This window comes from Nycticebus coucang, chromosome 3 (genome assembly GCF_027406575.1).
Source record: "Nycticebus coucang isolate mNycCou1 chromosome 3, mNycCou1.pri, whole genome shotgun sequence".
NCBI lineage: Eukaryota > Metazoa > Chordata > Mammalia > Primates > Lorisidae > Nycticebus > Nycticebus coucang.
In genome coordinates, this window is record NC_069782.1 from 125313091 (window position 1) to 125426160 (window position 113070).

At 42.2% G+C, this 113070-nt stretch overlaps 1 protein-coding gene, 1 non-coding gene and 1 pseudogene across 3 annotated transcripts; 2 read left to right on the top strand and 1 right to left on the bottom strand.

Moving 5' to 3' along the window:
- Nucleotides 1–274: 274 nt before the first annotated feature.
- Nucleotides 275–83810, bottom strand: BLNK (B cell linker). The gene is made up of 17 exons (XM_053585245.1): nucleotides 83537–83810; nucleotides 55818–55883; nucleotides 52512–52561; nucleotides 46215–46255; nucleotides 43993–44149; nucleotides 41810–41973; nucleotides 25308–25389; nucleotides 23657–23728; nucleotides 18351–18423; nucleotides 15736–15763; nucleotides 15033–15075; nucleotides 12702–12786; nucleotides 11944–11975; nucleotides 8334–8410; nucleotides 7368–7451; nucleotides 5301–5456; nucleotides 275–619 (listed from the first exon to the last, which is right to left on the bottom strand). Exons 1-17 carry the CDS (start codon nucleotides 83773–83775, stop codon nucleotides 500–502), a joined length of 1569 nt encoding a protein of 522 aa, XP_053441220.1. The 5' UTR covers nucleotides 83776–83810; the 3' UTR covers nucleotides 275–499.
- LOC128582880 (small nucleolar RNA SNORA2/SNORA34 family) lies at nucleotides 73013–73146 on the top strand. The gene has a single exon (XR_008379302.1). It is a non-coding gene; the product is annotated as a small nucleolar RNA SNORA2/SNORA34 family (small nucleolar RNA).
- Nucleotides 83811–105886: 22076 nt separating the features above from the next.
- Nucleotides 105887–107777, top strand: LOC128581971 (adenosylhomocysteinase-like; annotated as a pseudogene). Its single transcript, XR_008378955.1, has 2 exons — nucleotides 105887–107725; nucleotides 107756–107777. The product of XR_008378955.1 is annotated as an adenosylhomocysteinase-like (transcript).
- Nucleotides 107778–113070: the final 5293 nt, after the last annotated feature.

Here is a 113070-nt window from a genome sequence, read left to right on the forward strand (position 1 = left end):
AACCATTACATCTTTTTTGTTGGAACTCATGAATACCACATATCATGCATTACCTCTAATATTTTATTTTCTACACATTAAAATTCTAACCAAGATTTAATCATCAAGCATTAGCAGTGGAGAACCCAGCTACATTAGTGGACTAGTGATCACTGGGGGTAGGGGTTAAATTTTCCGCAGCTTTTTTTAAATGCAAGAGTATTTTTTTGTTGTTATTTTGAAAATGAGTGTTTTTTTCTTAAATAACTAAAAATACTTCACACCTGTTTCTTTTAAATAAAGATGTTTATTTGTAGAATATTAGTAGGATGATAACTCAACCTCACCAGATACTAACAGTTCATCAGGTCAGGCAGTCGGTAGCAAAAGTCCAAAGAAATGGATGAACACCTCGGGAGCTGCCTCCACCTTCTATGTTACGACTGGAGAATTCAAAATCCAAAATATGAAGTTTTGGGGCTTTTTCTCAAGAGGAGAAACTTGACCTCTTTTTTTTTCTTTATGAAACTTTAACTGCATATTTCAGTCTTGTGGAATCTTTTGTGTTATTTTGACTGTCAATGAGAACCAGGGGACTGTGTTGGTGGTTCCTGATGATTTCAGCAACACTTCCAAAGTACTAGAGAAAGAAAAGAGATAAATTATACATTGGCATTTATGTTAATCTTCTGCCACTTTCTCAAGTTAGTAAAAGTTGTTAGGTTCCAGCTGACATTCTGCCCAAAACAGCCTAACAAAGACTGTAAACTTCAAGGTGGCAGACTCTGGACTTTCCTATATTCAGTAAAAAAAAAAAAAAAAAAAAACACTAAGAGCTCCAATGAGCAAAACTATTTAAAGAAATTATTTCACTGAGTTATAACATTTTAATATTTTGTTTTATATTTAGTGTCAAATGTAATACTATCATACAATGAATGTTTTTACATTCTTTACAAAACATAGATTATCTATTACTTTCGATAAGTCTCAGATATGAGAATTTTTGAATTTAGTCTTAGAATTTACTACCAGTAACAAGTTATTTCTTACATAAATTATGGGGTTTCTTTTGAACAAATAAAGGAAGCTTTACAAATCCTTGTATTTCCATTGTTACTTGGCTCCTGGTTAGCTTTAGAGTTAACTTAGTGCCTAATTAACAGTGAAATTTCATGGTAGACTCTCACTATATGTATTTATTTTTCCAAGTTTTAACCCCTATTTTCTATGGGGTTTAATTTTATCACAATTTTTTTCTAAAAAATCACTGAAGTTTTAAATGAAAGACAAAATAAATGTAACAAAGACCATGAAATGAAATGCAGTGCCTATATGGAAGTGCTACAAGTTCATAATCACCAAATAAATGATTTTTTAGAGTCATTTTTAAAAGGTGGTAATTATTTTGCAACAATGGCATGAGTTTACCAATTATTGTCAATTGATTTTATTGTCTCAATTTTTCACATAAAGACAAACATCTGGAATAAAAAATATTAAAAACCTTTATTAATTGTTTAAATGGTTTCCAAGTATCTACTTCTTGAATAAAGTAAAATAGTCATAATATTGGCCAATTTTTTCAAATGAAATTGCAGTTGTCTGTTAGCTAATTGGCTATCTGAATAAGGTCAAGGAGGAGAAGTGAGAGACAGGGACCTTCAAATACCTTTAGTCTTTATTCCTTACTTTCTATTCAATCATTCAGCCTTCTTGAAGTTGCCAGTGGAATTCTTCTATGATAAATCCCACAAGACACTCATTTTGTGTGTTTGGTATAATATGTTGAACAAAATACAGTTGAAAGTTAAATTTATAGACTAAAGGGCTGGGAAGTGAAATAGTACAACCCGTTTAAAGTAGATTCCAAGAGAAAAAGCATTCTGAGCCCAGAAAGAATAGGAGACAGTTGCTATACTTATACAAACAAATATCTCATTCTGTCCATCTAATCCCTGAATACTTTTGAGTATTGCCTTGTTGTAGCATTTGAGGAATGAAATGTTTACAGTAGAAAGTTGAGTGGAATTGAAAAGTAGGGAGTAGAGTTGAAGAATATTTGCGATTTAATTGAAAGAAGAATTGAGCATAATTTAGTTGTACTTTTCCCATAGTTTTCTTTTTTATGTTTATATTAATTCAATGTATTTGAGACAGAAAATAAAAACTTGTTTGATAAAACTCAAAATAAAAACTCAAAATCTAATGACCAATAAAATAGACATTTGTCAAAGCTGGAAAATTATTCAATTCTGTATAACACAATGCCAAAAAACCTACACTAAAAGTTAAATAATCAATTGCCTAATTTTTCTACCCATAAACACACAAATACAGACATATAGGCTTTTAATAAATGTCCACATGATTGATACCATGTAACCAAAATTTTCATTTTCTATTCAGATGTTCCATACATAAGAGACATGAATCTTTTATTGTTGATAATTTAAGAAAGAGTTTTAATTGACTGTCAGAACCTCCAGCTGCCATTATAGTAATATACTACTTATTTTGGAATCCATAGACTGGATATGTTGGGAGTGAGGTGAAACTCTGATTTACTGATTCAAAAGTAGGGATAAAAATTCATTAGGTCCAGAAGAATCTCTGTTTACCAGAGTTTCCTAGCAGAAAAAGGAGATCCAGAGCCCAGTCGACAGCTCAAAATTTTATGAGAGAATTTCAGCACCTCTAAATAGGACAGCTCCCTCACCCACCCTTAAGCCTGTCATGGAAGAGTCAGACCCCTGGGGAAGCTTAGAATGTTAAATGAAAATGCAATCTGTATTTTAAAACCCAAATTTCATCTTGACCTGTGCTCTATAATTCAAGAGGTTTACATTTTCTAATTGCCTGAGACACTATTAAAAGCAAAATAAAACCCCAAACTATAAAAATCCTAGAGAAAAACACACAGGAAAAACTTCATGACATTAGATTTGGCAATGATTTTTTGGATATAACTCTAAAAGCATAGACAACAAAAGAAAAAATAGAAAAAACTAAATCTAATGTGAAAACTTTTATTTTTGCAATGAGTAAAATCAACAGAGTAAAAGGTAACCTACAGAATGGGGCAAAATAATTGCAAGTCATATAGCTGACAAGGGACTAATATCCAGAATATATAAAGAACTCCTAAAACTCAACTACACAAATGGGCAAAAGATTTGAACAGACATCTGTCCAAACCTGACATCTACATACCTAAGTGGCCAACAAGCATATGAAGATATGCTCAACATCACCAATCACCAGAGAAATGCAAATCAAAACTATAAAGAAATATAATCTTAAACCTGTTAGGATGGCTACTATAAAAAAAACAGAAAATGGAAAATGTTTGTGGGGATATGAAGTAGCTGCACTCTGTGTACTGTTAGTGGAATTTTAAAATGGTGCAACTTCTATTTAAAAATATGGGTAGTTCTTCAAAAAATTAAAAATAGACTGACCATATGATCCAGCAATTCGGGTATATACTCAAAAGAACTGAAAGCAGTGTCTTGCAGAGATTTCCATACCCATATTCATAACAGCACTATTCACGATAACCATGAGGTGGGGCAACACAAATGTCCACCTTTGCATGAATAGATAAACACAATACAGACATACAGTGGGACGCTATGCAGCCTTAAAATGCAGGGAAATCTTGTAACATGTTACAACATGATGCCTTTGAGAATATCATGCTACATGAAATAAGCTAGTCACAAAGGACAAATAGTAGGTAATTCCGCTAGTATGAGGTATCTAAAATAGCCAGATTCTTTAAACTAGAAAGTGGTTGCTAGGAGCTGAAGGGAGAATGAGAAAAGTTGTTTAACATGACTGAGTTTCAGTTCTGTGAGATTGAAAAGTTCTGGAGATTTGTTTTACAACAATATAAATATAATATACTTAACACTACTGAACTATACACTTAAAAATGGTTAGGATGGTCAATTTCATGATGTCTAATTTATTTAACCATATTTATTTTTTTTTTTTTTTAGAGACAGAGTCTCACTTTGTCGCCCTCGGTAGAGTGCCATGGCATCACAGCTCACAGCAGCCTCCAGCTCCTGGGCTTAGGCAATTCTCTTGCCTCAGCCACCCTGGTAGCTGGGAATACAGGCACCCGCCACAACACCCAGCTATTTTTTGTTGCAGTTTGGCTGGGGCTGGGTTTGAACCTGCCACCTTCAGTATATGAGGCCGGCGCCCTACCCACTGAGCCACCGGCGCTGCCCCCTTAACCATAATTTTTTTAAAAAGCAAAATAAAGAACACACCAGACTTTTTCAGTTTGTTTTACAAATTCTGTCTGTAATCATTCAATCAGATCAGTTTATTCATTTAATAAGTACTTATCAAGTGTGCACTGAAGTCGGCCATTGTGCTGTGATTCTGGAAATACAGATATAAACAAGACATACTCTCTGGTTTTATCTAGTGGGGAAGACAGACACTTCAGGAATTATAACACCTAACAATTCTAACACTTACTAACAAGTTTGGAATGGTGTAGCTTTTCCTGACGGAATCTTGAAAAGAAATATTTCTTACCTTAAACTTTTTAATACTATTTTCTCTGCCTAGGTTGTTCTATTTTTCTCCTCCTTCTCTCCAAACTTCATTCTATTTATTAAAATTCAACCCATAATTCAGAAACAGAACAAATATTATTCCGTTTCTGAATCATTGGTAGGTCACTCCAGCTCCTATTTCAGGCTCATTTATAGGAATAGGCTAGCTAAACTGAGATTTGATATGCATTGAGTTTGGTCTACATTAAAAAGGCATTAAAATGCATGTCTGGTTAATATTTAAGATTCATTCAATGTTTTCTTTCTTGATGCCCATAAACTCATTCTAGTATAAGAGTTATAGTCTAATGTTCTGACTCAAGTTTCTGCATCTCTTTTGGATCCTTCCCAGTACCTACCTGGTACCTGAGTTGAGATTCTAGATCTTGAACTTTAGAACTCTAGACTCTGACTTTGATTCTGACAACCTTATTCTACTTGACATTCCAACTTTGATTTATAGGTGCCCCTGGACTAAACTGTTGGGTCAAACTGACCTCAGTAAGTAAGAGGATGAAAGGACTGGGGTGTACATCACAACATTTTTTCCTTTCCTTCTTTTCTGCAAGGGTATGTTGCCCAAATATACAGTAGTATTTTAACATTCTCTATTTATGACATTTATCCAAGCCTAGGACCAAGTACTGTGGATTTTTTCCCCCTCATCTCTAGTTCCTAATACATCATGATGCCATTGTGCTCAATGCAGACTTGTAGAGTTGAATTAAAAGAGAAATTACTGACCTCTTCACCATTTTTCTTTCTGCCCAATGCATACTGCTTTGTTGCCTCAATAAATCGCACAGGTATATTATATACACGCTTATTAAAGAATACAACTAGTGTGTACGGCTGTTTGGAATCATGGCCAGAGCTTTTTCGAATAAGAAATGATCCGTCCTGTTTAATAAAAGAGACACATAATTATGGTTGGTATTACTTATATTTCTACAAGTTAAAAATCAGTTATGAAGAATACCTATAATATAGTCCAAAGATGATTATTTTTAGCTACTTGATTTATATTACTGATCAGAATTTGTTTTACTATTTTCCAAGAAAATAGACCAGCAAGGGCGGCACCTGTGGCTCAAGGAGTAGGACGCTGGTCCCATATGCCGGAGGTGGCGGGTTCAAACCCATCCCCGGCCAAAAAAAAAAAAGAAAATAGTCCAGCAAAATATGTACTCATAGAAAACCCTGAGTGAAGTCAGTACTAGCTTTTTGATATGCTAATAAGGTATTATGTTTATAGAATTTAGATATGTATGCATGGACATTAAGATCAAACCTATAGGACTCTCCTATAGTAGGAACCATGTATACCAGTTACTTATGGGGAAAAAAAGTATCAAATTCCATTCAAAAGTACTATAAGAAGAAAATAGAGATTGGAAATGAAAACTTTCAGCTGATGAAAATTCTCTCCCCAAAGAATTTGTATGTAAAAGAACAACGGTTCAGCACTTGTGGCTCAAGCGGCTAAGGCGCCAGTTGCATACACCTGAGCTGGCGGGTTCGAATCCAGCCCAGGCCTGCCAAACAACAATGATGGCTGCAACCAAAAAATAGCTGAGCTTTGTGGCGGGCACCTGTTCTCCCAGCTATTTGGGAGGCAGAGGCAGGAGAATCTCTTGAGCCTAGAAGTTGGAGGTTGCTGTGAGCTGTGATGCCACAGCATTCTACCCAGGGCGACAGCTTGAGGCTCTGTCTCAAAAAAATAAAATAAAATAAAAACAATAAACATTTTCCCAAAACTGTAAATTAATACTCCAAATTTTGTTAAATATTTTATAAAAACATTCTAGAATTATAATTCAAAAATTATGAACAATAAATGGAGAAAAGCACAATGAAATGCAACAGGAATTGATCCAACTCAGGAAAGAAAAAACACAAACTCATCTCAGAAATAAAGAAAAAACTTATAATATGTCCGAGGGACTATAGCTTTAAATGAAGATTTAATAAATGGCATTGAAAGTCTGGACCAAGACAATAAAAAGAGAGATTTAATAAAAGAGTTACAATAAGGTTATTGGAATGAACAAGTGACAAGAACAGATCCAAAATGCATGTAAATTGACTCCTTGAAGAAGCATAACAAAACAATGAAACAGAGCTACCTTTTAAGACTATAATCCAAGAAAACTAACTGGATATGAGAGGCTTCTGTCTACCTGAGAAAATTGACCTGGAACAATCAACTCACAGACATATTCTGGTAAAACTATAAGAATTTTTTTACTATTAAATTTTTTTTTAATTTTTTAAATGTTTTCATAGACTCACTCTCTCACCCTGGGATTGAATGCTGTGGCAGCATCATAGCTCATACAGTGATCTCAAATTCTTGGGCTTAAGTGATCCTCTTGCTTCAGCTTCTTGAGTAGCTGGGACTACAGGCGCCAGCTACAATGCCCAGCTAATTTTTCTATTTTTAATAGAGACAGGATCTCACTCACTCTTGTTCAGACTTGTCTCAAACTCCTGAGCTCAAGCAATCCTCCTGCCTCAGCCTCTCAAACTGCTAGGATTACAGGCATGAGCCCCAGCCAAAACTCTGAGACTTTAAAAATAAAAAGTCTGCAGAATCTATAAAACTTTTTAAAAATAGATAATAAAAGAAATGAGATGGAGGAAGAAAGAGGGAGATGATTGAAAGAGAGAAGATGGCAGTTTCTCTTGGGTAGTAAAGGAAAAAGATCCCTATGTCTGTAATTGTTGCAATTATTTAATGAAGATATTATCAGAAAGACAACTGTGCCTATTATAGGCTGAGGGCAAAATATAGGTTAAAAATGATTATACCTTGTTTGATCTGTGTAAGGCCTCTTCAGCAGACTTTCGGTCGCAGGCACCAGCATACCATGGCTTACAGTGAACATCAGCTTCCTGTGAAATGGACAGCATTGGTGAGTGTGAGCGGGTCCTCAAACCACTCTGAACTTCTATGCACCAGAAACAAAGCCCCATTCGGATTACCAACCTAAGCCTCACTACAGTTGAACCAATCATTTGAAAGTGAGTTTTATGCTTCCTTTGATAAACCACAAGATTTTTTTTTTTTTTTTTTTACTGTTTCTCCCCTTGACTTCTCCACCCACCACCCGCAATTTGGCCTTAGCTATGACACTTAGTACTGGGAATCCCTTAAGATTCCTGAACCATCTATTTCCTTCTCCTAAATAAGTAATAATCCCTCTTTCCATTGTACTTTTGTTGTTGTTTTATGGCGTGCTTTAAAATTTCCAAAGTGTTGTTACAAATATTATCTTACTTGATTCTTGCAAGAAAGAATACATGCCTTCTTTGAAGACAAAAAAGATATATACTATCTTCCTTATTTTACATGTTTACATACTTTATATCTTTACATGTCTTTTTAGATTTACAAGTATGTAAAAAGTGCAATTAAACTGTGCTGTCTTATATGTGTTTTAATATCAAAATCCTCCACAGATTTATTCTAAGGCAATTGTAATACAAACTTTAAATGAAATCTATGTGAGAGGAACAACAATGAGGTCAACATGGTTTCCTTGCTAATTTCAAAGAAACTCTAATTGTTATTTAGGCCATCTGGAATACAACTGGAGCAGAGCAAGGTCTTAGTTATTGAAAAAACTGGGCCCATCAGCAAATGACAACTCAAAAACTGATTTAAATTTAGACTGTGTTTTCAAGCTTCACTCCAAACTCTCTCTTCTCAGAAGACATGCGCTTTCCTGCGGGTTCCTGGTAACCATTTAGTGACATTAAGAGACCATTTCATACCTGTTCTGAAATAGTGGAATTAGGTGAAAAGCTGGGTAACGGCCCATCCATGGTTGGGCTTCCTCCTTCTGGAAATCCTGAAAGGGATTCGAAAGTCCTTTACTCATCTTCACTATTTTTTAAGCAATTAATATGCTCAGACTCCAGCACTGTACTGCGTGCTGCCAGGGACATGCACACCAAAAGAAATCTTTTAAGGCACCAGTTCAAAAATGTGGTTTAAGGACCCCTGGGAATGCCCAAGATTCATTCAGGTGTTCAAAAAGTCCTTTCTTATCTGATTACCTGTCTCTATGAAGCCTGATTTTCTTCAGATATTTCAACCAGAAAAAATTGTTGCATCAGATTGGGTACAGAAAAAGATATAAGAATCCAGCAGTCTGGAGTCTTTACTCCAGACTTTAAAGAGATTTATAAAATATGAAACAATGCTATTCTCCTACTAAATTATTTTCATTTGGAAAATATAGATATTTTTCATAAAAATATGTTATATATAACGATTATATACTGTTTAAATGGATTAACAAATGTTTTAAATGTCTCCATTTTAACTCTTAACACAATAAATCTTTTTTTTTTTTTTTTTTTGAGACAGAGTCTCACTATATTGCCCTACGTAGCAATAGCCGTGGCATCACAGCTCACAGCAACCTCCAACTCATGGGCTTAAGCGATTCTTTTGCCTCAGCCTCCCAAGTAGCTGGGACTACAAGTGTCCGCCACAATGCCCGGCTTTTTTTGTTGCAGTTGTCATTGTTGTTTAGCAGGCCCAGGCCAGGTTTGAACCCGCCACCTTTGGTGTATGTGGCTGGTGCTGTAACCACTGTGGTACAGGTGCCGAGCCAACACACTAAATGTTAATAGAAAGAAGCATGTAAACCAAAGTTCTTTGAGTTTGTAATGATTTTAAGTAGTCCTGAGACCAAAATGTTTGAGAATTACTACCTCGAGGCATAAACTTCCTAAAGGAATTTATAATGTAAATGTGGAGCATATGAAATAAAGATACACAGCTGTATTCATTCATTCTTATGTCCTTAAAACAGCAAAATGCCCTGCCCTGGAAGCTTAAATTCCAAGATAAGCAATAAAGACATAAGTAAATATATGTACAACATTATAGAGTCACTAATCCTATGGAGAAAAATGAAAACAGGGAAGGAAGGCCTCTCTGAGGTGACACTTGGGTAAGATCAGCAGGTGGAGAGGGAGGAGGCATGTGGACATCTCAGCAAAAAATGTTCCCGGCAGAGGGAACAGTGAATGTGAGGGCCTGGCACATTTAAGGAGTAGCAAGGGAGCCATTGTGCCTGGATGACAGTGAGAAAGGGGGAGAAGAATTAAGGGAGGAAGTCAGACAGAAGGCAACAGGGCGTGGGGGAACCAGATTTACGTGACTCGAGCTTTAACAAACATGATATGGGAAGCTTTTGCAGGATTATAAACAGAGGAGTAGCATGATCTGCCTGTGTTAACAGGGTCACGCTGGCTCCTGGGTTGGAAAGAGAGCCGGGCAAGAGCAGAGAGGGAGGCCAGTTCAGTGTTCTTTGCAGGAGATGAAGGTAGCTTGGAACAGATCCCGGCAGTGGAAGTAGTGAGAGTGGTTGGGCTCTGGGTCTACTTTAAAGGAGCAGCCGGAAGGTGTGTGAGGAAAGCAAGAAAGTAGTTAAGGGTGGCTCTAAGGTTGTTCACCAAAGCAACCAGAGTTGTCCTTTATCAAGACAGAGAAGTCTGCAGAAGTAGTTTTGGATGAACTAAATGCATCATATAATAGCTCCCTGGGTGTACAAAGAAGGCAGCCACTATTGCAATACGAGGGGGCAGTGGAGGGTGGCTGGCCCAACAAAGACAAGGCCTAAAGCAGTGGTTCTCAGCTTTCCTAATGCTGTGATGTATTTTCATTGTTAAAAAGGGATCGTGACCCACAGGTTGAGAACCACCGACCTAAAGGAAGAATGTATTCTTTTCTTCTCTTTTCTTTTTGTTTGAAGCAGGGTCTTGCTTTGTTGCCCAGGCATTATCATAGCTTATTGCAACCTCCCATTCCTGGGCGCAATTGATACTCCTGCCTCAGCCTCCCTAGGAGCTGGGTCTACAGATACCTGCTACTACATTTGGCTAATTTCTCTATTTTTTTTGCAGAGATGGGCCTTACTCTTGCTCAGGCTGGTCTTGAACTCCTGACCGTAAGCAGTCCTCTGCCTCCCAGAATGCTAGGATCACAGCCAATGCATCTGGCCAGGAAGGATGAACCATAATTAAGGAGATGGTACTCCCAGACAAAAGCAGTAAAGGTAAATGGGAGGGCAGACTTTCCCCCAAGATATACCACACAGGGCAGGTGGTTTCTGCAGTCTGGCCAGTTGGAAGAGTCACCCTGGCTGACATTCTCTGAGCCTGAATTGTGCCAGGCCTGTTCCATTTTCAACATGTTAGCACATTTTATTCTCACACCAGCTCTTTGTGGTAGGAGCTCTTATCCCCATATTATAAAAGAGGCCTCCGAGACTCTCCATCTACCCCCATCTAAGCAGGAAAAAAGAGAAGAAAAAACTCTGCCTTACATATATAAGTTATTTTTCTTCATAGCACTTTAGCATTTATCTGATAGGATATTATTTATGTGCTTATTATTACTGTCTGTTTCCTTCAATAGAATAGAAGCTTCATGAGGATAGGGTCTTTATTTTATTCATTCTTGTATTCCTGGTGCCTAGAATAGTAACAATTACAAGAATGACTTGGGTTGAAAATATAAAAGCTTTTTAATCAATGAAAAATAAGTTTCCATAGCCAGATCATTTTCACTTTGTATTGTCAGAATTAAAAAAAAATTCTTGAAAGTTTTATTTATTTAAGATGAATACAAAATGTTATTCAAACCTAAAAAACAATTGATGTTTAGTAAAAATATATGTTACTCTTTGTACATAACAATTACCCTATTTATTTAAATGGATTTAATATTGATTATTGTGAAATATATCCCAAATTATCTATTAAGGCAGAGTTTTTTTCTTCTTTTTTTTCTACACTGGGTAGAAAGCAAATTAAGGTTTGGGCAGCTAGTCACATTCTGTGAGCCTGACTTATCTAAGTCATGTATTTTTAGGGTAACATTGGCCTTGGGAAAATTATCCTAGTATTTGCCATATCCTCTCTTTAGGGTACCTTTTGTAGATATGTTTTATGATCATTCAAATATGTTTTAGATTTAATTTAAATAGCTATCATTTGTTGAGGACCTTATAAAACCTAGCGAGCACTATACCAGGTACTTTCCATATGTTATTTTACTTAATCTTCTTATTTTGAAAATAGCTGTACTGCTTTTGTAAAAAATAAAAAAAAGATGCATGACCCATATTAAATTGACTTAATATAAATCATTACTAAAAAAAAAAATTATCTCAAATCTGTTTATTTTTCAAAATAACTCTATGAAGTAAATATTCTTGGTTCCATCTTGTAGATGAGGATACTAGCAAAAGAAGACACCCAGATCCTTGGCTGGAAGTGACGGTGTGGAGTTAGGAGGTCTGTCAGACACCACGGTCCAGCCTTGACCACCACCTGACATTGCTCTTCACGACTGCATCGTACTTACTTGGCAGAGGGATGGGTTTTTGGTGGATGTGTCTGAAAGGAAGAACTTCAGGTTAATAAAAGGGCAAAGCGCAACATGAATAAGTTTGACTTTCTGTTTACCCTGACAATACTGTGAACAAAGGCCAAGTAAAACATGTCTAAAGATAGGACAGGCACCCAAACCTTGAAGGAAGATAGGTGGGATTATTTTTTCTCTTTAGTTTTGAAAAAGGAGGAGGAGCCTAGACTAAAATACAACTAAATAAGTAGCTCAATTACAGGTCTCTGCAGCTCCACATAGTTTACGGTGCTTCAAATCTTTCAAAATTTAATGGCAAAACAATAAAATATCGTCTCTTTACCAAGCCCTGCCAGCCAGTGTTGCTGTGTCACGCCCCTGTACATGTTAATTCCTGCAGCACCGAGGGGACGCTTATTTTTATTTTCTATTTCAGGTTAATATAAGGGTTCACATGGGTAACTTATTTTTTTTTTTTTTGTAGAGACAGAGTCTCACTGTACCGCCCTCGGGTAGAGTGCCGTGGCCTCACACAGCTCACAGCAACCTCCAACTCCTGGGCTTAAGCGATTCTCTTGCCTCAGCCTCCCGAGCAGCTGGGACCACAGGCGCCCGCCACAACGCCCGGCTATTCTTTGGTTGCAGTTTGGCCGGGGCTGGGTCCAAACCCGCCACCCTCGGCATATGGGGCCGGCGCCCTACTCACTGAGCCACAGGCGCCGCCCGGGTAACTTATTTTTAAAGGAAAGGATTCTTACTTCTGGGCAGGAGGAAACACTGGTGAATGTGCGGCTTCTAGTCTGTGACTAGACCCTCGATGGCGTTCAGCAGGGATAGGTTTCTCTGAATGAAGAAAATTCTCATATTAGGATTAGAGTGAAAGGACTGTCCTCATCCCCAAACTCAGCAATATCTGCCAAGAAGAAGCAAATTTGGTCAGATGTCTTCCCAGGCACGTCCTAGGATATCCGTGGTCTGTGCACTTGCCAGTCCACTAGTGTGTTGGGCTACGAGGACCATGCCCTGCCTCTGTGTTCATCGTCTGCCAATGTATAGAGAGACTGAACCTGTGGGGTCTGGACCTTTCAGTGTATGAGTACAGATGGGAGCCAGAAGACAAGTTTTAGCCATTCTCCAAGCAACTCACGCTCTAGTTCCATGCAGCCTCCACAAGGGTATTACAATAGCCTGGTGTCTTGATTAGTCACAGATGTAGTATATGTGTTTGTTCCTGATGAGAGGTAAACTACTGAGTTTGAAACATCTACTCTTTTTGAAACATTTACTGGCTATAATAATGCTAATCTCCCTTGCATTTCACTGTGTTTTCCTGAGCAGAAGAGGAAGGGGTGGAAAGTAAGAATAAATCTGAAATGTAAGAAATTTTGGTTGAAGTCCATAGTGAACTTTCTGAACCATTAATAAATGTGATCGGAAATTATTTTCATGCTTTGCTTTCCCTCCAATTTGGTCTGGGGGTATGCTAAAATCTTGGTACGTCTATGAAGGAGTCTCCTGTATAGAGGCAAAGTAGAGAACTATAGAAACCCAAAAGGAATAAAAGTAGTAAAAACTCAGATTCAAGTATATGGTAAGATAGATTTGAGGGATTTTCATGTTGCACTGAAGTTTGGAAGCCTTGAGCCTCTGAAGGTTATATGTTGAATTTGCAGCAAGTTACTTAGAACATCTATTAGATGTTTTGCTTGTGACTTTAAACCTTGGTAATTTCAGGAGGAGAAACAATGAATAAGTACGTAGGTCCCAAAAGCCTGTGAGCTTTGACCACACCTGCATTGCCTCTGCTGTCTTCGTGGCTTCCTTCCTAGGCCAGAAGAGGCCACTCCTTCACTCTGAGTTTGGATGGCCATTGCCTCTGCTCCTGCAATAAGTAACCAAAGAGGCAGTGTGCCGAGCTCCTGTACTGGAGCCCTTGGAGAACAAGGATACCTGGGCAGCAGGGCGCATGCTGTGAGTCTCTTCTCTCCTGGTTTTAGGAGGTTCCAGCAGCTGAGGAGTTTGCACAAGGTTGTACTTAACTTCCCACAGAGGCTCAGAGGCTTACTTCACGCTCTCCGCTCCATAGGCGTGAGAGACTGCAAGGAATGGAAGGATGGAAATACGAAAACATCAAAGGCCAAGCAGAAGAAAGCAAGACAGCAGAAAAAGAGTGATGCCTCGGAAAAAGCCTCCTGGAGCAACAAAAACAGAGAGGTTGTATGTATACTCAGGAAAATCCACGTGTCCATCGTCAAAGAAACAAGAGCACTTTGTGAGGATCTGCCCATGTGAACTTGGCCTGGTGAAGATACTCAGAACATTTTTAACCTTGGGCACCTTCAAGTGTAGAATTAGATGGGTGCAGAATGTCAGTTTCTATATGTTTGGTATTACAAGATTAGATGATTTTTCTGCGTTTTTTCCAGTACAATACAAAGTTTTTTAAACTGAGGAAATTCCAAAATATTCATATGTGTGTATATATATATGTATATGTATACGTGTGTACGTATAGAGACAAAGTTGAGAACTATAGAAACTCAAAAGCAATAGAAGTAGTAAAAACTCAGATTCAAGTATACACAGGCAGGGTGTCCATAAAGTTTGTGTGTGCGTGTGTGTGTTTGTGGGTTTTGAGGCATGATAAACAAAAGAAGAAAAGCATTTGTAGATGTCATAAGAAGACAGACATTTCAACTTTGAAAATTCAGCAGAAGAACTGGTTCAAATAAACAGATTTCAAAAATTCTCATTACCTTAACTAAGCTATTAGTTCTAAGATAGCTGAACGACTGTAAATGAGTTTTCAATGAGGGCCATGGTGTTTCCTGGCAAGTCTGAAAACGGGAAGCTTTTTGGTGTATAGATTGTAACCTGCTCTAAAGATCCTACCCAGTGACTTCAGGTCCCGAGATAGTTTTGCCACTCACTACGCGCTGCAAAGTAAGAGATCATTTTGTTTAGAAAATTGGTTTTATGTCTACAATCCCGAGAAATAACGAAAGAAGTTTAGAAATACATTGTATACAAATCCTTAATTAAAATAACTTCTTAGAGGACATGCTTATCTTTCAAATCAATAGATTTACCTTCGCAAACACTCGATGCTTTCTGTTGAGAGTCAACTGGAGTCTATGTAAAAAAAAGGGGGGGGGGCAAAGATATTCAGTACAGCAGAATGTGGAAATAGAAAAGGAACAATATTATTAAAAGAAATGCTTTAGGAGAACTTCTTTTTAATGCATTGCTCTTTGTTCAATCACAACAGTAAGGACAAACACATGGCCCCCAGCCCAGTATTTGCATTAAGGGACAACCAAGTAGCAGTACCATGTGATGGAGCAGCGGCAAGCCAACATCCCTGCTCCGCCAGCAGCGTCGGGGCAGCTTGTGCAGTGGGCATCTGGCCTCTGGCTTTGATTTCATGGCCCCCTGTCTGCCTGTTTGCTAACTCACATAGTGGGTGGCCCAGCTTTACCACGCTCTGACCAGAATCTGAGTTTAGTCAGGCCTACATGTGCCTATGGGGAAGGTAGGGCCCAGCTGCCCCCTCTGATCTGCCACGGGCATTTCGTAAGACCCCCAGGGTCAAGTGAGGTGAGACCCTCCCAGGCAGCATTTTTCCCAGGCTACCTGAGGATTTATAGTTTCTCTTGGACTATCTGGGCAGCAACCTCAGTTGCTAAGATTGCTGTGTTCGCCAGCACTAGAAGCGTTTTCACCTTTAAATAAGTGGATATGAATAAACACTGCAGGAAGTAAGGAACACTTTTAAATCCAAAATTAACTTACTGTCTTCAGTGGTATAGCTGGCTTTTTCCTGGGGGAATAAAGAGAGATTAGCTTTGTTAAAACCACAATGAAGACAAATGGAGCTGACTATCATTTTCCTCTCAGATTTAAACTAGAATGATGGAAGTGATAAGAGTGTGCAGAAGACATCTTTGGAGGGCAGTGAGGGGTGGAAGTGGGATTTAATTATGATCTTCCCAGCCTTGGACAGAGCCCTCTGACAGATGGGGAAGGGGTTAGCTGGGGATAAGCAAGAGCCTAGTTGCCAGGGAGTCAGCAGAACTGAGCTTTTGTTTCAGTTCTGCTACTAATTACTTGGGTCTCTTTCTCTCGGCTGTGAGGCAAGTCTGAGCTGTAGTTTCCTCACCTGTGAAATAAGGACCAGAATCAGGGTCTTCATAGTGTGTCTGCCCGGCCTTTCCCCTTCCCCAGCAGTGCCCTGGGGCTACTGCCCAGGAACAGAGGGTGGAGACAAGAGGTGGCTTCCCAGGTGAGGCTATAGCCCCAGTCCTCCGTGTTAGCTTCTGCCCTGAGTCCAGGGGACTACTCTCCCCTCCACTTCTATATAGGATTTTATTCAAACAGAAAGATCCAAGACCACAAAAGGTTTGAAAACCACTGATTTGTAGTCCTGAAGGTGCTTGCCTGCACTAACACCCCTGTTTGTCTTGGTTCCAAAAGAAACTGGAATCTAATATTGCTAAGGTTTTATGCTTCTCTTCTATGCTTATCTTAAATTCATTCTCCTCTCCTCCCCTCCCTTCCCCCATCCTCTCCTCTCCCCTCCCCTCCCCTGCCCTCCCCTCCCCTGTCCTCTCCCCTCCCTTCCCCTCCCCTCCCCCATCCTCTCCTCTCATCCCCCCTCCTCTCCTCTCTTCTCCTCTCACTCTCCTCCTCCCCTTTCTGTTTTTGGCTGAAAGCTGAGGTATGGGAGAAGAATCCTAACAATTATAAGATGCCTGGAACTGGATTAGGCTCTTCACATGTTATTTAAACCTTACAGTGACCTTGTAAAATGGATATCATTATCACATTTTAGGGATAAGGAAACTGAGGCCCAGAGAGACTAAGTAACTTTGTCAAAGTGATAAAGCTGAGCTGATAAATGTGTAGTTTTGGTTAATAAAACCCTGAATTGATGGCACCTGTGGCTCAGTGAGTAGGGCGCCGGCCTGGTATGCCGAGGGTGGTGGGTTCGGACCCAGCCCCGGCCAAACTGCAACAGAAAAATAGCCGGGTGTTGTGGCAGGCGCCTGTAGTCCCAGCTGCTCGGGAGGTTGAGGCAAGAAAATCGCGTAAGCCCAAGAGTTAGAGGTTGCTGTGAGCCGTGTGACGCCACAGCACTCTACCCTAGGGCGGTACAGTGAGACTCTGTCTCTACAAAAAAAAAAAAATAAATTAAAAAATAAATAAAAAATAAAACCCTGAATTTAAGGCTTTCTTTGGTTTACATAGAGCCCAAATTAAGATTATGGTCATGCAGGCCAGCTTTAGATGTGTTTAAATGTATTTTTAAAATAACCTATTGAGCCAATCTAATTTTATGGGGTCATAGTTTGTAATATTAACGCACTACAATAATCACATTCCTCTTTACAAAGCGCTTACATGCAATAACAAAGAATGACTCTAATTTTTATTTTTTGAGTCAGGGTCTTGTTCTTTTGCCCAGGCTGGAGTACAGTTTCATCATTATAGCTCACTGCAGGTGGTGCCCATAGCTCAGTGGGTAGGGCGCTGGCCACATACACTGAGGCTGGTGGGTTTGAACTCAGCCTGGGCCTGCTAAACAATGATGACAACTATAATAAAAAATTAGCCAGGTGTCATGACAGGCACCTGTAGTCCCAGCTACTTGGGAGGCTGAGGCAAGAGAATCGCTTAAGCCCAAGAGTTTTGAGGTTGCTGTGAGCTGTGATGCCACAGTACTCTACCCAGGGTGACAGTTTGAGACTCTGTCTCAAAAAAAAAAAAGCTCACTGCAGCCTTGAACTCCTGGATACAAATAATCCTTCTATCTCAGCCTTCTGAGCAGCTGGGACTATAGGAATACACTACCATGCCTGGCTAATTTTTCTTAGATTTTGTAGAGATGGAGTTTCTCTATTTTGCCCAGGCTGGTCTTAAACTTCTGGTTTCACGGGATCCTCCTGCCTGGGGCTCCCACAGTGCTGGGATTACAGGTGTGAACCCCTGTGCCTGGCCTGACTCTCCCTTTGGAAAGAAGCCTGAGCAGGGTGGCTTTGATAGAGCACCCTGCTGTGTGCTGCAAAGGGACATGCATGTGCCTATTTGCAGACTCTTAGCTACTTAGAGAAGCTGAAGAGTAGGAAGCAAAGATGGATCCTGCTAGAAGGTCTCAGAATGACTTCGGTGCTGGAGCGTCTGACAATCAGGTGCCTTATGGGACACGGAAAATCAGTGAACTCAAGATGTAACTGAAACTTCATGGGAGGAAAGTCTCCTAATTTTCAACATCAGCAGGGACCCTGTGGTCCAACCTGCAGCCTGCCATGGGATGGAGGAGAACTTCGGTGAAAGTCAAGAGGGCGGCGGGGGGGTCTCACCCTACCCCCTCAGATCTCACAGAGCCGCTTCCTGCAACAGGCACTCACCCGGCCCTCGGCAGAGGGGATGGCGCAGCCGGTGAAGACGACGACTTGGTTTCCCAGGCCCCACTGTTTCGACCTGCACAAACATGCACACGAGTGAGTCCCCAGGTGGTGAGGTTGGCCATGGTGAGGCCGGCCTTTCTGAGAGGCTCAGGATTACATGCACATCTGTGTTGCTTTCAGCGAAACATATACAGGCACTTACACTGAAGCTACAAGGGAGAACGTGTGGGCAAAGGTGATGGCATGTTTTCAAAATGCCAATGTACAAGGCCAGAAGTCTGATGTGACGTAGGGACCCTACCTTAACCTTCCTGAAGGACCTTCTCCTCACCCCCACAGAGGCCCCTGATTCTAAGGTCCCCATGAGAGCCCACCAAGGGTTCCTGGGGCAGGGCACGGAAGCTCACGTCTGTGTACCCTGCACAATGAGCCCAGCAGCAGGGCCTGGGGACAGAGGAGCTCCAGCCCGCCACCCCTGACACACAGCTGCACACACTGCTCCTTCGTAACCACACATCCATATAGCACTGTACACACACCTAACTTCACATTCGGAGGGTGTTCACTTATTCATCCCCCAGTTCTCAGGGCCTTTGCCCAGTGCTCAGATGGACAAATTGGGACAAGTGGCAGGCTACTGCCCAGAGCTCGTCTTTGAAGTCACAGGGGGACTGAGAAGGCGTTGCCCCCTGCACTCGACCTCCCCTCCCATACCTGAAGGCAGGAGCCAGTCACTATGAGCGGGGAGGTGAGGGAGGCAGGATAGGTCTTCCCTGCCAAGGGAGAGAGCGAGTGGGGCAGGAGTGGGGGGAGGGGCAGAGCCACTCCCAGTGTAGCTCTGAAGCTCTGACTTACATGGTACCTGACCTGGAAAAGAGACTACATTTGGAATTTTTGCATTTCATATGACAATAAACTGAGATGTCATTTGGATGTGTTGCATGAGTCCAACTGTGTTCAATACCCCATGTATCAAATTGAATCCTTAAGATTGACACTCTTAAAATACCTTTGGCTACTCATAGATTTTGAAGGAAGATTTTGGGGAAGAGGAAAAAAAATCTTGTCTGAAAAATAAGGAAGTGGAAAGAATTTCCAAGGGCTCGTCTGGCAGGGGTATATTATCTTGCTAGACTTACAGCCTGGCCTTCCTACTAAGCTTCCCTTTTCTTCATATCTCCAAACGGTCTGCAAATGTCTTTCTTTCTTTCATTTCCCTCCCAAATAAATAATTTCCGGAGATCAGAGCAGCGTACAAGCGCTGGTGGAAAGCCTATAGGCTTGTGCCAGGAAGACAGAGATCTATGTATTTCTCTGCCACCAAACTGGCCACTGTGCCTCAGTTTCCTCTTCTATAAAATGGGGATACCACCATCTATTTTTATCTATTTTACCTGTTTTAACTAACAAGGTAACTTCATAAAATTTAAAGAATTGGCCACATATGTGTATAGAGTAAGTAATCTTGCTGGAAAGGGATTAAAAATATTTGAGGGTTAAAAACATAAGGCTAGATGCCCCATAATCATATCATTGTATACAGTTATGATTTAATAAAAAAAAAAAAAACATAAGGCTAAGTGAAAGGAACCATAAACAAAAGAATAGATCATGTGATTCCACCTCTATGAAACGTCCAGATAAGGCAAATCTGTAGCAACAGAAAACAGATCAGTTGCCTGAGGCTGAAGGTGGGAACAGAATTGGCTATAAATGGGCAAAAGGGATCTTTTGGGGCTGGGTGGGCATGGAAATTTTCTAAAACTGGATTATGAGAATGATTAAATAATGCATTACTATAAACGTGATGTTTGCAAAAATCATTGGATTGTACACATGAGATGGGTGAGTTTTATGAAAATTATGACTCATATAGGATCTCAGTAGATATGTTTATTATTGTCTTTGTTTTATCGTCTTGTTATCAACCACTACAGTATTTCTAGGTGCCGCGCACTGTGACAGGTACGCACCTTAAATGTGCCATCTCTGAGTCTCAAATAACATCAAATCGAGCAAACCGAGGCTCTGGAGAGATCGCATGGCAGAGCTGGGGTTTAAGGTGATTTGAGTGTAAAGCCCAGGAAGGCACTTGCCTCTGCTCATAATGTTACTCTGGGGCATGACTTGGCATGGCACATTCATTTGCTATTACTTCCCCCTGATGTGGAGGAAGGGAAGCAAAACAGGGGACCACTTTTATGGATGCCCATGGGAAGAGCTAGAACAACTCCTCTATTTCCTGGGCCAGTGACCCTCCTGCTGCTCTGGGACCGAAGCCAGACCCGGAGCACGGCTAGGGTAGTAGATGACAACCCCAGCAGGGGCACGCCTGACAGCCTCTTCACTGCCAGGACCCTTGCTCTCTAGAAAAGCTGAACATTTGGTTGGAATATTCCTGTGGAGAAACAGGGAATGTCACAGAGAAGAAGTCTGAAAGTATGACAGTAAACAGGAAAAATCAGCTTCGTTTTAATTGCACCTAGCAAAAAATTTGGTAGCGTTTGATTCAACAGTGCAAACCTTGCGCTAGCTGATGTTTACCAAAATCCCTCAACTTGGAAAACAATTTACCCTTAGTTATTCCTCCTACCATATATATTTTATGCATCACCCTCTTTTCAGTTTCATCTACAATATCGGTAAGTTTCATTATTCATATTCTCTGTGTCAGCAGGATAAGCCCCTGGGATTCAACTCTGTTTAAGCAGCTGTAGAAACTCTATTATCATAGTTTCTGCAGAATCCCTTGCTCTCAGGCACTGAAGTCTCTCAGAGACTTCATTCAGCAACTCCAGAACCAATTTTGCCAAAATTAATTTTGCACATTCATAGAGAATTTCAAGGCTCTCTTTTTTTAAAAATGGAAATAAGCAGATAGAATACTTGAAAAAAGTGTATCTACTTAAGGAAGCTCAGATATACATGCCCAATCTACCGTCTTCTTTTTTTTTTTTTTCTCTACCATCTTCTTACGAAAGCTACAAATCAGCCAGAGATTGCACCATCCTCTTCAAATTCTCATTTACAAAGAAATCACAGTGGGGTTGAATCTGTGTTTAGACCAGAGGGTCTCAGCTGGGGATGACTTGCTCTGCCATCCCAGGGACATCTGGCGATGTCTGGAGATACTTTTGCACATCACAGCCAAGGAGGCGCTGCTGGCACCTAGCAGGGAGAGAGCAGCCAGGAAAGCAGCCGACACCTCATCGTGTACAGGACAGCTCCCACGGGAAAGGATCATCTGGCCCCAAATGTTAATAGTGCCAAGGTTGAGAACCCCCGCTGTAGAATAAAACTTCATATCAAAAGGAAGAAACAAAATCGTGTCCTAAGAATGTTTGCCAGAGTGGTCACAGATCAGTGCCGGCTAAAGTAAAGGATGCTGAGTAGTAACTATAATAATAACACACAGCTATCATTTTATGAACGATTCACCTACATTCACTCATTTAATTCTCACATTACCCCTAAGGATAGGGGACAGTTTCCCCATTTTTTTTTCAAAGTAAGAAAGAGAGAGACAATTTTGCCTGCTCAAAACAGGCACCTAACTGGTGTCCGAGCCAAGACCTGAACACTCTGGCTTTGGAGTTTGGGCTAAGTCTAAGTCACGGGCTTCTCAGTATGAAACACACAGGCGTGGGTAGAGGCTTCCATTGCTCTGAATTTACTAGGTCATCTTTGGCAAGCACCTTATTGGCTACCAAAGAGCTAAGAGCAAAGCTGGCCAGAGGTAACTGATGTAGTGTGACACTTTGACAGAAATGCCAACCAGGCTCAGTGCCTGTGGCTCAACGGCTAGGGCACCAGCCGCATACACTGAGGCTGGGGGGTTCAAACCTGGCCTGGGCCTGCCAGGTAACAATTGAGAACTACAACCAAAAACTAGCTGGGCATTGCAGCGTGTGCCTGTAGTCCCAGCTACTCAGGAGGCTGAGGCAAGAAAATCGCTTAAGCCCAAGAGTTTGAGGTTGCTGTGAGCTGTGACACCACAGCCCTCTACTGAAGGCAACATAGTGAGACTGTGTCACAGGTGCTGCTTGACTAATGTCCTCTTAATGATTCTTTAAATACAACCAATGTTTCCTTCACCCTCTTTACCAATTACCCACCCACAATCTCAGCACCTCCTCTGCCCAGTTTCATCATGCTTAACTCTGAGAGCGAGGAGAGAGAAAGAGAGAGAGAGAAAGAGAAGGGGAGGAGCGAGAAGAGGGGCAGAGAAAGAAAGACGGAAGAGGGGCGGAGAGCGAGTGTATGTGTGTTTAGAGTGAGATGAAACTGGAACATCTGGAGGAGTTCAGCTGCTGGGTCTTTGGTGCCAAGGAGAGAGCTGAGAGGCAGAGGTGTGGTTGGTGGACTGCTGCAGAGGAGAAAAGTGGGAGGTGACTGAGTGAAGAAAGCAGGGACTAGGATGGTAGCAGCTGAAATGGAAGAGCAAATTTGGAAAAAACAACAACAACAAAAACCTGGCAGGCCTTAGAGAGCACAGAGGCTTCTGAGGCACGTGGCCCGGAGGCGGGCATGCGCAGAGGAGTGAGGGCAGTGCGGGGCTGGAGGTGGGATGCGGGTGAGGGTAGGGGGCTGGGGGGCTGGGCTTAGAGTCCAGTGGCAGCTGGCGTGAGTCGGAGGCAGTAGGAATTCTGGGGTGTTCAGAAGGGAAGTCAGCTCAAGGTGGACACCAGGGAGTCGCCAGTATAGACACGAGTAGTGAAGTCAGAAAGATGGATGAGATGAAAAATAATTCTCTCTCCTGAACATTTAGCGTGTGCCTGCATTGCATTAAGAGTTTCCCGTTTGCAATGTCCGAATTCTCCTGCCACAGGGCAGGGCCTATTGTCTCTATTTACAGATAAGAAAATCTGGGAAAGCTTCCCACTTGGAAAGGTGAAGTACCAAGCTGGAAACTGCGAATGCTGGGATTCCAGTTCACACCTGTCTGCTCAAAACCCAAGCTCGCAACCCCCGTGATACCCTTGCACACTAAGAAACCTTTCAGGTGTGTCCGTACCAAATTATTTCAGAAGAGCTGAAGGATGAAGGCTGAACCCTGAGGACATCCTCAGTCAGAGGAGAGGACACAGAGAAGCCTCAAGATTCCCAGCAGGATGAAAACCGAGGCCAAAGGGCCTGGGGGGACAATCCCCTCAACACACACGCCAACAGACAAGGGTGAGGACACCGGCCTTCAGTTCTCGTTAGGAAATTTGGAAATACAATGATTATTTCTTCATATTTTATCTGAGTTATTTATCTTATTTGGAATAGATTTAAAACCAATCCATATCTTACATATGCTTTACCTGAAACTGCTCCCGGAGGAGAGGTCGGCTTTGAGGAGTTGTGTGGCTTGATGGATCTATTCACAGCGGGAGCTGAAATACACAAATATATATAACAAATATACTCCATGAGGGAAATTCACACTCAGGGAAAAATGATGATCTGACTGGAGAATCTACAAAGAATGGGAGACACCCTTATTCATTGGGTGAATGAAAAGGCTTCTCAGGAGAAACATCTTTAGAATGAATTTTTTTTTTAAGAGACAGCGTCTCACTTTGTCGCCCTCAGTAGAGTGCTGTGGCGTCACGGCTCACAGCAACGTCCAGATCTTGGGCTTAGGGAATTCTTTTGCCTCAGACTAACAAGTAGCTGGAACCACAGGCACCCGTCAGGATGTCTGGCTATTTTTTGTTGCAGTTTGGCCACGGCCAGGTTCGAACCCGCCATCCTCAGTATATGGGGCGGGCGCCCTACTCACTGAGCCACAGGCACCGTCCTAGAATGAAAATGTTAATGATTTAAAAAAAAAAACAAACTCAAAAAAATTTTTGATAGGGATTTGTTAAAGTGAATACTGTCTTGTAATTTCGTTCACTAAACTGCAGGTCTAGGAGATAAAAGAGTGTTTTTATTTGTTTGTTTTGGTTTTGTATCAGGAGTAAATTGAAACTGATAGTGGAAGGTTCAAATTTATAGCACCACCTCTCCCAGCACCTGAAACACACACAATTTCTCTTAGATGTCATGGGCTTGGGGCAAGGGGCAAGGAGGGAATGTACATTTGTTGTTTCATGGTAGTGGTGGCCTGGGAATTTAGGTGAGTCTTGAAGCATGGTGACATTTAGGGAGCAGAGGAGAGGGTTGCTACAACATGGCAGAGCAAAAACTGAGTCCTGCTACTTTGGAGTTTGGTATTATGAGTAATGTCACCTGAATGGATTTTATTCTTGAGTCTAGAGGAACTGGGCACTGTTTCTGTGCCTGATCAGAGGGCATATGGCACTGATTTTTTTTTTTAAGATAAATTTTTTGTGATATCATTTGTTATCCCATGAAAAGTTTACCAAAAAAAAATGTTTTTCATAGGCCTGAGATACCACTAAACATAATGAATCAGGATTCAGAGTGTATTTTACTCTTCCATTTTTTCACTCCTCTGCAGAAATTGTTCCTGGTACGATATTTATAAGACCAACACTGCAGCTTATGGCTTTGTATTAGGTTTTATGAGAGATCCATTCCAAATGAGGGTAGCTGAAGATAAAATCCCAGATGCTTTCATAATTTGAGACTGGGGAGAGATATGAAACACAGGTCACTCGCTGATGCTCTGCCCTGCCAGCCAAGGAAGCACATGTCGTAGCCGTGGAGGAGAGAGGCCTGTGCACTGTCACTTTTGAACCCATCGTGCTTAATACTGAATAGTCCTATATGTCCCAATCAACTGCTAGAAGTTTTCAAGTGCTTAATACTACAAATTTTTGGCTAGGCCTGGTGGCTCATGCCTGTAATCCTAGCACTTTGAGAAAGCTGGGGCAGGAGGACCATTTGAGCCCAGGAGCTTATGGTTGCAGTGAGCTATGATGATGCCACTGTTCTCTAGCCTGGGTGACAGAGCAAGACCCTATCTCAAAACAAAACGAAAGAAGAAAGCCTAAAACTTCTTACCTTTTTCAGGTGGGAGTGAACTGCTATCTGTGGGATGAATATAGTTTTCATCATCATCTTCCACAGGAACTACATAATCAGCCTAAGAGAGATGTAGAAATGAATGAGAAGGCTGTACCTTCACAGTTGAATGGGAGGAGTGATGTTTTTTAAAAGGCTTTTCTGGGGGCGGCACCTGTGGCTCAGTCGGTAAGGCGCCGGCCCCATATGCCGAGGGTGACCGGTTCAAACCCGGCCCCGGCCAAACTGCAACCAAAAATAGCCAGGCGTTGTGGCGGGCGCCTGTAGTCCCTGCTACTCGGGAGGCTGAGGCAAGAGAATCGCGTAAGCCCAGGAGTTGGAGGTTGCTGTGAGCTGTGTGAAGCCACGGCACTCTACCGAGGGCCATAAAGTGAGACTCTGTCTCCACAAAAAAAAAAAAAGGCTTTTCTGAGTTACAATTCACATACTATTAAATTCTGTGTAAAGTGTACAATTTGGTGTTTTTAAATATATTCATGGAGTTGTGCAACCATTGCCCAATCTAATCTTAGAATATCTTTATCACTCTAAAAAGCAACCTTGTATTCATTAGTCATTCCCACCTATCCTCTCCCCTTAGTAAACCGTGACTCTGTCTCTACATATTTTCCCATTCCAATATTGCATATAAATAGAATCATACAATCTGCAGTCTTTTGTGATTTCCTTCACTCAGAGTTATGTTTTTCAAAGTTCTTCCATGTTGTAGTATGTATCATACTCCATTCTTTTTTATGGCCAAATAACATCCCATTGTATGAATATACCACATTTTGATTATCCATTCATAAACTAATGGACATTGGCTTTTTTCCACTTTGGGGGCTATTACAAATAAGGCTGCTGTGACCATTCATGTACAAGTTTTTATGTAGACATACATTTCTCTTAGGAATATACCAAGGAGTGAAATTTGGGGGTCATACGGCAGCTCTATATTGAACAGGTTGAAGAACTGCCAAACTATTTTCTAGAGTGGCTGTATCTTTCTTCATTCCCATGAGCAATGAATGAGGGTTCTAATTTCTACACATATTTGCCAATATTTGCTGCTGTCTGCCATTTTATTATAGCCGTCTTCCTGGTGTGATGTAGTACCTCATCATAGATTTGGTTTGCTTTTTCCTTGATGACTAATGGTGTTGAGCATCTTTGCAAGTGCTTATTGGACAATTATATATATTATTTGGAGAAACATCTATTCAAATGACTGCCCATTTTTAATTGTTTATCTTTTATTGTTATAAGAGTTATTCATATGTTCTAGATATAAGTCCCTTATCAGATGTAATACTTGCAAAAAATTTCTCCCATTCTATAGTTTATCTTATTTTCTTTGTAGTATCATTGACAGCATTAATGCTGTAAATATTTTTAAGAATATAAAAGTACAAGTTTATTTTACACTTTAAAAAAGTGTAAAAAAGATGAGGGAAAGAGAGAAAGAGAGACAGAAGAGCAAGAGAACAGCATAACATCCCAAAGAAAGAAAGGAAGAATACTCATGCGATGTTTTAAATTTTTAAGTCTTCTCTATCTATTTTTTCTTTTATAACCTGTGCTTTTGGTGGCATATCTAAGAAACTAAGGCCTAAGCCAAGGCAATAAAGATTTATACTATCTTTTCTTCTAATAGTCTTATAGTTTTAGCTCTTATTCCTTCTGTAAACATATGTGTTTATCTTTTGGTAGTTTTATGATCCATTTTTACTGAACTTTTGTGTATGGTGTGAGATAGGAGTCCAATTTTTTTTTTTGTATGTGGCTATGCAGTTCTCCTACCACCATTTGTTATTTTAAAAACGATTCTTTCTCTATTAAATTGTCTGTGTGTCTTTATCAATAATCAATTGATTATAAATGTAGGGAGAGAGTGATTTTATATTAATAAGACACAAATGAGGTAATCAGATCTCAAACGTGGTTTTTACAACCTTTCCTGGAAGGTATCCAAGCAGGGTATTGGGAGAAACAAAAAACATTTATTTCCCCATGCTCTTTTAAGTACTTCACATATGTTATCTCACTAATCTTTCTAACAACCCAATAAGGTAGGTACTACCATCAGATCCATTTCAATATGTAGAAACTGAGACACAGAGAAATTTAACTATCTAGCTCAAGGCCTAATAGTTAAAACCTGATAGATCCAGGATTTGAACACAGCCTGTTCAAGAATTCAGCACTGATACTCTTATCTACTACATTCTAGTAACTTCCATCTTTTCCCCCCTCTTCCTGTTTTATCTGCCCTTTCTTCATTTAACTGCTTCTTCTCTTTCTTCAACTCCAAACCTGGCAAGGGGCAGCAGGTGATTCTGCTCACACAACATCTCAATTCTGCAGTCATACTTAGAGGTGACCTGGCTGAAAAAGGTGAGGCTTTGGGATCAAACAGACCCAGGAAGAAAGTCTTGCCTCGTTCTTTACTAGTTGTATTACCAGGTTGGGGGAGTAAATTGCTGAATCATCAGAAGCCTTCCTGGTCTCTGTGCATGTGAGAGAACACCTATTACCCGGTGACACAAGGAGCCTGGTCCTCATCTCTGTCGTGCTCCATGGTGTCAGACTGTGAACACCTGAAGTCAGGGCCTCCTCCTTATCTGTATTTGTAATCTCAGTGATTGGCCAGTCAAGCCTCATGAAATTGAAGTGGAACTGACTAACCCAATAGCCAAGGCTGAGATGAGTCTGACTACAAGACCCTTTTGTTCCCACAGGCCACCTCTCTGGATTAACTACTAGTCCTGAGTGACACATCAGAGGCAGCTTCTCTTCTAGGGACCACTTACTGTAAACATAAGTGGAGCACTCAGTAGAAGTGCCCACCCTCTTAAAGCCTGATAGTGCACAAACTCCTCAAGCAGCTTATATCTGAACACAGACCATTGGTGTTGGCACTTAGCAAATACCCGAATTGATAAAGGAAATCTGGAAGCACCTTGCCCCAGTCAAGGCTTCCCTAGCTCCACTTCACCATTTCAGAATCTGTTCTTTCTTCTAAATTCTCAATTTTGCACTTGTTTTGTTCTGTAGTACTTGACAATAGAAGATATTTTATCTGCAGTGCCTAGAATCTGGCCTGTTTAAAGTAATGATATTTCTGGAATGAAAATATTTTTATTCCAAAAGAGCAATGACGGAAAAGAAGACTTGAAGGACAGGAAAAGCAAGATGGTAGACTAGAAGCAGCTACCCAATGTGGCTTTCACGAAGAGGGCTGGAAACATACCCCCCTTCGGATTGATCCTCTGAGCAGGAGCACTGGAAATCCAGTGAGTGGGGGCAGGAGTGAAGTAAAGAAGACAGATGGGGATGGGCCGCTCAGTAGGGCCGGTAGTACTTAGGGAAGGTGCCCACATGAGGGAAAGGGACAGAGGAGAAAATCCAGCTCCATGCTTCCCCTGAGGATACTGCACCCAGAGCAGCCGAAAGGGTCCTCCATAGCAGCAAGTCTCCGGACTGATACCAAGACCTGACCAGAGGCTGTGCTGCTATGATGCCCTGGAGAGAAGAGACAGCTGGCTTGTGGGATCTGGACACTGTGAATGGCACCATTGTAACATTGTGTAATTTCGGCTGCAACTAACCCGGAATGTTACTTTTGCCTAGGGGTCAGATCTGTGACTGCAGCCTTCCACTGGATCCTGCCAAGTGAGGAGGAAGTGGGGAATCCTGGTGTTGACACGTGTCCGTATGCAGGTGATATGCACTCCTCTGCCACCGTCACCGCTGAGGACTCTGAGCAGAGCAGGAGACCAAGGGTCTGGCACCTGCTTCTGTGGCCTGGGTGATTCTTCTCAATTGCACTTCCCACAGGACCTTAACAGATCATGTGCCCATAGCTCTCTGTGTCTACTACCCACTGCTGAGGCAGCTGAACTGCTGCTGCCCGCAAGGCCCCAAGTGAGTGAAAGCCAGTGAAGCTACAGCCTTTGCGTCTGGGCAGTCTGCACAGCACAGATCCTCACTGCTCTGATCAGATGTCCTGAGTGCTGCGCCTTGTACCACACTGCCCCACCTGTGCACCCCACCCCCTGGCCACTCTGGCCAGCACATATGAGTGTGGTGCTTCATCCCGAGTAGGCACTCTGTCCCATGGGTCCACTTTGTCTGGTGGGCCCACTCCACCCCCCATGCATGAGCTGTGACCCACCAGTCTGCTCCATGCTGGGGGCCACTCAGCCACATGACCCATGGGCCTGCAGGGATACTATGCCTTAAGCACCTGCTATGCCTGTGCTGCATCCTGAGAGACCAGCCTATGTGCCTGCATCTTATTTTTTATTTGTAGAAAATCCTAAAGACTCCTAGAATTGCTAAATAAATTTGGCAAAATCTGAGACACACAACATCAGTGTACACAAATCAGTAGCATTTCTATACACTAATAATAATCGAGTTGAGAGCCAAATCGAGAACTCAATTACCATTTGCAATAGCTACAAAGGAAATAAAATATCTAGGAATATGCTTAATCAAGAAAGTAAAATATTTTGACAAGGAGAATTACAAAACCCCAATGAAAGAATAGCAGATGTTGAGACAAGATGGCGGACTGAAGCCAGCTTTCAACAAAGGCTCCCGTCCAGAAGGAGAGTTAAGGGACAGGAATTTAGTAAGTATCCTGGTGGACTTGAGCCTCACCAAGAGAGAAGGCTGAAGAACGCACATCAACACCGCTGAGGCAAGTTGTGATCACAAGGACGCAAACAAAAGGTACAAAATCCACCACCAAGCGGACGGGAGTCCCCCTCCCCCATGAGACCGGCTCTGTAGCCCCACAATTGAACAAGTGGGCAGAAATTAAAGCCCCTCCCACTACACTCCACGGGAGAGACCTTCTAAAAACTGGACCTACCTCCCCTACTGGGGTGCCATGGCGTTCTCCTGCCGGACATAGGGCTGAATAAAACTTTGGGAATCCTTTGCCGGCAACCCTGAATCCCCGGCGCTCCCCTCCCGCCCACTGAGGTCTGGAGGCCTGTCCCCCAGGACTTCGGATCCTTGGGTGATTTCTCAAGGGGAGTGGACAGTCCCCGAGTTGCGTCTGGTCAGCATTGACTCTGAGGCGCGCCGAGTGAGGAGAGGGCACCGGGCTGAGGGGGAGTCACGCCTCGCGGCACTTCCCTGCGGTGCAGTGCACCAACCCTCCCCGGGCATACGGGGCCCAAGACTGAATCAGACTCTGGCCTCCCCGCTGAGAGCTGAGAACCCCTACTCTCACTCGGGGTCTGAGGGCCTATCCCCCAGGAGTTCGGCTCCTTGGGTGATTTCTCGAGGGGAGTGCACAGTGCCTGAGCTGCGTCAGGTCAGCGCTGACTCTGGGATACGTGAGCGAGGAGAGGGCACTCCGCTGAGGGGAAATCAAGCCTTGGCGGCACTTCCCTGCAGTGCAGTGCAGGAGCCCTCCCCGGGCACAAGACTGAACAAGACTCTGGCCTCCCCGCTGAGAGCTGAGAGCCCCTACTCTCACTCGGGGTCTGAGGGCCTATCCCTCCGGAGTTCGGCTCCTTGGGTGATTTCTCGAGGGGAGTGCACAGTGCCGGAGCTGCGTCAGGTCAGCGCTGACTCTGGGATACGTGAGCGAGGAGAGGGCACTCCGCTGAGGGGAAATCAAGCCTTGGCGGCACTTCCCTGCGGTGCAGTGCAGGAGCCCTCCCCGGACCGTAGTATTGCGTGAAACTGAATGAAACTCTAGCTTCCCCCCGCCCCACTCCCAATCCGGGTCTGGGCGCCCATCCCCCAAGAGTTCTGATTCTTGGGGGATCTCTTAAGGGGTGTGGACCCAGCACAAACTGCGGCCGCTCAGTGCTGACTCTGGGGCGCGGGACAGAGGAGAAAAGGGTCGCCTGAGTGTCCACACCAGAGCAGCAGTTCCCTGGAGGTAGATCAACAGCCGTTTTTTCTTTAACGGCAGAACGCTCACTTCTGGATATTCTGAGGCCACACCCCCTGTCTCCCTGGGCAACCAGAGGAGGCCACCTGTGTCACGACTCACAAACCCAGAAGCCTCCAGGGCGGGGCCGACCCAGAGAGGTGTTCAGACGCAATTCTCCAGCAGCAAGGACGTTTGAACTCAAAACAGCCCGTCTCCTGTAGGCGACGACAGGAACAGAGACAGAACCTCACAAAGTTGTCTGTTCTGTTCTGTTCTGTTAGCAGCATCCATCAGGGACGGGGCTAAGCCTGAGTGAACACCTCCTTCCCATCACCTGCATCAAACACTCAAAGATGTCAGGCCCCATCTCCTCCTGCTAGATAGCGGCAGTCTGCGGGGGCCTGGCAGACTTCCTCGCGATTCAGGCAGGTGCAAACCCCTGGAGTGTCTGTTCACTGCAGGCAACTGGGTTAGCCATCTGCAGAGATACCAGTGACTGGGTCCGACGGAGGGGCAAAGTGGGGAAGGAGACGTCAACCTTCCCAGACTGCTCTGTTTGCGGGGTGGCTCCTCCTGACTCCACGCTGCACTGGAGTGAGCTGTCTCAGAGGAGTCACCAGGCCCCTGTGATCCAGTTCCCAGAGACCTCTTGAACCCTTCCACCTGAGACAAGTGCCGATTGAGACAGTTGATTCGGACCTTTTGAACTGGGCTAATAGACTGAGGACTTTTCAGGTGGTGCCCTGGGTGTGCGATTGTAGGAAGGTTCGATTCTCCTTTTCCAACTGGGGCCAGAGGTGGGCAGGCGGGGTGACTTAATTGCTGATTTTTCCACACAGCTGAGACTTCAAGCCAGAGTAGAAGTTGCAATAGGATAGAACAGAAACCAGCTGAAAACAAGACAGAACCACTTTGCTCCACCACACCAGACAGGGCCCCAGTTTCTCAGGCCACAACACTGTACGGGCCCTCGATAAAACCCCAGGGGAAAAACCAAAGGGAGTAAACCATGGGGCGGAATCAGCGGAAAAACTCTGGTAACATGAATAACCAGAATAGATCAACCCCCCCAAGAAAAGATACGGCAGATGTGATTGAAGATCCCATTCATAAACAACTGGCTGAGATGTCAGAAGTCGAATTCAGAATTTGGTTTGCAGACAAGATTAATAAAATGGAATTAGGAATTCGTGGAGAAATTCAAAAACTGTCTCAAGAATTTAACGAATTTAAAGACAAAACCACCAAAGACTTAGACACACTGAAACAAGAACTTACAGCCCTCAAAGATATGAAAAATACAGTAGAATCCCTCAGTAACAGAATGGAGCAAGCAGAAGAAAGGATTTCTGACATTGAAGATAAAGTCTTCGAACGCTCCCAATCTCTCAAAGAGGAAGAGAAATGGAGAGCAAAAACGGATCACTCACTCAGAGAGCTCTCAGATAATTCGAAAAAACATAACATAAGGGTTATAGGAATTTCGGAGGCTGATGACGTGGCAGCCAAGGGCACAGAGGCCCTTCTACATGAAATTATGAAAGAAAATTTTCCAGACATGCCTAGAGAATCTGAAATTCAGATAGCAGACAGCTTCAGAACCCCAGCACGATTCAACCCCAAAAAGCCATCTCCCAGACATATCATAATTAGCTTCACTAAAGTTAACATGAAAGAGAAGATTCTCAAAGCAGCCCGGCGAAAGAAAACTATAACGTACAAAGGTAAGAATATTAGAATAACTGCAGATCTCTCTGCTGAAACTTTTCAAGCAAGAAGAGGCTGGTCATCAACTTTTAATCTCCTAAAGCAAAAAAACTTTCAACCCAGGATCTTGTATCCAGCTAAACTGAGTTTCATCTATGATGGAGAAATTAAATACTTCAATGACATTCATATGTTGAAAAAATTTGCCATAAGTAAACCAGCTCTTCAGGATGTTCTCAGACCTATCCTCCACAATGACCAACCCAATCCTATACCACAAAAGTAAACTCACTCAGAAACTTCGGATCAAACTCCAACTTCCACACTGGCGAAAGGATTAAAAATGTCCACTGGACCTTTGAAAAACTCGATACCCAAAATTCCACCAGACTTATCCTTACTCTCCATCAATGTGAATGGCTTAAACTGTCCTCTAAAGAGGCATAGGTTAGCTGACTGGATACAAAAACTTAAGCCAGATATTTGTTGCATACAAGAGTCACATCTCAACTTAAAAGACAAATACAGACTCAGGGTGAAAGGATGGTCATCCATATTTCAGGCAAATGGTAATCAGAAAAAAGCAGGTGTTGCAATTTTATTTGCAGATACAGTAGGCTTTAAACCATCAAAAGTAAGGAAGGACAAGAATGGTCACTTCATATTTGTTAAGGGTAATACTCAATATGACGAGATCTCAATTATTAATATCTATGCACCCAACCAGAATGCACCTCAATTTATAAGAGAAACTCTAACAGACATGAGTAACTTGATTTCCTCCAGCTCCATAATCGTTGGAGATTTCAACACTCCCTTGGCAGTGTTGGATCGATCCTCCAGAAAGAAGCTGAGCAAAGAAATCTTAGATTTAAACCTAACCATCCAATATTTAGATTTAGCAGACATCTACAGAACATTTCATCCCAACAAAACTGAATACACATACTTCTCATCAGCCCACGGAACTTACTCCAAAATTGATCACATTTTAGGTCACAAGTCTAACCTCAGTAAATTTAAAGGAATAGAAATTATTCCGTGCATCTTCTCGGACCATCATGGAATAAAACTTGAATTGAGTAACAACAGGAATCTGCATACCCATACAAAAACATGGAAGTTAAATAACCTTATGCTGAATGATAGCGGGGTCAGAGATGAGATTAAGAAAGAAATCACCAATTTTTTGGAACAAAATGACAATGAAGACACAAGCTATCAGAACCTCTGGGACACTGCAAAGGCAGTTCTAAGAGGGAAATTTATAGCACTGCAAGCCTTCCTCAAGAGAACGGAAAGAGAGGAAGTTAACAACTTAATGGGACATCTCACGCAACTGGAAAAGGAAGAACATTCCAACCCCAAACCCAGTAGAAGAAAAGAAATAACCAAAATTAGAGCAGAATTAAATGAAATTGAAAACAAAAGAATAATACAACAGATCAATAAATCAAAAAGCTGGTTTTTTGAAAAGGTCAATAAAATAGATAAACCTCTGGCCAACCTAATCAGGAAAAAAAGAGTAAAATCTCTAATATCATCAATCAGAAACAACAAAGACAAAATAACCACAGACTCATCAGAAATCCAAAAAATCCTTAATGAATATTACAAGAAACTTTATTCTCAGAAATATGAAAATCTGAAGGAAATAGACCGATACTTGGAAGCACGCCACCTTCCAAGACTTAACCAGAATCAAGTGGAAATGTTGAACAGACCCATATCAAGTTCAGAAATAGCATCAACTATACAAAACCTCCCTAAAAAGAAAAGCCCGGGACCAGATGGTTTCACGTCAGAATTCTACCAAACCTTTAAAGAGGAATTAGTACCTATATTACTCAACCTGTTCCAAAATGTAGAAAAAGAAGGAAGACTACCCAACACGTTCTATGAAGCAAATATCACCCTGATCCCCAAACCAGGAAAAGACCCAACAAGAAAAGAAAATTATAGACCAATATCACTAATGAATATAGATGCAAAAATATTCAACAAGATCCTAACAAACAGAATCCAGCAACACATCAAACAAATTATACATCATGACCAAGTTGGTTTTATCCCAGGGTCTCAAGGCTGGTTCAATATACGTAAATCTATAAATGTAATTCAGCACATAAACAAATTAAAAAACAAAGACCATATGATTCTCTCAATTGATGCAGAAAAAGCTTTTGATAATATCCAGCATCCCTTCATGATCAGAACACTCAAGAAAATTGGTCTAGAAGGGACTTTTCTTAAACTGATAGAGGCTATCTACAGCAAACCCACAGCCAATATCATATTGAATGGAGTTAAATTGGAACCATTTCCACTCAGATCAGGAACCAGACAAGGCTGCCCATTGTCTCCATTGCTTTTCAACATTGTAATGGAAGTTTTAGCCACCGCAATTAGGGAAGAAAAGGCGATCAAGGGTATCCATATAGGGTCAGAAGAGATCAAACTCTCGCTCTTCGCAGATGATATGATTGTGTATCTGGAAAACACTAGGGACTCTACTACAAAACTCCTAGAAGTGATCAAGGAATACAGCAGCGTCTCAGGTTACAAAATCAACATTCATAAATCAGTAGCCTTTATATACACCAACAACAGTCAAACTGAAAAAGCAGTTAAGGACTCTATCCCATTCACAGTAGTGCCAAAGAAGATGAAATATTTGGGAATTTACCTAACAAAAGACGTGAAAGATCTCTATAAAGAGAACTATGAAACTCTAAGAAAAGAAATAGCTGAAAATGTTAACAAATGGAAAAACATACCATGCTCATGGCTAGGAAGAATCAACATTATCAAAATGTCCATACTACCCAAAGCAATATATACTTTCAACGCACTCCCTATTAAAGCTCCACTGTCATATTTTAAAGATCTTGAAAAAACAATACTTCGTTTTATATGGAATCAGAAAAAACCTCGAATAGCCAAGACATTACTCAGAAATAAAAACAAAACAGGAGGAATCACACTACCAGACCTCAGACTTTACTACAAATCGATAGTGATCAAAACAGCATGGTATTGGCACAAAAACAGAGAAGTAGATATCTGGAATAGAATAGAGAACCAAGAGATGAATCCAGCTACTTACCGCTATTTGATTTTTGACAAGCCAATTAAAAACATTCAGTGGGGAAAAGATTCCCTATTTAACAAATGGTGCTGGGTGAACTGGCTGGCAACCTGCAGAAGACTGAAATTAGACCCACACCTTTCACCATTAACTAAGATAGACTCTCATTGGATTAAAGATTTAAACTTAAGACATGAAACTATAAAAATACTAGAGGAGAATGCAGGGAAAACCCTTGAAGAAATTGGTCTGGGTGAGTATTTCATGAGGAGAACCCCCCGGGCAATTGAAGCAGCTTCAAAAATACACTACTGGGACTTGATCAAACTAAAAAGCTTCTGCACAGCTAAGAACACAGTAAGCAGAGCAAGCAGACAGCCCTCAGAATGGGAGAAGATATTTGCAGGGTATAACTCTGACAAAGGTTTAATAACCAGAATCCACAGAGAACTCAAACGCATCAGCAAGAAAAAAACAAGGGATCCCATCGCAGGCTGGGCAAGGGATTTGAAGAGAAACTTCTCTGAAGAAGACAGGCGCACGGCCTTCAGACATATGAAAAAATGCTCATCATCTTTAATCATCAGAGAAATGCAAATCAAAACTACTTTGAGATATCATCTAACTCCAATGAGACTAGCCTATATCACAAAATCTCAAGACCAGAGATGTTGGCGTGGATGCGGAGAAAAGGGAACACTTCTGCACTGCTGGTGGGAATGCAAATTAATACATTCCTTTTGGAGGGATATATGGAGAACACTCAGAGATCTAAAAATAGATCTGCCATTCAATCCTGTAATTCCTCTGCTGGGCATATACCCAGAAGACCAAAAATCACAACATAACAAAGATATTTGTACCAGAATGTTTATTGCAGCCCAATTCATAATTGCTAAGTCATGGAAAAAGCCGAAGTGCCCATCGATCCACGAATGGATTAATAAATTGTGGTATATGTATACCATGGAATACTATGCAGCCTTAAAGAAAGATGGAGACTTTACCTCTTTCATGTTTACATGGATGGAGCTGGAACATATTCTTCTTAGTAAAGTATCCCAAGAATGGAAGAAAAAATACCCAATGTACACAGCCCTACTATGAAACTAATTTGGGACTCTCACATGAAAGCTATAACCCAGCTACAACTTAACAATAGGGGGAAGTGGGAAAGGGGGGGGTGGGTAGAGGGAGGGGAATCGGTGGGATCACACCTGTGGTGCATATTACAGGGGTATTTGCGAAACTTGGTAAATGTAGAATATAAATGTTTTGGCACAGTAACTGAGATAACGCCGGAAAGGCTATGTTAACCACTGGGATAAAAATGTGTCAAATGGTTTATGAAGTGAGTGTATGATGCCCCATAATCATATCACTGTATACACTTATGATTTAATAAAAAAATTAAAAAAAAAAAAAAAAAAGAATAGCAGATGTTGCAAACAAATGGAAAAACGCCCCATGCTCATGGATTGGAAGAACCACCATTGTTAAAATGTCCATACTTCCCAATGTGATTTACAGATTCAACATAATTCATCAAAATACCTATATCATATTTCACAGATCTAGAAAAAAATATTTCTATGCTTTGGAACCACAAAAGAGCCCAAATAGCCAAAGCAATCACAAGCAAAAAGAACAAATCTGGAGGCATCACATTAACCTAACTTCATATTATACTGTAAGACTATAGTAACTAAAACAGCATGGTACTGGTACAAAAGTAGACACATGGACCAATGAAACAAAACAGAGAACCCAGAAATAAAACCATATATTTGCAACCAATTGATCTTTGATAAAGGAGACAAGCAACATACATTGGGAAAAGGAAGCCCTATTCAATATATGGTACTTGGAAAATGGGATAGCCACATGCAGAAGAATGAAACAGGATCCAATTTCTCACCATATACAAAAATTAATTCAAGATGGATAAAAAATTTAAATGTAAGGCATGAAACCATAAAAATTCTAGAATAAAAAGTAGAAAAATCTCTTCTAGACATCAATTGAGGCAAAGAATTTATGACTGTGACCTCAAAGGAAAATACAGCAATAACAAAAATATAAATAAATTGCACTTAATTAAATTAAAAAGCTTCTGCACAGCCAAGGAAATGATCAGCAGAATAAATAGACAGTCTACAGAACTGGAGAAAATATTCACAAACTACACACTGACTAAGGACTAATATCCACAATCCACAAAGAACTCAAATAAGGAGACAAGAAACAAACGACCCATCAAAAAGTGGCCAAAAGACATGAACAGAAGTTTTTCAAAAGAAGAAAGGTAAATGGCCAAGAAATACGAAGAAATGCTCAATATTACTAATCATCAGGGAAATGCAAATTAAAACCACAATGAGATACCACCTTACCCTGCCAGAACGACCATTAATAATAGATGCTGGTGTGGAAGCAGAGAGAAAGGAACTGTACACAGTGCTGGTGGGACTGTAAATCAGTACAACCTCTATAAAAAATAGTACCATGTATGGCTATTCCTCAAGGAAATAAATGTAGACCTACCATTTGATCCAGCAATCCTACTGCTGGGTATCTACTCAAAGGAAAAGAAGTCATCAAATGTTTATCACAGCACAGTTCACAATGCAAAGATGTTCGAATCAACCTAAGTGTCCATCAGTTCATGAGTGGACACACACACACACACACCATGGGGTACTACTCACTCACAAAAAGGAATGAAGTAATGTCTTTTGCACCACCTTGAATGGAACTGAAGACCATTATCCTAAGTGAAGTATCTTAGCAAGGGAGAAACAAACACAACTCTCTAAAAATTGGGAGCTATATGATGAGTACACAGGGGCAGGAAGATGTAAAGGACATTGGAAACCAAGAAGAGGGGAGCGTGGGATGGGCTGAGGGTAAAAATTTACCTATTGGGTACAAAAAACACTAGTCTATGGATGGGCACACTAAAAGCTCAGACTTCAGCGTTATACATTGTTTTCAAATAACAAAGACATGTGTACCCCCTTAATATTTTGAAATTTAGAAAAACAGGAAATATATTTTTTTAAAAAAGAAAAGAAGACTTGATCCAATCCTAACAAATTCTGCTTGTGGTGTGTGCTCTCCTCTCCCATTATAGGGTTTGAGGAGAAGGAATGTATAATGTATATTCCCAGCTTTGCAATTCAATGTTGTTATCACCAAAAATAAGTAAATAATCAAGAACCATGGCAATTTATATCCTAATAAGAACACTCTGGCATTGTTGCAATGTTTTACTATCAACCCCAGTATTCAACGAAACAATCACAAAAATTTGACTGTAGTGACATCAATGATTGGTCTTTCAAATGCAGGTAGATTATTCCACTACCATGACCTATATGTATTAGAAATCCTTCTTCAATTATTACAATGGGGTGATTAAAAAATAAAGATACCTGATTATTTTAAAAATCATTTTAGTTCAACTCTAAGGTCTAGATGTTTCAGTTACTAAGACACCTGTCACAGATCATAGGTAGTTACATGTTTGCTTTCCCCAGACCAGAGATCTGAAAATCAGGAGTACCATGAGTTTATCTTCTTTTCACTTTCCCATTGCTCCATGCCCTATTATTTATCAACAATCATTTTGACTAGCCATAAAATGCCCACAAGTTTTTTCCTCATTATAACTCACATGAGTTCTTAAAAGCTTTAAACACATTACTGAATTCTTACAATCATACCTACCCTCCAAGGTATATTTGTTCTGCTTTTATAAATGAGGGATTTGATAAAAGTGAAGTAATCTATCCAAGGGCCACATGTGGCCACAAGACTGCAGCTTAAAAGGACAGGTACAGGGTCTTCTTTGGGCACCATCGAAGCCCTGGAACCCATTTATGCAGAATGAAGAGCTGGCCTTCTCACTGGACACTAAAGAGGAGGGTTAGAACAGCTGTTTAGCACCTGGGTTCTAACATCTCGTTGTCGGGGTTCAAACGACAGGTCTAACATTTATCTCTCTGACCTTGACCAAGTTTTTCAACCCCTTTGTCCCATGGGTTCCTCATCTGTAAATGGTATGATAATAGCCTTCTCAGGCTTGTTGTGAGGATTTAATGAGAGAATGCATTCGTACACATTATGCTCAAACACCAGCTGATACACAGCACCCACCAAGTGTTAGCTACACTCATTATAGCACAGACGCCCCTTCCCCTACATGTCTTTGTCCCACCTCCAACTCTGCTTGGCCTGTACCTTGATATTTGGGCTATAGCTGGTAGAGCAGAGCTAAACATTTTAATTCATGCTTGTACTTGGCTTCTTTCCCCTCTGATGGTTCAGCTGTTGGCCTCTGTTTTTGTTTTTATTGTTGTTTCTAAACCTCCTTCTTTTCCTGGCTCTCTATCTGCCCATTCCAGAATTCAGCCTCCCGGTGGTGTAGACTGCCTGAGCCACTTCCACAGGGTTGCTATCAGCAAACTCTGCGATACTAAGGCCAGTCCCAGGATGGGGAACACGCCACGTTATTGCCATGCAGGGTGAGAGTGTGCACCTGCGTGGTGTGAGCGGAGGGCACTATGGCAAATGGGACCAGGGAGTCACAGAGGAGCTAGAGGGGCCATGGGGCTCAGTTGCTTTGAGGCCACAGCTGGCCCACTGTTGCCGGGTCTTCAATTTTCAGAAGAAAGTAGAAAACTGTATTTTATAAAGAATTTAGAATATGGTAGAAAAGAATCCAACATATATTAAGCCCCTCTGTGCATCAGGTACTTTTCCCTAGTGCTATATATTTGTTCTCTTACTGACTTCTCAAACTAACTGGAAGAGATAAAAAAAAAAAAAAAAAAAATCCAGAGAGATTGTCTGGCTTACCCAAAGACATACGGCTAGAAGGGCCAAAGTAGGAAATGGGGCCTGGATGCTGCCTTTGCTGCCTCTCTTTTGATTTGAAAGTCCTTCTTTTCTATCTCATGCTTGGCTACAAATCTCAATAAGGTGGAATGAAGGTCACTGCACAACACCTAGAAAGCCATAGGTGTCATCAGCTACAGGCATTTACAAAGAAGTTATTTCTAGGACACAAGCTGTGATAAGATTGTGTCTCGGGGTGGTTGAGAGTTGTCTCTAATGCTATTTTGTTTCCCAGACTGCTGCGCTTGGACTGTCCTAATGGCTATGCTTGTGGGCTGGTCTTTCTCCTTAAAATGCAAGTATCTCTGGTGTTAGCAGTCGTTACTGCAACAGCGTGAGTTCACCTTTTTATTTTCCAGCCGGGAAACTGATTAGATGAACCTGGAGGTGGGTCTCAGCACTCTGGGTAGGTTGGTCTCTGAGTTCTTGGGGTCAGAGGAGGGAAATGAGAAGCAAGAGCTGCCCCCGGATTGGGCAGGTCTCCCTACAGACGGGCCATCTTCCCCTCACATCCACGTCACCCTCTGCACCTGAGAAGTGGAGAGTGGAGGAGCCCAGAGAAAATAAGGTGTAGGAACACACGGGAGAACAAACTTAAGGAGAAAAGGATCTTACGGAGGAAAAGAGCAGATTCACTGCAAGGCCAGGGGAAGAGAAGAGGGGCTAACATGAGGGCTCAGATTCGGTATTGACAGTAAACCATACACCTCTCATGAATTCTGATGCTTAATATGAGGTCACGAGTGCCATTTTTAGGGAAAACAAAGTCCTTTCAGGATAGCAGTGGAGAGTTAGAGGGGAGCGGCTGAGGGACAGAAGGAAGCCCAGCCCTCAGCCAGACTATCCTGGCCACTTCCCCTGTGCCCCTCTGTGTTCCGGGAAGCCTCCGGGACAGATTTACTTTACCTCATCCTCAGGGAGGCCTTTGGGTTTGGGTGGGACTTGAGGTTTCTGCAGAGAAGTTGGCGCTGGCAGGGTGGAGATGAGCCTGGCTTTGGCTGAGGGCCAGGTGGGCTTGCTGGGAAGGGTCTTGCTGAAGGGTGGAGACTGTCTCTGGCTTGATCGATTGTCTTGAAACAAACAAACAAACAAAAAACAGGTTCTGCATTATTCCCTGCGTAGAAGCTATCAAGAACTAAATAGTATAAAACCACGGGCATCTTTGTAGACATAAATGATGAATCAGAGCATTTCTTAAGCGAGTAAAGTCTCATGTTAGGGTAAAAAATTTCAATTCATTGTCAACTGCCCAGAAGAATGTTCTCATCAAAAGCATTCTCCCAACAGAGTAGTGAAACCCACAGGCCCAGGAGAGCTGACAGCCCAGCCCTCTGCCAGAGAGTGGATTAAGTAGCCCGCGGGCCCAAGACGGTGCACCTGGATGGTTTGCTTTGCTCTATGATCCCTAAAGGCAAGTTCTCAGTTCTGGTTATGCATTAGAACCACCTTGGGAATTTTAAAAATCCCCAAGGTCTAGGTCCCACTTTAGACTTACTATGTGTGAATTTCCAGGAAAGGGACTGGTGTTATAAGTTGAAAAAGTCTCCAGGTTATTCTAAGAATAGAACTCATACCACCTGCACCAGGGGATGGAGGACTGAGGCAATGTCAGGGCTGCCCAGCCGAGTCTGTGAGCCAAGCAGAGATTCAGATCGACACATTTCAGGAAACTCTCAGCACATGCATAACCTCATGCAGCCCCTCCCTGCTCTGGCCTCTGCATCGCGGCATTGGCTTCCTTGCCTTCCTCCCGGGACAGCCCTGCCTGGTGCAGCCACCGCTCCTGCCGCGCCCAGCTCCACTCTCTCGAGGGCCTGCTGCTGCCTGTGGCCCTCACATCTTCCTTGTGGAAGGTGTGTGGTTAACTCCACATTTGCTGCCTCTGTGTCACAGCCCCTTTCTGGTGGTGTAGCACTAGGGCATCCACTTTGCTGTGCCTGTAACTCTGTGTCAGTTTTATTTTCAGCTCTTGGCATTCACTTAGATTTTCTAAGGTACCTTTTAAGTCCATCAGAAGTAGCACAACATAGAAGAGAGGCTTTACAGAGTGTGCCCTGAGTGAGCTGCTTAACTTCCCTGAGTTCTAGCGTCCTGCTTCGTAGAATGGACCAACCACAGCCTCGTCCTCCCCAGAGTGTTGCAATGATTGAACAAGGTCAGCAAACACACCGGGCAGCAGAGGGTGCAGCGTGGGTACAGCCAGGCTTCAGAGGCTGAGAGGCGCCGCCCAGCTCCGCCCTGGAGCGCCTGGGCTGGGTTACTGCACTCCTTTGAGCCTCTCTTCCTTCCTCTGTTGAGTGGGGATGAGTCCTGCCTTCACAGGATTATGGAGAGGGTTAACTAGGCCACTAGGGGAAATGGGAAGTTGTAAGAAGTCTTGGAGTCTGTCCACCTTGCTTGTAGCTGAGTGCTCAGTGCTTGGCATAGTTCTGGCACGTAGTAGGTGCTCAACAGGTGAACTGTGGACTGAAGAAGGAGCAGCACCCAGTGCCCTGGGGGAGGCAGTTAATGGCGGTGAGGCCTTTCTCTCTACATAGGAGCACTCTGTACAAATGCTAGCATTGCTCTGACACCCTGGGCATACTTGCCCTCTGAGCCTTTAGGGAACTCAGACACCTGCTGAGACCGGAACATGGACTTCTTGTCTGACATTAAAATGCACACTCAGCCCTCAAACTCAGACCCAAGCTGTGCCCATTTAACCTATGAGGCTAATTCCAGACTTAGACCATCTTACCTGCCCCCACCCTCACGAGTAAAAACCCACAGTCTAGACTTAAGTTGTTTGCTGGAGTAGACGGTGGGGGAGGGAGGGGGAGGAGGAGTGGTCACTGTAATCCTCAAAGGTCAGGGTGTGCTTGTTTGATTAACTGATTGATTGATTTTTGCCTGTGTTCAGTGTTCCCAGTCAAGGAAAGAGTCCTTCCCCCTGGAATGGGAAAGGTTTACAGCTTGAGCTCTATTAACTGTAAGTGCCCAGATTACCTGCTTGGAGGTGGTGAGAGCGGGAGGTGGGCAGCAGCCAGATTTGCCACCCTGCCTCTCCCTGGCCTGGGAGGTGGAGCACCCAGAGGTAGGGGCGGGCTTACCTGCATACTCGCCCCTGGTGAAGGGCAAGGCGGGGTGAACTGTCCTGGTTTCCTGCTCAGCGGGAGGTGGCTCGTAGCTGTCATCAGCGTTCTCCTCAGCGGGCATCACATACATCTCTGAGTCTGAGTGCTCATCTGGGTTTTCATAGTCGCTGTCCTGCAAATGCAGACACCATGCTCAGCACCTGTCTGGGCTGCCTGGCTACCAGGACAATTCCTGCCTTACGATATCAGAGCGTTCCCCCAGTGCAGTGATGGGAAAGCTAAGGGTTAGAGGGGTTGATGTCACAAGGTGAGGCAGCCAGTGAGAGGCAAAGCCAGGGTTTGAAGTCTGCCTGCAAAGTTTATGCCCTCGACCACTGTGCTGTCGAGGGGGGGGGATATGAGGACTGCCTAACCCTAAGTAGGACTGACATCATATTGACAAAGAATAATAAGAGGTAATAAAACACATTTTTAAGATAGAAAAAGGACCCAATAAAATAACCAGTAGGTTTTATTTACCATGAATGCCAAGAGTTGAAGAGAAAGTAGGTTTACTTTGGAGAGGGTTAAGGGGATGCAGAGATAGTTTCTATACACATGCTGTGCACATAATGTGAAGGTAATATTTGACTCAGGACATTTGCATGTCCACTTCCCTACAAGCTGCCTGCACCCTGCATGATCCATGGAAGACTTTCCAATGAATGGACAGGCACCTGCTTTTTTGGCTTGTCTCATTTCATGTGCAATTTTATAGCAAGATTTTATCAAGCAGGCCTGGAGGCTTTAGCAACAAGGCTGGATTTCTTTCTATGTGCAGCGGGATCCACTGAAGTGATTGAATGTTTACTCACTCTTTATTATGGCGGGTGTGTTAATTTGGGTTGTCTGATTTTGGGGCAAGTCATTCCCTCCTTTCCAGACTGATTTTATTGTGTGTTTTCTAAGTTCCCACTGTGTACTCTTTTAATCCAGGCAGCGAGCTCAGTTTTCCTCTCTTTGCTCCGGATGTGGACCGACCAGCTTCCTTCCTTAGCTTCAGACCAGGCTCTGTGTGTGCGCGTGCGTGCGTGCGTGTGCGTGTGTGTGTGTGTGTGTGTGTGTGTGTGTGTTTATCTGTACAGCCAGCAGGGGGCACAGCTGCAGTGCTTCTGGGGCATCAGCCTGGGAGGAGCTCCATGCTGAGTAATTGGCAGAGAAGTCTCCTCCTCCCCCCATTTTTCTTTTCTTTTTCTGCAGTTGAAGAAGGAGGATTTTCTGTCTCTTACTGGATATAAACTCCAGGAAATGTATGGAGCCTGGACTGGAACACTAGACTGGAGGTCTGAGTTGTAGGTTCTCATTTCCACAGGCCCCTGAGACATTGAGTGAGGGTGGGCAAGTCATTTTCATTCTCTTGGCCTCAGTTTCCTTGTCTGTGAAATGGGTGTATGGTTGTGTGGAAGCTTTCTTGGATTCCTTTTAGATATGAAACTCACAGACTGGAACAGGCTTTAATATTCTGGATAATTCTTGTTAAGAAAAGTTTTTAGGATTTTTTGTCTGTGCAAGACAGCCCAAAAGGGAATACAGGGGCCCTTCAGATTGCGGAGGCACTCCAAAAATGTTAATTCTGGTATTCCACCCCAATATCATCATGCCAGGGGGGTCCCAGGGCTCCAGAGCTTTGCTGATGTTCTCTTGCTCACAGCGAGCACCTTGGCATTGAAGAGTCTGGTTCTGAGATCTGTGGGCCGGGGTTTGAATTGTGGAATTACCGACTTTCTATGCTTTGGTCCTGGAGGCCCCTGATATGCCAGGCAAGCACTCTTTAGTCATCGATTTGTTTAGGGCCCCAGGAGAGGGGTAAGGAAGTTCTGGGGACTTGAGGGCAGAGGCATTTGCCAACTGATACAGAAATACTGAAACATTTTAACATCCGTTTTGGCTGTGCTGGTGAGTATGCTGAATACCAACACTGAAAATGGGGATGAGAAGGCCTACCTCACAGGGCTGGGGTCAAGATTAACAGGGGTCAGGCATGTGAGGCTCTCAGCCTGGCACATGATGAGCACTGGGCAAGTCGGCCAGTACGAGGTTACAGCTGCCCTGTCTGTGGGTGGCCTTCCCAGACCTGCCCTCTCCTTCTCCCCTCTGTGATAAGCAGCTGACCACCAGCATGCAATTCAGAAATAAGTCCTTAAAAAGGCCTCCCATCTGGCCCCGGATGCCCTCTTGGTTTCAGGAACAATACTTACAAAATCATCTGACCACTGCTCCTCTTCATTCGCAGGGCTCTCTGAAAAAGCAATGGGGAACAGAAGGTCCAAGCATGAGTCTCAGCTGGCCAGCTGCAGTCCACAAACAGCCTACACCTGCCTTCCTTTCAAGTATGTTCATTTACTTTCACCTTTTTTAAAAAAATCAACTCTCAGAGCATAAAGCAAAGTCTCACTGGGCAGAGCAATGGTGCATCTGACCCATGTTTGTCCTTGTTAAGAAACATTTGTGTGCCCAGAGGAACCTGCAATTCAAACTGTGTGGCTTCTAAGGAATTCCTTGGTTTGTTTATTTATTTTTATCAATGACATATAGTTGTACATATATTTTCGTGGTACATGTGATAATGTGATACATTCATATAATCAAATCAGGGTCACTGGGATATCCACCACCTTAAATACTTACCTTTTCCTTCTAAGGATTTCTTTGAATTGATACGTGTATCATGCAGTAGGGAGATCACTGAATGGGGAGTTGAGCAGACTTAAATTCTCACCCAGGCTGTTTCTAACCAGCTGGAGAGTGTGGGCAAGACCACTAACCTCTCTGGAACTCGGTTCCAAATCTATAAAATGCGGGGTTAACTTCCGTTACTCTCCAGCTCTGACATACTTTTGTTGTTGTCAAAAAATATTCATGGAGGGCTTTACTTTGTGCCAGGCAATATTATCAGCGCTTTGCCTTCATTTAGCCCTCCCAAAAACCTTGTGAGGAAACGGAGGCCAAGAGCAGATAAGCCAAGGCCAGAGAGTGAAAGGCAGAGCCAGGACTTGAACCCTGCAGGTTGATGTGCAAGCTCATGCTCTGAACCCCAAGTCTGTGCTGCCTCCTTGTGGCTGAGTTCTACGGGGACAGCTCAAGCTGTCCCAGGCTCTGCAGGGAACATACTAGTAAAAATGGATATGATGGGTCATGGCCCTTAAGTAGCCTATGAGCTTGAAGAATAAAATAGGGCTGAATTATGACAGCCAAGGGGAATATTTGGCCCCTTTTCCTCTGAAACACATTTAGAGTATGAGAAACTTAGCGTTTAGCTCATCAGATAAACTGACCTTAGAGATTAAACGGGAATCACTCTGCTATGTGGGAAATCAATCAGACGCAGGCCCATGTGGCAGAGTGGCTCCAGCGACTGCACCACAGAGGGCCCGGGTCCTGCTGAGAAGCCACTGCTACACAGGGCCCAGTGGATGGCTCCTAGTGTCCCAGAACTGCAACAGAACCTGATTTATTAATTTCTTGTCATTTCTACCCCCAGCCAGAGTCGAGATGGGTTCCTGGGGAGCCTGGGGTCAGGGAGGCCTGGGGATCAGAGTAGCCACATTTTTAAGCAATGGCAGCAGTAGTGTCTCTTGGGAAAAAACATAACAGGTGCTAACAAGGGGTCTCACTCTATAAGCCCAGTACAAGTAACAGGCCAAACTTTGACATAAAGAGAAAATAATTCTGAGTAAATTATTCTTTGGGTTGACTAATGCCAGATTAGACTATAATGCAGTCATTGGGGTTTGTCAGGAAACTCCAGAAGAATGAGCAAATAAATCTAGGGTTACCTAGCACAGTGGGGAACTACATTTCTAATATTTAAGTTAGGGGGTAATTGAAAATCCACACTTAAGACGGCTCTATGTTTTTGTTTCCACCATTTTCGTAGAAACCTTTATAAAATGCCTTTGTGACATTCATTTCCCTGTCAGGGTTAACTGTGTTGGCTAAAACTTTCCTGAGCAAGTCAGCACCAGCTTTCTTTCTTTTTTTTTTTCTTTGGCCAGGGGTGGGTTTGAACCCACAACCTCCAGCATATGGGGCTGGCGCACTACCCTTTGAGCCACAGGTGCCGCCCCAGCACCAGCTTTCTGATCAGTCCGTTGGAAAGTCATTTCTCTAGCTATCTAACTACTTTCTCTGTTTCCATTATCTTTGCTCTCCAAATCATCCATCCTTCTGCTTCCAGTTATTTTAGTAAATAAACAGGGGATTCTGCTGTTCCTCCCTTCAAGAATCATCAGTGACGCCCTATGAAATAAAGTGCTCCTGTCTCAGCTTCTGCTCCAGACTGAGACACACTGGGGTTCAGGCTTGGGCTCTGGGCTCAGAACCTTGATTCTGCCACTTGCTAGCAGCATGATCTTAGCAAGTTGCTTCACTTCTGGGCCCCAGTTTCCTCATCACTAAAACAACCATTATTAATCATGCTTAGAAGAGTATGTGATGTAGAGTAAGGGCTCACTGAATATTAGCCATTATAATTAATTTACGTTCTTTGCAACTCTCAGAATGACCTAAAGGATGGGTATTCTTGTCTCCAGATCAAGAATCAGAAGTTCAGGGACAAACTGTTCTAAGTTCACACAGTGCTTAGCAGCAAAGCCAGGACTCTAACCTGGGCCTAAAGGACCCCAGAAGTCCAAGGTCTTCTCACCAAGCCCCCCTGTATAATGGGAATAAAAACCTGGAAATGAGGAGAACAATCTTGGATGAGACTGAGGACAATTGAGGGCAGTGTAAAATTTCCTGGTAAATGTCCTTACACCTGGGATTGTTACCAGGTCCTGGGCAAGTTCAGAGAACTTTCTTGGTGTTAAGTGAGACTAGTATGAGGCTATGTGCTGGAAATGGACTTCACTTCTGAGAGGGGAAAGCTTTGAAAGATGAGCAGGATTTGGCAAGAAGATAAAGGTGAAGAAGGGCATCGTCCTCCATCAGCTCAGACAGAGCAGCCCCCTGAGGAGGGCCGAGGCTGATACACACAGAATGAACGCTCTGCTCTGGAGAGGGGCAGGAGGCTACACGGAGTGCAAAGCCAGTTGGGCTGCCAGCAAGGGGGACTCTAGCCACAGTGGACAATGACAAGCTGAAATGGGGAGTTGCTGAGGATGGTGTGAGCAAAGGGGTGAATCGAGCTTCATGCTTCTGGGTCAGCAAGTGCACCTGACACAGCCTCAGCTATGGCCCAGATCCTGCTCTGGACCCCGCCTATAGCTCCTCTTCTAGAGCTGGTGGTGGCACGCAGGGAGCTGGTGAGCAGACCTCAGTGGAACACAGAAGGAAGGAAAGAGGAAGGTGGGCCAGGTGCAGTGGCGGAGACAGATGCAGGAAAGAAAGAGAAAGCAGACTCTGGAGGCTGCAGCGGTGGCAGTGAGTGGTCAATCTCACCCAGAGCCCCGACAAGAGAAAGGGATGTCATTTATTGTGGGGAACAGAGGACAAGGCCCAGAAGCAGGCTGACTGGGAGGGCAGTTTTGAGTCTAGAAACTCCCTTTGTGTGTTCACCTATCACAGGATTAACAGAGACGTGGGTACACAGTAATAGGAAACAAAGTTCTGACTCAGTCATCGCCTGGCTGTGTGGCCAGTTGATGGCAGACACTCTGCCTAACTCAGAGTCAGACCCATCATATCCATTTTTACTAGTATGTTCCTGGCAGTGCCTGGCTATTTCTAAAATGAGAAGCTTCACTTGGGCAATCTTTCAGGACTTTTCCAAGTTTTGTTCCACTAATCTTAGTTCTATGTGGCAGGAACCTGTGTTGAATACAGCTCTGTGTCAGCCCTGCCAGCACGGCCAGGAGAGTGTGAGCTGGGAGACAGAAAACCAGGCAAGTGCTGACTCCACTAAGGTCACACAGCAGGGCGAGGCAGTGTCATGTCCCACTTCCTAGTGGATGAAGGACCGTTATGCGTACCCTGTGCTTCTGGTGACATTTACCCCAATTTCTGTTCAAGTGCCTTCTTTGCCTTGAATCTTTTTCACATGAGAGAGTTTGCTTCCCTCCCCACCCAGAATTGCTCTTATCCCCTCCCTCTGTGACATCAGTGGCCAGAGGAGAAGTATAATGTAAGGTGGATCCACCAGTGACGTCACAACAGCCCCTGGCTATCAGGACTCAAGAGTCCAAAGAGCAAGGTCTTGTTCAGTTCTGGCTCCTTGGGGCTTTGTGGGGTGACCAGTGGGACTTCTGCAGTGACCCCAGCAGACTCTGGGGCACCATGACTGGTCTTCTCTTGCCCTCTGTCTTAAACCAGACCTCAGAATTCAAAAATACAGGAGGCTGTTTACCTGCAGAAGCTCAGGAACTGGGAAGCAGGTTCTGGTGTTAATGTCAGGGGCTCTGGTGCTTTCAGAATGGTAAGAAATGTCCGAGAAAAGTGTAAACAACTCGGCTTGGATCAAAGGGAGGCCTGGGAGAATGGAAGCCTGAGCTGGGTTTCCTCTTAGTGGCTGCAGTCATCCTGGTTACTTAATGTCCCTGAGATGGGTTTTCTTCCTCTGCAAAACTGAAATAGTAATTTCTATATAATGGTGCTAACAGAAGATTAAATGAGCTGTGTCTGTAAAGAGTTTAGCATACTACCCAGAAGAGAACAAAAACCCAACAGGTGTTGGATATCTTCCTTTCCCATAGCAATGCCAGCTGCTTGGAGTAACAAACTCTGCTCAGTAACCACAAGGTCCCTGTGGGCAATGTTCCCTCTGCCGAGCTCAGGCAGAGAGGCTGGGTCTGAACTGAAGGCAGTGGGCTACGCACTGGTCTGATCTGGAGGGACCAGGTGCTATTCTTTGTGCAATTCAAGCTTTGTCCTTCTGTACACGAGGGGAAGGACTATGGGTGACTCTTCACTGACCTCTGGGGCGTGGTCTAGGGCGCTGGTCCTTTCCATCCTCTGCACTTTGAAGGCCAGCATCACCAAGGTCAATATACTCTTGGCTTAAGGGTTTGGAGGAGCCATTTGCTCCCAGAACTGGAAAGAGGACACAAATCCAGCATCTGGAGGAAATGTCTGGGGCTATTTCAGGAGCCCTGGGTGGATCAAGTCTCCACAGGCCTCCAGAGAGAATTTGACTGCCCTCCCAGGCCCAGGTCGCTAGGCACTAGATCTCCAAGGTCCGCAGAGACTCCCCTGTTTCAGAAGGAGCTCCTGGGGCTGATTTCTGAGGCCCTGGGCATGCAGCTGTGCAGGGACCCCAAGGCTCAGGGGAAGCAGCCTGAAATGCTCCTGGGACAGGTGTTGGGGCGGGGAAGAGCACAGTAAGGGAGTATACTAACTGTAGGAGTTGACGGTGGTTTGGACCGTTTCCAGGGATTGAGTATAAGACCAGGGGAGACTAGGCCAGGCCCTACTGTCCTGGCAAAGCAACAGGAAGCATTTCTGAGATACTGGAACATCAGTGACTTGGGTGGTGATGGGGGATTTATTTGTCTTTCAGTTCAGGAGAAGCAATAAGGTCACAGGGTGGTTTATAGCAGATTTTCTCAAATGTAATATAAATTCAAAGGCCCTGGAGATCTTGCTAAAATGCAAATTCTGATCCAGTAGTTCTGGGGTGAGGCCAAGATTCTATGTTTCTAACAAGCTCCTGGGTGATGCCAATATTCCCAGGCTAGGAATCACACTTTGTGTGGCAAAGGCTTAGAAGATCCAACTGGGCTGTATCAAGCACAATGTACTGATATCAAGATTATTTGGAAAGTTTCAGGAAAGAAAGCACAATTCCTAGCCAGGAAATTTTAGGAGAGGCTGGCTCCATCTCTGGATCCTGAGCTTCAAAGATCTGGGCTCCTGCAGATGTGGAGGGCATGTGACAGATCTTCTCATCCAATCTGCACGTAATATAGATAAGGAGAATGAGACAGCCAAGGTTACATAGCCAGTTAGTGGTTTGACATTGAAGGACCTGGTTTGCAGCTTTCAGTGGTTTGCAACTCCTCTTGTTGGTGATGGAGAGTTACAAAAAGGCTTAAAGAGAATTTGATTTCGGAATAGTTCTCTGGTAGAGGCTGAGGGACCACATGCAATTAGGAATTAAGGAGAATTAGAAACTTCTGTATTCAGAAAAGCATGAGCAAGAGTTGATGAAGGCCTCTTCCTGTCATTCTGAATTATAATCACTTTTAACTATACTTATCTTCCCTTCTAGACCATAAATTCTGTTGCGTGTGGCATCCATGTCTGAAGTGTTTAGCACTGTATTTCTTCTACCTAAGACCTTGTGTGTGCTTGGCATACAGAAGATGTTTACTATGTACTTGGTAACACATGCGTGGTAGTGCATTGGATACATCCAGTACACGGTATACAGATGGGTGGACGGAGGAAATACTAGGTCTCCTTTGTAGTCAAATGTCTACTAGCTGTGGTCATTCTTAGAATTAAGATAGCACCTTTTGTTTACAAATGAATGAACATTCTTCCCTTTCCATGAACATGAATATAAATAAGGATATTAAATTAGCCAAGAATCGGTTGAAGTATCTTAGAAATTCTCTTACCTGAAGCATAGTCCCTTCGAGGAACACTTGGAGGAGCTTTGACTTTTAACCTGTAGGTAACAACCATCAGACAAAAGGTTAGTGGGCGGACAGCTGCTGTCAAGGCTCATGACATAAGCTGATATGGAGATAACAGACAGACAACTAATGAATAATGGCTTGTTTTGGACCCAGGATGTCAAAGGATTTAATGTATTCTAAGTGTAGTGGAGCTATTAGTCTGCGGATTTCTGCCTCTCCCTATCTCCCCAGTGTACAATGTGGCTATGACTTGGCAAAAGTGAAGCTGGGTGGTGAAGGGCTCGCAGAGGCCTGAGTGCAGAGGTTCAAAGAAGGAAAGAGATGATTGGTTGGTAGGAAGGTAAGAGAAGATGACCTATATTTTGACAGCTTACAAATACTATAAATAATAGGACCACTTTACAAAATGTCAAATAAGTGAAGGTTGTCTCAAGGCTGGGGATTGTGATGTTTAGCTTACTGAGAATTCAGATTGTTTCAAGAACTCTCAAAATTACTTTAGTATTTTTTTGCATATATGAAATGTAATGAATATTCACAATCCTTCACTGATTAAAAGAAGAAAATAAAAATTACATTAAAAAAAATCCCAAGTTTCAGGCATTGTATAAATTCTAACACCATGTCCCTGTCCATTATCTGAAATGAGTAAAGTTTACACTAAATTATTATTTTAATAATAATTGTTTATTTTAATCAAGAATGATTTGCTTAGTGAAATTTAAAATATATACAAATAAAACACATCCAGTAGCCGTTATTTACCAAAATAGCTTGTCCTTTTATAGAAGGAGTATAGAGGGTAACCATTATATACAAAATATTCATTTCTTCTTTAAAAAAAAGCACAGAAATTCATGTTTGATTAAAAAACACACAAAAATAACTTAAAACCAGTATTGTAATTTTGTAAAAATAATATTTATATTGGCACAGAAACTCTGTTTTTCCTCTATAGGCTTTCAATATTTATTATCTCATTCAATTCTCATCTAAAGCCAGCAGGTGTGCTGGGAAGATAGCAATTCCTATGATGAGGTACAGAGATAGAGATTGTCCAAGGTTTTGGTGTCCAAGGTGTAGGGGAGAAAAAACAAAAGCAAAACTGGGTCTAGTGCTCAGGTAAGTTCATGGAACAGTAAAAAAAAAAAAAAAAAAAAAAAGGGTATTTAACACCCCCGGATCATGTCAGAATGGAGGAGACACTCAGGAAAGGACTGTTGGCCACTGAACATAGGCCAGGAATGAAAGGTGTGGTTTGAACTCGACTTAGTAGCTCACAGCTGCACACCAACCCCCAACACTTCGAGGTCCTTCTGTTCTCATGTAGCCATGAGAACCAGTGAAAACTCTGTCATGGTCTTGTGTTAGGAACCAGTGTGTTGTGTGTCCTCCTTTCAAGGTAGCACCTGTTGTCTGGCTTGAAGTGGGAGTGTAACTGCGGGTCACTTTGAGCTGAAGGACTTTTGATTTCACCCAGGTAATGACTAATGGTGGCCACATTTTCCAGGCTGAGAAGACACATGTTTGTGGAATAAAAGTGCTTTTGTTCTCCAATGGGCAGAATGAAATAGAAACTGTTAGAAAAAATTTGAGCTCCATGGCTGCTTTAAATAGGACTGATCATGTGACCATGTGACCGTGGAATAGAGAGACATTTTATGCAGAGCCTCCACGCAATTGAGAGAAAGTATGTTAGACAGCTGGCAACTGTAGGAGAGTTCATCTAGAACTGCTAGAGGTAGAAACAAAGACTAGCAGGTCTCTCTCACAGAGAATGAGATTCTATGTGATCAGCAATAATCAATGAAAATAGTCACACACCTCTCCCAGTCCCAACACAGAACATGAGACAAATTCTGCTCCTCCATAAGATGACTGCTGCCTCACCGTTTTAACTGTTTTGTGATGATCACTTATATATATTGAGATTCATTTACGTTTTATAGTCTGAACACACCACCAAAAGCATTTTCTTACTTGTAATTTTAGCAAAGATCAAAAAGAATAAGAGAATAAAGACACTCTGTTCTGAAGACACAGAGGAATGAATTTTTACATACTATTTCTGGTATAAAATTTGAGGGAAAAAAACTCAATAATAGCAACCAAAATTTTAAGAGCACAACTCCTTCCATCCAGAAATTCAGTTCAGGGATTACTGGTACACTTGAGGTCTGCAAAGGATATTTATTGAAGAATTATTTATTCTGACAGACTGAAAGAAATGGCCAGCAAATTTTTATTGATATTATCAAATTGCCCTCCCAAAATGTTGTGCCAGTTTAAATTCACACATCCCCCATCTTAAAAACTGTCTACTCCTATGTAGCTGGTTAATTGATTTATAATACATTGATAGACTATTAGTCAGCTATTCAAAAGAGAACATGGCTTATTTTTACTTACTAAAGAAAAGAAGAATATCTATGATATAACATTAAATAAAACCAACAAAACAAGTTGGTAGAAGGGGGCAGGTAGTATGATGCCTGCCAACTGTGTGTGTGTTCAGGTACGTGCTATGTCAGCGAATGCATGTGTGTGTGAACATAAACATAGAGATATATCCTCTCAACTCACTGTGACAATGTCTGTTTCTAGGAGGAATGTGTTGAAGTGGGGATATGAGGAAGTGGGAAACTTTGACCTCCTATGATTCTGAATTCTTTTTTCTTGGCGAATCTGTATTACTTCCATTTTAAAAAAAACTTAAAAACTTAACAGAATACCATTTTTCCTTTTCTCATGATTTAGATTTTGAGTGGCAAATGCAATTATGTCCCATTTCTAGTTTCTTTAAAAAAAGGCTTAAGAGTTTTTAGTATACAAGAAGTTTGGGGATTCTAGCCTTCTCTTTCAAGTGCCAGTTGTATAAACACCATTTTAAGGCAATAATTTAAAAAGCAAAAGTCAAAATATAGAAAACCAATGTGGCTGTATTTTGTAACTTCTCATTCAGATTTCTCCAAGCGTGTCCTGGGTGCTCTGAGCTGAAGGGTTATAGAACTGATTTTCCTGCTTTGACCTTTGCTAGGCACATTGAGTGGGCACAGCTCACCTTTCCTGCAATGAGAAGGATATCAGAGTTCCCTGAGAACCACCCTGCTACTCACCATGTTTTTAGAATGTGGACTGAGCCACCATGGGTTCTACCAATAGCAAGAAAGGCTTATATGAGAATAAGGTTGTAACTCCTCACTTGGGTAACAGAAATTTGTGTTCTTCAACATGGCGCAGGCTGACTTATCTTATATAACTATGTTTAAATAGAGTCCAGCTTACTTTTTGATTTTGTTCATTATTCCACCTTCATTGTTCTTAATATCATGGACCATCTTTTGAAGCTGCCTGTAAGAAACAAAAGTTAATATAAAATATTAACAAATAGGCTACTTAAGAAAGCTTTTTACCCTTTGTGAACACAAAAGAGGAAAAACTACCCCTATAACAAAACCTCCAATAGCATGAGTTATATTGTATTTAACAGTTGACCATCTGCTATTTCAGCAGAAGAAAAGCATGACTGATTCTGGAAGGGAATGTAGTCATTGGGCTATGCCCCCATCCATGGGATGTCTAGGCCAGTCTCAGGCTGTGAAGAAAAGAATTCTGATTCCCAGATCTATCTGTTCTGAGGAGGCATGTGAGGCCCAAGGCTTTTGATCCTATCATCAGCCTCGCTGTTTAGGGCTTATTATTTACTTATTGGTATTACTGGAGCATCAACATTGCAAGGATGGACTGTACCCTGTGGACACAGCAAGGTGTTTTCTAAACATTACTAGGTACAATCTGTAAAAACCATCATTTAAAAGGTATACATACTCAGAAGTCATAAAGAAAATGATATTTAAGTCAGACTGGATAAATATTTGAAACTTTCATAGAACAAAAAGTAACAAGTACAAAATTAAAAGATAAAAGACATAATGGAAAACATACTTACAGCAAATAATAATAATAGTAATAAAGACTCTGTATTTTGACTTATGAAGAAATCCTACAACTCATTAAGGAAAAGAGAAAAAATTCAATATGAATGTGAGCAAAAGATTTGGACATATGACTAACTGAAAACAAATACAAATGGCCAATGAACCAATGAAAATATTTAACAAATCTAAATGAAGGCAATGAAATGTCATATTCCACCTATCAGACTGGCAAAACATAGCAAGTGTGATAATATACAGTGCTGGGAAAGTAAATTGTTACAAAAAATATCTTTCAAAATTTAAAATGTCCGTGACTTTTGGCCCAGCAATTCTACTACTAGGAATTCCTTACAAACATGGTCATAGTCCTGTACCATTATATAATCATCAGCACAAAGCATGTTTATTGCAGCATTATGTGTAAGAATGCTAAACCTCTGTGAACTGCTCACTCCTACCAGACCCTCTGAAAACCTAAATGTCTATAAATCATTGCAAAGGAACTAGTCAAATAAATTTTGATAGAGTTGTATAATAGAATAGAATGCCACAGAAACTTAAAAAGAAAACAAGAAATATACATCTGTATTGCTGCCTGGGTTTTCTACTTTCTAAAAATGGGACTTATATTTACAATGGAGTTTTTAAAATGTTATTTGAATTTTCATGGCATGTGCATATATCGCTTTATGACTGTATTATATACATATAGAGAGAAAAATGTTAACATGATGGGAGGATAGAGCCCAGTGATGTTTTCTTCACTTAAAAATATGTATATATAATAAAATGCATGTGTTGATTCCCTGAAAGAGTAGGATGTTGAATTTACTTTCAGGCAAGCCTTTCCCTTGTTCTGAGAACTCTATTTGATTGGACTTATTATTTATTAATGAAATGTACAGATTGTACACAGCCATTGTTGGTGGAGGCGATTGTGATTTCCTTGCAAACCTAGATGCAGATTTCTCTGACTCTGGGAGGTAGGCCTTTGGTTATGTGAAGCATGGTACACAGTTAAGCTTGACCTTGGTCTATGAAGCCCTGCTGGCTGGGGGGGATCTGGGAGAAATAGTCCCTTAGTCCTGTGTGGATTTAGAATACCCTTGTTGCCAATTGTTGCTTTTCAGTTTGGCAATGGAGCAGTTTAGAGGGCAAGAGGACAGCCCCTCAGGGTATGCTACCTGGACCGGGCCATGGATGTCTTCCATTAAGTGTTACTTTAAGGCTAATAACCCAACGAGAGGCCAGTGCTCTGCTGGAGCTGCTGTTCTGTGGAGGGCACCCACGGAGTATCCAGCGGGTAGGGTGAGATTTACTGGGTAGGGAATTGGGAAAAGACAGATTCTCAAACATGAAGTGGGAACTCAGATGGGGATTTGGGGGAGCTTTCTCTTTGTAGGTCTAATGGCAGTTAGGAGCTAGAGTGATGAAAAGCATGGACAGACCTGGGGATTTTCAGTGGTGGAGTGAAAATGGAGGAGAAATTCAATAATTTCAAGTGGAAAGCACAGGGCAAGTCTGGCTGTAAGCTGACTGTAACTGATTAGAGTATCTTTGGCCTAAGTTAATGCTTAACCAGGTTAAAGGGCCAAATGAGAGCAGTGAAGGATCCTATCAGAGTTGGTCAACACTGGGGCACAAGCAGAGTAATAGATAACCAGGGTCTGATTTGTAAGTGACTCTGCTGTGGATGTAAATAAGCAGATGTAAATTGTTGCAGAAGAGTTGGATGCAATTTTGTCATTTGTTCAACTCAGCATTTGATGCTTCTTGGAATTTCCTAATTACTTTTCATTGTAGATTATTGTAATTATAATAATTATACTATGTAATTATATGATTATAGTACATTTCTGAAATGTTTCATAAACTATATTTATTTTTATTGAAACATAATGCTTATACATATTTATGGGGTATATGATGTTTTGATGCAAACATATAATGTGTAATAATCAAATCGGGGTAATTGGGATATCCATCACCTCAAACATTTATCACTCCTTTGTGTTGAGAACATTTTAAATACAATAAATTATTGTTAACTATAGTCATCCTAGATAAACTATACTTTTTGTATTTCAAGATTTTCTTTTCCCTCTGCAGCTCATTTACATAAATCCTGACTACTCAGTTACAGCCTCCAAACTTCTGTGACCAGGAAAGACACAAGAACCCCCAAACCAAGGAGATTTGGTGATGTTCTTATCTCGTTTTGTCAACTCATCACATGCGGTGTGACGCACAGCTTTGCTGCTCTCTGGTATTGCACGTTTTATTTTAGAGCACTTTCTCCCCACATTGCAACTTACAGCATATGCAATAGCAAAGGAATATACACGTACAACTGATTTGTTCCAGGAAGGGTTGTTCTCTATTTAAACAGCAATTGTTTTATTGATCTTAATAGGTGTCATAAAACAGTTTCAGTTTATCTCTTTCACAGATCTTCCCACAGCGAGGAGAAGGATAGTAAAATCACAATGTTCTGATTCTTTAAAGTTGTAAAGACAGTCATGCCTCTATAACAAAGTTAAACACAGACTCAAGCTTATCTAATAACATATTTTAAAAATATATTAAGAAGTAATTTTAAGCAGTATGACATTTAGGCATTTGAAAATAGTGAGCAGGTCAAATAAATATTATAATAATTAGTACTCATACAAGCCAAAGCAAATTTATATTATCTATCTTATTTTTAATTTTCAAGCTTTTGAATTAAGTCAAAGAACATCATTTAACAAAGCACTAGTAGTAGCATGACCTTGGTTGAGCTTGCACCTCAAGACATTTAAATCCCATGATGTGCTAAAGTTACCAGCAGAAATTTTGTCTTCAAAGAAGTGGGTTGCTTTAGAATCTGGTAGACCTAAAGAGCTAGACCCTAGACCCCACTCTTAAGTTTCTGATTAGGTAGGTCTGTGGTGGAGTCAGAAAATTTGCATTTTTTAAATTAAATTTATTTCTATATATTTAGGGGGTACAAGTGTTTTTTGTTACATGGATGCATCACACAATGCTGAAATCAGGACTTTTAGTGTACCCATCACTACGTAGTGTACATTGTACCCAATAGGTAGTTTTATCTTTCATCTCCCTCCCACCCGCCCCACTTCCTAGTTCTTAAAGTCCACTATACCACTTTATGACCATATATGTACCCCTAATTTAGTTCTCACTTATAAGTGAAAATATGTGGGTTTTGTTTTTCCATTCCTGATATGCTTCACTTAGGATAGTGGTCTCTAGTTCCACCTAAGATGCTGCAAAAAACATTATTTAATTCTTTTTTATGACTGAGTAGTACTCCATGGTATGTGTATGTGTATATACAACCCCCATATGCATATATATATGTATTCTCACAAGAATATATATATATATATATTCTCACAAGTTAGTGTTCAAAAAACACTTGTACCCCCTAAATATATAGAAATAAATTTAATAAACTCATCCTACAGTGCTACATACCTCATTGCTGAATATCACTATGGTCGCTTTGGAAGTACTCCCCTGGGGAAGCTATGCACTGATACCAGCACCTAGTGTACCCTTTAAGAAGGAATTTGGAACTCTATTTATTTCTGGAATAACCATCAGGGAACATTTCATTGTATCGTTCCCAGAACATTTTTGATCTTCCCAGAACAAATATTGGCAAATTTGACAGGATTTGGGATAGAGGAGCATTAGTGGCCATTAATCCAGGAGATGGTGAATGGCCCACCATTTTATGTTCCAGAAGCTGAAATTAAAAGGTTGTTTGGTACAAAGTGCAGTACCCATTGTCTTGAGACAGTTGATGTTTTTGAAGAACAACATGTAAGTTGGGGATTTGACTGTATTTTTGAAAAGTTATACCTATTTACAGAAAAGTAGATGAAATATAAATAAAATCAAGCGACATGAACGTGTTTTTTGAGCAATTGAAAATTAAGCTAAAGCCTAAAACTCTAATGGATGAAAAATTTTTTTAAATGATTCATAAATCATATAATTTTTAGCAGAATAAAATACTAAAATGCCAAAGTAGCTCTCTCTCTGTTGGAGAGGAAATGATAATAAGATTAGACCTGTGTGTTTTACAGATTGCAAGAATTTTTTATAATTAGCATATATTATTTATATAATTAAAAATAAAAGGAAAACACAATGCATATAACTTGAGTATAATAAACAGAGAAAAATGACAATGTTTATGAATTCAGAATGATTGAAGAAATACCAGACTTTAGTAGGGTTTAAGGTAGTCCCAGAAATCATGTAAAAGATTAACTTTCACTATAAACCTGTATCTTGGGTGGTGTACTCAAATCCTGGCATCCCTTTTCACATGTTTTTTCCATATGTAATTGTATATGTAACAGAATCACGAAACAAGAATTTTAAGTAAACAAACTAACCTATATGGCACAACATATTATTCCTAACTATAAAAATAAATTGAGAATCGGGCAGCGCCTGTGGCTTAAAGGGATAGGGCACCAGTCCCATATGCTGGAGGTGGTGGGTTCAAACCCAGCCTCAGCCAAAAACCACCAAAAAAATAAAAATAAAAATAAATAAATAAATAAATTGAGAATTAAAAGTTTAAAAAAAACACCAAAAACAATAATGAATGCTACTAAGCCAGACACTACCACATTATCAGTACAAACACAGCTGCGAGACACTGATCTACCAAGGCTGTAAAACTTCAGTGAGTTATTTGTACAGTATTGCCAACATAAGCACATTGTAGCAAGTTTGTCAGACCTCACAGGACAACAGCTCTGAAAGTCATTCCAGAAAGAGTTCTAAAATAGCTTTGAAGGGTAGACTAGGTGCTGGCGTCAGTTCATAGCTTCCCAAGGGGAGTACTTTGAAAGTGACCATAGTGATATTCAGAAGTGAGAGGTATGTAGCACTTTTTCTGGGACAAGTTCATGAGTTTAATTGTCAGACTATATGCAGATACACACACGTTTTCTTTATTCACTCATCAGTTGATGGGTACTTAGGTTGATTCCTTATCTTTGCGATTGTGAATTGTGCTGTGACAAACATTTTGGTGAAGGTATCTTTTTTATAAAATGACTTCTTTTCCTTTGGGTAGATACCCAGCAATGGGATTGCTGGATCAAATGGTAGGTCCACTTTAGTTCTTTGAGAAATCTAGATACTGTTTTCCATAGAGATTGTTCCAGTTTACATTCCCACCAACAATGTATAAACGTTCTCTTTTCACCTCATCTGCACCAACGTCTATTATTTCTTGGCTTTGTAATGGTCATACTGACAGTGGTAAGGAATTACAAGTATCTCATTGTGGTTTTAATTTGTATTTCCCTGATGATTAGTAATGTTGAGCATTTGGCCAATGTTTATTGACCATTTATCTACCTTCTTTGAAAAACTTGTTTGTCTTTTGCCCACTTTTTCATGGGGTTGTTTAATTTTTTCTTGTTGATTTGTTTGACTTCTTTGTAGATTCTAGATATTAGTCTCTTGTTTGGATATATAATTTGTGAATACTTTTCCAATTTTGCATGTTCTTGTATTAGTTTGTTTTATGCTTCTATAGAGAGATGCCTGTGCCTGGGCAATTTGTAAAGAAAAGAGATACCAATTCTTTGTTGTAGGTCTGGCAGAATTTGGCTGTTGAAGTTATCTGGTCTGGGCTTTTGTTGTTGGGAGATTTTTTATTACTGTTTCAATTTTGCTACTCATTTTTGGTCTGTTTATGATTTCTATTCCTGATTCAAGCTTGAGAGGTTGTGTGTTTCCAAATTTTTTACAGTTTAAGGGTAGATTTTTCTGTAAATGTCTTTTACGTTCATTTGTTCTAGAGTCCAATTTAAGACTAGTGTCTCGGACCCAGGCATGGCGGCTCACACCTGTAATCCTAGTACTATGGGAGGTTGAGAAAGGTTGATTGCTTGACCTCATGAGTTCAAGACCAGCCTGAGCAAGAGAGAGAGACCCCGCCTCTAAAAAATAGCCAGGCACTGTGGTGGGCACCTGTAGTCCCAGCTACTCAGGAGGCTGAGGCAAGTGAATTGCTTGAGCCCAAGAGTTCAAGGTTGCTGTGAGCTATGACACCATGGCACTCTACCCAGGGCAACAAAGTAAAACTCTGTCTCTTTTCTGCCTGATGGTCTGTCTAGTTCTATTAGTGGAGTATTGAAGTCTCTGGCTATTTTTATGTAGTTGTTTATTTCTTTCCCTAGATCTAGAATTTGTTTCAAAAATTTGGGAGTTCCTTTTTTAGATGCATATATATTTAGAATTGTAATATCTTTTTGTTGAATTTTCTTTACCATTAAAAGTGATCATCTTTTTTCTTTTACCATTATTGATGTAAAGTCTATTTTATCTCAAATAAGAATAGCTACTCCTGTTAGCTTTTTGTTTTTGTGTGGAATGTTTTTTCCAACCCTTTACCTTGACTCTATGAGAATCTTTGCAAGTTAAATAGATTTCTTGGAGACAGCATATATATATATATATTTTTTTTTTTAATTTATTCTGCCAATCTTTATCTTTTAAGTGCGACATTTAGACCTTTTAAATTCAATGTTAGTATTGATACTGTTCTGGTCATCATGTTGATTGTTACCTAATTGCTTTGCTTTCTCCTTTGTGTTATTATTTTATAAGAGCTGTGAGTTTTAACTTTTGGGTGTTTCTACACTGGTGGGTATTGATTGTTCTATTCCATGTATTGAGCACTTTTAAGCATTTCTCATAGACCAGGTCTAAGTAAATACTAAATCTCCTTAGAGTTTGCATTTTTAACAAGTTTACAGGAAGTGCTAATGCTGCTGGTCAAAAGACTACCCTTTGAGTGTAACTGTGATAGATCATACCTTTTTCCACTGTGGACCTCTTAATTGTGCCCAACTGGAGTAAATACATGGTTGGGTAAAACTAAGTCCTCATTAACTCAATTGCAAAGTTTTAGACAAATAAGCTAAGTGGTCAGTTTAATAACATAATTTGGGCATGTGCTTTGCCAGATTCCTGCTTCTCTATGGCACTCTTGTTTTTATATGGATTTAGAATACCTTATGCCTACATATTTTAATTTACTTTATAATCATATACTTTCCTCTTGAGCCATAGTTTTCGAAAGCTACAGAGTGGAGATGAAGATACCACAGTCAGAATACATACCTCATCTTGCCCAACAGTGCAAAAGGGACTGGCTGGCTCTCAGAGAACAGTGCCACAACTGGGACTATTTTGTCCCTTGTTAATATGGTGCTATAAAACTGACTTAGACAGAATTCAGTAGTATTGGCACCAAAATGTGACTGCGTCCATGTTGGAGGAGGAGTTATCATTGGTGTCACTCATCTTGCAAAAACTCCAACCTAGAAACAGTACTGGAGGAAAATGAGGATGTGGCAGACTGGCCTTGGACTTGGTATTGTGATGTTTTCTATCCTCCTGAGGTCTTCTAGTTGTTGGTCCCTACAGTATAGGTTGAGTAGATCTCTAAAAGATTCCCATAGTACAGAGGTGAAGTATTACTTCAAATGGTCTATAGTTGTGAACAAAGCAGGGAGGACCTAATGAAAAGTCTAGAATCCTGGACTTAGTCTTGTCTAGTAGCAAATATAATTCATTCTCTTTGTTGTAATAAATCTCTCATTAAGACTGTGGGGAAATAAGGGAAGGTTTTATGGCCAGAGGTGGAAGGAGCCCAAGAAATTCAAATGGGGTCTAGATGATGCATCCCTTCTGCACCACATGAAGGAAAAAATGGCCCCAGGAAGAGTGGAGCACGGATCCATAGGCAAGCAACAGCCAGTGTGGAGCTTAGGATTAAAAGCAGTCTCCTGGGCTTCCAGAATCCACAGGTGGGAAATCTTATAAAAGGGGGATGTGGTACTATAACTGAATGGGAAAAAATAACACGACCCTTTTTCCTTTTTCTTTCCTTTTTGAATCACAGAAAAGTAGTGGCTAGTAGTATAGGTTATACAGCTTTTCATTTTTTTCCTGTTGGCCTATTTATTGCACACCCATTGGGTGCATAGCACAGTCACCGGTCCTGGCCATACACCCCCACATGGCTCCTGAGGTCCAGCCCCACTTTGTGGAGTTCTAGGCCCCAGGCCTGGTTACATGCCTTTTCATTTTATAACTTTATTTCTGATTAAAAATGTAATATATGCTAAGTGAAAGACGTCAGTCTGAAAAGTCAATCTGCCTGATTCCAACTATACGATATTCTGAAAAGAGCACAGGAGATTTTTAGAGCAGGTAACTATATTTTATAGTACAGTAATGATGGATACCTGTAGTAAACGTTCATTATATCAAAATTTGTAAATAACACTAAAAATGTTACTCTTAATTCTAATTCCTACTATTAACATATAATTGAGCGGCTTTCCAGTTTTTTTTACTACCAATGCATAAGATGTGTAGACTTCACACCATCAAGATCACCTTTCACATTTTGTAACCTGCCTTTTCCACTTAATATATCTTGAACACTTTCATAAGTAAGTAGCATCCTTAGGCTTTATCTACGTCCTTCCTCTCTCTGCATGCTGAGGGAATTTTCAACAGCTAAAACTCAGATACAGGCAGCAGTGAAATATCAGTATCTCCCGGCTGGAGGGAGGGGAAAGGAGATGAGAGCAGACCCGAGGAGAGCAGGCGAAGCAAGTGCAGTGTGGAATCAGCACTGGACGCCCGGCTTCTGCAGGACTTGGCTCAGAGGCTTGAGCCTAAGCATTGGCGAGGAGGGAGGGGACATCTCAAGTTCCCTCCTGTGCCTCCAAACCTAGTCCCTCTCCAGATCACTCTCAGAAACACTGTTTTCTAGAATATATTCTAAAGATTATCTCCATCTATCTGTCTGTTAAAAATTCAAATTAGGCAGCGCCTGTAGCTCGGTGGGCCAGGGCACCAGCCACATACACCTAGGGTGGGGAGTTCCAACCTGGCCCAAGTCTGCTAAGCAACAATGACAACTGCTACCAAAAAATAGCCAGGCATTGTGGCAGGCACCTGTAGTCCCAGCTACTTGGGAGGCTGAGGCAAGAGAATCGCTTAAGCCCAAGAGTTTGAGGTTACTGTGAGCTGTGATGCCACAGCACTGTACCCAGGGTGACAGCTTGAGACTCTGTCTCACAAAAAAAAAAAAAAAAAATCAGATTACCAAGCCCCAAACCATTCCAATGGAATAAAAATTCTAAGTGGGGCCCAGCAATCACCATTTTAACCATTTTAAATTTCTTAGAATTGGTGACTTCTATGTACACGAAAGGTTAAGAAACATTTTAAAAGGATTAGGACAGGTTTATCTCCTTCTAGGCCATGCTTAATTGCAAAGAGCGAAAGAGAATCCATTCCAACTCCAGAGTATCTTCCCACCTGTCCACTGTTGTCCGAAATCTTTCCCTCTCTCTCTCTCTCTTTTTTTTTTTTTTTTTTTTGCAGTTTATGGCCAGGGCTGGGTTTGAATCCACCACCTCTGGCATATGGGACCAGTGCCCTACTCCTTTGAGCCACAGGTGCTGCCCCTGCCCGAAATCTCTTTCACAACAAATCCTGCTATTTATTCCATAATGGAAGGCCACGGACTTACCCAGATGCTCTCCCAAGAAGGGAAACACATTGGCCAACTGAAGTTTCAATCAATGGTGCTATATCTGTTTTCAGCGGAAGGAATCAGCCGTGGTTGCTGATGGCCAGGGTTTACCTTCACCTGGGCTCTGAACAGCACAAGTCAGGCCCAGAGGTGCTTCTTCTCTGCCTCCCTCTAGTTCCCATGCAGCCTGGCACCAGAGCAGGTACTCATCCCCAGGAGCTAAACAAATGTAGCCTAGCCTTCTTCAGTGAGTATTTTCTGAGTTGAGGTTAAGACACTACTTGCATTGTTGGGCAGCCCTTATATATCTTCTCCTTCCTGGAAGAAAAGATAGGCTAGAGAAGTGGTCTTGACTTAGTCTACACATTAGAATCTGTCTTAGAATCAGGGAAACTAATAATCCTAATATGCAGGCCTCACCCTGCAGCAGTGATTTTCAACCAGTGTGCCGCAGCACACTGACAGATGCCATGAGAGGATCTTAGCTGTGCCTTGAAAAATTCTAAAGATCATTAATTAAGGCTTGGCGCCAGCCACATACACTAGAGCTGGCAGGTTCAAGCCCAGCCCCGACCTGCCAAACAACAATGACAACTACAACCAAAAAATAGCTGGGCATTGTGGCGGGTGCCTGTAGTCCCAGCTACTTGGGAGGCTGAGGCAAGAGAATTGCTTAAGCCTGAGAGTTTGAGGTTGCTGTGAGCTGTGATGCCATGGCACTCTATGAAGGGTGACACAGTGAGACTCTGTCTCAAAAAAAAAAAAAAAAAAGATCACTAATTAAATTATTTTCGAAAGAATTCAAAGCACAGTAAGTATATTCTTTGTTTTACTCTTTTTGTTTTTTTTTTCTTTTTGATCAACATGATTTAAGTGTGCCACAGAAGTTTATCTATAGGTTCAAGTGTGCTGTGAGATTAAAAAAAAAGGTTTAAAAACATTGTCCTAGAGACCATTTAAACCAGAATCATTGGCTCTCAGGTGATTCCAGTGTGCAGCAAAGGCTGAGAACCAATAGAAATGGGGATAAGAGGTCTTGGTAGACCCCTGAGCGAAAATCCTCTGGCCAAGAGAGCATAAGGATCCATAGAGGCTGATGGACCTCCAGAAAGGTATCTTCAGGCTGAGAACAGCTCCTGGAGGGTAGAAGGATGGATCAAATCCAAGGAGGAGAGGGTTGCCGGACACTGAGCTCTGCTGGGACAAGGTGACCTGGGGAAGACAGCTGGACGTGTGTGTTTTGGCCAGGTCACCAGAGTTGACCACGAAAATTCATATTGTACAAAATACCTTTCCCAATGCTTTTTATTAAATACAGGGAATTATTTAACAGATGGTATCATCTGTAAGAACTATATTTTTAAAAGTTTGGTAGGAAAAAATAAGAGGATCAGAAAATAACTTGCTTTCCTTTAGCTCCCTAGTGCACTCACAGGGGACCATGAAAAGGCAGGTTTTAGCCAAGCATAGTTTCTTCACTTCTGTTGTTCCACAAAAGGTGGAATGTAAAGCAATGCTAATCAGAGAAAATCCCTATTTAATCTGGATTTAGGAATGGATTTAAGAAGGTCCCAAATGTAAGTGACTCTTTGTAAAGAGACTGAGCAGGTAAACCTTCCTTTTTTCATCCTACATATTTTTTTTTATTATTAAATCATAGCTGTGTACATTAATGTGATCATGGGGCACCATACCCTGGTTTCATAGATCGTTTGACACATTTTCATCACACTGGTTAACATAGCCTTCCTGGCATTTTCTTAGTTATTGTGCTAAGACATTTACATTCCACATTTACTAAGTTTCACATATACCCTTGTAAGATGCACTGCAGGTGTAATCCCACCAATCTGCCTCCCTCTGCCCACCTCCCCCCTCCCTCCCCTTCATTCCCCCTTCCCCCTATTCTTAGGTTATAACTGGGTTATAGCTTTCATGTGAAAGCCATAAATTAGTTTCATAGTAGGGCTGAGTACATTGGATATTTTTTCTTCCATTCTTGAGATACTTTACTAAGAAGAATATGTTCCAGCTCATCCATGTAAACGTGAAAGAGGTAAAGTCTCCCTCTTTCTTTAAGGCTGCATAATATTCCATGCTGTACATATACCACAATTTATTAATCCATTCGTGGATCTATGGGCACTTGGGCTTTTTCCATGACTTAGCAATTAGGAATAGGGCTGCAATAAACATCCTACATCTTAACCTCAGCCCAGCTCTTAAATTTCCTCCTTTCAGTATCCACAGGGCTGTTTCTCCTCCCTGAGCAGCAGACAACCCTAAGCTTTCCCCTTTATCCCAGGAAACTGCAGCAGCTGGCAGCATGGCCCTCCAACCCTGCTCTGAGGGTTAGTTAGGGCCTTTCTCTGCTGTTTTTGCACCCCAGATTTCAGGGGACTGTTCCCTACTCAAGAATCTATAGCAGTTTCCTGGTTTCTACTGAATCAAGCCTGGGCTTTTAAGTCTTGGCTGAGTTATGCAATCTCACCCCGAGCTCCCATAAAAACCCCCGGGGCTGCTGGCTCAGTCCTTTGATTTATCCACATATACTTGGGCACCCTCAGAACATCGGTGCTGGTAACAGTTGGCTGGGATCTTGAACCCATGTTTCTAAGATCAATTTGAAGTAGAAATCTCCTTAATGTTTTCCTTGGTATGCATATAAGCAAAAAATATATCTATTAACTACTTTATGCTATGAACAGATAGTAAAATTTTTTTAATTTATACTTTTAAAAAGTTTAAATACATTTACCTTTTACAATTTTTTAAAAAATTAGTGAATATTCACTAGGTCTGCTGATTCTTTACCTGACTTTCAGTTTTTTCAGGTGTTTAAATTATTTAATATGCATTATAAACTCTGGATCTCTTTTTTGAAAGCTGCTTATCATTTTTATAATATTTTCAAACTTTTTGTTATTACATTTTAATATCTAGTATATTACAGAAAATCTAAAACTGCCAATAGGAGCCAGGCACAGTGGCTTACGCCTGTAATCCCAGCACTCTGGGAGGCAGAGGAGGGTAGATTGCTTGAGCTCATGAGTTAGAGACCAGCCTTAGTGAAAGCAAGACCCTGTCTCCACCAAAAATAGAAAAACTGAGGCAAGAGGATGAGCCCAAGTGTGGGAGGTTGTTATGAGCTATGACTCCACGGCACTCTACCCAGGGCGACAGCTTGAGGCTCTGTCTCAACAAAACAAAACAAAACAAAACAAAAAAACTGCCAGTGGGATGAAGTATAAACAGGAAAACAGAGTTTATAATCTGGTGTCTTTGGATCTTTAGGCTTGAAATTTCTGAGCTTCCGTTGACCCTTTCTCTGAGTCATTATCTGCCTGGCCAGTTACATCAAAACTGCAAGAACAGTGGGGTATCAGGAACAGCAAGTGCAAAGGTTCAGAGGTGAAATCCTCTAGGACAGGCGTCCTCAAACTTTTTAAACAGGGAGCCAATTCACTGTCCCTTAGACGGTTGAAGGGCTGGACTATAGTTTAAAAAAAAAAAAAACTATGAACAAATTCCTACGCACACTGCACATATCTTATTTTGAAGTAAAAAACAAAACGGGAACAAATAGAATTCACACCACTTCATGTGGCCCGCGGGCCGCAGTTTGAGGACGTCTGGTCTAGGATGTTTGGCATCTAGTGAGAATGCGAGAGTGGCAGACAAGTCATGGCAGTAAATTCTAGAGGGGGGCCCTTAAAATCCATAAATTGAGATAAACAATATATAATGTCTGCTGTTCAGAAAGGAGAACCTCAAATATACAGCAAGTGCACATTGACCAAGATGTGCGGGAGAGAGAGCTGAATTGAACACAGGTCCTGCCTCCCACCATCTAGACAGGGTATGACAACCTGAGGAAGATCCCCCGGCTGAGTTCGTGCTTCCCTCTGGCCTCTGGGACATAGACTGAAGGATTCTCTGATTGATACAATATATCTTCCTTTGGGGTAATTTCTGTCTTACAGCTTAAATCTTTTCCCATCAACCCATTATTTTGAAACAGCCACTTTTTGGGTGACTATTCCGTTCTTTGCATGCAGCAGAGCTCCTGTGACAGCTTCCCTCCGTCACTCCAAAGCCTGGTGCACAGCTCTGGCCCCAGCCACCTCGTGCCCACTTCCTCCAGCCCTGTCTTCCTGTGACATTTATATTTGGATTTGCAAATTCAGTGCCTGAGGCTACTTTCTTCTGGAAAGCAAGCTCACAGTGGAGCTGGCACAGAAGTCTAGACAGTGTATGACAACCTGAGGAAGATGCCCAGGCTGAGTTAGTGCTTCCCTCATTTCACAGACACAGAGCCTGAGGCCCAAAGAGATCATGATGCTTATTTCACACTCTCCTCCATTAGGATCCAAACTCCTAATTTTCCTTGTAGTTAAGGTAGTCACAGAAATTTGGAAGTGAGAGAGACTTACTATCCTGGGTCAACCTCCTTGAGAGGAAGTGAAATTCCAGGGAAATTTAGCGATTTTCCTGACGTCAATTTAGCTGAAGTCCCCTGAGCTCTTTTGATCATCCCTGTTTAGCCGGCAATAGGCTCCTGCTGGAGGAGAAACTTTTCCATGCAGGGAGGGGCCTTCCACCGTCTTCACATCCCAGAGCCTGGCCTATAGTACAAGCCCCTTACGGCCTTGTCGAACGACTGCGGCGTGCATGCCTGTGGTCAGACTCGGAAAATCTGCAACAGTAGTAAAAGCCAGGCTTCGCGAAGCATGTACTATGTGCAAAGCACTTGGTGTGCATTATTTCACAACCACCCTGTGAAGTAGGTCCTATTATTATCCTGTTTTTAAAATTGTGATTAAAAAATGTAACATTTACCATCTTAGCCAGGTTAAGTGTACAGTCCAGTAGTGCTGAGTATTGTGAACAAGTATATTCACATTGTTGTGCCTATCCTCTTTCTATAGATGAGAAAATTTGTCTCAGAGAGGTTAAGTGATTCTTACCAGGTCCCACAGCTAACACATGACAGAGCTGGGATCAGAAATCAGGTGTGACTCCAGAGCCCATGCTCTCGATGCCCTCTGGAGATTACACACTGACTTGTTTCAACTTGGCCCCTCACCAGGGCAGGTGACTAGTTTACCCATGTTCCCCTCTGAGCACTTTTCCTGCCTGTCCCTGGAGGTGGCATCCAGTCCCTCTACCAGCCCAGCAATCTTTGCTGAGGACACTTGTGCCCCCACCCTGCTCTTGCTGTTGGTCCCCACAGTCAGACTTTTCACAAGAGGGGAGCATGGACTCTTCGGGCCTATGTCTGTCTATGGGGAAGGACAGATGGCGGGGGAAAGAGAGAGGGTAGCACACAGTGGGCGGGAAGGCATGTCATGGGAGCCTCTTGGGGTCTGGAACATGCTCAGAAGTAGAGCAGCTGAACAGAGCAGCTGGAGGGAGACCAGCAGCTTACCCCTATGTCAGAAAGGCTGCCTAGGGTCTGGAGTCAGGGGACTGTGTCCTCTTACACATGAGCATCTTGTTGCCAGGGTTATTTCTTACTAACCACTTATTAACCTAGGAAGTAATTTGCAAGTTTCTCCAGACAGTTCACACCCTACCATTTCTTCCTTTTTTTTTTTTTCTTACCAAGATCTGCAAATGTTTTGTGGTAGTCTTTGGCACATCTGCAGTGCTGAGCAGGATTATCCACAGACAGAAATTGGGCTGAATTAGCACAACGAGAAGTAGAGATGAGTCCCTGAATGCCCCGTATCCTTCAGAAAACCCTGATGGGATTTACCCTACGAAGGCAGTTAGGCAGGGGACACACTACCCTGTGGCTGATGAGATGACAAGGAAACGATGCTATGTTCACTTTTCAAAGCTCTTAGAAGATATGACACTTGATGTGACAGCAGAAATTGTCATGGCCCTCCCTCTCCCTGACTTTGGGGCCAGGAGCCCTTGAGGCCTCATCTAGAGATAGTACTGCCCTCTTCTTTAGCACACAGAAACACCTGCTGGTCATTGTTGCTACCACCCACCTGGCAGGGAGGGGTTAGGTACAGGGAAACTTCTCCATAAAACTATATAAAATCAGTTTAACTCAAAAGAGTTAAAGGAGACGCCTGTAGCCAGAGATGACATAGACTTGTAGGGTTGGAAGAGCCCCCAGAGGTGATGTCACTTACTCCTATACAGTATTTGACTCTGATGTGTTCATTGTTCTTATGGGCACTGACAGCTGATATGTTGGTAAGTTCACTGTCCGTCCTCTACTGACATGTCCTTGATCATGTGAAACCAAGGTCTGTCAGGTTGAACCAGCTGCCTGTAAGTGACCTTATTGGTAACCTAATATTATTGGTCACTGTAAAATCAAGCGACCAATAAGTAATTCTAATCATGTTCCATAAAATTCTAAAAACATGGCTGGGTGCGGTGGCTCACATCTGTAATCCCAGCACTCTGGGAGGCCGAGGTGGGTGGATTGCTTGAGCTCACAAGTACAAAACCAGCCTGAGCAAGAGTGAGACCCCATTGCTACTAAAAATAGAAAAACTAAGGCAAGAGGATCGCTTAGGCCCGAATTTGAGGTTGCTGTGAGCTCTGACACTACGGCACTCTGCCTAGGGCAACAGCTTGAGACGCTGTCTGAAAACAAAAAAATTCTAAAAACATAATTCTATGTAATTCTAGGAAATGAATGTGTTTTAAGAATTTAAGTGTCCTTTTAAAAATCAGTGGGACAAAAATCTTGGCTGTGTCAACATGGCATGATATATACAGTATTGTTACCTATTGTCCAGGCATCCATTTGTACAGCTAAAAGCAAAGGTATTTTTAGAGTAAAGGGTCATTTTGAGGGATAGTATTCCCTACATACTGAAAAAGTTTGACCCAGTTAAACTCGTCTTCCTTGAGTAAAAGGGTATTGGGAATACATGTATCTAAAGTGAGGGGAAAGGAAGCGCTGTCATTCTTCAAAAGCATCTAGAAATGTTAATGATAATACACTTATTGGTTTCAAGCAGGAGCCTAAAGAATTAGCTTTCTATGGTCTGTTGGCCATTTCAGAACTTTGGAAATGTAATGGTCAATTCATTAGAAAGAAACAGCATGAGTCGTTGGTGATAGATGTAGGCTAGTGTGATTTGTAGTCTTAATACTGTCAGGTTCCAAAATACCCATAAAATATTATTATATTTACCTCAAAAAACATAATAATACACTTAAAAACTCAAAACAATATGTAATTGGTCAAAGAAAAATATGATCAAAAGTCCCCCAAATACACTATTTTATATCAAATATGGCAGGTGAGAATTCTACCACTGAACCACCAATGCAATCAGTTTTATATCAAATATGGGAAATAGTTTATCAGTTTTTATTATAGTAAAATACACATAAGGTAAAATTCACCATTTCACCAATTCAAAGTGTACAACTCAGTGGCACTTAGTAAATTTACAATACTGTGCAACCACTGTCACTATCTGGGTCTACAACATTTTTATTTTGGGGTTTTTTTTTTTCTTTTTTTGAGACAGAGTCTCACTATCTCCCTTGGTAGAGTGCAATGACTTCACAGCTCACAGCAACTTCAAACTGTTGGGCTTAAGTGATTCTCTTGCCTCAGTCTCCCGAGTAGCTGGGACTACAGGTGCTCACCACAATGCCTGGCTTTTTTGTTGCAGTTATCATTGTTGTTTAGCAGGCCCGGGCTGGGTTCAAACCTGCCAGCCTTGGTGTATGTGGTTGGCGCCCTACCCACTGAGCTACAGTTGTCCCAAAAGGGAACCCCAGACCCATAAAGCAACCATTAGCAATTTTAAAGTAGCTTTTTCTTTCCAATTTATTTTTGAGGTATTTACACAAATGGCTTTTATTTTAATCATGTTAAGAGGTTGTTAATGGCACTTGTCCTAAAAACTAGCATCAGGTATACTAGGCCCAATCATCTGGGATGATTTGGCAACTGTAATGATCTTTGAATGTGCAAATGATGTGAAACCAGAGGTCTGTCCTTTGTGAAAAGAGAATTTTGACCCATAACAGGCTGTAAAGACCACTGAAATGCCAAAATAATCATGTACTTGTAGAGAGTTTACTTTCCCAATGATTTTATATTACATTTGACATTTTCTTTTTCAAAAATCTATTTTTCATGTTTGCATTTGATTCTATGGTAGTTATTTACCCTAAAATAAAATTACTCTTTCCTTCCTGGTTTGTCCAATATTAAGTATGGACATTAATATTCTTTTTATGCTTAAAAAATGATTCTTCATCCTACAACTTTTTATTCATTGAACCAAGTAAAGCTGTAAAGGGGGGAAGAAAATAGAACAAGAAAGGGCATTTCCTTCTGTTTCTGAGCTCAAACCTTCTCATCCTCTTTTCTAAGCACCCAGCTCACAGCCTGCCCTGGAGAACTCCCATTTGCTTAGGGTGGTCTTCCGTGTCTGACCTTACCCCTGTCCTTATCCTGAACAATATTCCGTTTGTTCAGGTCACAACTGGCGCTTGGACCACTCTATGTGGGGGTAGAAGAGGAGCACTCTCTGCCCTGGACCTGAGCTGGCTGTCTGATAAAACGAGTCCCACCTGGGTGCTGGTGACAAATGGTGACTCAGTGTCTGACCTTTTAGCATAATGTTTACTTTTGAACCAGAACATTGAGACACTGCCTTATCCCACATGAGTTCCTCTCTAACAACACAGTTTGGGGCATCAGGGAAGCCCAGAGCAGAAGAGACTTTGGGGAGACGTTCACCGGGCTCTTACTTGCCATTACAAGTATTTCCCGTTATAACACCCCTGTTATATGTATATGCTCTGTATTATTATTTCCATCTTCCAGATGGAAAAAACTGACGCTAAAAGTGATTACATGAGCATCTCAAAGACCATGAACTAGTAAGTGCAGTGTGTGTGTTCAGACCCAAGTCTGCCTGATTCTGAAGTTCATATTTCTTTTCCAGTACAATAAAAACACCTTTCAGGGAACCTTTTAAAACACCACATTGGTGGCCAGGCACAGTGTGTAATCCTAGCACTCTGGCAGGCCAAGGCAGGAGGATTGCTTAAGATCAGGAGTCCGAGACCAGCCTGAGCAAGAGCAAGACCCCATCTGTACTACAAATAGAAAAATTAGCCAGGCATTATGGTGGGCGCCTGTAGTCCCAGCTACTCAGGAGGCTGAGACAGGAGGATGTCTTGAGCCCAGGAATTTGAGGTTGCTGTGAGCTAGGCTGATGCTGCGGCACTCTACCCAGGGCATGAGAGGGAGATCTGTCCCAACCTGCCCCCGCAAAACAGAACCAACACATTGGTGCTGCTGAGGGATGATGTGTGAGACCAGCTCTGCTCTTTATACTTACAACTCTCAGATCAGACTATCCACATGGACTATCATGGAGCAGTCTTTGAAAATATGCAGCAGTATCATGCCAAACACACCTGAGTCAGTGTAGAATTCAAGTTTGGACCTGGAAACATGAAATTTTCTTAAATACTGGCAGCATGAATTCTAAAGGGCTTGACTACTGTCTGACTAGTAAGTTGGCTGCATTTCAGTTTAAAAAGATGTCTAGGAAAATCATAGATCACAGCTTAAGCTAGAGTGCTGCACCAGCCAGTAAGTTACATAAGAAGATGGTAGAAAAGGAGGGTGTGATCCATATTCTTCCTCCTTCCTCACAGGCACACACAGAGGTGTCATTCTGAGTCTGATGGTGTGGACTCAAACAGGTGACTTCACCTCTCTGAGCCTCAGCTTTCTTGCAAAGTGACCCTCTAGGCTTCTCCCCCTATGCCCCTGTCTCCACACATTACAGGGGAAGCAGACAGGACTGGTGTCCTCATGGAACTTATGACCAGCACTGGCTACATAATTTCTGAGGCCCAAGTAAAATAAAAATGCAGGCTCCCTGGCCAAAATTATTAAGAATTTTAGGACTGCAGCAGAAAAGCATTACACTTCTGAGCACAGGACCCTGCATGGCTGCATGGCTACATGCCCAGAAAGCTCAGGGCCTGGGCTGTGTGCTCCCCATGTTGTGTGAAGAGATGAAGTCTGGACAGTAGGCTTGGGGTCCCCAGCCAATTGGGTAGCAGGGACGCTCCTGGGGTAATGAGATCCTTCTTCAGGAAAGGGGCCAAAAGAGACGTGACACCACAGGCCCCTTCAGCCAGCTTCTTTGCCTTGCTTTTGAAATAAGTATTGAAACAGCCGTGCTGAGCTGAGGGTTGCTCTGGGGCGTAGATCATAATGCTGCAAAAAGGTTGTGAAAACATAGGAGTGAAACAGAAGCCCCCGGTGGATGGAGAAGGGAAGCTAAGCCAGGACAGGTAGGAGAAGGTGGTTAAAAGAAGAGAGGGGCTGGTGGGGAGCTCTTTGGGGACCACACAGCAATCAGCTGTGGGACAATGCATGGGGAGGAAGGAGGTGGAGGAGGAAGACAAGCTTGCTCACCAAGAGATGGCACTGGGGATAGGAAGACAGGTGAGCCAGGAAGGTGCAGGCTTCACACATGGTCAAGAGGTGCAACCCCCCGGGGAGAGGGTCTCTACTGCAGCAGGCATGCCTAGTGTCCAACCAATAAAAGCTGCTTCCCTACAGCTCTGCCATGGAACCCTGAGATCTGTGGGGCCTAGAGGACAGTGTCCCACTTCAGGGTTCCCCTCTCCCTGGATCTAGAGGCAGGGACTTGGGTGGGGGCTGAAATTCCACCCAATCATCAGGTAGAGCCCATTTCTGGAGCAACACGTGAATTGTCTTCTTACTCCCTAAAAATGGGCTTGGTCTCTAGGGGCCTAGGAAGCTCAGCAAAAACTAAGGCCGTCACTGAGAGATTGAACTTCAACACCCTACAGACCAAAAAGAGGAGCACAGTCATCTTCAAGTAGGGAATGGCCCCAGGGGACCCTGATGGGAGGTAATCACAGTCCCAGAGGCATAGCGCCTCTGAAAGGAGGCAGTGCAGTGCCTCTGACCACTATCCTTCAGAGACGGGGTCTTGGTTAAGCGGGCTTAAAAGGATTCCTTGGCCAGAACATATCTGCAGTAGGTGAGAGTATCACAGCCCCAATAACTTGAAGACAGAATTTAGGATTAGCTAAGAGTCCTGGGCTTCTGACATTATGACCACCAGTGGCCCCACACAGACGGATCCCTCCCAAATGCCTCCTCTCACAGTTCCCAATATGTACAGGAGGATCAGACAGACTGTTGCTGAGATCCACATCTGCTCAAAACCAACTCGATGAGTCTTTTTGGAGAAGAGGGGAAATACAGGATTAATGCATAATAGAACTGGAATAAAGTCTTCAGAGAAAAACTGAAACCTCAAAACCTACCCATCAGCTTCAAAAATATATATATATACACACTGGCCACATGGAGATGAGGCAAGACGGTAAATCCTGCTCCACAAACTATCCGGGCTGATGGAGGAATTATGCCCAATACGTGCCCCACAGACACTGGCACAGAATTCTCGCATATGACTGAGGAAACATTAAAGAGTGGACAAGCACATTTCTTCTCGCCTCCACCCCTTCCTCTGTCTTTTTATCAACATCCTCAGGTAATGGTCTCCCCGTGGACCCCAGGGTGGCACATTCTGCTCCAGGACAAACACAGTGTATCTACCTCTGTCCAGAGTTTGGCCATTAGACAAGACTCATGAGCCCTTGGACTTCTTAATACCTGTGATGACATAACGTGCTTTTTATCCCCACCTTAAGGGTTTTACCCAAGTTTCTTCCGGTCTACTTGCAGAAGTTAAACAGACTATTCCAAGATGACCTGACATCTGGAAATCTTTTCCTGCTCCCATTTCTCTACCGAGGACAGGGCAACTGATACCTTAATGGTGCAGGTTGTTCATGAAATCTCGTTTTGACATTAAAGGTTTTTGAATAATCAGCTTATTGAAATACAGGCCCAAGGACCTCTTGCCTCACCAAAGGGCAACCTCTCACCTAAACCATCCCAGAAAAAGGACCATTGGCGTGATGTGAGCAAAGTCCTCATCAACCTCAAACATGTATTTTGTGCATCCTAAACTTTAAATACATATTGTCACTATCGGCCCATTCAAATGAACACATGCTTCTTATTCTAGAGAGAATTCATTCCATTTGATCCAAATCAGGGCTTCTCAATAGTAATACGATTGACATTTTATGCCAGAAGATCCTTGGTGGTGGGGAATGCCTAGTCCCATTCCTGGTATCTCTCTACTATTGTCAGTAACAATTGTGACAACTAAAAGGTCCCAGGAGAGCAAGATTGTCCTTCATGGAGAACCACTGATCTAAAAGATTGTCTTCCCCAGCTATGTCTTGGGGGTGGGGTGGGCAAGGAAAGATATTTCTATGAGGTTTCTTAAAAAGCCAAAAAAAGCCAGGAAGTGTTTCAGTTGCCCTATAAGAAAGCTATCATTTAATCTCTCGCTCTTGTCTTGCACATCCTGGATTTCTTTTTTTTTTTTTGAGACAGTCTCAAGCTGTCACCCTGGGTAGAGTGCTGTGGTGTCACAGCTCACAGCGACCTCCAACTCCTGGGCCCAAGCAATTCTCTTGCCTCAGCCTCTCAAGTAGCTGGGACTGCAGGCGCCCGCCACAGTGTCTGGCTATTTTTTTGGCCCAGGCTAGATTCGAACCTGCCAGCTCTGGTGTATGTGGCTGGTGCCCGAGCCGCCTGAGCTACAGGCTCTGAGCTCCAGATTTCTTGATGTCACTATGTGATGGCAAAAGTAAGGCCCTTTTTGAAAATTAACTAATGTAGTGAATTATTCACAGAACAGTTGAGGTTATTTCTGGGGGGAAAGCCAAAAGACTGTAAATGTGTGCCTGAAGTGTTTGCTATCTGCCCAGTTGCCTCCAGTCCAGGGACCTGGGAAGCAGGGCTGGAATGTAATTGCAGCTCAGTACTTGGAACTTCATTGTTTCCTTCCATTTGGAGACAGATTGCATGAAGCAGAAGGACTTGTTTGGCCACGGTGCACACACAGTCCAGGGATCCAGGGGAGAGGGTGCCTCGGACGTGTGGACTCTCTGGTTTAGGGTTTTCCTGGCATAGCCATGCCCAGAGTCGGGTTTGTGGGGGTACCCTGGGTTTTCTTGACTGATGACCCTGACGTTCACTCTCACTAAGGAAGTTTCTGGCAGGGTGGTTCCCATGTAATTTGCCCATAGGGAGAAAGAGTTCTTGTGCAGCTGCTCTCGAGATGGCCCAACCGAGGGGATTCTCAGGTGACATGATGCAGGTAGGCAGTGTGAAGTGAATGGGACCCCAGACCGCCTGGGAAGTCTGTCTCATCCCCACCACTAGACTCTGTGCCTTCCCTGGAGGTCCCTGCTTGGCTTGTCACTGAGGTTAGGGGCAGTAGGATCCACTAATATGCAGAGGAGGAGAGACGGCAAATGATGACTCATAATGGTGAGCTGAGGTACTAGTGGTTGTGTTTACTTTTTATTTACTTGTTGTCCTGACACAGTGACAAATACTCTTCTCGGTACTTCATTCCATATTGTCTCACTTGGTTTTCAGCTAAGTCTGGGTGAGGAAGGCAATCTTGTTTCATTTGATAGTGGAGAAAAACAAAGCATAGAGAAGTTGAGTGACTTCAGTATCCACAGCTACTAGTTGGCAATTGGAATCAGCCCTTTGGGATTCAAATTGGATTGTCCTTCTAAATATATCAGTAATATTTCCTTGGGGTTATGGGATACAATGGTAGCCTTAGAGAATGTAACATATGTCAAATGTGGTCTCTGTGCTTAAAGGATCACACAGCATCAGAGCTGAGAGGGACGTCAGGAATTGTCCTCATTTTGTAGAGGAGTTTGGGCCAGACAAACATAGGGGAGATGAGGATGGGGTGGAAGAGGAGGAAAGAAAAGTGTGCTTGAGCACGTGTCCTAAAGACAAGGCCACAGGTGTGGTCAGTGAGTGGGCAGGAGCAGAGGCACAGAGAAGGATGAGTCAGAGCCAGCACTGGTGGTGACACCATCAGCTAAAACCAGCAGGGCCAGAGAGGGAGCGAGGGGTGGATAGAAGGCAAATTTGCTTCTGAAGATTTGAACTTGAAGAACTGGAAACTGCAACTGAAAATTCCAAGACCCGAGAAGAGAAGACCTACCCCAGAATCTGTCCAACAAGATCTCAGAGAAGGAGCACCACAGGGGGACCTTGACAGTCACGGGGGCTCCGTCACTCTGATCAGTCACTTAGATGAAGGCAGAGAAGGGATGTTTGTCACATCTGCTGCCCATTCAAAGCTAAATGTCACAGCTGTCAGAACCAACAGACAAAATAATCAAAAAGAAGAAAGGAAAGGAATACAACACAAGGGATCACTGTCATCCCCTGTTTATGTTTAGAAAATCAATTGCACAGCTACAGAATGAATAACAACTGTCATGATAATAATAACTACTATTTTTAAGATCCAAGAATTACTATATGCGAGAATCGCCATGTGTCAGTTGCTTCACAGAACAATTTATTTAATCCTTACGATAGCCCTACCACATTAGTACTATTATTGTCTTTATGGTGCAGGTGAAGATACAGGACCAGGCAGATTAAGTACTCTTGCCTGAAATCACACAAATCTTGCTTTGTCTGACTAAAAAAATAACATGTTCTTTAATGAAATAAGAATGAAAGAGATCTGACTTGACCACACTTATGTCAAAGACCTTTTCTAGTTGAAAAATACACAAGCATAGATGGTAAGTCAATCAGGAGGCTATTAAAATTTTAAAATTCATTTCCCCAACTTGAATATTTTCAGTGTGATTCAGGATGGTGTTGAAATTTCACCTAGAAAGGTGTGAAATTTTTATGATCATAGGAATATTCATGTGGAAGGATTGAGAACTCAGGTCTCCGCTGGGTTTGTGGTGGTATTATTACCTCATAAAGTTAAAGGAAGTTCATGGCTAAGAATCAAATGAAGGACCCTAAGAGCCTATGAGCTACTAACAGAGAAGCCTACTTCCTGCAGTGCCCCCCAGGAGCAAAAAGGTGAGACCCTGTGCTCACACATGTGTTCCGTGCCACACACCACATAGCCACCTCATCTGTCGTAGTTCTTCTACAGCAGAAAGTGGGTGTTTACCCATCCACAGCTGTGCCCATCTGGGAACCTTGCCCTTCTCCTTATTTTGAGAATTCCTTGTGTCCTCCAGTCCTGCTGGCCTTCCTCCCCTGACTAACTGCCCTTCCTCTCCTCCTAGTCACTCCTCCTCCCTCCATTCTCTTTTCAGCCCTGGGGATAGACTCCCTGGATTATCCCTTTCAGCCCCCTTTCTGGGCACTCACTGTCTTCCTATTTTTGTGGCTAAGAATTTGAGCAAATTCTCCTCTAAGTTTTGATAAGCTTAAACATATAAACATAACTCTCCACTCAGGCTGTCATCTGGTCCCAAGTAATTACTAACCTTCTATATTGGTGTTACCCAGTCAGGACAGAGGACACATCTTACAGGGGGCAAGAATTTCATCTGTGGATTCCTCACCATCCCATCTAATTACAGAAAAGATTTAAGATGGTGCTTCGAGGCCATCATGTTTACAATTTCATTTCTTTGAAAAGTTCCACATTGACAGGGTATGTTTTAGCAAAACAGACCAATTCTGTAAAGACAACTGAGTGACCGAGTGGAAAAAAAGAAAAAGTTACTTTTCTCTGAGCAGATGAGTGCAGTATATGATTATCCACAGTATAATTTTGGTTTTCTGTCCTATAATCTAGGGTTGTATATTGCCTATCAGCTACTCTGTGATCAAGCTGGACTTTGTCCCAAAGGAAGGGAATCATAAAATGATTTAAATTCTATTACTTTTATTTAAGTTCCTACCTGAAAGAGGTTTTAAGGTTCTACAGACCTCTAGATTATGGAATATGTCTAAAAAGAACATTTGGAACCCTCTTGCCCATTAAGAGAGGCCCTGACACCGCCCTGTTAGTTTCTTGGCCGTATCTTCCCCACCTCTCCCTTCCTTTCCCTTCTCACTGCTGCACCCAAGGTCCAGGCCTACAACTCCAGATGCTGGGGTTCCTTAAGTGTCCGTGCCCTTAGCCCAGTATCCCTGCCTCCAGTTTTCCGCCCCCTCAGATCCATACTGCTCACCTCCCTCCCTTAAGCCTGCTGCCATAACAGCTCCAAACACACAACCTGTTCTCCCACTCCCTACGGTTAGGCACTCACTGCTCTTTGCAGTCTGGCCCCACCCGGTGTGACCTTCTGGGTCCACATGCCCCACTGCACACGCCTCTGCTGCGCAAAGTCTCCTCACCACCCTACAAGTGGACTGTACTTGTGTCCAGCTCTGAGTGCCACTTTCTGCATTTCCTCCTTCCCAGCACATAACACTTTTTCCTCCCAGTCTAAGACTCCTTTTGTGTTCTCCGTGGACCCTCTCCCATCTTCTCCAGTTCTCTTCTTAGACTCATCCAGCCACTTACTGCTCCCATTGTTTCACTCCTGCTCCCCTTGAGGGTCTAGCCACTTGAGAATAAGGGCAAGACAGAGGTGCCTTCTTTTGAGACTGTTGGCACTTGTCCTACAGCAGCACTGAGCATCCAGCCCTCAAAATGGCTAGCTGCTGATGGTGCCTGCAGATGCCTGACCAGAAGTTCATTGCAAGTTACCTTTTCTCAGCACCTGCTAGGTGGAAGGCCTGTATTCTGACCATGAAGGGCCGTCCCTCTGCCAATTCTGGAGTACTCTTACATGTTGTCTTGAGCACTCCAATTCTTGTGATTAGTGATTACTTATCTGCTACATGTCACATAATCCCATTAAAACCTGAAGTGCCGATATAAGTTGGAATATAAAAACACTCCCTAAAAGTTCCAGTCTCCAAAAGCCATGATGCAGTTATGAGGCGAAAAGAAGCCCTTCAAAAGCAAAACCTGGGAAGTTGTCTTTGCCGCAGCTCCTCGCCGCGTGGCCCGTGAGCCACTTGTATCCTATGCTTTCTAAGTGGCTTTTTGCAGATAAGTTTTATACTGCTATGAGGGCGTTGGAAAGACAGATATAATATCCCCAATGCACTTGTAATATATACCTACGAAATGAATGAGACAGTAAAACCACAGGGAATATGAGTGATTACAGCTATCCTTAAAATTAAATAGTAATCTGCACTGAAATGGGTGAGGACTCAGTTTAGACAAATCCTTTCGTAGAAAAATTTGTTGCATTCAGACTCTGAAAGTGGACCTTTAGCAGAATCTGAGTCCTCGATGTTTCGACTGCATTGTGTCTCCACAGCTTTACATTTATCATAAAGCAAGGCCCACTTCCTTATTCCTGCATATTTCTCTGAAAATTCAATCCACTTCTCTATGGCCAACTGCCACCCACTGGAAACTAGCGAAGAATTCTAGGATTTCAGTATTTCTAAGATCCAGCAAGAGAATTGGGGATGGGGTGGAGAATAGAGATGAAGAAGGTTAAGTATTCAGTGGGGAAAATCTTACCTCAGCTTCTGACTGGCAGGGACAGTTATTTTATTAAGCTTGTCCATTGTGTTGGGTAACGTAAGAGACTGTCCAGCGGTAACATCAGCAGTTCCTGGCCCTCCTAGGGAACAGCATGGTAAGCGTCTGATCTCAAGGGTTCTGGCCACTCGAGTCTGATTCTGAGAGCGCAGGCTGCTGGCAAACACCCCTGCACTAGGGAGAAGTAAAACTTGCCCGAGCACATAGTCAAGTTTCATGTTTCTATGTAATCATGTGATCTGGGTAGCCAGCCAGCTTGGCTATTACTCCACGTTGTGTAAACCTTAATAGTGAAACCTACTGGGCATGCAAATTTCTTTCCAGCTGCTTTCTTTTATAACCAGATTTGTAACCAGATTGGGACAAGCTTCTGGCAGGTCACTACTTCCTGTTTATCCCAAATACAGATAATCCCTGTTTTTGGCAGGTGTTATGTGGTCACCTCTAACTGCCTACGCTTAAGGAAAAGCAGAATAATCAATTCTACCTGAATATCTCCTGGAGACTTTGGGCTCATTTGCATAAAGTCATGGATAAGTTCTTTTCACTTATAGAACCATTGTATAAAATGGCATTTTTGTTCTGTGTCTCCCTTCGCCTCATGGGCTTTAGAATAAATAAAAGGGTGGCAGATGCGCAATGGTAACAGTTTACTCAGAGGGCTGAGTCTTTCTTTTCCTGGAGCTCTATTGAAAATAGGATGGGCAATTTTCTGAGATCATTTGGGGGTGACCTGGTGTTATACCCAAAGCAAGTGGAGTAGAGAAAGGCCAGCACACTGAGTCCACGTTAAGCAAGGGTCCTTTATTGATCGGCCGGGCCGAGAGTGGGTTTATACCTTAAAGTCCCTCAATCCCCAGAAGTATGGAGTGGAAACCTTTTATAAGGTGCTTTCAGTAGGGGAGGGGGAGTCCTTGACATAAGCCGGATTTTACAAGAGCCAACGCCTACAAAATTAGATCTATAGGGTGAGGGGAGTGCTTATAAGGGAGAGCTGTGGTTTCACAGGTTTTTTCTAAACTCTACAGCTTTCAGCTGAGCTTTCTGTTGTTGAAAGCCCTTAGCAAAGTCCTTAGCCAAACGGAGTAAGTCCGACTCTATGAACAAAATGGAGTTAGGGCATCACACTGGGAAAGGGAGATGCTCTCCATCATAAGATATGTAGCCCCCTTATTGGCTAAGAGAGTCAGGAGTTACCCTGATGGCAGCCAGATGCTTTCATACAAAACCAGGATTTACTCAAAAGTCAGGCAAGAACAAATCTATCAATTTTCTAACAAGGACATTCTGACATCAGGCCATTCTGATGTCAGGCACCCCTGCCCCCCACTGCCCAAAGCATAGAGCTACTGCTGACCCCACCTGCCATTTTCCAATGCTCACGTCATCCCCTCATCAGACCCAGTGACACACTAAAAGGCATCTCAAGCACAAACAGGTCGGTAGAGGCCAGGAGGAGGGCACCACCCCTGCAGGGGCTGACCCCATCCAGAGAGCTCTACTTCTCTCCTGGAAGACTCTGCATTTCCTTCTACCTGACCTGAAAAATACTGACTTCTCTGCCATTTGGAGAAGGAAGACAGTTTAGGGTCAGAGAGGAAAAGAATGAAAGGGACCGCTCCTTTAGTGCCTGGACACACACTTCCCTGCAGCCTGCAGGAATGCCCTGATTGATTGTGAAGTAAAGTACACATTTCCCACAGGTATCAAGGGACCAGGCCTCTCCTGGGGTCTGGAGAATACACAGAGACAAAGCAGAGGGCTCCCAGTGACCTCTCCTGTTGCAGACCTAAGGTCTGGCTGAAGACAGAGGGGAGAGGAGAGAAGACAGAAAAGGGAGTCCAGGAGGAGGGTTGCAGTGGTAGAAGTGGAAACTGTAGATGGATCTTCCTCTTGTCTCTTGTGCCTTTTCTTTGTACAAATAGAAGCTCCGTGTTTCTGCAGGGAACCTTGTCTATTCACGTACATGTACTGCCTCTGGTATCAACAGACAGATCAAGGGCCGCATCTTCAGAGCTATTAAAGCGAATTGCTCTTGTGCTTGGCCACGCCCACAAGACAGGGAACAGTCCTTCACAGGAACAGTACTAGCACTGGGCCCCTCTTGTCGTTTGTTTTTTGGGAGAGTTTTGCAGCATATCCTGAAGAAGCCCAAGACCCCACTCCTTCTTTTCCCTCCTCTTTTAGCTCCTAACTGAAAGAAACAGACCAGGATGGCAAAGACACGTATGATCTCACCAAAGATCAGAAAAATCAGGCTTTACTGAATACAACGACAACAGCTCATTCTTTCTGAATTACTGTTAGTGCGCCCATCTGCCATTTGACTTTTCTCCCCACCGACAACCCAGCTGAGCACCTGGGCCAACATATTTTTATTTCCCCTGAGAAAATGGCCCAGGGGCAAGGGTTACACTTCTGCTTTTTCTTTTTACAGCCACTTGTCTTTCTTCTTTTTACTGTAGTTAGTCTGACATGACGAAAATGAGAGACCACTTCTCCAGACTGGACATGGTGCCCATGTGGTGTGTAGCGTGACAGCTTAACGTCCCAGGCAGCCACGACTGCTCTGCAGCTGAAACTGGCTTCCCAGGAGGGCAATGCAAGGGAGAGAACTGATGATACCAAATCTGAGCTGATGACTTGTAAAAGGAATAAGACCTCGCAACATGGTTCCACAGCACACACAGAGCAACATGCCACAATACGCGTTCTAGCTTGATGTACGTGGCACGGTGCACATGGAAATTAATCACTAGATGAACAGACGAGAAATGGACAATCCTAACCTTAAAGAAAATTTGGAGTGCCTATACACTGACAATAAAAGTATAAGGTGTAATCACTTTGAAACAGTTTGGTATTATCTAGTATATTTGTTTTGTTCTATTTTGAGACAGAGTCTTAACTTTGTTGCCCTCGGTAGAGTGCTATGGTGTCACAGCTCACAGCAACCTCAAACTCTTGGGCTTAAGAGATTCTCTTGCCTGAGCCTCTGGGGTAACTGTTGTGGGTGCCCGCCACAACACCCGGCTATTTTTAGAGGCAGGGGTCTCACTCTTGCTCAGGCTGGTCTCAAACCTGTGAGCTCGGGTAATCCACCCACCTTAGCCTCTCAGAGTGCTGGGAATACAGGCATAAGCCACTGTGCCCAGTCTGCTAGTATATTTGATGACAGGTGTACCAAGGTCGTATATGTGGCTGAGCACTCCCTACCCTGTGTATCAAGGTCATGTACTAGAATTTTCACTGCAGCGCTCTTTCTAATAGGAAAAACAAACAAACAAAAGCCCTGGCAATAAATCAATTGTCCATCAATAGGAGAATGAATAAGTTATTTATTCAACAATGAATATGAGTGAACTCCAGTTGTATCAGTATGGATATCTAACAATTTAAGCTAACTAAAGAAGCTATATGATACGATTCCATTTATGGTAAAGTTAAGGATAGGTAAAACTAAATCATATATTTTTTAGGATGCATACGTTTATGGTGAAACCCAGGAAATGACAAATGTAAAATCCAGGTGAATGGTTAATTAAGAATGGGATTGTGAAGAGGCACTGACAGCTGCCAAGCAATAATGATATCCTAGTTCTTAAGTTGCATGGTGTGTAGAAATGATCATTTTATTGTTATCTTTACACGTTACATATACTGTAGACATTCAATATTTAACTTTTTTTTTTTTAAACATCTGTTCTAGAATTACGGGGCAATTTAGATAGCGTGTCTAAATCTAAGTCAGCTCTGTGAGCTGATGGGTCCTGAGAACAAGAAGACAGATTATACTGGAGCTCAGGGAGGAAACCCTGCCCTGGTTTCTCTGGGGTTCCTTTCCTTGCATCTGTAGATGACAACTACAACAACATAGTTCCTGAAAGCTTTCTGTGTTTCCTGTACTATGAGGGCATCATTTTCCATGTGAAGAAAGTGATTCTTTGAAAGGTTAAGTAACTGTTTCAAAGTAATACCACCCAGCAACAGAAGCACTGCGCTGGAGTTTAGATCCCAGGGGGTTTCCATAGTCAAGGCTGCTAATGGCAGGGCGCTGCCATTGCCAGAGAGATCGGCTGATTTGATTCTGCAAAGAGCCCTACCCTGTTTGTTTTGTTAAGACACCGACTGAACTATGGTCTTGGGCAATTCCTCAGTCTCTGTGATCTCAGCTTCTTACCTTTGGAATCAGGACACTGCCTGTGCACACAGAAATGGATCAGCAGCAGTAATAACCTTCTCACAATTTCCAGAAGAGGAGTCTCTTTATTAGTCTGCTTCTCCAGAGGGTGGCTGTGGCCATTCACAGAGCCTTGCAGATAGTCCAGGGCCTCACTGAACTGGATCAGCCACAATCTACCCTATGTGCTCTGCCATCCACCTGCCGATTGTTTTTCCCCTGCCAGGAATGATTTAGGCAAACTGCCAAAGGAAGGAGCAAGGTGTGACACTGGTACTATGCAAAGGCATAACCTGCTTCCATGATGATCAGCCTCACAACAACTCTATGGGGAGGTGCTTTGACTATTCCTATTTCAGGATGTGGAATCTGAGCCTCAGGAGGTTCACAAGACCTAATCTCCCTGACCCCTGAGCTAGGGCCTTTAGCCCCCAAACCATTCACTTTCTTTTCCTTTTTCATGCTGGCCCCCTTTCTTGGGGGTGGGTTTGGGGGTGCATCCTGCAGCAGTAGAGCCCAGGCAGCTTTCTGTCACATGCAGGCCAAAGTAACAGGAACTTGCCGTTGGTTGGGCCCATGCCTAGTTCTCTCAGCGAGGGCCCGTCGAGGGCCCAGCAGGAAGAGGGTTTGGGAGGAAGCTAAGGAGCCTGGGTAAGCCCGTGGAGGAAAACAGCAGAAGAGGCCAGGGAAAGGCGAGCACAGAAAAGGAAGTGTGGCAGATGCTGGTAGCAGCTTGTTCTCCTTTGTGGGGAGGAGGTGCAGGAAAGGAAGGAAGAAGAGAAGACATCTGTAGCCCAAGCAAATGGGCAAAGGCCTCACTTTCTGTGAGACACATCAGTTCCCTATTTTATCTTTCAGTAAACTCAACATTCTGCACATCACACTAGACCAGAGTGAGGCATTTGTTTGACTAGGAGAATGGCTCATGCCAAAACAGCCTTTACTCATTGCATCAGTACAAGCCACTGTCAGCAAGAACATTACAGTAGCCTGATGATGGTGTGGACAACTCTGGCCTAGGGAGTATCTTCACCTCTTCCCATGCCTTCAGCCCTCAGAACCAGTCTGTCAACAAGATTCTCCCTTGAAATGTTTCCACCCTTCCCCTGCTCTCATTGTCACCAAGGCTCTCAGCTGGGTTATTGATCAGCCACCTACTACTTCTCTATAGCTAGATCCCCCACACACCAGTTCTTGCCTCCCATACATGCTTCTAGCCATTCATCACCCTTCTTAAGGATGTCAGGGGGTTTTCCTTTCTTCTAGAACCAAGTATGAAAATCATTCATGCCTCTCTGTGACTCTCCCTGATGACCCATCTTATTCCTCCCTCTCTCCTTATCAGTCACATGGCACATCCACTAGCCAGGAACAGCCACCCAGAAATAGAGTTGCAAACAGATATTTGGGACCCAGGCAATCAGGAGGCCAGGTAATTCCCATCAGTCAGGGCTGTGGCAAAGCCAGAGAGCAGGCAAGGCTGGCAAGGCAGAGTTCTCTGTCTAAAGAACCAGGGCATGTGAGATGTGGAGAGCCAAGATAAGGCTCCTGGCCTCCAAGACTTGAGAATACACCTGCCAGCGTCCTCAGCAGCTAATGCTGTGATGGTTGACTATCATTTTCTGTTACCTTTTATCTGATAAAACTTGACTAGTCTCCTCATCTTCCTACTCCCACAGTCCATCTGAATTCAAAGAGTCCCCAGACAAAAGGATAAAATGTTTCATGTTCTTGAAGATGTTCATTATCTCCAATTTCACATATATGTTTAATGTGATACCAATAAAAATAGCAATAGGATCCTCCCCCTCCTCCCATGCCAGATCTGGACAAGTTGAGCTAAAGTTTCTGTGTAAAAATAAATAAGCAAGAATAGCCAAGAAACCCTTGGAAAAGAAGATCATGGGAATGGGAAGGGACTAGCCCTCCCAGATACTAAAGCATGTTATAAAGCCTCTCTAATAACAGCATGGTATTGCTGCATGACCAATGGAAAATGCATAAATAAATTGAAGACTGTAAAGATATTAAGTATATTATGAACATGGCATATCTAGCAGGGGAAATGATGGGCTTTTTAATAAAAAGGCAATTGCAAAGAAAAATAAGATAAAACTTAGATTAAAACCATTTGCCAGAAAAAATTCCCAATGGATCAGAAATCAAAATGTAAAAAGTTAAGACCTGTTGGATGGATGTAATGGCTCACACCTGTACTCCCAGTACTTTGGAAGGCTGAGGCAGGAAAATTGCTTGAGGCCAGGAGTTCAAGACCTGCCTGGTCAGCATAGTAAGACCCTGTCATTACAAAAAATAAAAAAAATTAGCCAGGCACAGTGGCATGCACCTGGAGTCCTAACTACATTGCTTGAGCCCAGGAGTTTTAGGCTGTAGTGAACCATGATGGATACAATGCACTCTAGTCTGGGTGACAGAGAGAGATCCTGTCTCTAAAAATAAAATAAAATAAATATAAAAAATAAATGTAAAAAATGAAGCCGTTCATATTCCAGAAGAAAACACAGTTAAATTTCTTTATAAGCTTATCTGTGACTTAAAATCTAGAATTAAAAGAAAATCTTGATCAATTTAACTAGCGAAAAAAGAAAATTTTCATGGCAAAAAGGATCATAATCAACATCAAAAGATAAAGGACAAATTGAGAGTAAAGAGTGGCGTCATATATCACAGACAGAAGGCTTCTCTCCCTAATGGGTAAAGTGTTTCTAAAAATTGAGATGGAAAGAAAAAAAAAAGAGTGAAAAGTGGCAAAACCCATGAACATGAAAGACAAGAGGCTGAAAAGATAGTGATCACATTCTTATCCAGAGAAGGACTATTATAATCTCCCGGAAGAAATATCGCATATATCAGCTTAGCAACAATCTAAAAGTCTGATGACAGAGTTTGTTGTTAAGGCTCTGAGGAAACAGACACCCTTTATTTGTAAAACATCACACTCACAGTGGAGAATTAGCAATACCTAACAAAATTATTTAATTCATCTTGTGACCCAAACAAGCTCACTTCCAGGGACCCTAACCTGAAGATACATCTTCCCACATATACATGTGCAACATCCATTCGCAATTATTCATTGTATGTGTCTTGGCAATAGCGAAAGATTGGAAAAACCTAATTGTCAGTGGGGAACTGGTTGAATAAATTTTTGCATATACATATACACATGCTTATTATTGCAAAAATAAACAATGGAAGGATAAATCAGAAACTAATAAAAATAGTCACCCATGGGAGACAGAGGGAGCTGGAAATACAGCACAAGTGACAAAAATATATGGAGTTTTGACTTTTAATTAAGTATTTGACATATCTTTAAAATGAAAGTAAGGCAAAAATGGCTGGGCACTGTGGCTCACACATGTAATCCTAGCACTTTGGGAGGCCAAGGCAGGTGAATCACTTAAGTTCATGAATTTGAGACCAGCCTGAGCAAGAGCAAGACCCCTTCTCTACTAAAAATAGAAAAAGTAGTGTGGTGGGTGCCTATAGTCTCAGCTACTTGGAAGGCCAAGGCAAGAGGATGGCTTGAGCCCAACAGTTTGAAGTTGCTGTGAGTTGTGACACCACAGCACTCTCCGCAGGGTGATAGAGACTCTGTCTCAAACCGCCCCCCCCCAAAAAAAAATTAACGCAAAAATGAAGAAAGCAAACCCTAAAAATAAAAATAAACAGAGAGAAAGGAATTTAAATGGTAACATATCCCAGAGAAGAGAATCACTTCAGGTGACTTTTGAACACAGTCCTCTGCCAGTCCTTAGCAAAACATTCTAAGAAAGAAAATAACTGAAAAAGAAATTACAAACTTCACTCAGTATTTTTATTTTGATTTTTTTTTATACATAGGATTTTATTTTGCACTGCTTTAACAATTTCATTATAGACCAGGGTGGAAAAAGAAAAAAAGGATAAAACCACCACACTTAGTAAAATTACTAAAGCCTTTCTACTTTTTAACAGGATTTTCCATCTGGTAGATTTATTGTCATACCCCCTTCAAAACATACAAGATGCTTACCACATTTTAAAGATTATAGAGGTTGCCACTGAAAGAAAAATTTTACACAGTCACTGTACATCAAGGTTGAAAAACTGTCCTGCATGAAAAATATACTTAGAAATCATGTGAATAAAAGAAAAAGAAAACATTATTGTGTTTAAGGAAAGATTGAAGTCCTCATAATGTGCCATCTAAATGTGGATACTCATTCTTCTTGGAGTCGCTAAGATGTAGGAATCTCTTGCTTCCGCCCTTTTCACTCTTTATACTGTGTTTTTCCCAACAGTATCATTAAGGCAAACAAATCCTTTTCTGAAGAGGCCTTAAAGAAATTGTGGACAAATAGCAAACTTTTGGCATTAAAACAGGTTAATAACACATACAAAGCCTTTATTAATGTACATTAAGCATATTTTTCTTGGACTAGTGACAAGAAAAGATGAACATGCTTGTTAACAATGTCAAAAAGTGTAAAATTCAGTGTCCAAGCAATTTCTAACAATGCTTCTGTAGCTTTAAGCTCTAAACAGTATAGAACTTATGCAAATGCATTAAAGAATTCAAATTCTTGGCAAATTACACTCAGGCAGGTTATTAAACTATATATACAGAAAATAAATGATAAATACAGAATTAAAAGATTACTTCTGCTTTTCTTTATAGCCTTGAAAATTGGCAAACTTTTTGAGGACAGTTCTATAATATTAACATTAGGTAACCACAGGTGCTGGGAAATCTAAATACACAAACTGATTTAAAATACTCAAGTGACTTTGTAGTGTTTAATACAATTCAGCTTGTAGTTAAGGGCACAAGACAACATTTAGCAAAAATAATCACATCCATTGACCTAAGAAACCAAGATTGTTGGTATAAGAGGAAAAAATACAAATATAAAATCAAAGGAGAAAAATCTCAGTATTCAATTTAATCAAAGATACCAATCTGAACTCATTATTTCCTACAAGTAAACAGTAAAAGTTCCCAGAAAGCAATTACATTCCAGATTTATACTCACAAAAACATGCTCACTTACAATGAAGAAAAAAGACAGGTTTCACACTAAAAGAAGCCAGGAGCTCTTTAAAGAAAGGATTGATTTCAAGTCTGGGGCAGGAAAAGTAGAAGGTGAACCAGGACCAGCCTGTGCCAGCAAGCAAGGAGACGCTCAGAGATAGTGTAATAACAGACCCAGCAAAAAGACCCCTAAAGGCCCCTAACTGTCTCAGCCTGAGTCCCCGCATGTCTCAAACCACCCCCACGCCCCTGCAAAATCCGGGAACAGGTAATTCAGAATAGAATAAGGAAGTTCCCTGAGTTCCTAAGAACTCCTAGCCAGAGGTAAAATAATGGTGAAAGCGACCTCAAGCAGAGTTTCCCAAGCTACTAGTCTCCCAAGTTGTCTCCATGCCAACCGCCACGCTGTAGCCCCCTGACTGTAACCCCACCCTGAGCTAACTGACACCTTCTGCTTCTGTGTTTGCCAGCTTGCCACACAGCACAAAAATGGTATAAAAATCAGCCTGCTCCTCATTTCGGGGCCACCTTCCCTTTTGGGCAGTGGCCCCCTGCACAGGTGTAATAAATCACCATCTGATTTATACCTGAAGTGGGGTCTGAGATTTTCTTACAGGTGGCATGGGTACAACAATAGCAGGTGTGTCCAAAGGACACAGGGGCAGGTCCTTGAAGAGAAAGAGGTTTAATTTGGGGACAATTTGAGCATCAAAAAAAAATCTATACTTTATTTTAAAACATCAAACAAATAAAAATTTACTAGTCCATAATAATATAACAAAAAATATCCTAAAGTTATTTTCCAACACTGGAGATAACTTCTATTAACTCATGAATTAGAAATTCAAGTAATGAAATTTATTGGAAATTTAAGAATAATAAAGCTTTCATCTTGATGTTTTTTGTTGGTTTTTTTTTGTTTTGTTTTGTTTTTGTGTTTTTTTTTTGCCAGGGCTGGGTTTGAACCCGCCACCTCCAGCAAATGGGACCAGCACCCTACTCCTTGAGCCACAGGCGCCACCCTCACCTTGATGTTTTTAGGAGGAATTAAAAATCCTCCTCAAGTTTCATGGAACAATGCTCATTAATCAATATAGAATGAATGGTAGAATTAGAAAATCACCATTTTGCAACCTCAAATAATAGATTCAGGCAAGGTTGTCAATTAAGGCTAGAACCAGTGGGTGAGATGCTGTTGGAAAACATCATATCCCAATGCTATCAGAAGGTGTCAGAGTCTCATCCCAGAGGCTGCCGGCTGATTGCAAAGCTGATTTTTACAGAGCCGGCAGACAGCTGTTACTACCTTGATCACACAATCAAATTCAGCATTATCCCTATTGCTTCCTGAGGTGCTGCAAAACATTGTATAGCTCATCTATGAGGTATTCTTGCCACAAAAGTTTAATCCACCATTTAATCAATGTTTAGACCTTGCTTTCAGCATACACAGTGTGAACATACAACTAATCATGCAAACTAGGGTGCTCTTGGGACTGAAAGGAGACTCAATTATGTCAGGACCACAGGTGTAAACAGCAGGACATTCCTACGCAAACCAGAACTCAACATCCTGCTAAGTTTAAGGGAAATGAATGGAATAGAGGAAGAAGTTGGACATCATTAAGAAGAAAAACTTAAAAAAAAACCAACTAGATATAGAAATTCCATGAGACTTGACCTTCTAAAAAAAAAAAAAGAAAAAACGTGGAAGAAATATCAAAATTAAACCAGATGAAAGGCCGTAACGACAAAATACAATGCACGAACCTCACCAGATACTAGTTTTAAGAAACCAACGATGGACGTCATTGGGGGGAGAATTAGAGAAAATTTTAATGTGGTCTGGATGTTAGACGGTGTCAGAGAATTGTTAATGCTCTCAGGTGCAATAATGGCACCGTGATAATATGGCAGGAGATCCTTATTAGGATGTTTTGGGGAGGCGCATGCTGATGAATTTAAGATTTAAGTGTCATGATGCCTACAATTATTTTTCTCAAATGGTTAAAAAAATGTTAGCAATGATTGAAGCTGGTGATGGGTATGCGGATGTGCTCCTTGTGCCATTCTCTCAGTTCTTCAACATATTTGAAAATTTCATTTAAGTTTTTAAAATGGCAGGACTTTAAATGCATCAGACCTTCCTAGAGAGCCATCGAGGCCTTGGAAATGCCTATACAACAGGCCTCTTCATCAGGGCTGTCTCTCTCAAGGGAGTGTCCTTTCTGAAAGTCCCCTGGTATAGTCTTTCCATCTTCCATGTATTGCCTAATCTTGGTCATCTGATTTCTCTAATTCTACAAATCCCATTCATCTTCAAGGCCTACTTTCTCCTGGAAGCTTGTCTCATTTCTTTCTGGTCCACTTGGGCCTCTTACTCCAACTTCATCCTTTTCTTCATACTTGGACCACATTTTTGACTTTTAGCTATCTGCCAACACTTACGATTTTTCCTACGTGTATATCCTATCACCTTGATGAAATTGTAAACATCCCAGTGAAAGGACAATGTTCTATTTTTTTAGTTTTTCTTTATAGCAAGCACAAACCTAGGATATTATTTATGCATCATAAATGCTTTCTGAGTTCAATTTGGCAGTTATTATATTAAAAGACATCAGTAAGAAAATAATATAAGAGATAGTTATGAGATGGAACTACTGTTCAAATTTTGGAACTGAACTACTGTTAAAAATAATTGAAATTCTTTTCACCTATGCAGGAATGGGGCACTACTTGGCCATGGAAACTTTGCTTTTTGATCACAGTACTTCTTCCAACTGAGCCTGGGCGTAGACTAAAAGTCCTGCACAGAACACGTCCAGGAATTCTCTGTGAAGCACTCAGAGCAGATACTCCAACAGAATCCTGTTTGCCATCCCTGTCCTAAGAGAAGACTAAGGAATCAAATGTTTGCCTTTCCTAGAATTAATCATCTGTCATTTATTCTAATCCCACAGTCTCTTTCTATTGTCTCTCTGATCCACATGAATTTCTTACCTATCTCCAAACTCGACTTCTTTTTTTTTTTTTTATTTATTTTTTTTTTTTATTGTTGGGGATTCATTGAGGGTACAATAAGTCAGTTACACTGATTGCAACTGTTAGGTAAAGTCCCTCTTGCAATCATGTCTTGCCCCCATAAAGTGTGACACACACTAAGGCCCCACCCTCCTCCCTCCATCCCTCTTTCTGCTTCCCCCCCCCATAAACTTAATTGTCATTAATTGTCCTCATATCAAGATTGAGTACATAGGATTCATGCTTCTCCATTCTTGTGATGCTTTACTAAGAATAATGTCTTCCACTTCCATCCAGGTTAATACGAAGGATGTAAAGTCTCCATTTTTTTTAATAGCTGAATAGTATTCCATGGTATACATATACCATAGCTTGTTAATCCATTCCTGGGTTGGTGGGCATTTAGGCTGTTTCCACATTTTGGCAATGGTAAATTGAGCTGCCATAAACAGTCTAGTACAAGTGTCCTTATGATAAAAGGATTTTTTTCCTTCTGGGTAGATGCCCAGTAATGGGATTGCAGGATCGAATGGGAGGTCTAGGTTGAGTGCTTTGAGGTTTCTCCATACTTCCTTCCAGAAAGGTTGTACTAGTTTGCAGTCCCACCAGCAGTGTAAAAGTGTTCCCTTCTCTCCACATCCACGCCAGCATCTGCAGTTTTGAGATTTTGTGATGTGGGCCATTCTCACTGGGGTTAGATGATATCTGAGGGTTGTTTTGATTTGCATTTCTCTAATATATAGAGATGATGAACATTTTTTCATATGTTTGTTAGCCATTCGTCTGTCATCTTTAGAGAAAGTTCTATTCATGTCTCTTGCCCATTGATATAAGGGATTGTTGGCTTTTTTCATGTGGATTAATTTGAGTTCTCTATAGATCCTGGTTATCAAGCTTTTGTCTGATTGAAAATATGCAAATATCCTTTCCCATTGTGTAGGTTGTCTCTTTGCTTTGGTTATTGTGTCCTTAGCTGTACAGAAGCTTTTCAGTTTAATGAAGTCCCATTTGTTTATTTTTGATGTTGTTGCAATTGCCATGGCAGTCTTCTTCATGAAGTCTTCCCCCAGGCCAATATCTTCCAGTGTTTTTCCTATGCTTTCTTTGAGGATTTTTATTGTTTCATGCCTTAAATTTAAGTCCTTTATCCATCTTGAATCAATTTTTGTGAGTGGGGAAAGGTGTGGGTCCAGTTTCAGTCTTTTACATGTAGACATCCAGTTCTCCCAACACCATTTATTGAATAGGGAGTCTTTCCCCCAAGGTAAGTTCTTGTTTGGTTTATCAAAGATTAGGTGGTTGTAAGATGTTAGTTTCATTTCTTGGTGTTCAATTCGATTCCAAGTGTCTATGTCTCTGTTTTTGTGCCAGTACCATGCTGTCTTGAGCACTATGGCTTTGTAGTACAGACTAAAATCTGGTATGCTGACGCCCCCAGCTTTATTTTTGTTACTAAGAACTGCCTTAGCTATACGGGGTTTTTTCCGGTTCCATACAAAACGCAGAATCATTTTTTCCAAATCTTGAAAGTACGATGTAGGTACTTTGATAGGAATGGCATTGAATAGGTAGATAGCTTTGGGAAGTATAGACATTTTAACAATGTTGATTCTTCCCATCCATGAGCATGGTATGTTCTTCCATTTGTTAATATCCTCTGCTATTTCCTTTCTGAGGATTTCATAGTTTTCTTTATAGAGGTCCTTCACCTCCTTCGTTAGGTATATTCCTAGGTATTTCATTTTCTTTGAAACTATGGTGAAGGGAGTTGTGTCCTTAATTAGCTTCTCATCTTGACTGTTATTGGTGTATACAAAGGCTACTGACTTGTGGACATTGATTTTATATCCTGAAACATTACTGTATTTTTTGATGACTTCTAGGAGTCTTGTGGTTGAGTCTTTGGGGTTCTCTAAGTATAAGATCATGTCGTCAGCAAAGAGGGAGAGTTTGACCTCCTCTGCTCCCATTTGGATTCCCTTTATTTCCTTGTCTTGCCTAATTGTATTGGCTAGAACTTCCAGCACTACGTTGAATAGTAAAGGTGACAGAGGACAACCTTGTCTGGTTCCAGTTCTAAGAGGAAAAGCTTTCAGTTTTACTCCATTCAGTAAAATATTGGCTGTGGGTTTGTCATAGATAGCTTCAATCAGTTTTAGAAATGTGCCACCTATGCCTATACTCTTCAGAGTTCTAATTAGAAAAGGATGCTGGATTTTATCAAATGCTTTTTCTGCATCTATTGAGAGGATCATGTGATCTTTATTTTTGCCTCTGTTAATATGGTGGATAACGTTTATAGACTTGCGTATGTTAAACCAGCCTTGCATCCCTGGGATGAAGCCTACTTGATCATGATGAATGACTTTTTTGATGATAAGCTGTAATCTATTGGCTAGGATTTTGTTGAGAATTTTTGCGTCTATGTTCATGAGTGAGATTGGTCTGAAATTCTCCTTTTTGTTTGGGTCTTTTCCTGGTTTTGGTATCAGGGTGATGTTTGCTTCATAGAATGTGTTGGGGAAGATTCCTTCTTCCTCAGTTTTTTGGAATAATTTCTGCAGTACAGGAATAAGCTCTTCCTTGAAGGTTTGATAGAATTCTGGAGTGAAGCCATCTGGACCAGGGCATTTTTTAGTTGGAAGCTTTTTTATTGTTTCTTTGATCTCAGTGCTTGAAATTGGTCTGTTCAGGAGGTCTATTTCTTCTTGGCTAAGTCTAGGGAGAGGGTGTGATTCCAAATATTGATCCATTTCCTTCACATTGTCAAATTTCTGGGCATAGAGTTTCTGGTAGTATTCAGAGATGATCTCTTGTATCTCTGTGGGATCAGTTGTTATTTCCCCTTTATCGTTTCTGATTGAGGTTATTAGAGATTTTACTTTTCTATTTCTAGTTAGTCTGGCTAATGGTTTATCTATTTTATTTATTTTTTCAAAAAACCAACTCCTTGTTTCATTAATTTTCTGAATGATTCTTTTGTTTTCAATTTCATTGATCTCTGATTTGATTTTGGATATTTCTTTTCTTCTACTGAGTTTAGGCTTAGATTGTTCTTCTTTTTCCAATTCCATAAGATCTCTTGTGAGATTGTTGATGTGCTCTCTTTCTGTTTTTCGAATGTAGGCATCTAAAGCGATGAATTTTCCTCTCAAAACTGCTTTTGCAGTATCCCACAGGTTTTGGTAGCTTGTGTCTTCATTGTTGTTATGCTCAAGGAAGTTAATGATTTCCTCTTTTATTTCTTCCTTCACCCATCTGTTATTCAACAGAAGATTGTTTAATTTCCATGCCTTTGGGTGGGCTTGAGCATTTTTGTTAGAGTTGAGTTCCACCTTTAGTGCCTTATGGTCTGAAAAGATACAAGGTAAAATTTCAATTCTTCTGATTCTGTTGATATTTGTTTTGTGTCCCAGGATATGATCAATTTTGGAGAATGTTCCATGGGGTGATGAGAAGAATGTATATTCTTTATCTTTGGGGTGGAGTGTTCTATATGCATCTATCAAGCATAGTTGTTCTAGGGTCTCATTTAAATCTCTTACATCTTTGTTTAATTTCTGTTTAGAGGATCTGTCCAGCTCTGTAAGAGGTGTGTTAAAGTCCCCTGTTATGATGGTATTATCAGATATCATATTGCTCAGACTGAGTAAGGTCTGCTTCAGGAATCTGGGAGCATTTAAATTGGGTGCATAAATATTTAGAATTGAAATGTCTTCTTGTTGTAGTTTTCCCTTGACCAATATAAAGTGACCATCTTTGTCTTTTTTGACTTTAGTTGCTTTAAATCCACATGTATCTGAAAATAAGATTGCAACTCCTCTTTTCTTCTGAATTCCGTTTGCCTGAAAAATTGTCTTCCAACCCTTGACTCGGAGCTTTAATTTGTCTTTTGAGGCCAGGTGTGTTTCTTGCAGACAGCAAATGGATGGCTTGTGTTTTTTAATCCAGTCAGCCAATCTATGTCTCTTCAGTGGGGAATTCAAGCCATTAACATTTATTGAGATAATTGATAAGTGTGGTAGTATTCTATTCGTCTTATTTGGTGAGAGTCCATTGCTTAATTTTATCTTTTGCATCAGTGTGGAGGTTAGGTTTTGTCCTTTGATTTCTGAGTTCTTACTTTGCTGCTGATCCATTGTGGTGGTCAGTGTGCAGAACAGGTTGAAGTATTTCCTGTAGAGCTGGTCTTGTTGTGGCAAATTTCCTCAATGTTTGTATATCCGTAAATGATTTGATTTCTCCGTCAATTCTGAAGCTTAGCTTAGCAGGGTACAGAATTCTGGGCTGAAAATTGTTCTGTTTAAGTAGATTAAAGGTAGATGACCATTGTCTTCTTGCTTGGAAAGTTTCATTAGAGAAGTCTGCGGTAACTCTGATGGATTTGCCCCTGTAGGTCAACTGGCGCTTACTCCTGGCAGCTTGCAGAATCTTTTCTTTTGTCTTGACTTTGGACAGGTTCATCACAATGTGTCTTGGAGAAGCTCGGTTAGAGTTGAGGCGACCTGGGGTCCGATATCCCTCTGAAAGCAGTGTGTCAGACTCTTTGGTGATGTTTGGGAAATTTTCTTTTATAATATTCTCTAGTATGGCTTCCATTCCTCTGGGGCATTCTTCTTCCCCTTCTGGAATTCCTATAACTCGTATGTTGGAACGCTTCATAAAGTCCCATAATTCTGACAGTGAACGTTCTGCTTTCTCTCTCTTCTTTTCTGCCTCTTTTACTGTCTGAGTTATCTCAAGAACTTTGTCTTCTACCTCTGAAATTCTTTCTTCTGCATGGTCTAACCTGTTGCTGATACTTTCCATTGTATCTTTAAGTTCCCTAATTGACTGTTTCAGTTCCTTCAGGTCTGCTATATCCTTTTTATATTCTTCATATCGTTCATCTCTTATTTGATTCTGTTTTTGGATTTCCTTTTGGTTATTTTCCACTTTATTAGCAATTTCCTTCATTGTTTCCATCATTTCTTTCATTGTTTTCAACATGTGTATTCTAAATTCCCTTTCTGTCATTCCTAACATTTCTATACTGGTGGAATCATCTGCAGTAGCTACCTCATGGTCCCTTGGTGGGGTTGTTCTAGACTGGTTCTTCATGTTGCCTGGAGTTTTCTGCTGATTCTTCCTCATGAGTGATTTCTTTTATCTGTTTCCTTGCCCTAATTTTCCTTTCACTTCCTCTTGCTCTTTAAGTTCTTATGCCTGTGGACTAAGGGTTATAGGACCAGAAGGGTGAGAAGGTTGAAGAGCAAAAAAAGGGGATGAAAGAAAGGAGGACCGAGTGATAAGAAAAAAAGAAAGATAGAGAAAGGAGAGGGGGTGGGTATAAGGAATATTGACAAAAAGAAGAGAGGCACAGAAAGAGGGAGACAGGGCAATATAGGTGTACAGTAGGGTACTTTGACACAACCTTAAAAAAACCCCACCTTCTGGGGGTGCCCAGTTGCGTGGTTCCCTTGAGGTCAGCAGCTCTTTGCTAACCTGATCAGACACAGTACCCCACCTCCACCAAGTAGAGAGGAAAGACAAAAATGCTATAAATCAAACCAAAAGAAGCAAACAGAAAACTTTACGGGGATAAAATTGGGTGAAAAACCAAATTATATCGGTAGAAACACTAGCAAAAATGAAGTTGAAGTTATTAAAAAAGGCAGCAATGGGAAATTATAATTAAACTAGGAAAATTGAGAAAGAAAAAGGGATCTGTGTGGAAAAGATTGAAATTAAAAAAACAAAAGAACATCAGCAACGTCAAAATAAACAAACAAAAAAAACAACCAAACCAAAAAAAAAAAAGAAGAAAAAAATACACAACCAAAAACAAAGCAGTTTGTATATGTTATTGAATATTGTCTGGGCAACACGTGGTCTTCTGGGGTATGAGATGTTAGTCACAGTTCTGATACCACTGGAGGCTGCTGATTTCTCAAACCCCAGCAGGTAGACACCCTAAATCTCTCTTCAGCCTACTTAAAAGGCACTTTGAACTTGTAAACTTGCTGAGCAGAAGCTTTCCCAGCTTTCTCGCTGGAATCGCTGCTGAAGTGGCTATGCACTTACTCAGTGTGCCAAAACCGATCTCACTCTGCCCCTGAGGGTTAGGGCTGCAAGGCGGCTCAGACCCCACCCTTAGGCTACTTGGTTGCTGGGTTACCAGCTCCCACCCGTTTCTAGCTCTGCGACCCTGAGGGCAGAGCTTGCCGGGGCAGATCACTGACAATGGATCCGTGTGACCCACCACCAAACACTATCAGCTCCGTCTGGCTCAGCGGCTCAGACTGGGGCCCTAGACAACGGCCAAAGTTCTCCGCACTCCCGCTCAGGCCTTCCCCAAGGCAGTTCAACTCAGTGCCAAGTCCAAGGACATCAAAACAGTTCACAGGTAAGGCCTTTCTGGTTTGCAGTCTCGCTGCTACTGAACTTACAGTTGTGGGCGGGTTTAGACGGATTGAACACACGCGACCACTTGCCGGCTTTCCACTGTTTTAGTCCTCCTCTTGGGGTCCAGAAGTCTCTCGCTGACTCCCTGTATTTTCATAGGAGTGATGATAGGCAGTTCCCACCAGCCAGAGATGCCTGGAGTCCTATCTCCCCAGACTCACGGTGCCCAGATGCAAGGAAGCTGTTACTCGGCTGCCATCTTGCTCCGCCTCCTCCAAACTCGACTTCTAGTCCTCTAAATGACCAAACAGATCCCAGGCCTCCCTCAGCTCCACGATCATTTCCTTCACCATCATTCCTGGAATAGTCTCTGCTGGATGATGTATCCCTGTAACATCAGACCCAGATTACCCAGACTGCAAAGGCCCTCGAGAATGGACTGCATTTCATGGCCATGCATTCAATCCTAATTTGTACGATCTGGAATAAGACTTAGAGAGAGAGTTGCCACATTTTCAGCAAATAAAAATACAGAATGCCCAGTTAAATTTTAGATAAACAATGAATATGTTTTTAGTAAAACCCTGAGCTAAATATTGCACAGTGTCCTGCATCCAGCAAACGTTGGTGAGACAACCAAGGACCAGAGAGTGAACTGACTTGCAAAAGTTCATTTTAGAGAAGCCAGAAAAAAACTAGAGCAGAAAAAAATCAAAATCTCCTTACTCAGAATCCATAGATAATGATCTTTCTTTGCAGAGACTACAATGTCTGTGGCTGAGACATGTTGAAGCAAAACAAGGAAGCAGATTTGTTATGAAAAAAAATTTGTACATGCTTTTCTACTAATTATTTAACCAAATATTTTAGGCCCCTGGGGTAAAATGGCTTGAGGAAGTTCTCATATCTTCAACCTCAGGTTAAGGAGTGGAAGAATTCAAACTCCCTCTTAACAAATAGCAAACCAGGAAATGAGGGGCTGGAAACATCAGACTGGAGTGCATGTGACAGCCTTGGAGTCAGAATGAAAGAATGGAATGGATCACTCTCGTCCTCCCAGACCATGACTGCCTGTTTTTGTGATCTCAACATTCTGCTCATTTATAAATCAGAAGACCCTGCACGTAAAAATATAATAGAAGCCACTTCGTGTAAAGAAATCTTTATAGATATTCTATAACATTACTATCTTTCAAATCAATCCATGAAGGGCTAATACTGCAGTAGCAGAATGAGCCAAGAGCACAAAAGTGTAATTCCCAAAAGAAGTACAAATTAGCTGATAAACATGTAAACTAGTTCACAATACCACTAAACCAAAAAACACAAATTAAAGCAAGTGTAAGATACCATTCGTTGTTAAACCCGCCAAGCAAACTTTTAAAAGTCACAAAATTCAACTTTGGCAAAAGCATTGTTAAATGGGTACTCTTGCTGTTGACAGGACTATCGATTGATAGAAACTTCTAAGAAGGCAATTTGGTAATAAGTAACAGGATTTTTTTTTTTTTTTTTTTGAGGCAGAGTCTTACTTTGTCACCCGCGGTAGAGTCCCGTGGCGTTATAGCTCACAATAACCTCAAATTCTTGGGTCTCAAGTGATTCTCTTGCCTCAGCCTCTCATGTAACTGAACTACAGCCTCCTGCCACAACACCTGGCTATTTTTAGAGGTAAGGTCTCCCGTCTTGCTCTTGCTCAGGCTGGTCTTGAACTCGTGAGCACATGCAGTGCCTTGGCCTCCCAGAGTGCCAGGATTACAGCTGTGAGCCACCACACCAGGCCAGGTAAGAGGATTTTTTAAATGTTTGTATGCTTAAAAGCAAAATGTAAAATCATTACCTTTATACATTTCTAAGAGCTACCATAACAAATTACCACAAATGTGGTGACTCAACACAACAGAAATGTATTCTCTGACAGTTGTGGAGGCCGGAAGTCCAAAATCAAGGTAATCAGCAGGGCCGTGCTTCCTCCAAAGGCTCTGAGGGAGAATCCTTCTTTGTCTCTTCCAGCTCCTCGTGGTGCCAGGCACTCCTTGGCTTTTGGCTCAAGTAACAGAAAACCCAACTCAGGCTGGCTTAAATAAGAAAGGAAATTGCTAATATACCCGACTGTCCTGGGTCTGAGCGGGATTCAGAGTTTAGGGACCAAACACTATGGTAAGGACTGTTTTTCACATTTTCTGGGTCTCTTGGCTAATTCATTCCTTCAAGGTGGCCAGACGCGCTAGCTCAGTGGATTGCTGGATCTACACTCACAATAACTATAGAGAGATAATTGTTAAATTTTCAGAAATTTTGTGAACCTATTGTTAACATAGCCATTATTTTAAAAAATAAATTATATAAGATTACAATCAAATAAGTTACATTAAAACACATAAAGTAAATACTCAAACTCTTCCCTTCCTACTTTAGTATTTTCTGTGCTCTATTTTTTTTTTAAACATTTTTTTTCTTTTTTTTTTTGCAGTTTTTGGCCAGGGCTGGATATGAGGCCAGCACCCTACTTCTTTGAGCCACAGGTGCCACCCAATTTTCTGTGCTCCTAAGGTTATTGGCTTCTGTTGAATCTATCTCTGTGATGGACTCTACACAGGGTTACTACTGCACATTTCTTCTCAGCTCCATGCTCAACAACATCGTGTCCGAACTTGGAATCAGCACTGACGGAAGTGTTTTCACCACAGGAATTGGCAAATGCTACTTATCAGAACTTTTTCTTTCTCCGCCCCCACCCCCCCAGAGCCACTTGTTAAACATTCTCCACTCTAGCACTCCAGCGCTCTAGCCCCACAGCGCCTTAGGTTCCAGCAGAGCAGGATAAAGACAACACCCTCCCGATCACTGGGAATCACTCTGGGTATTTTGGTCACACTTTCATCTCTGAACCAAACATCAAGGCCAGGGGTAAAGATGCCTGGTCCTCTCACCTGGACCTAGGTTAGAGGCCCACCCAAGCCTGTGTATTTAGGGTGACCCCCATATGAATACCAGGAGCTGTCACTGGAAGAAGGGAAAAATGTCTCTGAGGGAAACCTCACAGTAGAACCACCACAGTTGTTTTTTTTTTTTTTGAGACAGAGCCTCAAGCTGTCACCCTGGATAGAGTGCTGTGGCATCACAGCTCACAGCAACCTCCAACTCCTGGGCTCAAGCAATTCTCCTGCCTCTGCCTCCCAAGTAGCTGGGACTATAGGCGCCCACTACAACACCCAGCTATTTTTTGTTGCAGCCGTCATTGTTGTTTAGCAGGCCCAGGCTGGATTCGAATCCGCCAGCTCAGGTGTATGTGGCTGGTGCTTAGCTGCTGAGCACAGGCACGGAGCCCACCCCAGTTTTTTGAAGCAGTAGCCGTGTGTAGTCTCAGTCTCCTCCAACCCTCCAACTCCTCTTTTTCATTCAAGTTGGACAAGAGACATGTGGTTCTGGACCAGAGACGCTCTGGGAAGTGTGATGAGATGGGCAGGCTCTGGTCTGAGACATCTATCTTCCCCACAATCTTTAACCCGCTTGGTGGGTGAAGTCCCTACTATCTTACCCGCTAGGCCTGGTTTTTATTGCTCACAGTGTGGTGCCAACTTATATAAGTGAAACATATGTTTCTGTGCTGTATAGATTCCTGAGATTTTTAATAAATAAATTTAAAATATTTCCTTTGGTGGGTTCTTACACAAATGAATAAAAAATGATAGCATGTCCATCACTGCGTGCAGAAACACTGCCATCATGTCTGACAAATTGCCCTACAAAGTCGCTGACATCAGCCTGGAGGACTGGGGACGCGAGGCCATGGACCTTGCGGAGAACGAGATGCCAGGCCTGATGCACATGAGGGAGATGTACTCGGCCTCCAAGCCCCTGAAGGGTGCCCGCATCACCGGCTGCCTGCACATGATTGTGGAGATGGCGTCCTCATTGAGACCCTCACCGCCCTGGGTGCTGAGGTGCAGCGGTCTAGCTGCAACATCTTCCCCACCCAGGACCATGCAGCCGCTGCCATTGCCAAGGCAGGCATTCCCTTGTATGCCTGGAAGGGTGAGACAGACAAGGAGTACCTGTGGTGTATCGAGCAGACGTTGTACTTCAAGGATGGGCCTCTCAACATGGTTTTGGATGATGGTGGTGACCTTACCAACCTTATCCACACCAAGTACCCACAGCTTCTGTCAGGCATCCAAGGCATCTCTGAGGAGACACAACTGGGGTCCACAACCTATACAAGATGATGGCCAATGGGATCCTGAAAGTGCCTGCCATCAACGTCAATGACTCTGTCACCAAGAGCAAGTTTGACAATCTCTATGGCTGCCGGGAGTCCCTCATTGATGGCACCAAACGGGCCACAGATGTGATGATTGCAAGCAAGGTGGCAGTAGTAGCAGGCTATGGTGATGTAGGCAAAGGCTGTGTCCAGGCTCTGGGGGGTTTCAGGGCCCGTGTCATCATCACCGAGATTGATCCCATCATCACACTACAGGCTGCCATGGAGGGCTACAAAGTGACCACCACAGATGAGGCCTGTCAAGAGGACAACATCTTTGTCACCACCACAGGCTGTATTGACATAATTCTTGGTCAGCACTTTGAGCAGATGAAGGATGATGCTGTTGTGTGTAACATTGGACACTTTGATGTGGAGATAGATGTCAAGTGGCTTAATGAGAATGCTGTGGAGAAGGTGAACATTAAGCCCCAGGTGGACTGATACTTGCTGAAGAATGGGCGCCGCATCATCCTGCTGGCCAATGGCCGGCTGGTCAACCTAGGTTGCGCCATGGGCCACCCCAGCTCCGTGATGAGTAATTCCTTCACCAACCAGGTTCTGGCACAGATTGAACTTTGGACTCACCCAGACAAGTACCCCGTTGGGGTTCACTTCCTGCCTAAAAAGCTGGATGAAGCAGTGGCTGAAGCCAACCTGGGTAAGCTGAACGTGAAGCTGACCAAGCTGACTGAGAAGCAGGCCAAGTACCTGGGTATGCCCCGTGATGGCCCCTTCAAGCCTGATCACTACCGCTACTGAGAGACAGGCCTGCTCAGCACCTTTCAGCTGCTGTCCTTGCCCAGGCCCCGCCTCACCTCCCCAAGAGCAAATGGCACCAACTCTGGGATTGGTTTGTCTGTGTGCCCCTATTGACTCCCCGGGACTGTCACTCAGTCTGTGGCTTCTGCTGCATCCCTCAACTGTTCCAAGTGTGGCAGGGGGCATTGAGAGGGCTCTCCTCAAGGGCTGGTCATGATAGAGGGACACGTCTGCAGGAAACCATGAGCTCAGTGGTCTTGGAACTGCTCACTAGTCAGTCCTTTAGGCTGAAAGTTGGTAGTGGTGGTCACAAAACCTACGTATCTTATCCTCTAGACTTTCACCTAGCCTAGGGGCCCATGTGCTTGGTTTACAGTTTAACTAGTCCATCAGACCATGACAGATGAGAATAAGCTTTATTTTTTATTTTTCTGAGATAGGGTCTTGCTTTGTCTTGTTGCCTAGAGTGTAGTGGTATCATCATAGCTCACTTCAACCTCAAACTCCTGGGCTCAAGTGATTCTCCTACGTTAGCCTCCTGAATAGCCGAGATTATCGGCTCATCCCACCATGTCCGGCTGATTATTCTATTTTTTGTAAAGATGGGGTCTCACTCTTGCTCTGGCTGGTCTTGAACTCCTGGCCTTAAGTGATCCTCCTGCTTCAGTCTCCCAAAGTGTTAGCAATTATAGGCGTGAGCCACCACACCCAACCTGAGAAGGAGCTTTATTGAAGGGTAAGGAGGAACCATTGGGAGTTTGAATGTTCCCAAAAGCCTGGCTTTCTCTTAACCCTCATAACAACGAGGTTGGTACTTTCAGTCCCTATTTTATAGGGGTTAGAGTAGACTGCTAAGGGACAACCAAGAAAGGACAAGTGAGAGCCATAGGTTGGAGGGAGCCAGAAAAACAAAGCGGGCATAAATCTGCCACTACTTTGTAACATGATGGTCCCTATCCACAAACTTGGACCAAAAAGAGATTAATTTGGTTTATAATGTTAAAAGAAACCACAAAGGTGGGTAAATAAAAATTTTGGTGCCTAAAAAAAATGATAGCAATCCAGCTCGGTGCCCATAGCTCAATAGTTAGGGCGCCGGCCACATACACAGGGGCTGGTGGATTCGAACCTGACCCAGGCCTGCTAAACAACAATGACAACAACAACAACAAAAAAAAAAAAATAGCCAGGCATTGTGGCAGGCACCTGTAGTCCCAGCTACTTGGGAGGCTGAGGGAAGAGAATTGTTTAAGCCTAAGAGTTTGAGGTTGCTGTGAGCTGTGACGCCATGGCACTCTATCAAGAGCATGAGACTATGCCTCAAAAAAAAAAAAAAAATGGATAGAGACCTTTAAACACAGTACTGAGAGTACTGGAAGAATTTGGAAAATGAGGACAGGCCACCAGAGGAGAGGATGTGTGAGCTGAACCTTTACATACTTATAGGAGGTTCCCGGGATGGGGTCAAGGAGCACAGAGAAGGCATATCCCAGGGGAAGGTAAGGACTGTGCACCACAGGTCACCCAGCTTCTCCTATTCTCTCTTCCAACACCCTAGACCTCTGAAAGATTTCCTGCCTCTCTTGCTTTCCTTTCTGTTCTGAGCCAAAAATAGAACCCAAAGGCGGGAGTCACACAAAAGCACCATTGCACACAGCCTTACCAGGAGGATGAAGAAATCCCAGGCTTTAACACATTGACCACTACACTAGAAAAAAATCTTTTTCCTTGTGCCTATGGTGTTTTACTAGGTCAAGATAGGTCAAGAGACATGTGAGGTATATATAATTCACAAGGCCCCCAACTCAAAACCTGCGTAAAGTAATTGCAATTCACATGGCAGTTGATGTGTTAAACCGAACATGCAGAGTTTGGGCCACTGAAAGGATCCACAGGCACTTTGGAAATCTCCAGCTACCTCTCCTATGGCCCCAAACAAAACCCATTCCTCTCCAAGCACAAGCATCCAAAGCAAACAAGCTCTGACTTTGCTGGCTTTTCTCTTTGGCTCAATTACTGTAGTACCACAGAATCATTTTCTATTTTCATCACCAGGGCAGATGTTTCTGCAAGTCTTGTGAGCCTGGGGACCAAAGCACCGTTTATAGCTTTCCTTCTATGGGAAAAAGTGCTTTCAAGTTCCAAACAACTAACTTACAAATAAATGATTGAACTCACTTGCTTTTAAGCCATGAGCTTCCTGTAATGTTTTGCACACTTTATTGCCAAAGCCTGGTGTATGTGTGTGTTACAAAATTTCTAAATATAGGCACCAGGTGTTGCATTTTCAGACTGACCAAGTGTAACCTTTTTTTTTCTCCCTCTTAAAGCAACAGAATCATTGCTTTGCTGAGCACGCATTCGTTTTAAAGAAAACATGGTCCTATGTACTCAATTTTGATATGAGGACAATTAATGACAATTAAGGTTATGGGGGGGAAGCAGAAAGAGGGACGAAGGGTGCGGGGTGGGGCCTTGATGTGTGTCACACTTTATGGGGGCAAGACATGATTGCAAGAGGGATTTTACCTAACAATTGCAATCACTGTAACTTGGCTTATTGTACCCTCAATGAATCCCCAACAATAAAAAAAAAAAAAAGAAAACATGGTGAAAGAAATGGCTGGCGGACCACAAAAAAATAAAATAGCAATACTGAAAGCTTAGGGGAGAAAGATACGTACATACATATATATGTGTATACATAGATAAATACACTTACACAATCACACAATATAAAATAAGAAGCTAACTTAAAAAAGAAACAAACATATTGTTACACATTAAGGCAAGCCTCCAAGGATAAGGGAAGATCAGAGACCAAAGCTTCCTGCACAGCTTGGTTTTACTTTGAGTGTAGCTACCCAAAGAGATCGCCACCATGAAGTTTCTGGTCTGCTTCAGAGCAAGCCTAGATGAACAAAAACGTACAACCTACACAGTGAAAATAGCACATAATCTATCTCCCTGATAAATGTATATCATCAGATAACGCACACACCAGAAGGGGTGAGCATGCCCACTGCTCTTTGGCATCAAAAGAAAACGACTGAACTCAAGGCTTGATTCATTTCGCTCTCCCACCTCTTCGTTCCTCTCTGTTTCTCTTCTACACCCTTGACTGATCTTCTTTCCTTGGTCTCTTTATTTCTCTTTCACTTCCTCTAATTATGGTGTATGACGTGGTTAGAATTAATATCCTCTGAACCAAGGAAATTACCTATACTTTTTTCTCCTTTCAAAACCATTTGCTTACTGCTGTTTATTCAAGATTCATACCCTTTGTGTGTACATTGGCATAAGGAGGCATTTTCCCCCCATAGACTTTAATATATAATTTTCTACATACCTGAATGGTAGAGCTTTAAAAAAAAATACTGATAACTATCAATTTTTTTAACTTGCTTGTGCTTTTGAAAAAGGTCCCATACTTCATAGAGAGCAGCAGTGGCTACATATCTTGTGGGATCCAGGGCAAGATGAACACAGAAGGCCCCTTGTTCAAAAATTATCAGTAATTTCAAGACTGTTACTGCATTAAGCTAAGTGTGGGCTCTTCTGAGTGTGGGCCCTGTAGTCACGCAGGTCACACATCCATGGAGCTGGCCCTGCTGGTGGGTTTTTGTTAATGAGGGCACCTATACATCAACACATGTATACTTTTCTAGGCTGGTATAGAATTAACCAAAAATTCTCATTGAAAATTAAGAGATGTCAAAACCGCCCCCGTGAAGTGTAAACATCCTGAGGTGGCTTCCAGTACACTTCCTGAGAATTCACTTATTTATGATCGCTGGCACAGAGAAAATATTGTCGTCATTAGTTACAAAACCTGGACCAACTGATCAATGGGGTGTTATGGGGTGCTCTGGTTTAAAAGTTTTAGAACATAATAAAATATACTCAAAATGTGCTAAACAGGGAAGGCATTTTGGAGCCACCTTCCCTCCCCTCCCCACTGCCCTGGGTTGGAAGCATTTGTGATAATGTCTGTGAAAGGGTATGTGCTAGAACTAGAATCAACATTAGTCACCACGTAATGGATTGATGGCTGGTTGATGGAAAGGCTGATAAAGCCGGGTTTGCAGCTGAAAGAACGCTGAAGAACAGGTTTCTCTGACTCCAAGAAATTAAATTACAGTCACATTTCCCCCACAGCTGTAATCAAATGATGGTTTCACTTTCTCCCGGTCCTTCTGCTGGTCCCATAGACCCCTCTTTAAGACTCCATCCACTATCCCTTTCTTTTGTCCCCTGGACACTTTGTCTTCCCCTGGTGATAATTTGATCCCATGTCCTTTCTTGCAAACTTGGCAGGATACTACTGGCACCTTCTTCTGCCCAGGCTTCTGTTGGTTTCAAAGTGGAGAGGGGCATCTGTCTGCGGGGTGGGGAAGAGCACCTACCTGGATTCCAGTTGCCCCGCTCCAGCAGGATTGAGTGTAGATGGGTCCTGTTGCATCTTCCAAGAGCAACACAAGCTGCCATCATGAAATTCATGTTTTTTTCTCAGTTGTCCACTCCATCTTCCAATCTAGACTCACATGAGCATGAGGAATGAATGAATATCGCCTCATTTAATCTTTGCCACGCCTTGGGCACAGATGAGGAAACTGTGATTTGGAGAGGTTAAATCATGACTAATACGAGACGGGACTGTGATTCAACTGCTGCACTAACACCTACCAGTACTCTGTGCTGCCCACAAAACTTTGTGATAAATTATGAAACAGGAAAGTTTAACATTTCCTGGGAAATAATTGTATCTATAAGATCGCTGATAAGCTCGTGCTCATTTTCTATCCTTCTGCTTAGATCACTGTCCCTCAAAACCCAGCGGATGAGACTCACTTCCCAGTCATCCCCTCCCTTGCTGCCACCACCTCTCAATTCAGATGCTATCAGAAAACAGATTTTTAAATAACTAAAAATTGCAAACCCAAAATGCTCAACAGCAAGGAAAAAGAAGCTAACTATCTCCAAAGAAGTTGAAAAGATGTCGGGTTAAACGTTAAAAAAAAATCTATAATTGTGTTGCATAAGTTAGCTGGTGATGCTATATCACCTCGCAAAAATTCAAATAACAACTAATGTGTCCTTTATAGTTTATAGAGTGCTGATGCACTTGAACTTCACAACAGATTATGGCATAGATGCTGTTATCATGTCCCTTGTACAGAGGGGAAAACTGAGGCCCAGAGTGTTATGTAACTTGCCCACAATTAGTCAATGTGAGAAGTGAAGCAAGTTTTCTAACTTGGGAGCCTGTGTTCTTTCCATTCTCCCACACAGTTATTTGTTGAACTAAATTTTCAGATCAGTGCACATTTATTTTTTCTTTTTCCAAATGACAAGAGTTACCATTCGGAAAGAACTAGGAGCCTAGTCTAAAATTCTGCCACTTAGTATCTGTCTGCTGCCCAATTCAGAAGTCATTGACCTTCACTTATTCTTTCAAAACCTAGACAAGTTTTCACTTAGTAGGTAAAATATAGATTGTTTAATAAAAGAATCTAGGACAAGTAGGAAGCTACTCGGGGGAAGAGAAACTTGGATCTTAATACATCACTTGGTCCACAAAAATAAATTCCAGTGCATTAAAGTTTTAAATGTAAAAATAAATTTATAAAAACTAGAAGAGAACATGGCATTTCTTCCTCCCACCTCATGTTTGGAACCTCTGAGTGGAACAGGGCTAAGTATGACACAAAACATAGAAGCCATAAAAGGTAAGACTGATTCTTTTGACTTCATTTAAAAATATTTACATGTTTAAAAATCGTTGCTATTTATCAAGTCAAAAGTCAGAGCACAAAATTGGGGCAAGTATTTGGAACCTGTAAGAGGGAAGAAGGTTAATG

Bases quoted from the DNA above. Each gene is read 5' to 3' on its own strand.
- BLNK (XM_053585245.1), bottom strand. From the start codon at position 83,775: ATGAAACTTGACTATGTGCTCGGGCAAGTTTTACTTCTCCCTAGTGCA. The intron at 52,562-55,817 runs GTAAGCTGGACT...TGTTACCTACAG, and splicing joins ATAATGAACAAAATCAAAAA to GTTAAAAGTCAAAGCTCCTC. The intron at 25,390-41,809 runs GTAAAGTAAATC...CATCTCTCTTAG, and splicing joins AAGGCCTCCCTGAGGATGAG to GCTGATTATGTAGTTCCTGT.